Here is a 124,955-nt window from a genome sequence, read left to right on the forward strand (position 1 = left end):
TGAGAGCGGTGCTGGGACTGCGAGCAGTGTCAGGAGCGGGAATGGTGCCGAAAACGGGATCAGTGCCGGGGTTTGACTGATGGGTGGATAGGGCCAGCTTGCCCCGGGACAGTGCCGCACATACAGGAACCAGTGCCTTGGCATGAGGCTGAGTGGATGCTGATGCCGTCATGGCAATAAGATCCCTTGGAGCAGCAAAGGTATCCTGGGTGGATGGCAACTGGACCTCAAACATGCTGCATGTCGGGGAGTCCAGACGCACTGGACTCAACTGCTCCGAAGCTGTAGGCTGTGCCCCTAGATGCTCCCCTGCAGGATGCGTCTCCACGGGCAGTTCCAGGGAGGCTGGTCTCTGAGGAAGTGGGCCACCCTTTTCCGGCTTCCAGTGACGCTTCTGGCCAGGAGAATGGAAGGGGTGCCAGGTCGATGAAGTCGGTTGCGGTGCTGAGGAGTGTCGGTACCGTGGGTCTCATTCAGAATCCAACCACAAGGCAGCTCCTGCCGCTGGGGCGCTGTGCACCGAAGCGCTTGGTGCCAGATCTTGGCACGCCGCAGGAGGCTGAGGGCTAAGAGCCACCTCCATGAGGAGCTGTTTTAAATGAAAGTCCCGCTCCTTCTTAGTCCGAGGATGAAACTCTTTGCAGATCCTGCATTTGTCTGCTTGACGAGACTCTCCCAGAAACTTCAGGCCAGAGTCATGGGGTTCACCCATTGGCATGGGCTTAGAGCAGGAAGCACAGAGCTCGAATCTTGGAGCCTTGGGCATGAGCCCAAGAGAAATATTGGACAGGAGGGGAAAAACCCCTAACCCCGCTAATACGAACTATAATTATCAAGAACTATACCAAACTATACTAGGGAGAGTGGAGAGTAGCGACGCAGAAATCCACAGTTCCAACGGCCATCACAGGTGGCAAGAAGGAACTGAGGCTATGTCTACACTACAGCATAAAATCGAAATAACTAAAACTGGTTTTATAAAACTGATATAAAATCGATTTTATGCGTCCACACTAGGGCACATTAATTCGGTGGTGTGCATCCATGGTCCTAGGCTACCATCAATTTCCGGAGTGTTGCACTGTGGGTACCTATCCCATAGTTCCCGCAGTCTTCCCTGACCCTTGGAATTATGGGTTACTACCCCAGTGCCTGATGGGGCAAAAATCACTGTCGTGGGTGGTTCTGGGTACAGCCTCACCCCTCCCTTCCTGAAAGCAGCAGACAGCCATTTCACGCCTTTTTTACTGGGTGAACTGAGCAAACGCCATAGCACAGCAAGCATGGACCCTGCTCAGCTCGGTAGCGCGATCGTGGATGTTGTAAACACCTCACGCATTCTCGTGCTGTCTATGGTGAACCATGAACTGCAAACGCAGGAGAGGAGGAGGCAGCCACAGCAGCTACGGCAGCGCGGCGACGAGTGATGAGGACCTGGACACTGATTTCTCCCTAACCGCAGGCCCCCGTGCTTTGGAGCTCCTGATGGTAATGGGGGAGGTTCTACCCATTGATCGCCGATTTTGGGCCCGGGAAACAAGCAGACTGGTGGGACCGCATAGTTTTGCGGGTGTGGGACGATTCGCAGTGGCTGCGGAACTTTCACATGCGTAAGAGCACTTTCTTTGAACTTTGTGACTTGCTTTCCCCTGCCCTGAAACGCCATAATACCAGGATGAGAGCAGCCCTCACAGTGGAGCAGCGAGTGGCAATAGCCCTCTGGAAGCTTGCAACGCCAGACAGCTACCGGTCAGTCGGGAATCAATTTGGAGTGGGAAAATCTACTGTGGGGGCTGCTGTGTTGCAAGTAGCCAAAGCAATCATTAAGCTGCTGCTACGAAAGGTTGTGACTCTGGGAAACGTGCAGGTCATAGTGGATGGCTTTGCTGCAATGGGATTCCCTAACGGGGGGGGGGGGCATAGATGGAACCCATATCCCTATCTTGGCACCGGAGCACCAGGGCACCCAGTACATAAACCGCAAGGGGTACTTTTCAATGGTGCTGCAAGCACTGGTGGATCACAAGGGACGTTTCACCAACATCCACGTGGGATGGCCAGGAAGGGTTCATGACGCTCGCGTCTTCAGAAGCACTGCTCTGTTTAAACGGCTGCAGCAAGGGACTTACTTCCCAGACCAGAAAATAACAGTTGGGGATGTTGAAATGCCTGTCGTTATCCTGGGGACCCAGCCTACCCCTTGATGCCATGGCTCATGAAGCCATACACAGGCAGCCTGGACAGTGGTCAGGAGCTGTTTAACTACAGGCTGAGCAAGTGCAGAATGGTGGCAGAATGTGCATTTGGCCGTTTAAAAGGCCACTGGAGAACGTTACTCACTCGCTCAGACCTCAGCCAAACCAGTGTCCCCTTCGTTATTGCTGCTTGCTGTGTGCTCCACAATCTCTGTGAAAGTAAGGGGGAGATCTTTCTGGCGGGGTGGGAGGCTGAGGCAAATCACCTGGCCGCTGATTACACACAGCCAGACACCAGGGCGATTAGAAGACCACACCAGGAAGCGGTGCGCATCAGAGAAGCCCCTGAAAACGAGTTTCATCATGGGCCAGGGTACGGTGTGACTGCTGTGTTTGTTTCCCCTTCATGAACCTCCCCCCTTTATTGACTCCTCCTGCAAGCAACCTACCCCCCCCTTCCATTACAGCTTGCTTATGGAAATAAAGTTACTATCGTTTAAAAAGCTTGTATTCTTTATTAAAAGTCATTCCCTGTAAGCAACCCACCCTCCCACTTCGTTTAAAAAGCATGTAATTATAAAAAGAGTAAGAGAAATAACAAGGTATCCCGGGAGTGGTTTGGGAGGAGGATAGGAGGGAAGAAAAAGGCCATCAATGTAATGACAGCCTTTTGGTTGGACTGTCCACGGGGGTGGAGTGGGCGGGTGCAGAAAGCCTTCCCCCATGCATTCTTACACGTCTGGGTGTGGAAGATATGGAACACAGTGAGTATTGAGGGTGGTTAAACATGGGCGGAGCGGCACTCTGTGACCCCGCAGCTCTTCCTGAAGATCCACCAGACGTCGGAGGATGTCAGTTTGATCGCGCAGCAGCTCCAGCGTTGCATCCCGCCACCACTGATCTTCCTGCCTACACCTCTGATCTTCCTGCCGCCACATCTCATCTCTAGCGTCCCTCCTGACCTCACGTTGGTCCCTCCTGTCCTCACGTTCACTGGCATCTTTCCTGTACTTTGCTACCACGTCCTTCCACTCCCCCAGATGAGCTCTTTCATTGCGGGTTACTGCCATGATTTCTGTGAACATTTCATCTCGTGTCCTCTTCTTCCTCCGCCTTATCTGAGCTAGCCTTCGGGATGGAGTAGGGAGGCTTGAAAAATTTGCAGCTGCATGAGTGGGGGAAAATAGTGATAGAAGGATTATAAGAGATACATTTCACAGAACAATGGTTATACTCTTTCACAGTGAACTACACTATTCACCTTACGTAGCACATGTCATTTCACTACAAGGTCGCATTTGGATTCTTTTAGTATTTAGTGCCTGCGTCTGTGGTGTAACAGATCAACACAGATGCAGGTCCGGGGATCACAATTCAGCTTGCATGCGGTCATGGTAAGGCCTACATCTAATCACCCCCCCCTTTCTCCTCCCACCCCCACCCCCTCCCACCACGTGGCTAGTAGCTGGGAAGATTCCTGCTGGCCAAATGCTAAAAAGCTCAGCGCCATTAAGCCACCTCCCCTCCCCCCGGAGGGCTACCTGCAAGGAAAGATTTCTTTTAAGCAGCAGGCAAACAGTCCCGTAGGAATGGGTTAGGGTTAGGGGCCTAGGTGATCAACTGGACCTTAGTTCTCAGGCTAAGGGAATTAGATGTCTAATCACCCCCCCTTTCTCCTCCCCCGCCCCCCCCCCCCGCACCGCGTGGCTAGTAGCTGGGAAGATTCCTGCTGGCCAAATGCTAAAAAGCACATCTCCCTGTTCTTCTGCTTTTACAAGGAGCAGCAGACGACATACTCTACCCCTAAGGGAATTGTCTGTCCCCTTAATAAAATACATTAATTTTAACCAGGTTACCATGAACGATATCACTCTCCTGAGGATAACACAGAGAGATAAAGAAATGATGCTTCTTGAATGCCAGCAATCACCGGGACCATACGCAGCTAGGCTTTGTCATGCAATGATACCCGATTACTTGCTACAGGCATGGCGTGGTTAAGTGTCCTACCATGGTGGATGGAACAAGGCTGCCTTGCCCAGAAACCTTCTGCAAAGGCTTTTGGAGTACCTCCAGGAGTGCTTCATAGAGATGTCCCTGGAGGATTTCCGCTCCATCCCCAGACACGTTAACAGACTTTTCCAGTAACTTTCATGCCAGCTAATGCATGCAAGCCCTCATGGCAAATCAATCATTAAAAAACGCTTGCTTTTAAACTATGTTTTATATTTACAAAGGTACACTCACCAAAGGTAGCTTCCATGGCTTCAGTGTCTGGGCTAGTGGCTTGGAAGGGCAGGGACGGTAATTCCGTCTGGGTCACAAAAAGCTCCTGGCTGTTGGGGAGAATGGAGTGCTGTGTGCTTTCAGCAAGCTCGTCCTCCTCTTCCTCCTCCTCCTCATCTTCCCCCTCCGCTGAATCCTCATCCATGGGTGAGATTATAACCCCCACCTCGGAATCCACGGACAAGGGGGGGGTTGTGGTGGCGCAGCCCCCTAAAATTGTATGCAGCTCAGCGTAGAAGCAGCATGTTTTTGGCCCTGATCCGGATCTGCCGTTTGCTGCTTTGGTTTTCTGGTAGGCTTGTCTGAGCTCCTTGACTTTAACTCTGCACTGCACTGAGTCCCTGGTATGGCCTCTCTCCCTCATGGTATTGGAAATTTTCTCAAAAGTTTTTTCATTTAGTCTTCTGGAACACAGTTCTGATAGCACTGAATCCTCTCCCCATATAGGAATAAGATCCAGTACCTCTCTTGCGGTCCATGCTGGTGCTCTTTTTCTATTCTCAGGAGACTGCATTGTTACCTGTGCTGATGAGCTCTGCGTTGTCACCTGTGCTGCTGAGAGCTCCACGCTGGCCAAACAGGAAATGCAATTCAAAAGTTCGCGGGGCTTTTCCTGTATACCTGGCCAGTGCAATAGAGTTCAGTTACCTATCCAGAGCGGCCACTGGTGCACTGTGGGATACCGCCCGGAGGCCAATAACTTTGATTTGCGTCCACACTAACCCTAAATCGATATAGTAATATCAATTTTAGCGTTACTCCTCTCGCTGGGGAGGAGTACAGAAATCGATTTTAAGAGCCCTTAAAATCGATTTAAAGTGCATTGTAGTGTGGACGGGTACAGCGTTAAATCGATTTAACGCTGTTTAAATCGATTTAACTGCGTAGTGTGGACCAGGCCTGAGGTGGTGCTGGATCAGCTGGGGTATATCAAGCACCATGAAGGCGCCGCTCCAGGGGCTCCACAGCCGACCCACTGAGTGTTGCTAGGGTAAAAATTCTCTGATGGCTGTGCACCTAATTGGAATCAATACAAGCAAGCACTCAAAGAATAATCCTGGGGTGCAGGATTTCCTCCAGGGGGCCAAATCAAAGCAGTAGGGCTTTGCACATATAGATAAAGATTATGTAACTGCTTCGCAGGTGTCTACAATGGAAACATCCGAGGCATGCCCCATTAGCAGCCTTACCTCAAACTAAATGCAGTATAACAACCTAATTTCAGGCCAGCCACATTACATCTATGAGATATGCAGTCAGACATCAATCTGTACAAAATCCTTTAAATATTACTCAGCAAATTGTCAAGAAACAATGTGACCAGGCTTTAGTCCACTCCACTCTATGGAGAGGAACTGCTCATCATAGACCTGTTGGAATAAGACGACTTGCCCAGATAACAGACTCATCAATGTGTATCTCTGAAAAATCACATTAGACAGAAGTTTCAGATCAGTCTGTCACTGGGACCTAAAGCTCACTTCCTCCGCAAGCTGAAGTCAGTGCCACAAGAAAAAATGGTTACTAAACTTTTCTGTAACTCTTGTTCTTCGAGATGTGTTGCACATGTCCTTTTCAATTTAGGTATTTGAACCTCCCACCATGCACAGTTGCCAGAAATTTTTCCCTTAGCGGTATCCTTTTTGTCAGCTTTAGCTCTCTCTGGCATTGCGCGCTCATAACACTGGTATAAGGGGCCCCACCGGCTCTGCCCTCCTTCAGTTTCTTCTTACTGACCACTTCTGAAGAGGGGACAGAGGGTGGGTTTTGAAATAAACATGTGCAACACATCTTAAAGAACAGTTACAGAAATGTTAGTAACCGTTTTTTTCTTCCAGTGCTTGCACTTGTCCATTCCAATGTAGGTGACTCACAAGCAGTTGACCCGGAGGCACGTTTGAAGATCAAATATAGGCTGATTGTAACACAGCCCAGCAAAAGCCAGCATTGACTCTGGCCTATTGAGTAATGGCATAGTGTGTGGTGAACTTATGAAATGATGACCAGAATGCTGCCCTGCATATGACCTGAACTATAACCTGTGCTAAAAAAAATCTGTGCAAGAGGCTTGAGACCTTGTAGAGTGAGCCACAAGTTAGCAAGGGTGTAACATACACAATGAGGTTCTTTGTGCTGAAATGGGGAGACCTTTCATCCTTTCTGCTATTGCTATGAACAGCTGAGTGGATCTGTGGAATGGTTTTGTTCTTTGTCCACAGAGGCTCAGTGCACTCCGTACATCCAATGAGTGCAGTTCCTCCTCGTTTGCATGGCTTTAGGGTAGAACACTGGCAGAAAAAGTGTGTGACTGTAATGGAACTGATACCACTTTCAGGAGGAACGGGTACAGTCGCTACTGGACCTTGTCTTTGAAAAAGACTATGTATGGTGATTCCAAAGTGAGAGCTCAGATCTCTGAAACTTGTCTGGCTGTGATGGTCACCAGGAAGGCTACTTTCCAAGAGAGGTGTAAGTAGCAAGCAGGTTGGTTCAAACAGGTTTGAACAGGGGTCCCATAAGCTTTGACTGGACCAGGTTTAGGTCCTGTGGAGGGGTGGGATTCCTGACCCTCTGTAGGTCCTTGAGAAACCTGACTACCATGTTTGTGAACAGACAGAACAGTTATCGATCTTGGGCTGGTACCACATGACAGAACAAGGAGTAATAGTCTCACGTTGCGGGGGGGAGGTTTAGGTTGGATATTAGAAAAAACTCTCTCACTAGGAGGGTGGTGAAGCACTGGAATGGGTTACCTAGGGAGGTGGTGGAATCTCCTTCCTTAGAGGTCTTTAAGGTCAGGCTTGAAAAAGCCCTGTCTGGGATGATTTAGTTGGGGATTGGTCTTGCTTTGAGCAGGGGATTGGACTAGATGACCTCCTGAGGTCCCTTCCAACCCTGATATTCTATGATCATCCGCATTCAGTCATTGAGCCCAGAGTTTGCTGTCCCTTGCAGTGCAGCACTTCCACATTGATTACACAATCTCTGCAATGAATTTACAATAGCCTTCTTAAACAACACCAGTGGAGTGCATTCAGCTTCCTTTTGTGTACTTTCACCCTCTGCCACATTTCTGAGGTGTACAATAGTGCTGGAAGGACAACAGGGCTGTACAATCTCATTTTAGTGTGTAGATACTCATTCTTCCAGATGTTTAACAAAAAGGAAAATGATCCACTCTTCCAGATTTAATACAAAGGAAAATGATCCACTAGCTTTAACAATTTTTGCCTTTACTAACAAAGGGAGCAGTTTCACGTTTACTTTCAAATTACAATGTTTTAAAAAACTGATCTTGCACTACAAGTTTATTTTAAAAAAGGAATACAACATAAAAAGCTCCAAAAATGTTTAATCTACAATAGAAAATTAAACTAAAAATGCCCAATAATCTGATGAATATCCTTTAGAATACAGAATAGAGGAGCATGATGGGAAGAAAAATAAAAAGAAGAAAAATATGTAAGAGCACAGAATATACAGTACTGCTATTAAAAAATCAAAATTAAAATATGGCAACTGTAGCCAAACATTTTTAAATTAGTGACAATTATTTATTTTGAGAGTTTAAAGCAAATAATACCTTCAATCTCTTCCAATTTTATAAAGATATCCAAAATTCCATTCCCTTAAAATTCCCATTGTAGGAACTGTGGAAACATTGGGCTGTCACATGACTACACATCAACAAGTGTACATACATATAAACCAAAGTCAATCTCTCTTCTCCTCCCATTGCTCAGTTTAATTAACTTTTGATCCTTACAAAAATGAGTTGTAGGAAAAGGGAGTTCAGCTGCCATTTGGTTTCTATTTTAGAACTGACCGTAAAGGTCACTTTAATGTACACTCATCTCAAATTTTAACTATGTTCTGCTAGATTTTAAGAAAAGAAAGTTGGTAAACACCAAACACCAAAAATATCTAAAATATTTGTCGTCACCAATCACAAATATTTAAAAGACCTTACTTTTCACAGAATTAGTTTTTGGATACCAAGAGTTTTCCCTTTTCCTCTGAAGTGGATGATGAGTTTTCATGCCTTTCTGAAGTAGGAACCACACGAAATTATGAACAAATTTATTGATGTGATGAAATATGTCTTCCCAGTACAGTCCAAAAATGTACTCTGAAGTAAAATAATCTCTCCTCACAAAGTAAACAAAAAAGAGTCTACAATGTTCCTGCTCCTCATTCAGTATTTAAAGTGCTTGCCAAAAGGACACCAAAACCATGACATAAGTGTATATAAATATCTACGCAAACTAAAAAATAGCCCCAAAGCAGCAGCATAATCTAGTGGATATTCTCCCTTCCATATTAAAGTACTCAAATTTAAAGAAAGTATTTCCTTAGGCCTTTGCAATATATACTTGAGGAGGAAAAAGTTAAGCACATCAGTGTTACATAAACATCTCAATTTCCATTGCATCATTTTGCAATCACTCTGACAGCTGTGTGTCAGACATCTAAACAAAGTATGGGAAATGCTTCTGTACTTCACCATGTAGGGGTCACATTTATTTCCATTCAAGGGCACTGATCTATTTTAAAAATAAGTATTTATTGTGTTATGGTATAAACACACTAAACACACAAAACAAATGTATAACAATCTGAATATTGATATAAAAGCAAAGCAAGGTAGTTTGGAGCAAATTCTGTTGCCACTTCATATGAGGAACTCCCACTGACTAGAGTTCAACGCACAGGGTAAAATTCACCCCTGGGGAAGGCCAACACCATTACATCCACTGTAAACCCGATTTTGAGACAGGCCAGCACTATCAGAGTAACTTCACCATTTTCAGGACTTATGTGGCACACAGGCTTTGTACTGGTCCTCTCTACTGGGTGAATTTCATCTACCAAATAGCAACAGAACACAGAATCCAAGACAGTTAACTTGTTATGCTTCCTCTTCTAATATACCTTGCTTTTTTGGTTTTAAATAAGAATATCCATGTTACTTTAACACGGTTTTCATATTTTCTTTTGTTTTAAACAGCAGCATAAATGAGGCTAACTATTTGATTATTTACTTATTCATCTCTATGCTAATCCATACAATGGTGCTGAGAGGTGAATCAAGGTATAATGCTAAACACTACAGCATGTATCTTTGATAAGATACAGTACATTATAAAGCTTCTTCAAACCATTATATTGTATTATCACAATCCACAGTATGAAAACAATTACATCAATCTTTGACATGATGCACTGTAACAATTCTTTCAGAGGCATTAAGCTGTGTCATAGTACTATTTCTTTACTGTGGATTAGCAAGTGAATATTTGACATGATCCATTATGTGAACCAGCTGTATGAAGAGAAATACATGGAATTCTGAAAGATACATCAATCAAGTCAATCAGTAATACAGAGCAGGTATGTTAATAAGAAATAGATTAAATATTCATAAAAAGTTACTGCTCGTGCATAGTAACAGTTTGCAGATATTAACTGGATTGTTATGATTAATTTACATCTGCAAATTCATGCTAAATACAAGTTAGTTATAATTAGGAGCACAACTGTTTCAATTCTTAAAGTGATTTTTGGCTCAACAAAAACCGACAGATTTTTTTCCCTCCCTTTTAAAAAAAAAAAGTTCATTGTGAAAGGATATATACACCAAATTTATATTCACAACTACTTTTTACTGTTGAGTTTTAAAGGCCAAAAAGGGTTTCTAATATAACAGAAAAGATAGCATAATAGCCCTACTTTACTGATAATATCCATAATTCAATGGCTGTACAAAGCTGATCCATTTGAGATCTACCCACCCTGAGTTCAGCATTTACACTTAAAATTTATGTTTTAAACATTAGATATCAGAAGTATGTACAAGGCTATACAATTTGTCAATTATACAGCAGTAAAAAAATATTTCAATATTTTCAGCCAATTTTTGTTCTTTAAGTTTAGCTGTTTCTAGTTCTTATTTTAAAAATAAAGTAAATAGTTATTTGATTTAGACTATTTTTTTAAAGGAGTCATCAATAAGGCAACAGTAAAAACAGCATTGTTATAGAAATGTTGCATATGTGTAAAGGTAGTAAGTATATAAAAGACATCAGTGCTTCCTAAAAAGACAGCCTACTTGTAGTATCATAAAATTACACAGTGGTGAGAACAATTACCTATTTTTCAACAAATTATTTCTCTGTAGAAAAAAAGTTAATCTAGCTGTAATTAAATTTTTGTGAAGAAAAAGCTGGAAAAAAATTATGCCTGTAGGACAAGCAAGTTAAGAAAATATACTTTTGTCTGAACTTAAATAAAAAGGTCCACACTTTTGTGTCAAAACATTAAGCCTCTGTCAAAAATGTATTTCTTTCTTTATAGTACAGGATTAAAAGACAAGATGATGCTTACAAGGTAAAGAAATAATTTACAAGAAAATATCTTCTGACAAAGCTTTTCAATCAAAATATTGTTTTGTAACATTCAAACATGACATACAACACAACAAAAATAGCAAACAAACGTTATATGGATTGTTTTCAAACACATAAATAAATGAAATTGTGTAGGCAGTAGGGCTCATGCTGATGGCTAGCAGGAAGTAACAGTGTGCAATCTACATGGAAAAAAGTTCTAATGTACAAATTACAGGCCCAGTTGTGGACTGCAGCAAATTTAATTATATCACTGCCATCTTCTTGTATCTCCAAAACAAGTCTTGATTAAGCCACTCATACCCAATTACTCATATCTTTGTATTAGACATAAGAGTAACTACCATACAAAAAAGGTATTTTTATTTCACCATAGGGATAACGTACCTATCTCCCAATGTCATGTGAAAACCTTCCATGTCAAAACAATTTGACAGTAGATAAACAATTTAATAAATATGTAATGATCTTATTACAGTACTTTAGCTAAGCATGTTAATTATGCTGCTAGTTTTGTGATCACAGTGCACAGAATCCAAATATAAAAGAATGGGATGGTTTCAAAGTAATGTTGGATCCCTTGCTTATAATCCCAATATATCTGAAACATTCCATAAACCCTACCAGCCAATCAATTTTTTTTGCAGCAGGATCAAAACTTACTGGTATAACATCCATTGCCGGCAATGGATACCATAAACCTGCCAACGAGTTCAACTGTTATTGCACAATACATGAAGACCTGGAATTCTGCCAAAAGCTTAAAAATAAAAATAAATGGAATTTTTCTGACATTTCCAGACACCTGCATTAATACTGTATGACTAAAGCATGTCAGTGCATGGACTGAACCAGCGATCAACATGCGCCCAGAATGCACACTAGTAAAAATGCAGTCAAAGGAAGTAGTCTTCATTGTCTATAGGTCACTTCCAGTCAAAGGTTAAAGTTCAAAGACTGAATAATCAAAGTGCTCATTTTCTCAGTAGGACAATCTTCAGCTAGGAGGATCACAAAATGGTGGTATCAACAGGTGTCATCTTTAAAAACAAAAAAAGATTTATGGAAAATAAATATACATTCAAATCCCAATTTTCTGAGAGGTACAGATGCAGAAGCAACTCCCAGCATATATGTTTCCACGTAGGTGAAAGTACAACAAATGTCTGAACACTGCTGTTTTAAGGAAATTGAATACAGATTACAAAGCAAGATAAAAAACTATGAAACTTTGCCCAGTGCTGCACAGTGAATTTAGGAAAAACGTGTTTATCAAAATGATTTATTAATGTGGTATATACTAATCTCATTACAAGAGAGTTATTTTTCATATTAAATATTTTGTATTCAGTATTTAACGATCCAGACAATCCACTGTAAACCTGAAGTTAAAAATCTGTTTTCTCTCAGCATTTTGCCCCTTCACTGTACTATGCATCTTAGTTTTCATGCTTTGAGCTTTTGATGCCTAATAAATACACAGACTTTTCAAACAGAAGAAAGAATACCAGGGAGGCCTCATTTTGTGCAAACCACACTGTCACCTACAACTGAGTTCAGACTACACAAGATTTTTCACCATTTGAAAGAGGTTATTTGACAAGCTGGATTACTCAAGAAGTGGCTTCCTGACCAATATTGGCAAGATATATTACAAAATTACATGCAGTAATGTGAGAAGGCGGTAAGCATAAACTTCAATAGAAGGGGAGAAGATAGCTATTCTCTGCCACAGATGAGGGTGTCTCAGGAACAACCACAAAAACTGTAGTTGGTATAATAGAAGGCAAACTGTAATAAGTTGACATTCCAAACCTAAAGTATTTCACATAGAATTTTTTTCCGTCAATTCAATGTATGTAATTGCTCCCACAGTTCCCTAGTAAAACACAATATTAATGGCAATACACTAACTTTCAGATTTGTTTCTTGTTTCCCAATATTCCAAGTCATTTGAAGATTTTCAGTATGTCCACAAAAATGGTCTCAGTTATAAACAGTTGAATAAATTAAGCTTAAGGATGGATCTGTCTCTCAGAGGATGTGTCTACATGTCAATAAAACAGTTGTGGCTGGCCCATGTCACCTGACTTGGGCTCACAGGGCTCAGAAAGATGGGATGGTCCCAGAGCCCAAACTCCAACTTGAGTCCAGATGCCTACATTGCAGTTTTATAGTCCTGCAAGCCCAAGTGTACGGACATGGACCAGCCACAGGTGTTTTACTGCAGTATAGACATACCCTAAAGAACACTGGGGGAAAAACCTCATTCATACTCCAAAGCAAATTTGTCAGGCTTCCCCCCACCTCCAGTCCCCAATGCTACAGCAGATACTTATGCCTGAAAAACTTCTGCCTTTTAAAATCTTTTCCAAATCTCATTTTACAGTGGAGTTATTCACGTTTTTTAGATAACTGTAATGAATTGTTTTACTCAAATATACATGTCAAATAATGTTAGAGAAATTAATGTTATAAATGTAGTATTATAAGAATATATAAAGGAATTTTGGCTTTTTGAATGTGTTTCTATTGATGCAGCATTTCAGAACTCAGTTGGAACTGCTTCAAGGTTGTGTAAACCATGAAACTTGGTTTTTGTGTCTTATTTGTGAAACCTTTGGTCTATGCAAATAGCAAGATGAAGCAGAGTGACAAGAGGGCTCCAGGTGTGGCCCCTGCAACAAGATAAGCTAACAAGTAAAAACTCAAGGCCATAAAAAACAGATCAGTAAGAAGAATAACCATTATTGTAAGGTAAGAACTGGATAGAGCCAGAGGGGGTGACAGCAGAGATTAGATAGAAGTAGACAGATAAAAGTAAGTTTTAGCAGGATAAGCAAAAGTGTATTAGTTCAGGTTAGTTATTGTGATTTATGCATGAGAATATTTTAATTATATAGGTACACAGATGCGGTAACTTGGTAAACTGAGTCTGCACAATGTTATCAAACAAGGGATACAAGATAAGTGATTAACAACAAAAGAGTGGAGAAGACAGGAGGAAAACATACCAGAGACCTGAAAAGAGTCTCACTGTCCTCAGAAAAGATAATTTGGCCATTTACTTTTCTTGCATGTACATCTAATTCAGAGGTGAGAATAGTATTGTCTTAAAATGTACATAATAAAGGCTACATGAAACTGTTTAAGCCTAAATAAAAAAAATGAGTGTTGACCTTATCAGTATTTCTGTACTCTAAATTTAATCCTGAGCTGATGGTGCAGGATGGCCACCTTAAGGTCAGCTCAGGATTAAACAAAGACTGTGAATGGCTTGCCAATTACAGAACCAGTTTCTCCTCCCTTGGTTTTCACACCTCAACTGCTAGAACAGGGCCTCATCCTCCCTGATTGAACTACCTCATTATCCCTAGCTTGCCTGCATATATATACCTGCCCCTGGAAATTTCCACTACATGCATCTGACGAAGTGGGTACTCACCCACGAAAGCTCATGCTCCAAAACATCTGTTAGTCTATAAGGTGCCACAGAATCCCCAAAGAGTCACAATCAGATAGGGTGAGGGCAGATCTGAGAACAACCATATGCCTATGTCACTATAAAGGCTCCTACTTGCGTGGCTACGATTGGAATATCAACTTTACCTCTACCTCGATATAACGCTGTCCTTGGAGACAAAAAATCTTACCGCATTACAGGTGAAACTGTGTTATATTGAATTTTCTTTGATCCACTGGGGTGCGCAGCCGCACCCCCATGGAGCACTGCTTTACTGCGTTATATCAAAATTCGTTATATATGGGGTCGCGTTATATCGAGGTAGCCATGTACTTCTTGGAGAAGGGGAAAATGCTTGTTCCCCTGCAACAGGGAGATGGGAAAATGGGACTGACTGCTTCCTCTTGCTTTGAAAAGGGCAGATCACCACAACTTCCTAAGTGTATATAAGGCTGAGGACAGCTCTTCTGCAGAAGCAGGAAGATCAGCTCTCAGGTTAAGCTTCCCAACTTCCCACAATCCAGCAGATTTTCAATCAAAGGAATTAGATTTTAAACAAATCTCTTTCTAACTCCCTCTGCTGGTGCCATTGTCATATAGCAGCAGCAGATTTTAATTACAGTACGTTTAATTAAGAGAGGATAGTAAGGGCAATATAGGATACTCCTGAGGGAATTCTGGACCAAACCATTAAACAGTCTGTGACCAAAAACAAACAAATCCTGTACATGATATTCTACAGTTCTGCAAAAATCTGCATATTTTATTCATCAATAAATAAACGTGCAGCCTCCAGCATAGCAGTGGGGAGCAAAGGCTAGAGGCTGCACAGAGATGAGAGATCACTCTGCAGCCCCTCACCTCCCACCAAGGGACACAGACTCAGCGGTGAGGGCTGTACCTGAACAGAAACATCCCAGGGCCCTGCCCCTCCATGACTGGTGCACCAAGATAGTAAATGAGAGGGACAGAGTCTCACACTTGCCCAGGTATGGGGCAAACAGGCTCAGCCTGGCAGGATTCAAGTGTGGAGGGACTTAGTGCAGGGCAATCTGAGTCTGGGCAACTCAGTCGGGGGCCAGGGTGGGATCTGGAGGTACGGGGCAGGTTCTGAGTGCAGGGGGAATGGGAATCTGCAGGGGATCCAAGTGAACATGGTTGAGACTCAGCAGAGTGTGGGGGATGGGGCTCAGCAGGAGGGTCTGTGTGTGAGGGGGCTCAGCAGGGATGTCTGGGTGCTGGGGGGAGTGGATGTCCGTCTGGGTGCACCTGGTTGGAGCTCAGTGGGGAGGGGATGCAAGGGTCTCAACATGGTGGTGGGGCTTGTCAGAGTGACTGTTCAAGTGGGGGAGGCTCAGCAGGGGTGGCCTGGGTGTAGGGGAGGGGCTTGGCAGAGGTCTGGATGCAAGGGGTGGTGGAGATTGGTAGGGGTTGAGTCTAGTGTGGGGGGCTCTGGGTGCAGGGGGGGCTTGGTAGGGGGGTTTGGGTGTGAAGGGAGTCCAGACACACAGGGATTTGGTGGACAGGGGAGCAGCTCTCTGTACAGTGACCCCTCCTCCTGTGGCTGAAAATGAGGGCAGGAAGTGGGGGAGAAGGGTAACTTTCTGCAACCAGGGAAGTTTCAGGGGGTGAGTCTGACCCAGCCACAGCTGCTCCTTGCAGGGGGAAGAGGAAGTCCTGTCTTCCCCTGACCCCAGCCCAGCCAGGACTAGCAACTGAGCCTGGCGCAGGGTAGGAGCCACCGGCCGGGACACCCCCACTCCCCTCCTGTGGTGATTTAACTCTCTGACAGCTGCTCTGGGCGCCTGCAATGACGCACCCACGCTGCTGGTAAGGGGTGCGTGACCGCTCTTGTGGCTTCCCTTTGCTTCCCCATCTTTTTCTGCAAAGAAATCTGCAGGGGACATGAATTCTGCACATGCCCAGTGGCATAGACTTCTCCCAGGAGTAATACGTTCTCTTGAAACGTGAATACCTCAAAGCACACTACAGTAAATTTAGTAGTCAGTAACAGGTTCCACATTGCTAGATAGTTCGCAGCAAGTTAGTGTGATGTAGATTCACACCTTGGCTTGCTATGCATTAACTCACCAGATAGACAAGCTCTAAGACAAATTTAAAATTTAATAGTCCAGTGTTGCTCCAGAAATGACACTTATTTTTAAAGAACTGAGCAAAGTGGAGAATATCACATCTTTGATAATTAGCAACTAGGAAAGGAAGTGAAAATTGGTTTAGGTGTTATATATGAGAAAACTTTCCAACTTCAGCAGCATAAGTCATTTTTTAAACAGACTTGTCCTTTCCTGACTGTAACCTTCCTAAGTTTGAGTTGATCTCACTCTAGTTTTATCCGTTACCCAGTTTTGTTCTGCAATTAGTCTATTTTTCTGCCTTTCAATCAGAAAAGAAAGGCTGGAGAATTTTCCACAGTGTAAAGAACCATTTGATAACTAGTTGAATGGAAATAGAAGTTCAGCCACTATATAAATGCAAGTCATCAACTTTCAGAATCAGATAACCATGTTTATTTTTATATCTAGATTTTCACTCTCAAATCCAATTTTTCACTTGTAGGAAAACTGGAATAGCACCTAGAGATTGCTACCATGCAGATACTTCAGCCCTACATCCTAAAGAAGTCTCATCTTCTCCGACACAGATTAAGATTAAAATTAGATCAGATCTCATCACAAAATGAAAGCTATTAAAAAAAAAAAAAAAAAACTCTTAGCTAGTCTTCTTGGAAGATGACTACCAAGAGGAAATAAGATAATTGTTAAGAAAAAAATCTTGCGTCAATGCCATCAAATCATCTTGCTCTGTGCTCTGTTAAATGCTGTATTTTCTTTCATATCGTATCCTAACAGCTTCCTTTATAATTACTTCTTGAGTTGGACTCTTATCTTTCTAATTCAGTCTTGATCTGTTCCTTACCCACATAGTTATCAGAACTGCTCTTTACATGACCAAGCCACATGAGCCTGCACTCCACTTTTTGTTTATGGGCATTACCCTTGAGCATGTCTCTTAACACACACACTCCTCACATGCTCTTTCTTGGCTACACCACTCATCACTCTCAACCTTGACATTTCTGTGGAACAGATAATTTACCCATGTTTCTTTGTTGCCCAACACTCAGGGCCATACATTAAAACTGAAAGTTTTATAAACTTTCCCTTTCAATCTTACTGGTTTCATTCTGTAACATATTATACCACTTATCGCTTTCCATTTGAGCCAGGCATTTATTATCTTAGCTCTAATTTTGTCCTTCATTTCCCCAGATTCTGGAACCCACACACTTGAAACTTTGCATTTTTGGTATTGTCTGCCCACCTAGTTTCAGGGATAATTCTTCAATGCTCACATCCTTCAGAAAAAAAAGTATTATATATTTCTCCAGAATTAATCAGAGGGAAAAAACTGACTATAATTAAGGAACTGAGGACCAGAAAAACAAACACACAAACAAACAAACAAACAAACAAACAAGAGACGAAAGAGGACCGTGATTATTGAAATGTTCCTAAACACCACATTAGTCTTGTGGATGACAGGATTTGCTATCCTTTAACTCTTGGCTCAAATTTTGAAGTTGAAAATAAGGTAATGTACATGCAAATGATAAACAGATTAAAATTACTAAATATATATCAACAGTTGATACTGTTAAGTTCTCATTGGAAACAGAGTAATATCCTACATCAAATTCTACTAGAAAAGAGTATTTAACCTGAAGAATCTTGAGAACTCTTTAAGAGCTGCTTGGCTCACATTAATTCTGAAAGACAGGGGAAAAACAGCTCCGGGATGCACTTTTTTTTATTTTTTTTTTGAGTTGCAGCAAGTCTTCCAATGCCAAGTAATGACAATCATCCAAGATATTTATTCTTCAATTAAAATATCCTATATACACTTATTTCAGAGAACATAGTATTAAATGCACTTTACCAACACGACCTATTGCATTTAATAGATCAGTGTTTTCATATTAAAATAATTACAGCATTCTGGACAGACTTATGTGTAGTGTTGGGGAGGAGCCAGTGGTCATGGTACATGTAGGTACCAATGACATAGGGAAGGGTAGGAGAGACGTTCTGGAGGCCAAATTTAAGCTGCTAGGGAAGAGACTGAAATTCAGGACCTCTATGGTGGCATTCTCAGAAATGCTCCCAGTTCCACATGCAGGGCCAGGTAGGCAGGCAGAGCTTCAGAGTCTCAATGCGTGGATGAGACGATGGTGCAGAGAGGAGGGGTTTAGATTCACTAGGAACTGGAAAACTTTTGGGATGGGGGAGCCTATACAGGAGAGATGGGCTCCACCTAAACCAAAGTGGAACCAGACTGCTGGCACTAAACATTAAAAAGGTTGTAGCGCAGTTTTTAAATTAGGAGATGGGGGAAAGTCGACTGCTGCAGAGGAGCATGTGGATCAGACAGAGACTTCTCTTAGAGGAGAGTGTATTGATAGAAATTCTCTAGGTTATAGTCAGGAACAGAGGATGGAAGAGGATAATGTAAGGGTCAGATCAGATGATAAACAGTCACATAAAAAAGAATCTGACATCAGAAAAAGGGCAGACAAATAAATGGTGACAAGTTTTTGAAGTGCTTATACACAAATGCTAGAAGTCTAAATAATAAGATGGGTGAACTAGAGTGCCTCGTGATAAAGGATATTGACATAATAGGCATCACAGAAACCTGGTGGACAGAGGATAATCAATGGGACACAATCATTCTGGGGTACAAAATATATCGGAAGGACAGAACAGGTCGTGCAGGGGGCTAGTGGCACTATATGTGAAAGAAAATGTAGAATCAAATGAAGTAAAAATCTTAAGTGAATCCACATGTTCCATAGAATATCTATGGATAGAAATTTCGTGCTCTAATATTAGAGATCTATTATTGACCACTTGACCAGGACAGTGATAGAGATGATGAAATGTTAACGGAAATTAGAGAGGCTATCAAAATTAAGAACTCAATAATAGTGGGGGATTTCAATAATCCCCATATTGACTGGGAACATGCCACCTCAGGACGAAAGCAGAGACAAAATTTCTCGATACTTTAAATGACTGCTTCTTGGAGCAGCTGGTATGGGAACCCACAAGGGGAGAGGCAACTCTAGATTTAATCCTGAGTGGAGCGCAGGAGCTGGTCTAAGAGGTAACTATAGCAGGACCACTTGCAAATAGTGACCATAATATAATAACATTTAACATCCCTGTGGTGGGAAGAACATCTCAACAGCCCAACACTGTGGCATTCAATTTCAAAAGGGAGAATTATACAAAAATGAGGGGGTTAGTTAAACAAAAGCTAAAAGGTACAGTGACTGAAGTGAAATCCCTGCAAGCTGCATGGGCGCTTTTTAAAGACACCATAATAGAGGCCCAACTTAAATGTATACCCCAAATTAAGAAACAAAGTAAAAAAACTAAAATAGTGTCACCGTGGTTTAACAACCATGTAAAAGAAGCAGTAAGAGATAAAAAGACTTCCTTTAAAAAGTGGAAGTCAAATCCTAGCAAGGTAAATAGAAAGGAGCATAAACATTGCCAAATTAAGTGTAAAAAAAAGTAATAAGAGAAGAAGCCAAAGAGGCGTTTGAAGAACAGCTAGCCAAAAACTCAAAAGGTAATAAAATGTTTTTTTAAGTACATCAGAAGCAGGAAGCCTGCTAAACAACCAGTGGGGCCCCTCGATGATGGAGATAGAAAAGGAGTGCTTAAAGATAACGTCATTGCGGAGAAACTAAACGAATTCTTTGCTTCAGTCTTCACGGCTGAGGATGTTACGGAGATTCCCAAACCTGAGCTGGCTTTTGTAGGTGACAAATCTGAGGAACTGTCACAGAATGAAGTGTCACGAGAGGTGGTTTTGGAATTAATTAATAAACTTAACAGTAACAAGTCACCCGGACCAGATGGCATTCACCCAAGAGTTCTGAAAGAACTCAAATGTGAAGTTGTGGAATTATTAACTAGGGTTTGTAACCTGTCCTTTAAATTGACTTCTGTACCCAACGCCTGGAAGATAGCTAACGTCAAGCCAATATTTAAAAAGGGCTCTAGAGGTGATCCCGGCAATTACAGACGGGTAAGTCTAACGTCGGGACCGGGCACATTAGTCGAAACAATAGTAATGAATAAAATTGTCAGACTCATAGAAGAACATAAATTGTTGGGCAAAAGTCAACATGGTTTCTCTAAAGGGAAATTGTGTCTTACTAAACTATTAGAGTTCTTTGAAGGGGTCAACAAACATGTGGACAAGGGGGATCCAGTGGACGTAGTGTACTTAGATTTCCAGAAAGCCTTTGACAAGGTCCCTCACCAAAGGCTCTGACATAAATTAAGTTGTCATGGGATAAAAGGGAAGGTCCTTTCATGGATTGAGAACTGGTTAAAAGACAGGGAATAAAGGGTAGGAATTAATGGTAAATTCTCAGAATGAAGAGGGGTAAATAGTGGTGTTCCCCAAGGATCAGTCCTAGGACCAATCCTATTCTATTTTTTTCATAAATGATCAGGAGAAAGAGGTAAACAGTGAGGTGGCAAAGTTTGCAGATGACACTAAACTGTCCAAGATAGTTAAGACCAAAGCAGACTGTGAAGAACTTCAAAAAGATCTCACAAAACTAAGTGACTGGGCAACAAAATGGCAAATGAAATTTAATGTGGATAAATGTAAAGTAATGCACATTGGGAAAAAAAAAGCCCAACCATACATACAATATGATGGGGGCTAATTTAGCTACAACTATTCAGGAAAAAGATCTTGGAGTCATAGTGGATAGTTCTCTGAAGATGTCCACGCAGCGTGCAGAGGTGGTCAAAAAAGCAAACAGGATGTCAGGAATCATTAAAAAGGGGATAGAGAATAAGACTGAGAATATATTATTGCCCTTATATAAATCCATAGTATGCCCACATCTTGAATACTGCGTACAGATGTGGTCTCCTCATCTCAAAAAAAGATATACTGGCATTAGAAAAGGTTCAGAGAAGGGCAACTAAAATGATTAGGGGTTTGGAGAGGGTCCCATATGAGGAGAGATTAAAGAGGCTAGGACTTTTCAGCTTGGAAAAGAGGAGACTAAGGAGGAATGTGACAGAGGTACATAAAATTATGAGTGATGTGGAGAAAGTAGATAAGGAAAAGTTATTTACTTATTCCCATAATACAAGAACTAGGGGTCATCAAATGAAATTAATAGGCAGCAGGTTTAAAACAAATAAAAGGAAGTTCTTCACACAGCACACAGTCAACCAGTGGAACTCCTTACCTGAGGAGGTTGTGAAGGCTAGGACTATAACAGCGTTTAAAAGAGAACTGGATAAATTCATGGAGGTTAAGTCCATTAATGGCTATTAGCCAGGATGGGTAAGGAATGGTGTCCCTAGCCTCTGTTTGTCAGAGGGTGGAGTTGGATGGCAGAAGAGAGATCACTTGATCATTACCTGTTAGGTTCACTCCCTTTGGGGCACCTGGAATTGGCCACTGTCAGTAGACAGGATACTGGGCTAGATGGACCTTTGGTCTGACCCAGTACAGCCATTCTTATGTTCTGGTTTTGCTAACCTCTTTACCTTTTAAGTACTCATCTAGAATTGCTATAGCTAAGATTTGTTCCCGAGCAATTTTAGAAGCACTAATAATCATACATCTTTTCTTTTTCACGTCCCTTACTTTCAGCTTCTTTTAATTTGTATTAGCAATTTCCAAAATCTGTTGCTCATAAAAATTCGTAATGTAAGAACTTACAATCAATCAATTATTCTGACTGATTTTTTCCACTCTTAAATTTCTGTTTTATATCCTGATCTGGTCTACAAATATCCATTTAAGTTTGCACATTTAAAACTCTAATCAGTTTTCTTACTAAAATTAACTTATTCCTTTACAAAAATATTTTATTTGGTATCCTGGGAAAAGTTTTTTTGTTCCAAATTTGCTAAGCTTAAGTGTTTAAAATTACTTAAAATCCTACTTTGTATTGTTACATTTTTGCACTCAGCCTTTTGCATTTCAGTCTTCTGAAATTCCTACTCCAAATTAAATACTTACCATGATACCACCATTTTGTTTTCTTTGGATTTTTGTTACATGTTCTTACATAAAATGAATTATCTGGAGGTCGCCTCTGCAATAGAAAAAAAACCTAAAAATAATCAAATAATCAAAATATCACTTACAGTACATTATCTATTTAAATAAGCTTTTACATTCAAAGAATAAATGCCATACATTTTGTAAAATGTGTTAAAAGCCAGACTAGGCCCTGTCTACACTGATCAGGAGAGTCACTTTAGCACCTTTCTAGCAACAACTTTAAGCAGGGATATCCAGATATTTGCAAACTTTTTTGCTCTTTTTTCAGAAAGCTTGGATGAAGAAAATTAATTAACCATTCTTATTTGTAAAGGCAAATGGAACTAAAATCACTGCCAAACTAAAATACTTTTGAAGTTTGGCTTCAATATATCACAAGTATAGTTTTGAATCACAGTTTATATGAAGTCTCTCATAGCTTGGTGAGATTGACCGGATGGACTTGGGTCAGGCTGCAGATCTTCATGAGTGAAGGCCTATCAACAGCCTAATGAGTAGAGCAGTTTTCTGAAAAAGTCACAAAGTGGTCACAGTGAAAAGGGAAAGAGTCACAGAAATAATAAAAAATAGTTATAAGCATTATTTTGTACCCCAATAATATATATTTTCCTGCAAATAATTAGAACTGAAATTGTGATGTGGTGAGAATAGTCATTTGGCAAAACAGCATCATACAATGACTGCTGTAAAACAAATCTAACTCCAATTTCAAGAGTGATCTTATTCTGAAAAATGTTTATGTAAAAAAATTGAGCCTCAATGGATTGGCTCCAAGTGCCATATCGTCTTACTTAAGGAGACAAAAATGTACTGTCAGCTGTGTGGCTCTCCTGTGCTAAGAGAACAAACTGAAAAAATGAAGGATGAGAAGAAAACCTATTAATGTATCCTACTGGAATTAATTTGGTTCTTTTAAAAATAGAAAATTGTTTCCTCCTACAAAATCTTTATAGCAAGTCGACATCTGCACTACTCAAAATGTTTCAGTGTTTTAATTTATGGTATATTTGTTTGCATATTAGAAAAAAAGTAACATTATTCAAGTAAAAGCAGCAAAGAGTCCTGTGGCACCTTATAGACTAACAGACATATTAGAGATGAACTTTCGTGGTTGAACACCCACTTCGTTGGATGCGTGTATTCATCCACGAAAGCTCATGCTCCAATATCTCTGTTAGTGTATAAGGTGCCACAGGACTCTTTGCTGCTTTTACAGATCCAGACTGACACGGCTACCCCTCTGATATTTTCCAGTGTGAAACATAGACTTTGGAAAAAGTTATAAAACTTGCAGCTTTCATTTATTTTACTCTTGAGTGCATTATTAAAAAACAAACATACCTTTTCTTTACAGCTGGAAAGCATGCTAATAATGCTAAGACAAACCGACTGCACTGAGAGAGCTGGGGACCAGTCTTCTGTTAGAATGGATAAACAGATATGGCCATTGCTATAAACATGAGGATGAACAGGAATATTGTCACCAGTAAACATGACCTAAAAAAGAATAAAATACAGTTAGCATATGTTGTTAACATTTAAATGAGAAACAGACGTGCTTGTGTCTTCTGGAAACAGTAATGCCTTATAGTCAAAAGCCAGATTGTGCCATCTTTTCTTACACTGAGTAGTATCTTACACTGATTTCAGCAGGACTTTTTGCTAAGTAATTAACATAAGGATGGCAGAACCTGGTCCAAAATAATTTGTACGTATGACAGAAAGAACCAGTGTGAAGAAGTGAAAGGTTAAATGTAATCACTACTTAAAAACAGCAGTGCAGCACAGAAACGCGCAAAGACAGCTTCTCTAAATTATAGCAATATTAAGACATCACAAAGCTTTCATGAAAGCTTTTTCAGTCTTAAAGCCTCATCTTATTCTTCTGTAGAGAAAGGACTATGGACTAGCTACCCACCACACTGTGTTTCAATGGTTCCATAACCTACAACATTATTCAACTGGAAATACCATGAGATTCACAAATGAGTAAGTCTTCTTACATTTCTATTGTATTTGTTGTTGTAAGTTTGGGGAAACTGATTCAGGTCCCAGCAGAAAAAATGCTTGACAATTAATGCTATAGACCAGGGGCTGGCAACCTTTGAGAAGTGGTGTGACAAGTCTTCATTAATTTAAGATTTCACGTGCCAGACCGGCAGCGTGGGTAGAAGATGGAACCCCAGACCGGCAGCAGGCTGAGCTGCTCAGCCCGCTGCCAGTCTGGGGTTCAGTCTGCTGGCCCCTGCCAGCCAGGGTCCCAGCCACCGGCCCCACTCAGCCTGCTGCTGGCTGGGTTCCGTCTATCCAGGCTGGCAGCGGGCTGATCGGGGCCGGCAGCCGGGACTCCGGCTGCTAAGGGGCCAGCAGCCAGGACCCCAGACTGGCAGAGGGCTGAGTGGCTCATCCTGCTGCCAGTCTCAGGTCCTGGCCGCTGGCCCCGCTCAGCCTGCTGCCGGCCCAGATTCCATCCATCCAGGTCAGCAGCGGGCTGAGAAGGGCCAGCGGTCGGGACCCCAGCTGGCAAGGGGCCAGCAGCTAGGAACCCAGACCAGCAGTGGGCTGAGCCGCTCAGTCTGCTGCCAGCCCAGGGTTCCGGCCGCCGGCCCCGCTCGGCCCGGGGTTCCGGCCGCCGGCCCCGCTCGGCCCGCTGCTGGTCTAGGGTTCCATACTCCAGGCTGGCAGCGGGCTGAGCAGGGCTGGCAGCCAGAACCCCAACTGGCAGCAGCATGCCACTAAAAATCAACCTGTGTGCTGCCTTTGGCACATGTGCTGCAGGTTGCCAACCCCTGCTATAGACTAACAAAGTTGTGATTTATAAAACCACAGCATGCTGCCACATATGAAATATATAATCATAGATTATACTATATCTAAAGGATCATTTTGGGACAAAATTACACAAGAAAAAAAAATAGGTGTTCAGAAAGAGACAGGAATCAAATTAGAGTCGCATTGCCATGGTCAAAACAAGGAAAGAAGAGCGATCCTGGCAATTACTGCCCGTAAGTGAAACTTCTATCACTAATCAAATATATAATTGACCCAGAATTCAAAAGAAGGGAAAAGGAAAGTGGAGGGAAAGAAGCTCCCTCAGCAGCCAGCATTACCCAATCACCTCTTCATCCAATCCCCTCACCCAACCATCAGCAACTTCCCACAGTATTCAGCCCATCACTAGATGATGTTATAACTCCCTTTTATTTATATATTTTTATGGCCTACCATTTGAGAGCTTCCCAAATATTTTATGGATACATTTTCACAACATCCCGTGAGGTAGGGAAGCATCCTCATCACCAGTTTATAGATGGGGAACTGATGCAGAAAAATTAAACAACCTGCGCAATGTCACTTAGGACCCCCTTGTGGTAGAGACAGGAAATGAACTCAGATCTTCCGAGTTCCAGCCCAATGCCTTAATCACAAGACCAGCCTCCTTACTTCATTTTGAACTTCTATACTGAGATTACTGGTATTCCTAAAGTACTGAAGGTCTTATTTTTTCAGACATTCAGCCACATATTTCTTTTTCAAACTAATGTCTCTCCTTTCAAAAAATAACATCTATGCACAACTCAGTAAGCAAATGCATGCACACTATGAGACAACATATCTGAGACAGAAAACAACTGAGTGCTTAAGTGATAGACGTTTAAACTGTTATTTTACACTATATATGCACTTTTGTTAGAATAAGGTGTTAAATTACACAAGATGAACTTATATGACAGAATTTTTATTAAGGAAGTTCTGCCTATCTTCAACAGTCAAGCATCCATTACTTAAATATTTAATTGTTTTCTGTACTAACCGGTGTACATGTATTGGTCTGTTTACTGTTTTACAATAAGTTGCACACAGCCACACACACACTTCGGGTAATGAGTACAAAGAGTACCTACTTGGAACCAAATGAAAGTGGCTACCCTCTTGTGGATCACCTATGAATACTTCACTGCAAACCTGTTGGTTGCAGATGTGCAGGTGCCAGTTTGTTCCTTAAAACCTAAGACTGAAAAGTCAGCATTCTAGTTTTTACCACAGTACCTAAACATATCTTTGTGGTTAAGCTTTTCATATGGATTTTTGAATGAGTTGCAATAAATATATGTCTCCACAGAAATCACCACAATTAGTACTAATTCACGAACTCAGAACTTTCAGTTGAGAGGACATGAAAACTGAAGTTCTCTCACTCTAGGTTTTTCCCTCTTTTTTTCAGGGGGTACAGGGAAGGTCTTCTGCCTACCCACCTTCCCCTTGAAAGGCACACTTTGTAACCTTCCCTCTGGTTATGGAAGGTGAATGTAGCTCAACATTGATATTGCTCCTGTAGTTGGTTTAAGGTCACTAGAGATCAACATAGCAACCTTTCCAACAGGACAGTGCACTTCCTCTGCAGCTCCTGCTGCTGATTCAAGAAAAAATGAACCAAGTTTGTTCCTTAACTCATATAGTAAAAATAGATTATCAAGCCTCTTCTACCATGCCACAACACCTATGTTTGTGCTCCCCTGCCACAATCACAGATGTGGTCGTACCTACAGTACTTCCCCAGCAGTACTAACAGGAGAAGCAGAGAAACTGTAAAGAAAGTGACGTTAAGGAGCAGCAACGGGGTTTGGAGGCAAGAATAGAGGAAAAAAAGAAGTTCGTCATCCACTCTATTTCTACATTCCAAAAGAGAGAGAATCACTGCCCGTGTTGCTCTTTCATTGGTCATAAAAAAATCCCCAAGATGATTCAAGTAACACTAAAAAATTTCAGATTTACTTTGTTCTTCTTATGAGAACAAATGGACATATTTCTCTGTTGCAGAAACATTTTTAAAAGAGGTGGCAACTGCACAATTGAGTGTACAACTGAAATCCATGTAACTAAAACAGAACCTTAAAATTACAAGAAGTGTGAACAATGTTACTATTCAGCATATACCATGCAGCTATAATCTAAAAAACGAGAGGTAAGCAGGAAGAACAGAGAAACTAATTACCTGAGGAGAATCAAAGGGATAGCGACTACTGAACTTAAATAGAAGCTGAAACTTCTCCCCTTCATATAATGTACCTGGAGCACCTTCCATATCTACAATCCACCTAAAAAAGAGATACAAATCTTTAGTAATATAATCAAGCAATTTAAAATAAAATACAAAAAAATAACTGAAAGATCTACCTATTATGGTACTACTGGCTGAACTATGCTTCAGTATCACAATGACCACGAAAGCAAAGTAAATATAACATGGAAATTAACACCAAACCTCTGTATGTGAGAAACAAGTTTAGTATTTTATATACTCAATCTTTGCATAGTGTTGTAGATTATACAAGCAGCAATGCCTCAGGAAATAAATACAAATGTGTCTCCCTATAAAATGCCTATTTGTACTCACAAGAGACAGTAAAGCTCAAGTTGAAAGACTGGTAATATGTCCACCCCCAGCCTCATTACCAAGTCTACAACTTGTGTGAAGATTATGTCTATCCCCTTCTTCAAGTGAAAGCAGACTCCCTTTCCATTTTATTTTACTTTTCTGCCAAGGAGATTTAAGAATAATAGAAATGTCACAAATAAAATGCAGTTTACTAACATTAAATCAAAATGAAAAGGGGCATGCTCCTTTCCCTGACTCACATCTGCAGAAATGTCACTTGTAGTTCTATTTAAAACTTAGCAACTAAGAGAATGTGAAGGTTAGCAAGACAATAGCATACTACAAAAATAGTAGCTGATTTCAAACTAATCTACTTTAATCACTGAGCTCCTCTTTAAAGGTTGTGCAACAATAAAGGAAACTGATAGGCCAAAAAGGTACCTGTAAATATATAAATATATATAATCAGTAACAAAGGGAAAAACTTATTGTCTAAAAGGCAACTATTCTGAAAAGTAACTAAAAATGATGTCAGAGGGTTGCATGTCTATATTGTCTCAATGATACATGTCAGATGTGCTTCGAGTTTTATCAACATTCCCTTAGGATGACCTACATATCTCGCTTATGGCTTTGCTGCTTAAAGCCATGGACACCCCACACTGATGCCAATAAAACCTTTCTAGTGTACACATTTTTTTCAGACATATAGATATAATGGCAAATAAAAGTATAAACCAGCTTATACTTTATTTTTGAAAAAACACAAATTCAAATCAAACCACCATTTGCCATAATAATTAGTTGCCTGAAAGAGTCTGAAGATTTGCTCTTGGTTCCCATCATCTCACCCTCAAGCTATTTTAATATTCATGTAGCCCACTCACCAAAATGTGCTGTAGTTCAATATCTTACTCTCCTCTATTCTTTTAACCCATTGCCACATGCTACAAGGGCCATACAGAATATGGACCTCTCTCTGGATCATACAATAACCGTGCAACATTTCATTAAAATCACAATATTTATTTTCTTCTGCTTCAGTTTCCCCCACATCATGATTTAATATCAAATCTACTTTGATGGCAGTGACTGGTGTATTTAGGAGTGAAACGTATAGTTTGCTTATAGTCTTTTCCCTATTCCTGTTGATGTCAAAGCATGGAGTGATCTCACATCACCTTCTCTGCAGTTTTAGATAAAACTGAATGCTTAGCATTCCTTCAGATTTTGCTCTCCTCAGTTCAGAATTGTTTGGGCACACCAAACAGAGAAAGGAAATCCAAATGAGAGATTGTTGCCTAAGAGGGATACCCTCTTGATTTAATGCAAAATGTAGATAATGTCAAACTACATTAGACTAATAGTTTTGCTCTAGAATGGTTTGCCAGAATTTAATTCTGCTCTGTCAGATTACATGTAGGCACATTTAGGCTGATCTTAAAAAATTCCAGACAAAAAAGTTTTTTATTCTATTAAAAAAAAAAAAAAAAAAAGTGCAAGCATCATTGACCCAGACTTTATAGAAGGCAGTGAAATGTATCATACTGAAGATTATAACCCAGTTTATCAGTTACTAGTGAATATATTAAACAGTGTACATGTGAATCACCACTTTTTTTTTTACATCCATGGATCAACAGGAGAAAATACTACTCTAGAAGAAAAACAAACTTCACTTATCTAATGTAGAAAGCATGAAAAGTATTTACACACTCACTGTGTAATTGAATTTTGAACACTCTTTTCATTTAAAGTCATTCCTGGAGGTGGGTCATTCTGCAAAGCCAACAGTTCTTTCTGTAGTCTCTTCTAAAAAGAATATAAATAGGATTTGAAATATTGCATAAACTATATATTACAATAAAGCTCATTAATTTACAGTACATTTTGCTGTTTAATAAACACAAAACATCTGAAACCCATTTTTTGCCAACTACCTACTCAAAACTTGAAGTACAGAAAATATGCCTGAGGACAAGGAAAGGGAGCTTCCTACCACAAAAATTAAACAATCTATTATAATTGGTTAGATTAAGAGAAAAGTCAAAGTCCAAACTCAGTCATGTTCTCATTTATATAATTTCAAATATATTTACAATATATTATTGGCAACTGTCGATCCAAACTGGATCACAGTATACACGTAAAAGGCCTAATCAGGTGCCAGATGAATCCACTTATGGCCAACAAGTCCAATTTGAGAGTGAAACAGCTTGTTATAAATATATTTACAATATATCAGAACAGTTCTTAAATTAAAGCAAGAGAAGCAGATAACATAATGGTACTTAGCAAAGACTTTGGCACCTCCATAGTAAGAACAATCATGGCTCCTTACTTAAGGTGGAATATCATTTTGCACTTAAAGCAGGGATTCAGACTAGTGTATAAAAATGTAGCATGTTCTCCCAAGTTTAAAGCACTGAGCAGAGAATGAATTCTGCAAATTTAGAAGAACATCTATTAGCTTGAGTTAAAAGTGAAAAATGGGTTCTTTAAGAAGCTTGGCATCTGCATCAGTCTTTTCTTTACCCTAATGAGACTAACAGAATAACGCTCTTCAAACATTCCATAGAATTAAAATAAATTAAAAACTTGTGCATAGGTCAAATATAAAGCAATTAGGTCATAATTAAGCTGTTATTAACTATTTTTGTATCTAATTATGATTACATAAAGTATAATTGGAGTCAAGACAACAGCCCTTAAATAGAGCCATTGTGACAGAAGTAACAATTACTACCATTTCTCACAGCTATGAGATATTGTGATATGGGTGTCTCAATTCCTCCGGGAAGCTGTTCCACTGGTTACAAACAGTCATTGGAACACGGATCTGAATTTGGGTCTCCCACACTGCAGAAGACTGCACTAATCTCTTGGTTATTGAGTAGCCTGGGGAGCATCTTTCTCAGTCTTTCCTGCTCAAGTTATTCCACTTTGTATAAATAATTAGTCACTGGGTCAGAAAGAGAAAAAGAGAATGAGAATGACAGCCCAGTAATTTGGGCACCTACCCAGAAAGTGGGAGACCAAAGTCCACATCCATGCTCCAATGACTAACTATTTATACCCAGAAGAACAGCTTCAACAGGAGAGACACAGACATCACAATATCCCCTAACCTATTGTTTAGAGCACTCTCCTGCAACATGAGAATATTTGAACTTGCATCTTTCCCCACGTCAGTCAGAATGGGGAATTGAACCTGGCTCTCTCACATCCCAGCTGAATGCACTAACTAATGGGTATGGAGTACCACCCCCACTTCTTCCTGGCTTTTTGTGAATGGTGCCGCAGTCCCAACAGAAGGTATTGCCCTAAATTATTTGGCACATTTGTATTAAATTCACAAATTGTTACAGGGGTACTGAAACATGTATTTTTCAGTTAATTCACCATTTGCCAAAAAACTTTTGCCCAGCTCTAATTGGTAGACTACTTAACCTGACCGTGTTTGCTCTCTAACTGTGCACATCAGTACTTAAAAGTCTTTGAGTTAAATAAATGCACCCTGAATTATCCCAAAATCAAGTTCACAAACTAAAGGAAGTCAGATGTAAGGTTACACTTACAAGAAATAAAGGCATGTTAAGATATGGAAACACGTAGAAGAGAGATGAATTAAGATTGCATAGGCAACTAATTTATTATTGTTTGATTCTGCAGCCTTAACATTATTGTAATGTAGTTTAATATGTTATTTAACAGAAGAGAACATCTTGTATACTCTTCTGAAGGTAATAAAAACAGCTTGAAATGTAGAACTGCCTCAATTCTATATTGAATTACTATAAATAAGAATATAAAACTTCCGAAGTGTAACAAAAATAAGTATCTTTGCACAGTAACCGAAGTTTGAGATAATACTGTAAGTAATGCTTAATTACTCAACATATACCTAGGAACAAGATAACTGACCTGTTTCCTATTTTGCCAGTATTAATTGAAATCCTGCATAAATACTTTCAAGTTCTAGTGATGTGTTGCTTTTGTCAGATCAGATGAATTTCCTATCATGTAAGATTCAACATGTACCTGAGCTAAGAGGTGCTTTGGGTGACCAGACAGCAAATGTGAAAAATCAGGACAGAGGTGGGAGGGTAATAGGAGCCTATATAAGAAAAAGACCCAAAAATCGGGACTGTCCCTATAAAATCGGGACATCTGGTCAACCTAGTGGTGCTAATAAACTTCTGATTATAAATACTGTTTTTGCCCGAGTTGAGCATTCAATGGTTTCAAATAATCTGAGAACTGGCCCACAAGTTGTCAGCCTGCACAAGGATTTTATGGAAAATATTGTAAACAGTAAAGCCACTGTTTTTGGTAGCTCCAGACCAACCATTTTAAAAATCTCAGCATTTTATTATTATTTACAGCAGAACATTCAGTGATTTTTCTTTCTGTCTTAAAAGAAGTCACATCACGGTTAGGAGGCCCAAAATCGTACTTAGCTTTCAGATCACCTTCTCTGTATATAAAGACCCTGTAATATGTTTTGTCACTCCTAGAAAAATCCAATATCATCCATTTAAAATTGTACATTACTAATCTCATAGTCTACCCTTCGAACCACCATTCCTTTATTGCATTCTGTCTATAAATTCCACCTTCACATGCTGTTTCAAATAATTTAACTTTGACCTAAAATATATTAGGTCTCAAGGTGAATAAAATCCTGGGTTTTTTTAATATTTTTTCTTAATTTGAATTTACTCTCATATACACTTTTTCTTATTTTTTTTAAACACTTCCTTCATATTTTATAATCTTAGGCCTGGTCTATGCCAAATTATTAGATAGACCTAACTTAGGGCTGTGAAAAATTTTGTGCCCTGTGTGATGTACTTGGGTCGACCTAACCCTCACTGCAGATGCATTTAAGTTGATGGATGAATTCTTCGTTGACCTAGCTACCGCCTCTCTGAGAGGTGGATTACCTGCACCAGAGGGTCTCAAACTTCCTTGCACTGTGACTCCTCCTGACAACAAAAATTACTACACAACCCGAAGGGCAGGGGGAGGCGGCAAAGCCTGAGCCAGCCCCAGGCACAAGGGCGGAGAGAGAGGAGGAATTTTCTCCTAACAAATTTCATACCTAATGCCCATCTATTCTGCAAAAGGCAAGTCCAGGGCCTCATTAATATCTCTACTGTAAGAACATCACAAACTCTGGCACAAGTGTAAGGGAATATGTTATATTCGTGAACACCACTTTCTGCTATTTTGAACTTCCACAGCTCAAGAAACCTAAAACCAGGCTCTCTTTCTCTACCAGAGTTTGCAGTTTAAAGTCAACAAGACTTGTGCTCCTAAGTAACTTCAGTACATAAATATGCACTATAGGTACCTATTTTAGAAAATTTTGGTCTATGTGTATACAAGAAGTTTCAATACATTAACAAATTTATTGTAAGTCAAAATAACTTTTCATTAACACCAAAGCAATTTTGTTTTGAAGAGAAAGTGTCATTAACAGGGGAAAAATATAAATATATATACATACACACACACGCTGTCCGACTTACGCAAGCATTCCATTGCGGAATGCCTTGCATAAGTTGAATTTTGCGTAAGTCAGGGATGTATACCTGACAATTATATGAGAAAAAAAAAAGCTTACGGAACTTTTTCCGTAAGTGCAGGTTTGCATAACCCAGGAGCGTCTGTATATATAATTTTAGCCACAGATGCTGCATTTAGGTAGAGGTTTAAATTTAAGCACTCATAGTCTCATTCAAGTCCATGTGACTACTCATGGGAGTAAAGTTATGTACCTGCTTCAGTGCTGTAGGATCAGGGCTTGTTACCCAGAGTTTTCAGAGCCCACAGCAGTGGTAACTTAACTTTCCCACCAGGCCGTGTCAGGAATAAAGCAATGGGAACACAGTGCTCCGGCTAATGAAAAATTAATACAAGCAAGCGTGCTCTTATCTAAAACTATAATTTATTCAATTTAAGCACATACGGACACAAGCAATAGGTTTAGAACAACCCAAATATTTACCAAAAATCTGGGACAGTATTGCGTAAATAGTGGCAGTTCAGCAATGGCCGTTGCTTCCCTGCTAGAGAGTAAGGCGTCAGGAAAAACATCTCTCAGGATAGCTTCAGAGGACTGCTACAAAGTACACTATTATCTAGTTCTTTTTATAACTAACTTTTACAAAACACAAATAATAATGACCTCCACTGGGTCATCACTTCTTATAACATCAATAAACTACTTAATATTCTTAATCTTCGTCATAATAAACTTCTATATCAGGGATCAGCAACCGGCAACACACGAGCTGATTTTTAGTGGCACTCCGCTGCCAGCTGGGGTCCTGGCTGATGGCCCCGCTCAGCCTGCTGCCTGCCTGGATAAATGGAACCCCAGGCCGGCAGTGGGCTGAGCAGGGCCAGCAGCAAGTACCCCGGCTCGCAGGATCCAGCAGATGGAAGGGGTCCCGGCCCAGCCCCGTTCAGCCCACAGCCAGTCTGGGGTCCCGGTTGCCGGCCCCGCTCAGCCCACTGCCTGCCTGGATGAATGGAACCCCAGGCTGGCAGTGGGCTGAGAGGGGTCGGCAGCCAGGACCCCGGCCGGCTAAGGCCCCGCTCGGCCCACAGCCAGCCAGGGTCCTGGCCGCCGGCCCAGCCCACCTTGCTGCACTATTATTTACTTTACATACAACAATAGTTTAGTTATATAATATAGACTTATAGAGAGAGACCTTCTAAAAACATCAAAATGTATTACTGGCACACAAACCTTAAATTACAGTGAATAAATGAAGACTTGGTACATCACTTCTGAAAGACTGTCGATTCCTGTTCTATATCAAAGGCACTCAAAACTGAAGGTTCCTGACCATTTATTTTCTTTCAGTCTCAAGTTTTTGATTATTTTTCTCCCTTCCTCCCAGTCTAATTAGCAGAGATTGCAAGCATGCAAATGTATTTGACCTTGCCTCCAGAAGCTCAAAAGAGGACAAAATATATACAAAACAAAGAGACTGTAAATTAAGTGCTAACCTATTTACAATACAATACAAAAAGGGGACATTCAATTAAATTTAAAGGCAACTAATAAAAATTATTTTTGCACAATGCATAATTAACCTCATTGCCACAAAATCTCATTAAAAACTAAACAGTTTAACCTGTTAATTCACTTATATAGGTAACAGTTACTTTAATCAGGATAACAAAATACAATTTAAAACTTAAGTTTCACATACATACTGAGATATTATTATTTACACATTCAGTGTCCTTTAAATTGTTGCTGTGAGTTGAAGGTGTTTGGTTTGAAAACTAAATTAAAATTAAAAACATCTGTATAGTTTGAAATGTAGAATCATAGACTATCAGGGATGGAAGGAACCTCAGGAGGTCATATAGTCCAACCCCCTGCTCAAAGAAGGACCAATCCCCAGACAGATTTTTGCCCCAGATCCCTAAATGGCCCGCCGAAAGATTAAACTCACAACCCTGGGTTTAGCAGGCCAGTGCTCAAACCACTGAGCTATCCCTCCCCCTGTGCTCTTTTCCAACAAAATGTTGGCAACTTACTTTCTTGTGCAATCTTGTTCCCTTTCCATTTGTGGCTCTCAGGCACAACATACTATTTCAGATTGCTCCACAGCTTTGCAGGACTCTCACATAATGTTAGACAAACACCTGACAGAGATGGGCCAAATGAGGGGTTCTCAACCTTTTTCTTTCGGAAGCCTCCCCAACATGCTATAAAAACTCCACGTCCCACCTGTGCCACAACAATTGTTTTTCTGCATACAGAAGGCAGAGCCAGCTTTAGGGCTCCAAGCTAAAGGGGGCCCTGTGAAGCTAAGGGCTAGTCTACACTGGCAACATGTAGTCGCGGCAGAGCACTGGGAGAGAGTTCTCCCAGAGCTCTAAAAAAACCCACCTCCACAAGGGGTGTAGCTATCAGCACTGGAAGCACAGCACTGTAAAGTGCCAGTGTAGACAAGCCCCAAGTTGCTCAGGCTTCAGCTTCAGCCTTAGGTGGCAGGGCTTGGAACCCCAGGATTCAGCCCCAGGCATTGGGGCTTTGGCTTTCTGCCCTGGGTCACAGCCAGTCTAATGCCAGCCCTGATTAGCAGACCCCCTGAAACCTGCTCAGGGCCCTCCAATGGGCCTCAGATCCCTAGTTCAGAACTACTGATCTAGACAATACTTAGTGCTGTCACGAGCGCAGGGGTCTGAACTAAATGACCTCTCGAAGTCTTCTCCAGTCCTATGATTCTACGATAATATTTACACCATTTTTCAAAGATGATAGCAGCACAGCAGCCACAGCACTAGCCCTCCACACTTAAATAATTCCCTATTACCACATTCCAGGTGCTTGAACTACAAAATGCACATATATAATCAACCTCACACAGATCACACCAGGTGCTTTCAAAAATATATGAAACCAAATGGAATAACCCAGAAAAAAATTGCATAATACCAAGCAACCCATGGAAATAATGGGAGGAGCTTCCAACCCAATATTGAGGGTATTGCTCTCTGGCACTAAAACCACTGTGTAGACCCTCCTCCCACATCTCTCCCTGAGCTTCAGGGTCCAAGCTGCAATGTCTACAAAGTTGTTTTTAGCACTGTAGCATGAGCCAGAGTATATCGATGTGGGCTCTGAGACTTGCTGCCACGGGTTGTAAAATGTAGTGTATATATACCCTTAGTTGACACTACTAAAAGAAGACAGTATTGGTTTTCAAATACAATAAGCAAACTTTTTTCAAATGTGCTGGTCCAAGCCAATAGATCATGTATGGTCATTGATTTACACATCCAGCTGCCACTAACTGCCAAGTGAAAAATCCCCATTTTCTTCTATATATGAATAGCTAAAGGTATATCCAATAGAATATAGATTTGGATATTCTGATTTTGAAAAAGCAAATAGAGCAAACAGTGCAAGCCCAGGAAATGAGCAACCCTATGATAAAGTTAGACTGCATATGAAACTAAGGAAATGTTTTAGAAAAAAGTTATTCTGGTTTGAATTTTCCAAAAGTTTATATTAAAAAAGTGACAATGGAGACGAGAATGATTTTAAAAATAAGAAGCATCTAGCTTTGTGGTCTAATTAATTCTAACAGTGTTCTATGCTGCCAGGTGACAGACCTATGTTATTTATTATTTGTATTACAACAGTACCTAGGAGCTCCAGAGAGGAATCCGGATCCAGTTGTACTGGCATCAAGCCATCCTCTGGAAATATACCTACTATGATATGGGACAAAAAAAGGTCAAAACTAATGTGAAATACAGATTTTTAGAGTGACGAGCTTAATACAATTTATTTAACTTTTTAAACTACTACTACATATATCTTTTACTAAGCAAAAGTCTACACTAGCATGGATATGTTGCACATTCTTATGGATAAACAGGACCACGTATTACAACACCCATGAACAATTCTATTTTATTTACATGTTCTTTGATCAAGTCTCAAGGACCTGATGCAGCACTAAACTCCCAAAAGTACTGATGTTTCAGTTTGTAATAAACACACACTGGCACAGAAACATTTCATTATATATAACCATATGTAGAGGGAAAAGGAAACTGCAAAGGTTAAAATAATCAGTTATATTCTAATGGCAAAAATAATTAATACTCCCACTACAGCAACATGCTACCTCACTTATGAAACATATAGTAGCACTTAGTTCTGAAAGATCAGTGCACAGATGTAAATGATTAAGCTGAAAATATAAAACACAACATGACAAACTTATCTAGCTAGAGCTTGCAATCAGACGCATGTGTACAGATGCTTCCACCCCCAAAGAGACCTGCTAATATTAACGAAGACCTGACTGTAGAATCAGAAATCCGTTTAGGTTTATGTTTACATATAAATTGAACAGAAACAAAGTTACTTTACTTTTAATTTGCCCACCAATAAAGCCATGTGATTCACATTTTCTTTCTGAAAACATTTAGAAGAACTAGTATTTTTCAGACTGTTCTTTCCCTGCTCCTCCAAGTTGAAACAACTAGTAACTGAATGTTTATTTCTTTCCATAACAATATACTGAATTTTCAGCAGTTTTTATTTGGCACAGTAAAATATTGGAGTTAGGTAAGTAGGTTAAATGAACTACTTCAAGATAAGATTTCTACAGGCTACTTAGGATATGCAGTTTCCAGCTACTGTAATCATGCAACAAATGTTAAAGATTTATTATGCAAAATTATTTTTAAGTGACAGCTTAAAATTCATACCAGTTTACCATTGCATCACTATTCATAGCAGTTGACAACCAAAGCTTTGGTTGTCTTAAAACAATTCTAAATCTAAAAAACAGCATATCCCACACTCTTGGAAATGCATGCACAAAATCATAGGTGCAGTTACAACTGGTCATTTGACTCATTTTTTCTTCAAGATATTTGCAAATACAGTGACTCAATGCACTCATTCAATATGTAAACATATGCATATTTTATATGTGCAATTCTGAAACACCAGATGTACTCTAATTTTTTAGATTATGTATTACATACAAACAAACATTATGGTTGTAAAGTTAAACACTCAAAAGTTAATAAGTGCCTAAATTAAGGCTGCCTGTGCAATCTCAATTCAGTCTGCTTCCGTAAATATGTTATGATTGACTTGGCCACATCATATAGGACATCTGTGCCAGAGCTAGAAATGGAACACAGCTCTCCTTTACCCCAGTCCATTAAAGAACATTCTTTTGTGTTTTCTCTTCTTGCACCTCTATCTCATTCGCTGTCCATCCTGTGGTACTTATGAGGCAAGGGTCTGTAGAAGTCTTTACATGGTGCCATGTTATTTATATTTTAATGCACAACGAGGCAGCATTAAGGTTATACAGGCAACCTTAATTCTGCCATTTCCTTAACTGAGAGTAAACTTTGCGGCCTTAACATTCTTTTAATGTAGTTTTTTTTGTGTTGTTTCCTAGGTATTTCTAAAAAAGCAAACTGAGAAAACAGAAATTCCGTCATAAAGAACCATATGAACCACCACTGATGCAACCAAGAGGATTGCAAGTCAGGACCTTTAGATTCACAGCATATATCATTACCACTTCAGCTAAAGAAGAAGGCTGTAGCAGAAGCAGATTGCCACTATCCTCCCTTAGAACCAGACACTAGAACAGACAGCATACATTTTGTGGTCAGAAAATAGTTGTACAAGCACTAGCAAAGGAATGTTGGGAATCAGGATTGTTGGATTCTATTTCTCACTCTGGATGGACGTGTGATTTAATGGTTAAAGAAAGCACATCTAAGCACACTAATCTGGCACATTTGTTCCAAAAGTGAGTGTGGCTAAGTAGATGAGACATGAATCTCCTACATTAGAGGTCTGGGTTCTATTCCCAACACAAGTCATTTCTGGCAGAGCTCTCTCTCAGTTACCCTGCCTATAAAGGGAGGAAATTATCCTTTCCTTATCTGCCAACGGCATATGGCCTCTCTCAAATGATACAGGTTGGGAAATGCACAGAATTAACAGGAAGTCAGTGGAAGTGCTGGGACTAGAAAACTCCTGATGGCTCTGTACGGGGGCCAAGGGCATGCTCACAGATTTTAGCTGCAAGTCTGCAAGGAGCTCTACTGAGCACATAAAAACAACTTAATTTGCAGTGATTATAACCAAAACTGGATGGATTTAGAAATGCAACCTTCCAATTGCAGGACTATCCCACTTCCAAATTTTGAGTTCTTCCTCCAAACCTGCTGCTAGAGCTCTTAAAGTAGCAGCTGGATTATTTTTTCCTCCTTTATCTGGTAAAACTGCCTATTTTGCCCTAATATTCTCCAAAAAGGCTGAATCATTCCTCCTAAAACCTAAACATATTCAGCCTTAAGCAGAAAACAAGCATGGAAAGTTTCAGCCACAAGTTCAAGTTTAGTAAAGTTACAAGCAACTGAACTCATGCTTATAATGGAAAGTGTTAGGAAACCTTACATGTGCATAAATATCAAAGAAAGGAAAATTAAGAACCTGCATACATCAGGCATCTGAGCCTGCATTTCTTGCACACCCTAACCTTTCATTGATTTCAAGAGATATTTGAGGTGCATAATGAAGGCAGAATCAAGTCCTAAGCAGGTAAAGATATTGTCTCTATATAAATTCATGGTATGCCCACATCTTGTATACTGTGATCAGATGTGGTCGCCCCATCTCAAAAAAGTTCTCAGATTGGAAAAGGTACAGAAAAGGGCAACAAAAATAGTTAGGGTATGAAACAGCTTCCATATGAGAAGAGATTAATAAGACTTAGACTCTTCAGCTTGGAAGTGAGATGACTAAGGGGGGATATGATAGAGGTCTATAAAATCAGGACTGATGTAGTGAAAGTAAATAAGGAAGTGGTATTTACTCCTTATCATAATACAAGAACTAGGGGTCACCAAATTAAATTAATAGGCAGCAGGTTTAAAACAAACAAAAGGAAGTATTTCTTCATTCAACATACAGTCAGCCTGTGGAACTCTTTGACAAAGTATGTTGTGAAGTATAACAGAGTTAAAAAAAAGAAGTAAAGTTCATGGAGGATAGGTCCACAAATGGCTATTAGCCAGGATGGGCAGGAATGGTGTCCCTAGCCTCTGTTTGCCAGAAGCTGGGAATAGGCGATAGGGGATAGATTACTTGATGATTACCTGTTCTGCTCATTCCCTTTGAAGCACATGACATTGGCCACTGTTGGAAGACAGGATACTAGGCTAGATGGACCTTTGATCTGACCCAGTATGGCTGTTATGTTCTTAACTACTGCAAATTTGGATGCTAGACACAATCAGGTTTGATTAGTTCACATTATTATTAAATTTGCATACATCTAAGAGATTAGTAAATCACAAGTTAGGAAGTTTTTAGATTATAATCACATGGAGAAACAGGAAAGGCATTTTAACTTCCCACTCATAGCTATTTTAATAGTTTCTAATGCAATAAGATGGAGTGATGCAAGTTCCCTAACAGTTACCACTTAGACTGTAGAACCATAAAATGTGTTAACTTTCTGTTGGTACACACCAAAACACTATTATTAGCAGTCTCAGATTAAAGGAAGGGGAGAAGTAGGGCATTTCCCGATTTTCAGTGCGTCTTCAACAGTCTCTCTGACGGAAACATTAAATAAATGTTTATCATATTAAGTTATGATAGGGTTTTTTGGTTTTGTTTTTTTTGTAGTTAACTGCACCTTGGGACTGGCTGTGAAGATCTGTATTTCTGTTTTAGGAACTTATGTAAAAAAAAAGTTTTCTTTAAAATATTTTGAAAACAGGCCCCATACAAAGCTCCAAAATCCAAGAATGCGCTTCCAATGCACAGAGAATATATCTGGGGTCCACTATCCCCCTACACAATTTTAAATACCATAGAAAGTTGTAATTTTTGATGTACATTCTATAAAAACCTAGCCTCTTGTTTTCGTGGATTTATATTGGTATTAATGCTAAAAATAAAAATATTATCAAGCTGTAAAAATTTAATGAGCTATATTTTAAGATGACTTCCTTTTCAGAAGTAGTCATTTTAATTTTGATATTTGTATCAAAAATGTATTTCCAAATCACGAAATAAAAATGATGCAAACATTATGCTAATGAAACTGAAGGATTATCAACCAATAATCTAGCAGTTCTACTGAGAAAAGATCTGACCCTAAATCTTTCCCTGACCAAACAAAAAAATAGTTAAATTGGATTTAAGTATATATCATTCCAATATATTGTAAGATTTGTTATAATGAGATCAAAATCCTTTTCTAAATTTATAAATATTGGCTGTGGACATCTTAAATTTGGAACAGTCATTGCACTGATCCACTGATTATACCACTGCCATCATCCCAGCTGCCCTTTATCATCTCTTTTCACACAAACTTGAATTCTGAGAAGACATTTTAACTGTGTGCACAGAGGTATATATGGAACCAAGTCTGAGGTATATGCTTTAATACCATACTAGCCTTTGTTCTTTTCATGTGAGTAACACACTTTCATGAGTTAGGTACAGGTCATTTGTATATGTAGATATTCCAATCTCTGCAAATACAGAGCTAATGTAATTCACGACACACGGCGCTTTACTGATTGGACCGTAGGCCTTCAGTATGGTATTTGTATAATGAGGATTTTATTTTTGCCTTGAAAACTGCCTCTCACATGAGCCAATGTAAAAATACATCTATATTCCAAATCTTTTAATGTAATGCTATGTGATTTTGTTTGTGCAATGAAGTTATAGGCATTTTGCTAAAATTTAGAAGAGACTAATTTTCAAGTATTAATCTAACTTAACAAGGTACTTAATTGTTTCAAAATATTTAGAATAAATGCTGCTTGTCAATGGCAAATTAATGCTAAAAATTTCAGTGTATAAGGACTGCCTGAGTTACAAGTCTTTAACAAGGGAAAGGTTACCACCAATTTTATCCAGGGATTTTATAAAGTGTGCATGGTTTGTATGCATCACCAAGTCCTCAAGACAAAATTATATTATAGTTCATAAATTCAGGTGTATTTTTACATTATTTACATCTGCCTCTTACATAAGGGAGATATCAACATCTGCTCAATGAGCAGCAGCAGTCCAAAAAGCAAACAGAACATTAGGAACCATCAGGAAAGGGATAGATAATAAGACAGAAAATATAATATAAATCCATGGTATGCCCACACCTTAAATACTGAGTGCAGTTCTGGTCACACTAGAATAGGAAAAAGGAAAGAGGAGGGCAACAAAAATTATTAGGGGTACAGAACAGCCTCCATAGGATTAAAAACATTGGTACTGTTCATCTAAGAAAGAGACCGAGGGGGTGAAGGGGGTGGTAGTTAATGATAGAAGTCTAAAAAATCATGAATGGTATGGAGAAAGTTCATAAGAAAGTGTTATTTACTCCATCTCATAATACAAGAACTAGGGGTCACCAAATGAAATTAATAGGCAGTAGGTTTAAAAACAAACAAAAGGAAGTACTTCTTCCCACAACACACAATCAACCTGTGAAACTCATCATCAGGGGACATGGTAAAGGGCAGAAGTATAACTGGTTCCAAAAAAAAAAGTTAGATAAGTTAATGAAAGATAGGTCCAGCAATGGCTATTAGCAAAGATGGTCAGGGACCCAACCCCATATTATGGTGTCCCTAAACCTCTGACTGCTAGAAGCTGGGCCTGGACAATAGGTGATGTATCACTCGATAAATATCCCTGCTCTATTACTCCCTCAAGCATCAGGCACCAGCCACTCTCAGAAGGCAGGATATTGGGCTAGATGAATCATTGATCTGACCCAGTATGGGCATTCTTATGTTCTTACTTATGAGCTTAACCTCTGTAAATAGTGGAAGCAGCAACAGTAGCCAATGTAGTTGAGACTTCATAAGCAAATCCACACTATCCACTTGCTTTAAGACATTCATAACTTTCAAATAACTTCATATTCAAATAGTTTCAAACGGGGCAGAGTAGAGCTATGGCTGTGGGTCTGAGCTAGGCTCGGGGCAGAGTGGAGCTGGGTGGCGCTTCCTCCCCAGCCCCCCATGGGGTCTGACCTGGGCCCTGCTGCACGCCCCCTCAACTGTTCTTCCACACCCCTCTAGGAGAGCATGCCCAAAGTCTGGGGACCACTGATGTAGTATAATGAAATGTTTCAGAGTAGCAGCCATGTTAGTCTGTATCCACAAAAAGAACAGAAGTACTTGTGACACCTTAGAGACTAACAAATTTATTTGAGCATAAGCTTTCGTGGGCTACAGCAAATTTTCTGTAGTTGCTGGTGAGTATTTGCTTCGGGTTGGGGGTTGTCTGTAAGCTTACAGACCACACAACAAAACCACCTACCCGGGAACCTATCCTTGCAACAAAGCCCGTTGCCAACTCTGTCCACATATCTATTCAGGGGACACCATCATAGGACCTAAATCACATCAGCCACACTATCAGAGGTTCGTTCACCTGCACATCTACCAATGTGATATATGCCATCATGTGCCAGCAATGTCCCTCTGCCATGTACACTGGCCAAACTAAATAGTCTCTACATAAAAGAATAAATGGACACAAATCAGACGTCAAGAATTATAACATTCAAAAACCAGACGGAGAACACTACAATCTCCCTGGTCACGCGATTACAGACCTAAGTCACAATATTACAACAACAAAAAACTTCAAAACCAGACTCCAACGAGAGACTGCTGAATTGGAATTAATTTGCAAAACGGACACCATTAAATTAGGCATGAATAAAGGCTGGGAGTGTATGGGTCATTACACAAAGTAAAAAACACTTTCCCCATGTTTATTTCCCCCCCATACTGTTCCTCAAACCTTCCTGTCAACTGCTGCAAATGGACCATTTTGATTACTACTACAAAACGTTTCTCTCTCTCCTGCTGGTAACAGTTCACCTTAACTGATTATTCTTCTTAGAGTGTGTATGGTAATACCCATTGTTTCATCTGTGTATATTGTTACATATATCTTCCTACTGTATTTTCCACTGCCTATATCCCATGAAGTGGGCTGTAGCCCACGAAAGCTTATACTCAAATAAGTTTGTTAGTCTCTGAGGTGCCACAAGTACTCCTGTTCTTTTTATAATGAAATGTAGGATCATTTCTATGAATAAGGAATGTCTATTACATTGTTATATTATGTACTACAGCAACTACATCAAACTATTACTATAACCAAATAAAACCTCAATAAGTTTGTGGATCAGAGTTCTTTTAAAATTTAAAGTCCCCTGATAATCAGCTCCCAAATAAAAATAGTGGAAAACCTATTGCAGCGAGAGCGAGATTTAATACTTAACGTGATATTTAGAATCAGACACTGGAGATCGAAAATGTTACATAACCTATTCTCACATACTTGTTCCAGTCTATTTTAAAGATGACCTAAAAAGGATTTTTTTTAAACAACTTGCTAGAGCATCTTCATCATTAAAGTGACCTGAAAGGTTTGTGGGAGGATATCTGGTTTTGTTTAAAGGTTTTTATCCTCCTCGTTTTGTACCTCAGAAGGAATGAGGAACAACAATTCTGATCTTCCCTTGTTTGCTGCAGGTATTGAGGACCTCAAAATCTATGTTGTCAGCTTTCACACTTTAATTCGAGTAACTGGGTTGTTCAATCTTTAACAAAAATTCCTCTAGCCAATATATTATTCATTAAAGTTAAACCAACATCAACAAAACACAAAGTATTTTAGCCAGCTTAAAGATCTCCACTACTCTTAATTGCTTAACATTCACTCTAAATCAAAAGCTTCTCTTTCATTTTGCAGATTTCTCATTAAAAAACTGAAGAGAATCTCTCAACTTCAAGAAAACATTACATTTTAAAATGCGTTTTAAAAGGCTACATGATTAGTAATATGAAAACAAAAACAATGCTTCACTAGCTCCCTGATCAAAAGGCCTAGGGAAATAGGGGTCCCTTAGACACTATCAGTGAGTTTAACAGATACACTCGAGATTAACATCTATAATGTAAAAACAAGCACTACATTAGACTTTCCCACTGCCATATTTTCCAAGAAACAGACACTAGCTAAAACATTATTATTAATACTAGACAGCATTTTGCATCTGTGGATCTCAAAGTGCTTTACAAAGGTGGCAGTCATCTTCCTTTTACAGATAGGCAAACTGAAAAACAGGTGTGCTCTTGTACAGCTTATTTCACAACATAGACTAGTGGCAAACACAGGAACAGCCCAGGTTGTATCTCCTTAAAGCTTCACAACAGTCTCTTCCATGTAGTTTTTATACATATCTACAGAAGTCCCCCCCCGCCCCCCATAGAAACTTTTGGGGACATAATTTATAATTAGTCAAAACAACGCTGCATAAAGAATTCTAAATGTTAAATGAAGACCAAACTGCAAAAATAATCTAGCATACAGATTCTTAACAGAAAAATGGAGACAAAAGCTCTATTAGCCCATCCTCTTGCTAAATCAGGATTGTCTGGTACTGTATGTTCTCACATGCTTTATTCAGTCTTGTTTTAAATGACTCATAAACCTGGACTTTCATTACTTTTTTGGGAGATCATTCCAAAGTCTAATATGTTACACTCACAGAATTTTCTAGTCTATTATAATTATTTTTGCACTTATTCATATTGTTAGAGAGCTTATTCCTTCACCCTCTCACTTCCCTGGTCCTTCTCGCCTGAACAGAGAGCAACAATACCCAAAGTCTTAAGGTGAAAACAGTTGGATGTGTATTGGGGTGAACTTCCAGAAAGCAATGGTTCCAATTTCCTTCTTCAGTGTCCCCCTTCCCAGCACTGATGCCATAGAGCCTGGTCTGTGCCCCTGTTCCCATTCCCCCTCTTACTTTCTGATTGACTGCAGACTATATAGTAAAACTTGAGTTCTGCTTAGCTATACCGTAACCAAATTATTTTACTGAAATTTAACCAACCAATCCTAACATATTGTTAACACGATTTAACCAATTATATCCCACCACCTTAACTGGTTTACACTCAACAAAATTAATTATACAGCAGACAGAAACAATCACAGAACCAGGTAGAGATTACACAGACAAACAATAGGGAAATGGAGACTACAGTGATAGAACAACAAAGAAATGAAGATTTTACACCCCAGCTATTGATAAGTGAGTTCTTGCCAGACAGGATGCTATCAAATTAAGTTTTCTTTAACCATCTTTATCTCGAGGTGATAGGCATTATCAGGCAAGGATTATATTCCTAAAAGCCCAATAACACATTATTTCAATCTGACTAGTTTAGAATGTAAGGATGTGACCATACGCTTCCCAGTTTATGGCTGCCTCTTCTGCTTAGCCAAAGGTCTTAGCCTAAGAACAAGGCCTTAGGGCTTGGCAACACTCGAAACTTCAAAGCGCTGCCGCGGGAGCGCTTTGAAGTGCAAGTGTGGTCGCGGCGCCAGCGCTGGAAGAGAGCTCTCCCAGCGCTGCACATACTCCACCTCCTCATGGGGATTAGCTTGCAGCGTTTTACACTGGCGCTTTACAGCGCTGTATCTTGCAGCGCTCAGGGGGGTGTTTTTTTCACACCCCTGAGAAAGTTGCAGCACTGTAAAGCGCCAGTGTAGCCAAGGTCTTAGACTATTATAGCGAGAGAAGGCCTATAAGCAGGCAGACTAATTTTGATTCTTGTCTTGTCCCTCTATAATTAGCTCCGTGATAAGAATACACCTAAATTCTTAAAGTATAGGCCTTTTGCAGACAGGCCTGAATATCTATATCCTAACACTCCACCCCCGTTATTTTTCTTTTGGGATCATCCTGCCCAGGTATCCCTGGAAAACATAGGACATATGGCAACACACGTTTTGATAGGGCCAGGCATCAAGGTGAAATGTGTCATTGTTCCACTTGTCCCACTGCCTCTTGTGCAGTACTGTGCCCTGCACCTTCTCTCATATAGGCATACCACACCTATTTCAATTAGTGTTCCAGACTTCCCATTACAGTGGGCCCGGGTTGTCTAGTACACTGGCAAGGTGTGTGTGTCTGTTACTACATTACTTATAGGTTATAATTAGTGGCTGTTTTGTAGGGGGTTGTGCCCCCCTTGATCATTTTCATATGCAACGTAACACAAATACAGTTAACAATACACCAGATGTTCATATTACTCCTAGTCATAAACCCCAAAGCTGGGTATCAGCACAGCCATGTGTGTTTTGTTCCAGTTGGCACATCTTCTCTATGGACTGTCTGAACAGTAGTATACAAGCACCACTATAGTTAAGGCTACCTTATGACATCTGTATAAAAAAGTCAATGTTTCTAGGTCCTCTAAAAACAACATGCTTAGTTTGATCTTTTGAAATTTTGTCTCTCTCTGGAGGGTGAAGGGTTAGTGACCCAAATTTGGAGTCATTTGATCCAGGAGTTGCAGAGATATCAGTGCCCCTAAAAAAAACTATTTTAGAAAAAAAGTTTCTGGGTGGTTGGTTTTTTTGCCCAGCACTGGAGATCAAACTATTACTGAGCTATGTGTCAAAATGGTCTCAACCTGTCAAATTTTACACAAAGTAGTACATGGCACTCACTAAATTTTGGGGGGACCCAACTTGAGAACAGTAGTTAAGAAAAGTGTCTATTTTTACACTGTGCATGCTCCGAATACAGAAAAACACCCAGAGGGTTTCCACTCCTGCCATTTTATTGTCCGAGACCAATCCAGGTTTGAGTAAGGGTTTGATTGAGTGAGGAAAATCAAAACGTGACATTGAAAATTCAAAACCAAGTGGTTGTTTATTAATGGGGAATGAGTTGCAACTTGGGCTGGGGAGGAGCACTTTTACCAACTAACAATACTATCAGAACAAGAACACACACACAACTTGAAATAGCCTATTTACATCCAACAACAAAAAACCAAGCAGTCTATAATCAACTGCTTACTAAAATCCAGAACAGATACACAAAATTAAGTAAACTGGGTGCACATTAACTGAATATTGTAAAATACAACAATTAACCAAAATAGCAATCAATACAACAATTCAACTCTCATATACTATATACACAGCTTGGTATCAAGTAAGGGAGCGAAAAAGGAAAGAGGCTAAACAAAACAGAGTATTTACAGCACACTCCAGGCGCAGCTGACCAGCAGTACAGACACCAAGGGCATAACAAATTGGTGGGAAAATAATCCAAAAATAAAAGAAAGCGAATCGACGCAACCCGAGTTGGCTAAATCCAGAGGAGATCCTGGTTGAAAGGGTGATCAGGCCTTTCAGCTAGCCCGCGGATACTCCTGCAGATTTTGGCGTGAGATACAGTTTTATTCGAAGGCTCTCTTACTCGTGTCACCGTCTGATTGGTCCCTAGCTCCTTCACCTTCCAGGTTCCGAGCTCGTGCCCTCTACGTAAACAGGATAGGCACATGGCACACCGCCCTATGAACATGGTATGCTGGTATTTTGCACACGGCACTAGTCTGACCCTTAGTTGACCAGGGAAAAGAGCGGGAAAATGCACACGGCACTATAATGTTGCACACAGTACCAATGTGACCTTTTGACCAACAATTGGCCAAACAGATGCCATGCTTGAGCATAGGCTTTAGGGCTGCGACATTTATATGATGTAAAATTCTAATTCTTGCAAATACTGTACTCTACATTCCAAATGGCTAATGAGAATGCCTTGAAATTTGGTCTCTCTTATAGGGTGTAGGGTAACATTAACGATCCAAGCTTGAAGCAATCTGACCAAGGGGTTCCCATGTGGCAGCTCCCACCACCACCACCACCCAAAAAAACCAAAAAACACCCCAAACAAAAAAACGGTTTCCTTCTAGTGCCATGTACTGTTAAACTGAACGATACACATGACTGCTTGAATCACAGACCTCTTGCCTGCTGGGAGCTCACACTTCAATTAACATAATTAAGGATAAATTAATCACAAGCTCCACTCTAAGATAAAAGGACTTTGAGGAGACATGGCTAAAAGATTACCATCTATAATTCTCAAATTGTAGCAATTTGGGGAGGGGGCTGAATGTAATCAAAGTCTTTGGGAGAAAAGTATTAGACATGAATGCTTTTGGGAAGGAAGGGGGCAAAAGAGTGAAAGAATAGGGAGAGAAGGGTTTGGGGCTGCAGTGAGAGGAAGGGAGTTATGGCAGGGGCAGCAAGAGAGTAGGGGTTCAGAGCACCCTGCCAGCTCCACCAAAGTACCCTAATGCTATTCCATTTTAACACAGTTGTACTTTGCTCCAGGCACTGGATGAGTCAGGTTATAAGAGGGGAAGAAGTAACAGAAATAGAAATGTCTGTACACCAGGGAGCGCAGTTTTCAGAGAGATGCATTCCTTGCTTGCAGTGGTGAGGCCCTGGTACCATAGTGAGGAGGGTGCCAGGTTACATGGGCAGCCCTAACTACATTTCCTGGTTTTCAGATGTCTGAGTTTGACATACCACCAAGCAATCTTAATTCATGGTAACCAGGTTTTTTTTATTTTGGCCACTGACTTAATTTGTTTCACTTTGAAATCCACTGGCTCAGAAGGGAAAAGTGAAAAACAAAAGGGAAAAGATAAGAAATTGGGCAGAGGACACTGCTCCAGAAAGGAAAGAGAAAAGGCAAAAGTAGTATTAATTTTTAGAGATAAATGAGATGTGAAAATGTGTTAAGAAAAAAGGCACCACTTTGTTATGAGTGAGATAAACATGAACAGTCTTGGAACTGAATTATCACTTGTCTCCCTTCTCAGAGCATTTCATAACCCTGTCTTAACACTGTAAACGTGGACGCTTCTGCCTTCAAATTTAGTTTGTTGCACAGAGCAAGTAATCTAAACCTCCACAGCTGTTTTGACTGCAACCATCTAAATACTTCTCCACAAAAGGTAGAGAGAAAAAAAATTCTAGTAAAAACTTGTCACAGCAGCAGGACGTTTCATATTATTACACCCACTGCAGCCCAGCCCGAGCAGGCATCCTGCTGTTCCCTCTAATGCGGAAGACGCCCCTTCTCACCCGCCACCGATTCCTGGTGTCAAGGCTGTCTTTTCGTGAGACCCATCTCAACCTCAGGCTGCCATGCCCTCTCCTCTCTTCATAAACTCCCTTAGGAAGACTTTGGAAGTCTCTCTGCAGTACCCTGTATGAGCCTTACATGCACCCAGAGGACAGGAAGGGGGTTGTTTCTATCACATCCTCCATTCCTTACACACTGGGGGAGCAGGGAGAATCTCTTCCTCACCTTCACCCCCCCGGGGAGCTGGAGATCTTCTCCACCACACCTCTTCCTCATATGGAGGAGCGTATCTCTCTACCAGAGCCTCCCCCCGCAACACACACTCACATACACACACTCACTTCCCTGCGGGCGGGGTGCCTGCCACATCCCTCACATACACACACCAGGTGTGTGTGTGGGGGGGGAAGGTTATAGTGCTCCCCATGCCCCGGAGAGAGAAACCTCCCCTCCATCCACGGACACCCCGGAGCCTCCCCACCAACCGCCGCCCCTCCCGCAGCTTCCCCTGCCCAGCTGCCTCGAACTTCCCCTCCCACCAGGAGCTGCTCCGGTCACCCGGAAACGCCGCTCTCCCTACTCCAGCGTCCCGCCCGGCGACCCTCCTCCCCGGCTCCGCCACAAACTCCTCACCTGCATGGACGCCATGATGGATCCGCCCCCCTCGCCTCTGCGCCGCCGCCGCCAGCGGGGACCCGAAGAGAGAGACACGCAGCGGCACCCCGCCCCCTCCCGCCAGGTCACGTGGGGCCACAAGCCGAAGGCAGGAGGCCGCATGCGCCAAGCGGCCAGAGGTCGGGGCTGCGCTAGGTATCGGCCACGCCCCGACAGGGTGTCACATCGCTGCGAGGCGAGGGGTGTGAGGCGGCCTGTGCGCGGCGCAGGGCCCGGGCCACCCCGGGCCCAGCGGCACCGCCTGGGAAGCGCTCGGCCCCCGGACTGGAGCCAGCGGAGCAGGAGCGCGCCCTGAGCGGCCGGGCGACGGCTGGGCGGGGTGCTCGGCCGCAGGAGAGCCCCTGGGCCCGCCTGGGTGCGGGGCCTCTGGGGAGCAGGGGCTCGCCACCGCCCTCCCGTTCTGTTCGCCCAGCGGCAGCTCCATGGGGGGAGTTGAGCAATATTTCGGGTTGCCAGTTTTGGTTGGATCTGTTCTAGGAGGTGTTTTCACATGAGGTAATCTTGAATTAAAGATGAAGCTTTAATTCCTGGAGACTCCAGGACAATCCTGGAGGGTTGGCATTGGATACAGACTGCTACCGCAGCTGCCTGCAGGGAAAGCTGCAGCGAGGTCACATGAGCATTTAGTCTCTGTCCATTTCTCGAAAACTCTAGCTGGTCTCTACTGAGCATGTGCAAATTGTAATGTTTTAAATGCTTAAATTATAACTTTGTTAAAGGTGGATAGATTTTCCTGGAGGCAGCAGACATCAGGACGCTGAGATGAAGGTCATGTCCCCACTAAATATTCATACCGCTGTTCCAAAGCACAGGGGTGCCAGAGCTTCTCATTTTTGTTTAATGCATTTTTGTTTGTAGAACAATGTGTTTTTCTTTCACGTTCTCAGAAATATTCCAGAAGACTTCAGGCGGAGGGGAAACTTCAGCCCAAAGGGTTACATTTTGGTAAAGTTATATGCAACTGAAAACAGAGTGATATGTGGGGCAACCTTCATAATAGATAGGGCTACCAGTCCTGCCTCTATGCCCACGTCCAGACTAACCCGCGGCATCGGCGGGTTAAAATCGATAGCTTGGGGATCGATCTATCGCGTCTAGTCTGGACGCGATGTATCGATCCCCGAGCGCGCTTACATCGATTCCGGAACTCCATCAACCCGAACGGAGTTCCGGAATCGACACGGAGAGCAGCGGACATCGATGCCGCGCCGTCTGGACGAGTGAGTACCTCGATTTTAGAAATTCGACTTCAGCTACGTTATTCACGTAGCTGAAGTTGCGTATCTAAAATCGATTTTAATACCCTAGTCTGGACGTGGCCTAATAATAGTTATTCCCCTAGTGTTCCCTCCCAGACTGCCGGTCAGGTCTAGTATATGTCTGGGTGAATGCGTGAATGTGGCTGGCAAATCACCCATGAGATCCCATGATTTCCAGTGGCTTGTGTCACCACAGACAAATAACCTGGAAAGTTTCTAGTATGCTGCTGGGCAGCTCATCCCATTAGCTACTGTAGAAAATCTGCTGTGTCATCATCTAGTGGTCTCTAGACCACTAAGTCCTGGGTTCCTTTTATCCTATGTATTGCGGATCATGTAGATGCATTCAAATATTTTTGAGTGCATATGGCCAGACATATTTTGAATGGTGTACTTTAAAAACAAATCTTTTACATGCCTGTACATGCACAAACACCCCCCTTTAACTGTGCGAGTATTTTATGTTTAAAAAACACCTGTGGTTTGTTGGATTGTCCATTCAGTGATTGGAACTGGTCCTGTTACCAGAATTTGCCATCTTAATAAATCACTTGAGATTGTTGAGTCCAAAGCTGACTGCAAGGACTTACAAAGGGATCCCCCTAAACTGGGTGACTGGACAGTACCTGGAATATGGTGCATAGTTCTGGTCACCCTCTCTCAAAAAAGATATATTAGAATTTGGAAAAGTACAGAGAAGGGCAATGAGAATAATTAGGGGCATGGAATAGCTTCCATACAAGAAAAGAGTAAAAAGATTGAGGCTGTTCATCTTAAAAGAGACAACTAAGAGGAGGATATGATTGAGGTCTATAAAGTCAGGAAGATATGGGGAAAGTAAATAGGGAAGTGTTATTTACCCCTTCACATAACACAAGAACTAGGAGTCATTCAATGAAATTAATAAGCAGCAGGTTTAAAACAAACATAAGGAAGTACTTCTTCACATAATACATAGTCAACCCGTGGAACTTGTTGCTATGGGATGTTGTGAAGGACAAAGGTATAACTGGGTCCAAAAAATAATAAGTTCATGGGGAATAGGTCCATCAATGGCAATTTGCCACAATGGTCAGGAATGCAACCCCTTGCTCTGGGTGTTCCTAAACTTCCAAATGCCAGAAGATGCGACTGGCTGACAGGACAGATCACTCAATAATTGCCTGTTCTGTTTATTCCCTCTGAGGCATCTGGCTGCTGGCAGAGACAGGATACTGGGCGTGGGCTAGATGGACTAATAAGGCTATTCTTATAATCAAAGTAGGATTGAATTGTCTTCCATATTAGAAAGCATTGGATTTCAGAAAGTTTCAAAGGTTTGTTTTGTGGGAAAGTGGGCAGTTTTAGATGTTTTTATTGAATTGGAATAACACAAAGGTCATAAACCCTTTCTAACACACAAATAAAGCATATGAACGTAGGATATAGTGAAATACAAATGAACATGACTGAGTACACTCTTTGTGTGTAGAGAAAAGATATTTGTAAAACTCTATAACCTGTCTTTCTTTTTCTCCACAGATTATTTCAGTTGGGTTCTCCCTACACCTCCATGCAAAACATAACATGGAACTCTGATAGCAAAAGCTAAAAAATTGATTGTGCAGAAAAGAGAAATGCACAGTCCAACTCTGCAAAAAGTGTGTGACTGAAATTTGAGAAAGTGGGAACGGTTAAAAAAAAAAACAACCTCATTTCTGCATCACCAAAACAAAATGAAGTGTTCCCATTTAAATATTTGATGTATCTATCGAAAAAGAATACCTAATTATATCTATAACCTTTATCCTCCTTCACCTTTCTGCTGCATGTTAGATTAATGTAAAGTCCAGCATTTGGACTGTAAACTTTTTGGGGGTAGAAAGCTGTCTTCTGTGTGCTTCCCACTTAACCCATCTGTGGACACTATGAAATATCATCTCCACAGCTGTAGGGAGGAGAAGAAAGAGGTGAGAATGGGGAAGGCTGAAGTTTAATGGGTTGATGAAGGGAATAGATTTTTGATATATCGCGAAAGGGTAGCATTCACTGAAAACATTTGGTATATACATCTACAGATTATTTAATTTCAAAAGAGGATTTTGCAACAAAAAAAGAACATAGTCAGCTAATAGCTGTTGGAACTCCCTTCTCTTCACTGAAAGCATTTATGTTTTGAAAGCAAAGGTATGCCAATGCCTGATCAGCACATGTAAATTCTAGAAGGGGAGGGAGCCAGTAGCCTGCCAAAAGACTGAGAAAGAGGCTTTGAGATGCAATCTAGAAGCATTTTCACATTAAAATAAATGACAAGATCACATTTCCAAGTGAAATCCTGGTCACAGTGATGTTAGTGGGTGTAAACAACTTGAGGTGGGATTGATGTAGGGTTAACTTTGCTACTGCCCTTTTGACACAGTTAAAATATTAAATGAAACACCATAGTTAGTGTTACTAAGTCATGTTGTTTTACATGAACCAAAAAGTTTATCCTAAAATATGTTTTTAATGCCATAAGTTATACACATAGCAAGCATATCAAGTTTAGGCAATGGGCATGTGTTCAGCTGTAAATGTGCATATTGATTAGTCAACAGGTTCATAATTGCAATGGAATAAAACTGATTTGAAACCATTGTAATGAAATTCTTAATCCTGTTCCAGAAAACCCAGTTCAAGGTTGAAAGGGGGGGTGGGGTGGGATAGGGTGTGTGTGTGTGTGTGTGTTCCAGCACACACCCTACAGTGCAAACTAGATTTTATTTTGTATGTTCTACTATATATACATTGGAAAGAACTCTCTGCTAGTCACAATAGAACTGAGTAAATAACACAATGAATAGTTTATTCAGCAAATAATTTCATTTTTCTCAATTTGTTCATGAATAGGTCATGGAACTCTTTGTTCTAAAGTATTCACTAATTTAGACAGTGAAAAATTCTCTTTTGGAATATGATTCACAAACAATTGCACAAATTCTCAGTTTGCATTTCACCCCAATCCGGAGGACTGGCACAAGGCCCTACTTGTGGACTGTGCAGGGGAAGGGGGGCTGCCTACATGCCATGAGAAGAGACTTCATACCAGCCCTCCAGAAGATCACACCAAGGAGTAGGGCAAGGGAGGGATAGTGGATTTTCATTTATGCTTGTATAGTGATGCCAGTACTCTGTAAATAGTGCAGAAGGGCAGCTGGAAGACCAGCCATTATGGGAAGGTGGGAGGTCTAAGTGGCTGCTGAAAATAACCAACACAATGGATGAAATTCATTCTACTTATATAAAGCTTCAGTATTGGGCCTCTAAGGTCTGAGACTGCAGCAGCAAAGTTAACAGTTTTGCCATGGACTTCAATGGTGCACAATCACACTCTTAGAATCCAACTCCAAATTTTATACAGGGAGAATGAATTTCATGTATTGTGCTGGTTAGTTTCATAAATCATTTGGCATTGTTTCTGTTCCCTGATTAGTTACATAAGACACCCAGCCGTCCCAGTGAAAGTCATGAATGTTGTACTTGAATACATAATTAAAAAATTTTCAGTAAAGATTCAAGCATTCAGTGTTAATTCACTTTTCTTGATCATTTCTGTTAAAGCGTGAGAGGTTGAATGTTTAGAGAAAGCAAACCCAAAGGGGTTACAGCTATAGTCAAATTGAAATTTGCCTTTGGAATTCAAATGGTTATTTGTATACAATTTTTTCCATTATTTAACATGGTTATTTTCTCTCATGATGAGCGTATTGTTTGTTTTGATGTGAATAAGCGGTAAATAAAGGTTAAAAATAAAATATAAAACAAGTTTACTGAGTATTAATTTCTGATTTTAGTGACTATTAAAAGTATTTATATTAGAATTTGACAGGAAATGCACAGAATCACATTCGGTAAGGTGTTAGGTCCAGACCGGTTTTATTCCATCACTTTCCATCCCCCATTATCATCTATAAAGTTTTTGCGAGAGTGTTATAAAATTAACCTTTCACTTAAGTATTACTAGTGTCTTCAATATTTCAGATACTAAACTGCATATTACTGCAATTCCTTGCAAATTCTACCACTCCGGTCACGTTGCACCTTGTTTTCTTTTGTCCTGCCTCCTCCACCTTCACCTCTTATCTACTTATCCCACAGAAGTTACTTGTACAGTCACGTTAATCTCCCTGTGTTAGTCTAGTGGCCTAGCAACCATAATCTGCAGTGCCAGGAGGCCACATCTCACAAGTGAGGACTGCACACTTCACAAAGAAATTGTGTTTGTTTCCCGTTCGACCAGTTTGTTAATTTAAAGAAGAAGGATAGTGACCTGTGCAGTGCATTAGGAATTTCTCAGGAATAGAGGATCTTTTGAAGAATACAAACTGACTTCACCTACATAAAACCACCCACTGTACCTGCATCACTCCTGCAAATGAGGGAGAAGTGGAATCAAACCAGAAAATAGGAAAGAAAAATAAAATGAAAATACATGAGAAATGAAAGATGGCTAGAAGTAAGAAATACTCCTGAGTTTCTGCTGTGGCTAGTGTGTCTTTAAAAGGCATATCATTTTACTGTCTGTTGAAATCATTGACCTAGTGTTACTGTAACCTCAAGCTATACAAAGATAGGTAGGTAATCCCTTGTGCAATTTATGCCAAGCTTCTAGGCTGGGATTTTAAAAGAGAAGGGCATTAGGCAGCCAGGATAATAGTACTTCCTTACCTCACAGGAGTGTTGTAAGGATAAATGCAATTAAGGATTATGAGAAGCTCAGATATTTTAGAAGCTATATAAATACTGTAGATAGCTAGTGAATGATGGAATAAATGAAATAGTCATCTCCTTGAGTATTCTGGGATGTGAGGAGATAAGACATTAGCGATTATCTTCAAAAACTCATGGAACACGGGAGAGATTCCATAGGACTGGAAGAGGACAAATAAAGTGCCACTATATAAAAAGGGGAATAAGGACAACCCAGGCAACTATAAACTAGTCAGTTTAACTTCAGTACCCAGAAAAATAATAGAACAAATAATTAAGCAATTTGCAAACAACTAGAAGATAATAAGGTGATAAGTAATAGTCAACATGGATTTGACAAGAACAAATCACCTCAACCCAACCTAATAGCTTTCTTTGACAGGGTACGCTGCTTTGTGGATGGGGGAAGGGTGGGGGAAGAGTGCTATATCTTGACTTTAGTAAGCTTTTGATACAGTCTCACATGACCATCTCATAAACAAACTAGGGAAGTACTAGATGGAGCTACTATAAGGTGGGTGCATAAATGGTTGGAAAACCATTCCCAGTGCTTCACAGTCAAGCTGGAAGGGCATATCAAATGGGGTCCTGTAGGAAGTGGTCCTGGGTCCAGTTCTGTTCAATATCTTCATAAATGATATAAATAATGGCATAGAGACCACTTATAAAGTTTGTGGATGATACTGAGCTGGTGGGGTGGCAAGAGCTTTGGAAGATAGGATTAAAATTCAAAATGATCTGCATAAACTGGAGAAATGGTCTGAAGTAAACAGGATGAAATTGAATAAGGGCAAATCCAAAGTACTCCACTTAGGAAGGAACAATCAATTGCATAGATACAGAATGGGAAAGAACTGCCCAGGAAGGAGTACTGTAGAAAGGAATCGGGAGGTTATAGTGGAGAGAAAGCTAAATACGAGTCAACAGTGTAATGCTGTTGCAAAAAAAGCAAATACTGGGGTGTATTAGTAGGAGCGTTGTAAGCAAGACATGAGATGTAATTCTTCCATGCAACACCACACTGATAAGGTCTTAACTGGAGTACTGCGTCCCGTTCTGGGCGCCACAATTCAGGAAAAATATGGACAAATTGGTGAAAATCCAGAGAAGAGCAACAAAATGATTCAAGGTCTAAAAAACATGACCTATGAGGAAGGACTGAAAAAAATGGGCTTGGTCAGCCTGGAGAAGACTGAGGGGAGACAAGTTTTCAAGTACATAAAAGTCTGTTACAAGGAGGAGGGAGAAAAAATTGTTCTCTTTAACGGCTGAGGATAGAACAAGAAGCAACAGTCTTAAATTGCTGCAAGGGAGTGTAACAGGGTGCTCACTGCACCCCGCTGGTTCAGCCTCCCGGACCCACTTCACTGTGAGTCAGGACCACTCCAAGCTGGTGCAACACCCATGCTCTTTATTCCTGTGTCCGGTCCGCACCACCGTAGCAGAAGCCTCAATGGCAACAGGGTAGCTGCCATGCCTGGCTCCTTCTGAGCCTACTCCCCCTTCCTGGTCTCTGCCCCTGCCTTGGACTCATTGCCTCCCAAGCTTTTAGCCCTTGTTAAGGTGGCTGGCAGATATGGCCAGTTTCTAGGCCAGTCCTAGCTAGTTGCCCAGCCCCAACCCATTTCCCCTGATTGGGGCTGGAGTAGCAGGAGCCGATTAGGGCTTCCTCTGCCACAGAGAGGTTTAGGTTGGATAGTAGGAAACCTTCCTGTTAGCATAGTTAAGCACTTGAACAAAATTGCCTAGGGAGGTTGTGAAATTTCCAATCACTAGAGATTTTTAAGAACAGGTTAGACAAACATCTGCTAGGGATAGTCTAATTATTACTTAGTCCTGCCTTGAGAGCAGGGGCCTAGACTAGAAGACATAGATGTCCCTTCCAGTCCTACACTTCTATGATGGATACATCTCATTGAAAATGAATGTGAGTTGCGTACCTAACTCCTTTTTGCCTTTGAAAATCTTCTCATTAGTGACTTATTAGGGGGAGGGGGAGGGAGAGGGAGAGGGAGAGGAGAAGGGGAAGGATTAGTATGTTTAAAATATACTTCTGTACGTAGTTCTTCCAAAATCAGTTTTCATATTTGACAGTCAGTTGAAGAAAATAACCTTTTTCAGAACCAGCATAGTCAGTTATGTTAATTATGGCATACGTTGAACACAAGGGCTCAGAAGTTACTCATTGTTAATAGCTTTACGATACTCTATAGAAAGTACGGTCAATACTTAAATACATTTTTTACTTTTATTTTGAAAGTTTATGAACTAAAAGCCTTCAACATAAATCCAAACTGTATTTAAATGGCTTGTTAACTGCTTAATTGTAATCGATTCCAACCTTGTAACTGATAGAAAATGAGGAACTGAGAGAGATTAAAGCTATATAAAACAGCTTATAAAGCTAGTACATAGTTAAGATAAGACTGAAGGAGAAAAGATGACACGTTCATTATACAGCAGTATAATGGACTACAAGTTCATGAAACTTCAAAAGATGGTAGAGACCTCATATAAATACCAGAAAAGACTAAAAAGAACCTTGCACAATTCTGTGTTCCTTCTGATATGTAGCCTCTCCTCTTTGCAGTGTTAGCCAACAAGGTTACACCATCCTAAACAGAAGTACCCCCAATTAAATATTGGCAGATACAACAGAACAGCATATGGCAAAACAAGAAACCCTAGAAAAGGATGTTCTGAGCAAATGTTTATTGGCAGCATAAAATGCTGAAATTCCAAAAGCAGCAGGATGCCCCATGACTTTTGCATGTAGAGATAAATGGAGTTTAGGTTTTGAGAGCAAACCCCACAATAAACGTGCAGTTACAAATATGAAACCATAAAACAGATGCCTTCTTCTCTCATTGACTCTGAAAAGGAAATGCATACAGTAAACTAATATTTTAAAGGGACTCCACTTTATATGAAGAAAGATTTGGGTTCTGGATTAAACACAGCAGCTTTTCAAAAGTGAAGCAGTCAGATAGCCCATTTGAATAAATCAGCCCTGATGCTTTCAACAAATAGCTTCTCACAAACCAAACCATCATCTGGACAAGAAACAAGATGAGACAATTTTTATTTTTTTTAATAGTAGAAGAGCTGCACGTGTTTGAAGTTAGAAATTTTAAAATTTCTATTAACTCAACTGGCACAAACATTTATATACATGTACTTACACCCAGGGCCTAGGGCGCCAGGATTTGGGAGGGCGGCAGACTGCTCCGGTGGGCCTCCCGCAGGCGTGCCTGCTGAGGATCCGCTGGTCCCACGGCTCCGGTGGAGCATCTGCAGGCACGCCTGCGGCAGGTCCACCGGAGCTGCGGGACCAGCGGACCGTCTGCAGGAACGCCTGTGGGAGGTCCACTGGAGCAGCGGGACCGGCAAGCTGTCCCTGTGCCTAGGGCGCCAAAAACCCTGGCACTGCTCCTGCTTACATCAATTTAACCTTTGCTTAAATCAGTTTAGATTAGTAAGTTATAGAATTAATGAAAATCAGCATAATTTGCATCAGTAAATTATAGAATTAATCTAAACTGACTTAAGCAAAGGTTAAACTAGTGTAAGTGCATATACATTAGGGGTTGGAACCAGTTTAGCTACATCTATTTAAAACAGCTCTAAACTGATGCAATTTTTCCTACTGCAGACTAGGTCACAGAGCCTGCTGCTGAATTATTAGTAAGAGCTAAGATTGATCAAAGATAAACATCTTGCTAACTTTCTGTTGATTTCCTTAGGAAGGACCACAGAAATACTAGAACATGACTGCAGTAAAAATGCTGCTGTGAACTGAGGTTTCTACATCTATTGAGAACCATCAGATCTACAGTGCATCTTATCTACACACCAGCTTCACTGGATAAGTAACTTTTAGACCATACACATTAATTTAGAATAAAAAATTATGAATTAGGCAAAAGAAATACTTCTCAGAGGGTACTTAATTAGATTATGAAAAACTTGGAAGTGACTTAGATGTTAGTGAGACATTCACTGCAATCTACAACTTTCATGCAGCTCTCCAGAAATAATTTTGACGCAAACGATGGAGTGCAATGGACTGGAAAATCTGTTAGTTCAGCAAAACACTACTTCTACAGAAATAGTGTTTACATGCATTGAGAAGATAGCTGAAAGGAAGCATGCACGCTAAAAGCAGATCAATCTTAGGCATTTTTCTGATAAACATGTTTTGTGATATCACACCAAACAGAGCTTTTCAAAGCTCAGACAAGAGATAGTGAACTTGAGTTTTTAAGCTAAAGAATTCACTCATGTTTTAACATTTGGTTAGAGTGACAGAAGAGTTTATGGCAAACTAAGATTAGAGTTACATATTATCTATGGTTACACATCATGGTGATTTTCAAGAGAAGACAGTTACAGTGTTCAACTGTTAAACGAATATGAGAAGTTGGTGATATTTCTAGTGGGAAAGGAAAAGGCCCAACTGGAAAATTAATGCCTAACTGGCAAATAAATCAAAATCTCACTACAGAGGTAGTTATTCTAATTTAATACTACTCTGGAAATTGATTTTTGGAGCCAATATGGAACTGTAGATGCTTAATTCAGGTTTTTATTAGTTAACAGGATATCCAAATCATTCATCTCAACTTGGTAAACACTATCATTTAGTGTAATTACCAAAAACATATTATGTTGAACTAATGCAACTGTGTCAAACTTCCCGTCCACAAATGTAAATTGGGAGGTACTCAAAAACTTTAGGTTCATGGCACACAGTTAGACTGGTTAAACTAGTATGGTTTAAAAGGCGTTTACTGACTAGATAAAAAGTAACCTTTGTATCGTATTTTCCGTGTGGCTGCTCTAGTTAGGTTACTCACACAAGCTTCTCTCAAGAGTGAGTTGTCAGAAAAACTACTTTTTAATCTTCTTGGATGTATACCTTTAAACCACGTGCAACATATCGAGTTCACAGCATTACTATTTTCCTATAATATTGCCACCATTTAAGCGGCTTTTAAAAATAAATCCAATTCTAATAGAGTTGATGTTTGTCACAAAAGCATTCTTCAAAGCTGAACTACTTTTTCCATGGGGAAAAAAACCCCCAACCAAATGACATTTTACTGTTTGCTAACTGCAAAGCTTTGGTCCTTCTGTCTGAACAGAACATAGTCAAGTAATTTAAACCCAAACCTGATTCACCTTAAGATAAAAAGTTATTAGCATATTTCTCCCATTCAATTGTCAAGATTAAATTACACCCTCCCACTACCCTCCAACTAGAAGAAACCACTACTTTTGTAAGACCCATACAAGGACATTGTGCTTCCGCTGACTCTGCAGTAGCAGTTGAACTGTTCTAAGAGCTGTTGATACCAGATACACAAAAACACAACATCCCCTATGTTGGGACATAAAAGTTAAAATTAGAAGCAGGTTTGCCTCTGTTTCATTAGATGAAAGGTGTGGAAAACATTTACCATGTAAGCAGAAGATCTGTTCAGGTGCTGGGAAGGAAACCATTTTTTCCAAGCTTAATGGATATTACAAACAATCAAGAAAAACAGCAGGCAGTACCCATTGGCCAGGTAAGAAGATGTGAACTATACAAACACCAGCTGGAAAACTGAAGTGCTCATATTTCACACATTCTGAGACCATTTGGCAAGAAAAAACACTTTGAACTTTGGCTATATTTGCATAAACATTCATGTAGCTCAAAATGGTGGCCTAGTTAAACCTTGTGGCATACGTCCCTTGAACCTGGAGATTTAAAACAAAAACAAAGAAAAATTACATAGCCAGTTGAATGGAATTCTGATGGTTCAAGTGCAAAGCTCCTTTTGTGGCAGGTCATTGTACGTGGAAGATGATCAACCGTGAACAAATTAGAATTCTATGTAAGTTACAATGGAGTATTATGTCCTACAATCAAACCGGAAATATACACAACCAAAGAAGATTTATTTCCCAGCTATATTTAGCTGATGACTAGACTTGGGTAAATATTTATCATATGCTTTCAATTATGGCAAAATTACAGATGAGCATACCTTAAAGAGTTCATTTTGGCACCTGGTAGTCTAGATTCTTGTTAGTATATGGGGAAAAAAAGTGAGCTGAATTTAAGAATAGGCTCTTCTTAAATTTTTTCAATACTTTCCACTTCCAGATAAATTAGAAACGCTACATGGTTTAGCAGCAGTTTGCTTCTGTTATAACAAGCAGCACTTAAACATGGGAAAGTTCTGAACATCCTAAAGTCTATATATGATTTTGTTGAAAGGTTTTGGGTGGGTTATTTTATCCACACTGGTTTGCCCGTCTGTAACCCAAATATCAAGTTTACAATTTATTCATTGCATAATTGTGAATGTGATTCTGCATATAAAAATCTGCTTAAGAGATAAGCAGTCAAACCAAGGTTTAAAAAATTTCCATTATGAAATGCATTTAGAACTCAGGGAGTAAGTGTTGCAGGTTTCCATTTGTCTATCATCATACCCATGTCACTATCAAGTAAATTGCACTAGCTTCCCTCCTGCCCCCTTTTATTTATAGGTTAATTTTCTTAAGAGCAAGAAGATTCTGCGCAGTGCATTCGCGAACACTACTGCATTTCCCGGGTGCTCAAAGCCATTTTAACTTCTGCTTAATGTCTCATACCAATACCCAAAGCACAAAATAATTACACAAGAATACAATAGCTATTGCATCTTACTGCTGAAGTCAGATTTATCATCCTCTTCTAAGAAATATTTTGGTAGTAAAATTCTCCAGCCTGCCTCTTAAAGAAAGCAACTTATTGTCCCACTGTTCACCATGTTTGTTTTATGGAATCTTGTTTTGTGACATGAGAGAAGGAGTATGTTCAGTTCTTGCTGGTTATTGCCTGCCAAAGGACAATTACATGTTCCATTAAAAATGAGTTAATATTGTTGGCTTGCCAATCCTTTCCCCTTAAAATCTTAGTGTAAAATTTGGACATATTTAAGAGATCTATGAAAGATTCTCAAACATCTGTTTAATACCCCTTTACTTCAATGAAGAATGAAAGAGCCACCAATATTCAGCTTTTCTTGTATAAACAATGGGGAGGCAGGGGAGAGGGGGATAAACAAAAAAGAGGGAAAAGAACTACCTCTTTGGTAGCCATATTTAGGAAGTTTAAAAGGCTTTGATCTAAGAGTAAATACAGAGTTTACATAACTAATCACAAACAGTGGAAAAGAGCCATTATAGGCTATTATAAATCTTGTATATTAGGGCAAGTGACAGTACATTATGAATAAACTTACATTTTATATAGAACAGAAGAGAGTATACATACACTAGTTAGCATTAGCTACTAACATGGCTCTTTAATTCTTTCTAATTCCACTATCAGAAGAGCTGCATTTTTATTAGACAAGTGACCTGAACATTTTAAATTATTCAGAGGGGTGAGGTAAGTTATGACTGAAAAATAAATCGGGTATACTTTTCCATTTCTAAAAACATAGCTAAATTTTAATAAAAATGATAAAAAGTTATCCTAGATACTGTTTTCAGCCCAACGTGAATGTTTACGCCAGTTTACAAATCCTTGAAAAGGGGATTTATAATACAAGTGCTAACATAACTAAAGTTCTAACTATGCTAAAGGGACAATTACCCTGTAAGGTGATAAAGTTCAGAGATTTAGAAATTGCAACAATAAGAGAAAGTTAGAAATGCTAAACACCTACACATTTAGCTAATATTAGCTTTTAAGTAGCATCGGCTTAAACTCCAGTATTTTAAAGGATCATTGCATTAAAAGAAAGTTCTGCCACATCTAAAGGATAAGGCATAGCCACCTACTAATTGGCATATTTATTTATTCGTCTGTTTGTGAAAAGGGCCTTATTTGTGTAAGCAGCAAAACAAATATAAAATTGAATGATAGCTATGCAACAGATCTGAAGATAATTGCCTCTGCAATGAACTTTACAGTTCTCCACTGCACATACGCAGCATGCTATATGAAAAAAGTTACTAACTGAACTACAGGTATTAAATACTGAAAAAAGTTTTACATTTTTATTATAATTTATTTTATTTAACAATCTAAGAAGTTTGCAGCCATCAGCAGTTCCAGTGCAATTTCAGGTGCAATTGGGAATTCAGGAATCTCCGTGGAGCTGTTAGTGTAGCGAACCTTGTAGGTGAAATACATGCATACTTTGGATAGGACATGGGATGGAATCTCTCTAAAATTCACCTCATTTGTTTCATTTTCAGCAAACTGACCTGTTTAAAAAAAAAAAGGAAGAAAGAATTAGCATAAAAATTCCCTTGATAATGAACATATTTGTATTACATGTGTGCAAACTCATCTAGACTACTTCATGTTAGTGTAGTACACTACTGTGTACACTGTACAAGCTGTACAGAATAGTGTGTTAAGACATGCCACAGTTACTGGAGCCAGGGACATAATTTCCACCACCTTTTGTTTAAAGGTATTCTGTTTGTTTGGGTTAATGACTCCCTACAAGCAATACGTGGAACAAAGGTTTGATCCTGATCTCAGTCTATGCTAGGAGTGTTCTCTGAGAGTACCATATTCAGCTCTGTAAGACTCACACTGATGTAAACACCTACAAGAAATAAGGTCAATTAATGATGACCATGTGGCCTGGCTACTAGGGAGAGATGTTTATTTTGTTTAAATAAACCTTTCAGGTGATTTGGAAACATCCAGTTGTACAACAGAGGCACCACATGACTCTACTCCTGTTACCATTGCACTTCCTTTGTACAGTTTGTCATTTGCTTGTTGTGTCTTGTCTTTAATTATATTGTACACTCGTAAAGGCAAGAACCATATCTACCCTTTAGGTGTTTGCCCAGCACCTACCACAACAGGGCTCCTATTATCCCTGCAGAGCCAATACAGCTTGAGGGTAAAACAGCTTCTATTTCCAGCTTGAGAATTGTCAGCAGATTTGATTACTAATTTCCAGTCAATTACATCTGAGCAGGACTACTGAAGACAATCCAGCCCAAATTTCATGGGAAGAAGTAGGAAGGCAATGCAGATTTTAACGTACTTTTTAAAGCCCTGCAACTTAAATAGGGAACATCCACATCAAATAAATATTCAAGTATCACTGAAACGAAGATCCATTAAACTGTGTATCTTAGAGATGTTCTGTACATGTGGACCCCCCTCATAGGCGCACATGCACTTGAGATCAGAATCTTCTAAAATATTAGTGTCTGTAGGTGTTGCACATGCACCTTGTATGCTCCCATGTCATTCCTCCCAAAGGCATAAAAGGCAGAGCATCCCCAAATGCTATTCCCTTCTCCTTTGTCAAGATTCTGGGCTGTAAGACTTGAGCTGCAGGCAAAGAGGGTCCACATAGGATCCACTTGTACAGAACATCTCAAAGAACCAGTTACTATAAAGGCAGAGGTCCCCAAACTGTGGGACATGCCCTCCTAGGGGGGCACTGAGGAACATTTCGGGGGCACAGGGAAGGAGCGCCACCTAGCTGTTTCTGGCCCCAGCCCGGAGCTCCAATGCTGGGTGCCCCAGTTGCCAGTCCCCTGCCTGTCAGCCTCACCCCCCAGGCCCACCCCCAGCGGAGCCCCCAGCCTCCTTATCCCTGTCCACATCCCCTCGCACCCCCCCGCCCATCACAGCCCCACTCCCAGTCATGGCTCTAGGGGTTGGTGGGGAGGATGCGGATAGAGGAAAGGAGGGCATGAGGTAAAAAGTTTGGTGACCACTGGAGGAATATCCTAGATCTACCATAGCTGAAATTTGCAGAGAAACCACATGGAACTCCATTCATACATTCACCAACCACTATTCAGTGGTGTCAGCCTCCAGATCTGATGCTTAGTTTGGTTGGGAAGTACTACAATCTTTATTTAGATAAGCTCCTAGATTCCCTCCTCCTAAAGAAGTGGACTCCTTACAGATCAGCAAGTTCCATATGTACAAATTCTCAAAGGAGAGAGAAAACACTTGGTTGATAAACAGACCTCAGTCACCACTGAAACGCTTTCCTGACTGGAAGAAAAAGAAAAGGATGAATAGACTTCATCAACAGTGGGTGCTGTTCCCCTTGGGGGGGGGTCACTGAAAATGAGGAGGGCTCACAGATTTTCTGTGTGACCCAGGTGGATGAAAAGAATTCTTCATAAATCAGTACTCAGGCAGGTTTTGAAACTATGGATAGTGAAGAGATATCTAAAAGTGGTGACACTAGTTCTGGGATAAATCTGAGCTCTGCTGATTAGTGAAGAAAGCCCTGCAAGGTTGATGGTACTGGGAGCAAAGGTTGGTGCCATAGATCTTTCCATAATTGGCAACAGAGTGAATGTCAGAGATGGTACTGTTGAATGCAGTACCAAGAGCTGTGCAGCAGCAGTTCATTTTGACTGGTACAGGATTGGTTCTGGTTGCTGAACATTGTACTGGCTTCACAGCTGCAGATTTAGCCAAATCTCTGGAATGAAGATTCCCCAGGTTTTTCTTATATAGTACTGGAAATTACAAGCAGTGCCAAGAACCAGACTTGGAGCTGTGCTCCCTTCTCCCATGGACAGGGAGATAAGGGAATCTGAAATTCAATGTCAAAGAACTCAAAGACTGAATGAGCGCTCTTTGTTCCCTGAGAACCTGCAGTGACATCTTTTATGGATGGAGTACTCGCTGAATGAGGTTCTGAAGGAGATCCAGGAACAACTTTTGAGTCAGATGCTCCTCTTATGGATTTCTCCATTAGGGACCACTTTAAGTGTACCTTCTTGGCTTATTAGATGCATTTTGAAAAAGATTTGCAAATTGCACACATTGTGGAGGATATGGCCTTTTCCTAAGCAAAAAAGGCATCTGATGTCTCTCTCATTCAGAGAAATCAGCATGTTGCATGATAGGAAGGATTTAAAAAAAACTGGAGATTTTGACTCAGTGCTGGTAGCCACAATACCATGGCACCTAGGTAACAAAAAACCAATTTTGGGAAATTTTTTTTGCCAACAGGTTGGTAACCAAGCAAACCACAAAACCACCACCACAAAGTTGTAGAGGAAAAAAATTAAAGTTGGGTACAGTAACAATGTAACAAGATAGGACTACTGTAGCTGAGAGGACAATTAAGCTGTTATGAGTCATGCGCACAGGCGGCAAGAAGGAACTGAGTGGCAGCTGGGGCGGCTCTGCCCTTTATTGTCTTGGGCCATGCATGCACCTTGCATGCCTTTGCACTGCTTCTCCCAAGGAAAACTGCTGGTTAAAAGATTCTCACATCCTGTTTGTTAGGTGCAAATGCACCAAGGAGTGAGATCCACATACACAGATATTCAAAGTATAGTTAACAAAAGTTGAGTTTTGATTTAATGGCTCTGGAGACAAGTGTTTTTGTGACACTTTCAGCCAAAAACTTATGCAATTAGCCAAATGAAAGTTGGTGGAGGTGTTTTGTATTGTTTTTTCTCATCTTGTGATGTCGTCTTTACCATAACTGGACCAGACTCTTGCTCAGGATATTCCAGCAGAAGCTGTTCAGCAGGTGTTCCTGCCTATTTTGATGGTATTCAGAATGAATATTTTTGGTGGGTCTTTGTTAAAGATTTGATAGACTGGTGAATTCAAAAATGTGAATCTAATCACTAATTAGAGAAGAGCTAAAGTGATGTAAATTCGCCAACATAACCCCCCTTGCAGTTTGGATGAGGGCCAGAATCATTCGAGGTGACTTCATATACCCAAATTTAAGTCTGAATGCCCTTTTGTCCTTGAAATTTAAGAGGATTTGGATGCAGTTTGGTTTAGTTTTAATATAGGTTCATATTCACAGACCATTTGCTATATACCCGGATAGACAAATTATATCTGGCAGCTAGAATCTTTTCATATGTAAACTGTTTTACTTGATGATTTTTATATATAATGTGCTCAACCATGGAACCTGATTATACCATTTTTATAGAGCACCCAGTTCAGGTGACTGGACTCTTCATCCTTCATGCTGCTGTAGCTGTTTTTGATTTTTAATTGGCAAGCCCCGCCCACAGAGTCACAGTCATGTACCACTACTTGCAGATGTGGGACAGGCATTTATAGGCCCACCTAAAACTAAAGGACAACCCTCTCAGCTAAGGGGAGGAACCACTAAGCTTAGGCTACAAGTGAGTGCAAGGGACAACAAAGGGGGGAGGAAGGGGAAAATAGAAAAAAAAAAGCTACAGGATTGAGGTCAAAGGTTGAAAAATCAGAGAACCAGAAGGGAACACCAAGCATAAAACCCCAGACAGCATCTGCTGCTCCCCAAAGGCATCTAGAGTCAGTGGACACTCCCCAGAGGAACTCTGCCCAGAGATGTAATTGAATGAGGGACTGGAAATAGACTCCACAGTCACGGAGTGCCCCCTACATCCAGCTTCCTTCTCCTGGAGAGACAGGTGTGCATAGATCAAGAGGTGTGGGGAAAACTGCAGCCAGAACCCTTAGTAAGAGGGGCTGCAAGATGATGCACTCTACATAGATGTGCGCCAGGGTCTCCCTCTCATCACAAAAGGGACAGGCATCAGGGGAGTTCATGAATCACACTAAGTACACGTTCATACTTATAACTCCCCAAAGGAGCCACAAACTAATGTATCCAGTGGGTCATGGAACCAGAGTGGAGTACAGATTGGCTCAGAGTTCCTTGCCCTTCTCAGGTGGCAGCAGGTCTCACAATGTGGTGTTGGGGTAAGACAAGTGTACACAGATGTTTTCTGGGCACAGTTTGGAAGTGGACCAGCTGGATGTCGTGCAGTCAGTTCAGATGGTTGTCAAGGGCGGCTGGGGAGATACACACCGCAGGGGCCCAGTGAGGAGTTCAGAGAACCAGGAATGAGCAGGCAGCATCCTCCTGCAGGGCCAGCTTGAAGAAAGGGAGAGAAGCAGGAGGTAAGGCTGCCCTGAACTCCCCTGCTATAGCCCATGACAACAAAGTAAGATAAAGACTGTAACTAGACCAATATTGACCAAAAAAAAAAAAAAAAAAAAAAAAAAACCATCAAGAAATCATGAGTAAGCCTCCAAAATCATGAGATTAAAAAACAAAACCCCTCTCTTCTCTGCCAAAAAGAGATTGTATTGTGCTTTTTGGTTTTTAATTTTTGAACTTCCCCTGCCCAGCCCCAGTGTGCAACAATTAATGTTGCCCCCGTCCCAAGTTTATTGGGTACGGTGATTTTTTTGCCCTTGCTACAGGAGCTCTCACCTCATCATTTGCCCACCCTCTGCCCAGCAATTAGTTCTCCCAAGTCAATCCTGTCCCCAGCTCCCTCATTAGTTCTGCCCATTCCCACCATCAGCACATTACTCCAGCCTCACCTCTGCTCTCCTCCTGGGGTTCTTTACCCTTCTTTCCCAGGGCTAGGGGCTGCAGTGCTGTCCCCCCCTCCACCTTCCAGGATTGTGGGGGGCAGCTCCAAGGGCTCTTCACCACCCCACACCCCATCCCAGGCTGAGTGCTGCAAGAAGGGAGAGGGGAGGTAGGGGAAAAGCAGAGGTGCTATCCTGTCCCCATTACTCATATGAGAAGAGAGGGAAGGAGGGAGCAGAGCCACCTTGAGTTGCTGGGTTTTTTAGCTCCCATGTCCAATCCTATGAGAATAGCTTTGAGTTACTGAGGGATGGAAGCAGGGAGGAGAGCTCCGCCTGCAACAGCTCGACTGATTGTTTAGTCCCAGGAGGTGGGGAACTGGAGCATATGACCAATCAAAAGACTCATCTGTTATAGCTTGGGCATCCTCACAGGATTAGGCTCCAGCCCTGTCCATCACTCACAAAAGAATCATAAATGTTGGCAACAGTGCAGAGCCTAGACTTCTCCAGAGCCTAGTGGTTGAGTAGGGATGGAGCAGAAGCACCACATCTGGGGCACACTCCAAGTTTCAGAATGTACCCACCCCAGTGATATCCAAGGGAATGTCAAGATGGAGATTGTAGCAATTAGTTTTGGCTAGCAGTAACTGAAAGATTTTAAAATGTAGCCTTCTCCTAATCTTAACGAATCCTCTCCCCCATATACATGCCATTTGAAGGAATGGGAGGGGGAAAATCACTACTGTTTTTGTCTGTGGAAGTAATTGTAATTGCTTGTCTTACAGTAGCACCCAAAGACTTCATATACAGTTAGTACCTGATTACATATAACTGATAATACAAGACTTGATAAAGCTGAATTGTTTAAGTAGGAAGCGAAACCGATCTGGACTGGGACAAATCACTATTCATAATAGAAATTCAATTTTTATATAACAGATTATACAAATCCAAACACTCCACAAAAGTGAAATAACCGAATTACAAGATGCTACTAAGCTCATTGCACCTACCTGGACCACTCAACATAGCTTTTATTGTTCCTGATGTTAACGCATGCTCTCTTTTTACAATAAACTCATGACCATCAGAGGATATCAACTTCACATACATAGCATCAGGGCCCTCACACCCACCGTATGTTTTCTCTTCTCCATCTATAATAGAAAACAGATTCACTGACACTACAAAAGTACTAACCAGATATTCTGAAAGTATGAAGAAAGCTAGCACAGCTTATGCCATTATTACAAGCATGAAGTCTCAGTGCGCTTACCTTTGAAAGACCAAAGAAATAAAGAAATGCAAGGTAGCAAAGGAGAGGGTGGAGGATAAGACAAGGAAGTTGTTTGTTTCTTTTAAAGTGAAAAATTCAGCAGACAGCAAAACGTAAAGCTTTGTGCCTTAGAGAGCTAATTTAGTTTTTAATATACTGTTACTGATCTGTCCCCTCATTCCCTTGTCCCTGACCACTGAGTCAAAACAATTTCAGTAATTTCTAGAAAAAGAAATAAAGTCCACTCAGGATTATTTTTTTCCTTTTATATAATAAAATAAACCCTGCCACTCAAATCTGAGACTATACGTACTGCTTGCTCTGAAGTGGCTGTTAAACATTCCTCATGAAGTCATATTACCAGGGAAAGGTCATATTTCTAATGTTAATACATTAGAAGACAGTAATTAAGGATTTGCCAAAAGAAGAAGAAACATCTCTTCCTACAGACATTTCTGTTGTCATGCTTTTCAGAGGGCAATTCACTGAATAAAAGTCTTTGCTTTAATACCAGGCATTCATTTAAAAAGGAACTCCAGCAACTTTAAAAAGTCAATTTAAGGAAAGTTTACTTACTACTGCAAGTAATGCAAGTTTACTGCAACAAAGAGTAAACAAAATGTTCTCTATTTTCAGTTTCTTTTCTACTTTGGACAGCACTCTGAACAGTTTCCTCTGTTTATGTGTCTCTTTCACGCAGCAGCAGGAAAATTAATTATTTAAACAATAGTAAATGTCACTGTAAAACTACAAAATTAAGCAGAGAGCTTAGTGGCAGGCATAATAGTTGAAACTCCTCTCCCTCTCTTACCCCTCCCCATAACCCATTAATTAGATTTCAACTTGTGTCTCTAGCTGATCCAGGGGTAAGACTGCAGAAAGATTCAAACAAGTTTCAAAACCTGAAGTGATGATAAAAGGGAAAAAGGCAAAATACCACTTTAATCCAATTTAAAATTAGAAGTTGTAGTCACGGTCTCTTTTCAGGTAGCATGTGTGTTTTTCCACAAATATAATATACATTTACATAAGTTACTATAGTAAATAGGATTAAAGTAACTTTAATGAGAAGTTAATGAACTGTATATTCTACATAAGATTTTATTTTCAGAGTTGTATTAATCTGCTTACTTATTTTAATTTTTTACATAACTAGTAGGATGCTAGAAACCCTCAATATCTGGGGTCAGTACAATAAGAAAAAGTCCAAGTATGATTATAAGGAGACTTAGTGATAAATTTACTTCCTTCCAGCAGAATCCAGAGGTGGTAAGAGAATACAGACGCACTTTTGACGACTGGAATTTAACCAGTAAATATTAGTGTCATTTCTTCCTCCACCCAAAAACAATCAATGATTTCTATTGTTAAGGAAACATTAGAGATTAAGTGTACCATATATAGACTGCACTTGTACAGATTCTTGTTAACAATTATGTCTTGCAGTCAGTTAGGAAAATGCGGTTTACTTTCAGGACTATCAGAGTTAATCAAAATAAAATTACTGTATAATTATTAGATGAGGATTTTCCACGAGTTACCGTTAGTGCAAAAGCTCAAGTTGCTAAAATTATTTTCTCACTATGCAGTCATTTGAATGGAGACAGATAGGGCAGCTCAAGAACGTAAAATCAAGTTAATTATGAGGAGACAGTAAGCAAAATTAATCGTTATGTAAATGCAACCTCCAAAATTCACAGCCCTTTCCTACTCAATTCCATTATGTAAAAGCCCAAGATATTTCATGTTTTAAAAAAGTGAAAAGATGTTTGTTAAAAAATTAACTTACCCATTCTCTCCTTATTAAATGTTTATTGCTTTGTGACAGCAGCTTTCACAGTAAGATGGTCTGAAAACAAAAAGTATTGATACAAGTGTCAAAATTACTTTTTAGTAGTCATTTCATAAGTCAGAGTTTAAGCGACCTACTATAAAGATTGATGTTTGCGTCATAAAGAAAACTTCAATGATGATATACAAGTCTGACTGAAGTATTCAGTTGATTCAAGTTTCAGGATATGTTCCCTATCTATCAGATTCTCACACGCTTTACAAAGTGAAAGCTGAGTATGTGCAAGATTTCCAGATTTTACCTTACATGTTGTAAAAATAAAGTTTTAAACCTTTAGCAGTCAAGGGTGTTAGAAATGCTATTTATAGTTTCTAGAACTTTAAGGGAGAAATCTGTACATAGAATTTGCTACTACAATGGCAAAATTCCTATAAGATAAAACAGAAGAAAAATAAGCTCTGTGTGTCACAGTGCAGTTAGTACTGGTGAAAGGTTCAAGGCTAACAAGTGTAGAAACTGAAGCCTTTATCTGCAAAATAATTCCAGTATGGACAACAGCAATTCAAGTTTCTTTATATTACACTGCAGTTATACTCTGGAACAGGGGTGGACAAACTTTTTGGCCCGAGGGTGGGGAAATTGCACACAGGGCCATGAACGTAGGGCTAGGGGAAGGGGGGTTTGGGGTGCGGTGTGCAGGAAGGGGCTCAGGGAAGGGGGTTGGGGCACAGGAGGGGGTGTGGAGTGCAGCAGAGGCTCTGGGCAGGAGTGCAGGAGGCATGTGGCAGGGGACTCAGGGCAGGGGATTGGGGTGCAGAGCACAGCAAGGGGGTCAGGATGCAGGTTCTGGCCTGGCACCGCTTACCTGGAGTGGCTCTGGGGTGGCAGCGGCATGCAGCGGGGCTAAGACAGGCTCCCTACTTGTCCTGGCCCTGCACTACTCCCAGAAGCGGCTGGCATCACATCCCTTCGGCCCCTGGGGGAAGAGGGGCACAGAGTTCCACGCACTGCCCTCCCCTGCAGGTACCTCCCCCGAAGTTCCCATTAGCCGCGGTTCCCCGTTCCCGGCCAATGGGTGCTGCAGGGGGCAGTGCCTAGAGGCAAGGGCAGCGCACAGAGCCCTTTGTCCTCTCTCCCCCAGGAGCCGCAGGGACATGGTGCCAGCCACTTCCAGTAGTGGCATGGGGCCCGCAGCGCCACAGGGCGGCAATCTCACAGGCCAGATCCAGAGCCCTGATGGGCTGGATCCAGCCCGCAGGCTGTACTTTGCCCAGCCCTGCTCTGGAAAAAGACAACTCTAGGATAGCTTGAAAGAAATTCCACTCACCTACTTACCAACCCCTTACATTTATTTGGGGGTAACCTTTGAAACATGAAAATGAACGCATATGAACAGACTGTTGTGGGCTTCCTAGAGACTCAGGAAAACATCAAGTGAAGTTAACAATATTCTGGTTAGTTTCACAGATGCTATTCAGAACGTTGTGGACAGTAATGAAACTTCAAGAATTCCTAACAATTCATTCTGCTCCTTAGGAAAGCTATAAGTAACAGCAGAGGCAGGCACTGGAATTATTAACTACAGAGAAGGACCACAAAATGGAGGCTAGAGAAAGGACAGAGTACCAGAGACCTCTTCCCCCTTCCCACCATCTCACACACCTCTAATGGAGGGATAGAGAAATGGAGACAAGAAACTTTGTGGGAAAGCTGGAGATGCAAAGACAGAAAGCCCCCTTTTCCTCTCCACCAGTTTGGGAGGTAGTCATTGAAGCTTGACATTTATAATATACCTTTGTTAGCCAGAGGCTGACAAAGAGAGCTCTAGAATCATAGAATACCAGGGTTGGAAGGGACCTTAGGAGGTCATCTAGTCCAACCCCCTGCTCAAAGCAGGACCAATCCCCAACTAAATCATCCCAGTCAGGGCTTTGTCAAGCCTGACCGTAAAAACCTCTAAGAAAGGAGATTCCACCATCTCCCTAGGTAACCCATTCCAGTGCTTCACCACCCTCTTAATGAAAATATTTTTCCTAATATCCAACCTAAACCTCCCCCACTGCAACTTGAGACCATTACTCCTTGTTCTGTCATCTGGTACAACAGAGAACAGTTTAGATCCATCCTCTTTGGAACCCCCTTTCAGGTAGTTGAAAGCAGCTATCAAATCCTCCCTCATTCTTCTCTTCTGCAGACTAAACAATCCCAATTCCCTCAGCCTCTCCTCATAAGTCATGTGCTCCAGCCCCCTAATCATTTTTGTTGCCCTCCGCTGGACTTTTTCCAACTTTTCCACATCCTTCTTGTAGTGTGGGGCCTGTGATGAAGTGGGACTGTTCTTAATGTTTCCTCTAAATACTGTGTGAGTGTCTCAGTTTCCTCTATGCATTTCTTAAGTCTCCAGTGTGCATAAATTGCCAACACTTTGTATCCTAGCAACAAATGGCTGGGGCCCTTCCCCCCTGCCCCACCCTCCTGCAAGAAGATGGCTAAAGGTGAACAAAGAGAGCAGGTGATCTGGCCCAGGAAAGAGACAAAGGCCAGAAAGGAAGGGCTGGAGGGGGTTTCAGTTTGGAGCTGGCTGAGGACTGGAAGTGAGGGCAAACAGGGTGGTCTGCCTTGCTGGGCCCCAGAATGGACTCGGCTGGGGGGTCCCATTCTCTGTACCTACAAGCTCTGTTTTAGACCGTGTTCTTGTCATCTAACAAACCTCTGTTTTACTGGCTAGCTAAGAGAGTCACATCTGACTGTGAAGCAAAAGTGGGGGTGCACGACCTTCTGGCTTCCCCAGGACCCCGCCTGGGCGGACTCGCTGTGGGAAGCACACGGAGGGGCAGAGGATGCTGAATGCTCCAAGGAGAGACCCAGGAGGTGAAGCTGTGTAAGCTTCTTGCCCTGAAGACAGTATGCTCCAAGGAGAGGAGGCTCCCCGAAGTCCTGACTGGCTTTGTGGGGAGCAGTTCAAGAGCATCGCCAGGGGACTTCGTGACAGGGCCCAAAACTGGACACAGTACTCCAGATGAGGCCTCACCAATACAGAATAGAGGGGAATGATCACGTCCCTCCATCTGCTGGCAATGCCCCTACTTATACAGCCCAAAATGCTGTTAGCCTTCTTGGCAACAAGGGCACATTGTTGACTCATATCCAGCTTCTCATCCACGGTAACCTCTAGGTCCTTTTCTGCAGAACTGCTGCCTAGCCATTCGGTCCCTAGCCTGTAGCAGTTCATGAGATTCTTCCATCTTAAGTGCGGGACTTTGCAATTGTCCTTGTTGAACCTCATCAGATTTATTTTGGCCCAATCGTCTAATTTGTCTAGGTCCCTCTGTATCCTATCTACCACTTCTCCCAGTTCAGTGTCCTCTGCAAACTTGTTGAGGGTGCAGTCCATGCCATCCTCCAGATCATTTATGAAGATATTGAACAAAGCCAGCCCCAGGACTGACTCTTGGGGCACTCGGCTGCTAACTAGACATGGAGCCACTGATCACTACCCACTGAGCCCAACGATCTAGCCAGCTTTCTATCCACCTTATAGTCCATTCATCCAGTCCATACTTCTTTAACTTGCCGGCAAGAATACTGTGGGAGACCGCATCAAAAGCTTTGTTAAAGTCAAGGAATAACATGTCCACTGCTTTCCCTTCATCCACAGAGCCAGTTATCTTATCATAGAAGGCAATTAGATTAGTCAGGCATGACTTGTCCTTGGTGAATCCATGCTGACTGTTCCTGATCACTTTCCTCTCTTCTAAGTGCTTCAGAATTGATTCCTTGAGAACCTGCTCCACGATTTTTCCAGGGACTGAGGTGAGGATCACTGGCCTGCAGTTCCCCGGATCCTCCTCCTTCCTTCCCCCACCCCGTTTTTTTTTAAAAAGAGATGGGCACTACATTAGCCTTTTTCCAGTCATCCGGGACCACACCCGATCACCATGAGTTTTCAAAGATAATGGCCAATGGCTCTGAAATCAGATCTGCCAACTCCTTTAGCACCCTCAGATGCAGCATATCCAGCCCCATGGACATGTGCTCGTCCAGCTTTTCTAAATAGTCCTAAACCACATCTTTCTCCACAGAAGGCTGGTCACCTCCTCCCCATACTGTGCTGCCCAGTGCAGTAGTCTGGGAGCTGACCTTGTTCATGAAGACAGAGGCAAAAAAAAGCATCGAGTACATTAGCTTTTTCCACATCCTCTGTCACTAAGCAGAGTGGAAACAAAATCCAGTAGAAAACATTGCCACTAGCCACTGGAAGAGCTGAGACAATTAACTTCTCACCAGGGACCAGCTCCTGAACATTACTGGGGAACCTCCCACCTTTCAAATTTCTCAGCAAATAGATATAACAAGGCCTGAAATTTGTCAGTTTCTGGATGAGAGGGTAGTTCAGTCTGCATACCTATTCATGCCATCTGTGTTTAGTGAGATTAAACAATGGTGCCTGCTGGTGTGATGAAAAGAATGGAAGCCACCGTTCAACTCAGTTTACAAAGGCCACCAAACAACATATTATTCCCACTTTACCGAGGAAAAACTGAAGGAAAATTGTCTTATAGACCAAAGCCAAATTTGAACCAGTAATCTTATAGGTGAGAAGCTCCTGAATATCACATACTTCTGAGTCTAACCTTTTCTGAGGGTTAAATTGTGCACATGGTCATACAAATTCCCTATTTTCCCTGTACTCACCTTGTTTTGATATTTCCATGGGAACTCCCCCAGAGAAGTCATAAATGTTGCTATTCCTGCACATGTTGCTATTCCTGCACATAGCATTTCCTCAGCAGCAGTGTAATACTGAAACAATCCTAATTTCACTTTGGAGGCTGGAAGCATGTGCAATGGTAGAAAGGTTAATGTAGAAAGGTAAGAGAGGTGTCAATTTATAAAAATCTATAGAATCATCATTTCAGTGTTGTCACTTGCTACAGCAGGGGTCGGCAACCTCTGGCATGCGGCTCACCAGGGTAAGCAACCTGGTGGGCTGGGCCAGTTTGTTTACCTGCCACATTGGCAGGTTCAGTCAATCACGGTTCCCACTGGCCACGGTTTGCCATCCCAGGCCAATGGGGGGTGGCGGGAAGCTGCGGCCAGCGCATCCCTTGCCACTTCCCACAGCCCCCATTGGCCTGGGACTGGTATTGATCAATCAGCTTTGTTTGTCATGCAAAGAATAATAAATGAGGCACTTGTTAAGATTTTAGCATCTAACCAGAAGTTAGTTGAATCCATCCACAAATGGTTTGCATATAGTTACATAACATACATGTGTTTCAAATAATTTACCGACGCGTACAGAACTTGCGAGACTAGTTCTACACATCCAGTCTCTCAATAACCTACTGCATGTGATGGAGATCTGCAATATTGCAGAAGAGATCAAGCAACTGGATCAGGTTGAATCGACAGCAAAGCCAACTTCTGGGATGGTATGGTGATACATGAAGTCGAGTCTTTGCTGCTGTTTATTTGATCTGTGGGACTGCAAATTGGAATGTGAAATACATTTTTGTTTTAGATTTAATCAACTATTTTGCAATGCTTGCCTGGTACCTTGCTGAAATAAGAAGTGTAGAAGAGCGACACTGACATATGGGAAGAATTTTGAAAAGGAAATTGGGCTGTTAAAAGGTCGTCAGTTCCCTTCTGTGCACTTGGTTCAGATTAAGTCCTAGAACAGGGGTAGGCAACCTATGGCACGCATGCCGAAGGCAGCACACAAGCTGATTTTCAGTGGCGCTTACACTGCTCAGGTCCTGGCCACTGGTCCTGGAGGCTCTGCATTTTAATTAATTTTAAATGAAGCTTCTTAAACATTTTTAAAACCTTAGTTACTTTACAGACAACAATAGTTTAGTTATAGATTATAGACTTATAGAAAGAGACCTTCTAAAAATGTTAAAATGTATTACTGGCATGCAAAACCTTAAATTAGAGTGAATAAATGAAGACTCAACACAGCACTTCTGAAAGGTTGCAGACCCCTGTCCTAGAACATGAAAACAGAGCAATGACAAAACAAACTGTAAATATCTGCCCAAGATTTGGCTGAATATATCATTATGAGGTAACCAAGAAAATACTGGACCTATGACTAGGGGTGAAAGTAATTTACAGGACTTACCAGTACTGCCGGAGACCTGAGGGAGCATGGCCTCTTCTGGAAGAGGCATAGCATCTCAAGATTTAAAGGCCCTGGGAATCAGCTGTGGCTGGGAGACACAGAGCCTTTAAATCAACCAGGGGCTCCCAGCTGCAGAGGTGGCTGGGAGCCCCCCAGGGCGCAGGGGCAAATTAAAGGTCCCAGGGCTCTGGCCACCAGGGGGAACCCCGACCTTTGCGGGGCTGAGGCAGGGATTTAAAGGGCCTAGAGCTCCTGCTGCTGAGGGAAGCCCGGAGCCCTTTAAATCCCAGCCTCAGCCCCGGCTGCCAGAGCCATGGCCAGGATTCAAAGGGCTCTGGGCTGCCCACAGAAATTACCCAAGACTTCAGCAAGATTCTGTTTCTGTTCCTCAGCAGGAGGCACAAAATTGCTGTATATCCCTCAGAGAGATGTTCCTATAATTTGGACCTGCTGCTGCACTGCCAGGTTTCCATGCCCTTACAGGATGTAGCACTACTGGAAGGCTGGCTGGAAAGATCTAATTATCTAACTGGAAGGCATTTGATTCAGCCTCCAAAAGACTCTCCCCTCACTCTAAAGGTGCTCAGAATGGCTGAGACAGTCATTGATGAGGTCAAATGGACTGTAGGCATTCCTATGCCAAGTTTACCATTTGAAGACCAACATTACAACACTTGCACAGCTATGTTGATGGATGTTTTCCAAGAAATGGGTAAATGGAGAAAAACTGCCACCAAAAAGGGGTGTATTTATACTTGCTATCAAGAGGGCAAATCATTAAGCAATGGCATGGCTCTAGGATTATTGAGTGCATCCAAAACTACCCTCCTCTAGCGGACGTGGATATCTCTTTGGTGTGATCAGTCCATCCTTCGTTATGTCTGAAGTTACACAAGCTCCCAAAATCAATCCTTCAGCTAATCAAATGCTTGTGTACAAAGACAGATGATCACCACTCTGCAAATGTTCGTCCAGCAGCCTACCTTGTACATAGCAAGGATCAGTGTGACAACATGTCTAGCAGCGATGCTGTAGACAGAGTCGACACTGACAACGACTGATGAAAAAAAATGTTTTCAGTCCTACATGCCAAGGCTAGCTTCCCTAGGATTAGCCAAGATGCATGTCTTTTATGTAAGTAATGCATCCCTGTGTGAATGTATAATTAAAAAAAAATGTTGACTTTTAAACATTTGCTCAACTGTTTATCTACATAATTGTTCTAGGTTTGTCTATTCTGTACCATTTTGTTTGTGAGAGATGGCCTTTTGAAAGAAAGAAATGGGTTGAGTTGTTATCAGAGGACATTATCAAAATTTCCACCAACCAGAAGACCTGAAGCTGGGGGAAGAGACTCCCAACTGCCACACCGCAAAGGGTGACATCATAGAAATTATGATTCTATAGATTTTTGTGAATCAATTGACGCCTCCCTTTCCCTTCTAACGCTAACCATGGAATGAGATTTTATCACATTATGCTCCAAGACTATTACAACTCCTGTTGTAGTATGAGGAAAGTGTTCTGTGAAAGAACCAAGTAGGTGTGATTCCCCACAGCTGGAGATTGGAGAGTAATATTTATCTTTCTTCTTCCAACTCTCTAGCGGAGGCTCCCTTGTGCTTCCTCCCCCACCCACAGAACCCTTCCCCTATACTTCAAAATGAGTAGCAGTGAAACTGACTAAGACAGCATCAATTTCCCTTTATAGCTAGGAAAGTACTTTGAACGGCAACAGCAGTACAGGTGTAATCCTGAGCAGGAAAAAAGCAGCGAGGTGGGGGAATAGGAAATGGCAGTGCAAAGACAAGGGAGGAAATGGAGGGAAAACAAAAGGGAAACTGGGTGAGTTGAACCCAGAAGGGACAGAAAATAGGCAACCTAGAGACAGCCTATTAGAATCCCTTTCTCCCTGTCAGAAGAGGCTGGGAGTGCTACACAGGTAGCACATTGTACTTATGGGAGATTATCTTGTGAGAGAACAAGAGAAGTACTGTTTTCCAGCAACTAGCCTCAGGTTAACTGGAGCAGATTCAATATGATCCAGAGCAAGCTGCCACCAAACTTTCTCTAGACAGTGGTAAGACTGTTGCGATAGGTGGTAGGGGGCTCAATGGAGCTTTCAAAAGGGAAACAGAGAGCCACAGAAAACTGAAAAATAGGATGAATGAAGGCAAGTGTATTTGATGTTGATATCTACCCAGTTTGTTATTTTAATACCCCAACAACAGAAGAAATTCAGAAGTAAAAAAATAAAATTTGAAAGTGGTTAAAAGGGTGAAGAGAAGAATTTCACAAGTTATAATTCAGATTTTACTGCTTTCAGACACCTTTCCCCATATACAGTTTTTGCACACAAAAAAATTTCACACAGAGGACTCTACCCACAAGTCAAAGCTTTATCCAGAAAGGATTACTTTGAAGTTGTCAGCTATACCCAGTCTTTCCCAATTGAGCTTTGAGTAGTCATAGGCATTATTTAATTAATAATAAGTTAGAAATAGGCAAGTCAAGTAATTTAGTACATCCCCCTATAAGAGCAGATTTCTCAGAGTATATTTTCTAATTGCAGTTTACATTTGTGACCCAGGGACCTCTTGATGCCAACTAGCAGAGTGCATTGAGGATACAAAGAGTTCTAAAGGGATCCCCTGGTCACATATGTATAATAACTCACAAAATTACACCAAAAGGGTGGCATATGAGATCTCAGAGCCAGCAGCCTACTGGCCATCAAAAATGTATGTACAGATCATATTAAAAAGAGTTATGTATCTATACTGGAAATTAACTCAAAAGGTTTTGAGAATGTAAGACAGGTAATAAGTAGTTGGGTTCCAGGTTGGGAGCAATAGAAGCTTTTTATTGTGTATTGTCTACTTCCCAACACAGGCCTATTTGCATATTGAGCCAAAATGCTAATCAAGAGAAAATTTACGGGAATAAAACAAAATAGCAGGAGGGGATACCATTTGAGTAAAGAAAATGGATTGCTGAAGTATATCTGAGACACAAAGATTCCCTCCCAGAATCTTTTACCACCGAGGAGGCAAGCTGATAACGTGACTTCTCTTGTGAATGGAAGATCACAGCCAAGCCCGGCTGTAATACACTGGAAGGATTTTGGGTGAGCTCTGCTCTAAGAGACATGAAAATAACTAGGTATACATATCTAGCTTCTAGAATTCGAGTTACGATTTTATTTTATATGTAACTATTTGTTTCCAATATTTCTACTTGCTATCATTTGAACCTCTACTCATTGTTAGATATTCTTACAGTGAAAACAAGCAAAAGTTTATTTAAGTGCTGTCTGTTAAGCAGAGCTGCAATTTAAGGTGCACTGGTAAGCTGGGAGGTACCGTTTCACAGAATTCACAGGTTAGCTGCTCCCAAAGAACATCCTATGGATCAAGGGCTGGACATTCCAGGGGATGCTCATGGCATGTTTATTGCTAACCTGCAGAGGGACCGCGGAACCTGTGTTGGCTAAGAGAGGAGTGTTTGTGTTCCCTATGACCAGTGGAGTCAGGGACCTAATGGACAGCAGACACAGAGGAAGCTTCTTCACACTAAGGGCTGGTGGTAGTGAGATGTCTCAAAACCCTGACTATCCCAGGAAGTGTCAGAACTTAAATACTATGTTTCTTCTGAAAATCTGGAAGCACCTTACTTAAGGTATTAACCTCACTTTACAGAGGGAAAAACTGAAATCAAGGTTAAGGGCCAATTGTAGGGACCTAAACATGCAGAATAGGTACTTCTGAAAATTCCACTAGGCACCTATCTACATATTTACGGGCCTGAATACTTGTGGAAAACTTGCCCTAAGTGACTTAATCAAGGTCACATTAAATCAGTGCCAGTCAGGAAGAGGATCCAAATCTTCTAACTGCCAGCCACCTGCTCTAGTCACTAGTCCATGCTGCCTCCCTTTATTATATGGTCTTTCCCTGCACATTCCACCTAAATAACAAAGATGAATACTAGACATTCTGTTGGTTTCTGCCTCTGGAGCATCACTTTAGGGTAGAGGCTTATATGAAATTACCAAACAGGCATCTAAGCAACCTTGCTTAACTCCCAAAGTGCATGTTTGTTTGGTTAGCAACAATTCCTACACAGTTTCCTTTACATAAACACAGAAAACGAAGCAAAACATTTAGTGGCAAAACAGGAAAAACCCTACAACAGAACTGTAAAGTGTTTACAAAGTTGCTAAATGATTCACCCCACCCAAAATGATATTTATGATTTTCACAAAATTAATTATTTGAAAGACATGGAAAAAAGGTCACTAGTTTCTCTAAACTGAATAAAATTCATCAGTAATTAAAAATTAATCTTATACCAGTGCCTTAAATATGCTCTGTGGATGTTAAAATTCACATATTTTGTAAGCATAAGAATTTTTATTCATTTATTGTACATAATTTCCCTGCTTCAAACTGTTTTGCAGCATAATGTATGCCAGGTGGCTGATACCTTCTCCGTAAGCAGTTGTTGCTGTAGCAGTTCAGCACTGTATACAACTGTGTACAGTTGTTTCAGAAACAAACAAAATTAAGAAAGGTGCAATGTAAATCAGAAACCCACTCATCTCTCAGGCCTGGTCTACACTACACTGTTAAACCGATTTTAACAGCATTAAATCGATTTAACGCTGCACCCGTCCACACTACACTGCTCTTTATATCGATTTAAAGGGCTCTTTAAATCGATTTCTGTACTCCTACAAAACGAGAGGAGTAATGCTAAAATCGATATTACTATATCGGATTAGGGTTAGTGTGTACGCAAATCGACGTTATTGGCCTCATTATTTTACAGTAGCTACCCACAGTGCACCGCTCCAGAAATCGATGCTAGCCTCGGACCATGGACGCACACCACCGAATTAATGTGCCTAGTGTGGACGTGCACAATCGACTTTATAATATCTGTTTTATAAAATCGGTTTAAGCTAATTCGAATTTATCCTGTAGTGTAGACGTAGCCTCAGTGTCAACATCTGACATGTGGGTTCTGGGCCGCCTCCTTCCTCTCAAAAACTATTTTAACCATTTACTATCCACAACAGTTTGGATCTTAGAACTGGTATATCCTTGCAGGTTATGTATTCTCTACTGCACAAACCCAGGGGGACATGGTTTAAGTTGTCAACAGTTTTGACCAGGAATTGATACGATTGCAAAAAATCCCAAGTCAATATGACATCCAGGATGGTTGTTTTATACATCCTCTTTTACATAGAGATATACAGGATTGAGATACAAGGATAAAGTTAAGGTACCCCAAACCATTAACCCTGCATTTTCTATATAGTTACCACATTTCTCCCCCTTAACTTGAGTTTCCTAGCCTTCAGATGTTCATTTTTAAAAGCAAAGACACTCTTAAGTTACTGATATGTATTTAGAACCTTAACTCTAATTCAACAGTGTTTGGGACTCTTGCAATAAGCCAACAGCTATAAACATTTCCTATTTTATTTAGAATTAACTGGTTTTTAATTAATAATGTATTGCTGCAAACCTCCCCAGCAGAAAATCTCTTAAATAAATTTGATCTAAATACTAAAGACTTTTCCCCACATGCCTCCAGTCAGATACTTCAAAGAGGAATACATTTGTTACCAAATAGTGAACAGGTTTTTATAAGATGCTAAATGATCTGCTCGTAGCAAGCTCTCAAAATTTCAGTAACAGTGTCTCCCTGTAATAAGGATTATTGGAGGGGAGAGGGTGTGCAGGGATTAGCTACAACAGTTACATTGAAAAAACTCCATGAACATCAATGAAAATTGTTTACTGTTAATTCCAAATCAGAAGCAGAGTGTCCAACTGGTCTCACAGGAGGAAGTGTGCCATGAATTACAGAAATTTAATGCTTGCATAAGAGCTGAAAACAGATTCAGGATTGGTCCTGCATGATCTCTCCTTCTAACAAATGACAATTGAGGCATTCAAGACTGTGAAGGGTGAAATCAGTGAAGACAGAATAGCATCTTGTTTTTAATCTTTCTTGTAAGAAAACAAGAAAGACGATGAAATTAAAAGAATATATTCAGAATAATGAATAGAAAAATTTTAAAAGGCAGTCTCATGGCAAATCTACTGCTGAGGAAGGCCATGGGTAAACTGTAGCTTGATAATAAAGAGGACTGAATGATGTTATAAATCACTTGAACATTTGCAGCTACAAAAGTAATCAAATAATATGCTTCAGGATATTAGCCTGCAGGGGTCAAGACTTTTTTCCAAGCTGTGGTACAAATATTACAATAGAGTAGGTGCTTTATATCTGTTCTTCGCCTCTTTGAAGCATCCAGATATGATACTGCTGAAGGTAAGATACCATATTAGATTTTAAAAAAAGAATTGACACTGATTGGTCAAACAAACATGTAGGGTTACAAGATAACCGACACACTCCTGAGTGGGTATTTAAAAAAGCCCCCTCAATTACAGCCTTACGGAGACTACCCTGACCTTGGGTACAGATACACAAAAGTAGGAGCACAGCACACACTCTAAGTCCTTCAACACACACGCCTGCCAAGCTGTCAGGCAGGGAATGGAGGAAAATGGATAGCATCTGGGCACTATCATACAATCCTCTAGCCATTACCATGGGTGTCAATGTGCTTGTGGTATAGGTCAGCGGCAAGTTATTACCACACCCTTCTCCCATAGTAAGAAGAAATGTTGTGCCTTGGAGGTGTGTTTGAAGCACAATATCCCCCAGGCTATTCAGGAGATGTGCAATTTACAGACGCCTTTTGCTCAGTGGTACCTAGAAGCACCATTTAGCCCTATTTTCCCCAAAGATGCTAAAAAAATTCATACTGGCATAAGACTACTGGCAAAACATGGAACACAGTCTTCAAACTAAAATAATTTGAAGTGAGGTTTAGACAAAATAATTGTTTAAAACTGCTCTCTTCAAATGTCATCTAAAAAAATCCAGCATCAGCTGCTAAGCATATGCAAGACGGACATATACTTAAAGTACTAGTACAGGGATCAGCAACCTTTGGCATGTGGCTCGCCAGGGTAAGCACCCTGGTGGCCTGGGCCGGTTTGTTTACCTGCTGTGTCCACAGGTTCATTCGATTGCGGCTCCCACCGGCCGCAGTTCGCCGCTCCAGGCCAACATAGGCTACGGGAAGCGGCAGTCAGCAAATCCCTCGGCCCGCACCACTTTCTGCAGCCCCATTGGCCTGGAGCGGGCCACCGCTTCCCACAGCCCCCATTGGCCTGGAGCGGCGAACCACGGCCAGTGGGAGCTGCGATCGGCCAAACCCGCAGACGCAGTAGGTAAACAAACCGGCCCGGCCCGCCAGGGTGCTTAACCTGACGGGCCGCATGCCAAAGGTTGCCAATCCCTGTACCAGTACATCAGTACTCAATGTTTTACCCAGTTAGAGTTATGCATGTGAGAATGAAGACTGTTAAGCTATCTGGTAGATATCAGTGTGCCTGCAGTGGGCCACTTAACTGGTTCAATAAACCAGCAGTTCTCAACCCTGGCAGCATACAGATGTGTTTCAGGGGTACATCAACTCATCTAGACATTTGCCTAGTTTTACAAAAGGCTACAGAAAAAAGCACTAGCAAAGTCAGTACAAACTAAAATTTCATACAATAAAATGTTTATATTGCTCTATACACTATACACTGAAATGTAAGTACAATATTTATAATCCAGTTGATTTATTTTATAATTATAGGGTAAAAATGAGCAAGTAAACAATTTTTCAGTAACCGTGTACTGACACTTGTACTTTTATGCCGGATTTTGTACACAAGTAATTTTAAGGGAGGTGAAACTTGGGGGTATGCAAGACAAACCAGACTCCTGAAAGGGGTGCAGTAGTCTGGAAAGGTTGAGAGCCACTGAAATAAATAGTGAAATATAGATATGCAAAGGCATGTTTATCTGTTCCAGTAAACTAGTGGCTATTGTGCCCATTGGATAACAAATTCATAATGACAGCCTTCGTAACTAATTTATAGTAACTAAAGACAACTGAGGGCCGATTTTGGCCACAGTAGTTTTAGAATATTAACAACATATTACATCTTACTTTTAATGTATTCTATTGTACCAAGTTTTTCAAGACCCCAAGCAAATAATATGAATGCCTTCACCATCAGTAAATTAGCATACAAGTCAAATATTTAGGGGTGTGAACTCTCTGAATCATAAGAAGAGTTTTGTAAATACATTAGGCACAGTAGAAAGTCCACAAAAAGTGTAGGCCCACAACTTTATGGGGAAAGAGAGCTAACAGCACATGACATTTAATGAGGCATTTAATTCCCATGTTACTTCAGTCTTCACTATAGAGGTTAACTGATATCAGATGCCTAGCACAATTAATATTAACAATGAAGGGGAAGGAACAAAATCCAGAATGCAGAAAAAACAGGCTAAAGAATATTTAGATAAGTTATATGTATCCAAGTCAATAGGACCTGATGAAATTCACCCTAGGGTATTTAAGGAACTAGCTGAAGCAATCTTGGAACCATTAGTAATTATCTCTGAGAACTCATGGAGCACACGTGAAGTCCCAGAAGACCGGAGAAGGACAAACATACTACCTATTTTTAGAGAGGAAACAAAGAAAACCTGGGAATTATGTACCAGCCAGCCTAACTTTGAAACCTGGGAAGATATAATTATTAAACAAATTTGTAAGCACATCCAGGATAACAGGGTAATAAGTAAAATCCAACATGCATCTGTTAAGAACAAATCATGCTAAATCAACCTAATTTCTGTCACTGACCAGGCTAGTGGATGGGAGGGTGGAGCAGGAAGCAGTAGACATGATTTATCTTTATTTGAGTAAGACTTTTGATGCAGCCCCACATGACAGTCTCATAAGCGGATCACATTTCCATAGTTTAGATTAAATTACTAGAAGTGGTTGCATAACTAGTTGAGGGGAAAAAAACAAATCACATACTCAAAGTTTATCAATGGTTCATTGTCAAAGAGGGAGGATGACACCCAGCTTGGAGAGGTTACAAGCACCTTGGAGGACAAGATTAAAACTCAAAGTGATCTCAACACATTGGACAGCTGGTCTGAAATGATCAAACTGAAATTCAAAAAAGTGCAAAGTACGGCACTTGGGAAGGAAAAAATCTAAGGTACAAATATAAAATGGCCAGGCAGTTGCGCCGCTGAAAATAATCTGGGGAAGTATAGTGGTATGAGCAGGGTCCTAGAGTTCAGACCCCAGCCCAAGCCCAGAAGTCTACACAGCAATGAAACAGCCCAAGTTGGCTGGCACAGGCCAACCACAGGTTTTTCCTTGCTTTGTAGATGTACCCTACAAGGATAGCTAAGTATTGGATAGGCTTCCCCGTGGAATCACAATCACTGAAAGCTCTTAAGAACAGGTTAAACAAGCACCTATCAGGGATGGTCTAGGTATACTTGATCCTGCATCTGTGCAGGGGGATGGACTATATGTCCTCAAGGTCCCTTTTAGCCCTATGTTTCTACAAAATATTGATCAATAAACAAATAGGCTAGGTGGAGCAGTAGCTTTTCACCTACAGAAGTATAGTTTTAAGTTCTATATCAGAGGGGTAGCCATGTTAGTCTGGATCTGTAAAAGCAGCAAAGAATCCTGTGGCACCTTATAGACTAACAGACGTTTTGGAGCATGAGCTTTCGTGGGCGAATACCCACTTCCTCAGATGCATGCATATTCACCCACGAAAGCTCATGCTCCAAAACGTCTGTTAGTCTATAAGGTGCCACAGGATTCTTTGCTGTTTTAAGTTCTGTTTACGTTCTAGGTAATTAAGTTTTAATCTTATTCTAGGTCCCACTGTCATTGGTTTACTTCACATAGTTACCACACAATTTCTTGTAAGTGCATGTACTGCTCAGGAGAAACAGAACTGAAAGATTCACAAAGATATTTAGGTTCCTAACTTCCACTGATTTCAATGGAAGTTGGAGTCTAGATACCTTTGTGATCTGGGCTTTAGTGAAGATCAGGACTAAAGTATATTAGTAGGGCAGCGCAAAAGAAAATTTGTACATCTATTTGCAATTCAGCTGGCTCAAGGCTGGAGGGGTAGGATCCAAATGCAGCTGGTTGGGGCTCAATGGGGTGAGGGTCTGGATGCACGGGTCTCGTCAGGATAATCCAGATGCATAGGCCTTGGGGCTTATTGCAATGGGGTTTCTTGTGTGTCAGGCTCAGCTGTTGGTGGTCTGAGTGCAGAGGGTGGGGGTCTGGATGTGGGAGGGGGCGCTTCGCTGGAGGTGGGGGGAGGGGTCTCAGCAGGGAGGGCCGGATGGTGGCGGCATCCGGATGCACAGGGTTGGGCAGCTGAGGGAGCAGCTCCCCCTAGTGACTCGTCCCACCACGGCTGAGGAAAGATGGGGACAGGAAGCGGGGGCAGGGTGGGAGGAGGGGTGCAGGGGCAGGGGAGGATTTTAGGGGTGGGTCTGACCTGGACCCAGCCACTCCATGCAGAGAAAGTGCGCTCCTTCCCCACCCCCAGCCCAGCCAAGACTAGCCACTGCAGGATAGGAGCCACCGCTTGTAGCATCCCAAGTCCTGGGTGGGGCTGGGGAGGGCCAGGTGCAGGGAGTAAGTCTTGACAGGGGTGCCCAGAGCTTGCAGGGAGGGTCTGACCCAGAACCAGCCAGGACGCCTTGAGCCCTCCCCTCACAGTGACTTAACTCTCTGTCAGCCTCTCCAGGTGCCTGAAACCACATGCCGCGTTGCTGGCGAAGGATACATGAACACTCTTGCAGCTTCCCTTTGCTTCTCCATCAGAAAGTCATTTTTCTTCAGGGATGCAAAGAAATCTGCAAATTCTACATGCACACAGTTGTGTAGAATTCTCCCTGAAGTATTATTTGTAGCATTCTAATTACAAACTGAACACTCGAGTCCAATCTGCCTTCATACTACAGGAGAAACATGAAGACTTTCTTAATACAATATTTCTGTATCATTGTTCAAAATCAGTTACCGTTTATATAGAAAGTTATATGCATATAGGTGATTTTTGGGAATGTGTGGAAGAATGTGAAGAGAATGGTCACATAAATTGATTGTGCATAAGGAGAAAACTTTTAGTACACTGTTCTATAAATACTCTGCCTTCAATCCTGGTATAAGTTATTTTCTGCCTCCTCATTCAACACAAAATTCTCTCTTGTTTTAAAGTAGCAGCTGGCCACCCTTTTATTTCATTATACCAAAGCCAAACTCAAGTCTTCCACACTCCTATTTCTAAGGCACTGTCTATGCAGGGATCTTTATGAAGCTTTTCCCACCTGTACCATTCCCAACTCACCTGATCAGTGGCAGCCCTAGTACAGAGAAGGTTCAGATGTTTTCCAGCATTTTTACTACTGTATCAGCTAGAGCCATTCCTCATTGGTAAAAATGCTGAAGTCCTCCAGAGCCTTGTCTATGGTAAGGCTCCCATTGATTCTAACACTGGCTCAGCAAAACTGACATGATTTTTTTTGTTTTTATTCCTGATGTAAATAAAACAGAATGATTGACAGAGGACTGGCACCTAACAGAAGACATGCTTCAAGATAAAAAGCATTACATAATGTATATGTAGTTACATAGTGTGAAGGCTAGAAGAATGTACGGTGCATTGCTCAAAGAACATTATGGTATTTGGATATCAAGGCATGAAGAGCCTTGGGCTATATATGATTTTCTTCCTTCCCTCAAGCATGAACCCTGTAGTTTAAATGCTTTTAATAATCTGTAAGTGATCAGAAGTGCATATAGGAAGGAAAAGTGTGTGGATATTTGTAGTTTCCCTTTAGTGCCAGTCTTCACTCACAAGCTGTAAGACAGATGCTGGATATCGCAACTTGTGAAACAAGACTATTATTAATGAGAAACTTTAGTTTCTCTTTTCTTTACACTAATACATTACTTTACTCTCTACAGATACGTATGAGCATTTAGATTAGCAGATTCAAGTTTAAAAGGAGGGAGACAATCCCGTCTATCCGAAGACAAATCTTACTTTGGTATCTAAGCACCGTAACCTACCTTAAAAAGGTTCCTAAATTCCTCCATCCTTAGGATTTTTGTAACGGGATTATTTCCTTCCCTTTAGGGAGGGGAGGGGAGGGGAGGGGAGAAGGAGGCTCCCTCACTGGTGGAGGAAGCAGTCAAAGCAGAGCAATAGTTACAGTACTGCTTTAGAGAGGGTTTCTGTTGGTGGTGTGTGGAATCCAACGACAGTGTTACAGACACATGGGAAGGGAGTGAAATCGCCCCTGCCCCACCCCTGAGCCTCCCTCAGGCCGCCCCGAGCCGTAAACACGCCCCTAGCCTCCCCCTCCTCCCAGGGATGAGTAATAAGATTTCCGCCCAGGGGGTGGCCGCGTCTCGGAGCGGGGCCCGGGTCCGGGCCCTGGCCGGGCTAGCAGAGGGCGAGACCCGCTCCTCACTCAGGGGAAAGGCCGCAGCGGCGACCCTCCTTCCCCCGGAGTCGGAAGGAGTAGGGGGCAGCCTCTCCGCTCGCGCCCCGTCCCCTCCAGCCGGCCGCGGCGGGGACTCACTTGTGTCGGCTTCGCTGCCTCCGCTCCCTGCTCGCAGGGCCCCCTGTTCCGGGCCAGCTGCCTCGCAATCACTTCCGATAGGTCAAAGGTTAGCGCCGCCTGCCGCCACCGTAGGGACAGGCAGCGTTCCAGCCTCCTGCCCTTGCATGGTTTACCAAGCCCAGGTCCCAGCATGCCATGGGCCACGGCAGCTCGTGTCAGCAGGAAGTATTGCATGCTGGGAGATGTAGTTCAGACTAGGCACTCTACGTGCCTGGAAACAGCTAGAACGGGTTACTCCACCATGGTGGAAATAAAGGTAGGTAATGGAGGGCAGTGTTGTGTCCCCAGCTGGTGGATGGCTGTATTGCCAGCCCCAACTAGCCAAAGCTCATGAGTCCAGCATTCAGCCCAAAAAATAATCTCTGGCTTAAAAAAATTCCCAAAGATTTTAAGAATAATACGTTTGAGTTCTTTTTATTTGCCATCTGGTTTATCAACCTTTAGGGTTCACATCTAAGATTAGCCTCTTAAAGTTGATAGGACAACTCCCACCTTTTCATATTCTCTGTGTGTATATATATCTCCTCACTACATGTTCCATTCTATGCATCCAATGAAATGGGCTGTAGCCCACAAAAGCTTTTGCTCAAATAAATTTGTTAGTCTGTAAGGTGCCACAAGTACTCCTGTTCTTTTTGCGGATACAGACTAACACGGCTGTTACTCTGAAACCAGGAATTGTTCAGTTTAGAAAAGAGATGACTACAGTGGGATATGATAGAGGTCTATAAAATCATGAATGATGTGGAGAAAGTGAATCAGGAAGTGTTATTTACATAACATAAGAACCAAGGGTCACTTAATGACATCAATAGGCAGCAGATTTAAAACAAACATAAGAAAGTACTTCTTCACACAACACATATAACTCATTGCCAGGAGATGATATGAAGGCCAAAAGTATAACTGGGTTCAAAACAGAATTAGATAAGCATCAGAGCCCATAATGTAGACTGTATGATCTTGAGGTTGGAGCCACGAATAGAGTGAGGATCAGGAATGGGAACAAAGCATAATAGCAGGAACAGGAACCAGTCAAGGAAGTAGGGACTTGGTCTCAGAGGTCTGAGCAGCAACAGATTAGCAACTAGTTGCTTAGACAAGGAATAGGAAAGAAACAGGAAGCTTTATATGTGATGCTAATTAGCTGTCTTTTGTTAATCATTTGAGCCTGCTGAGTCAGTAGGTGTAGTTTCTGGTGGTGGGGTATCAGCAGCACTTCCCTTTTTTGTAGGATATCAAGGTTGGAAGGGATCTTAGGAGATCATCTAGTCCAACCCCCTGCTTGAAGCAGGGCCAATCCCCAGGCAGATTTTTGCCCCAAATCCCTGAATGGTCCCCTCAAGGATTGAGCTCACAACCTTGGGTTTAGCAGGCCAATGCTCAAACCACTGAGCTATCCCTCCCCCCTTAGCAGCCTTTGCAGCTTGGTGGTGCAGAGAATAAGGCCCCTACTTAGCAGCCTTATAGGCCTGAGTTTGAGGTCTCTGTCACCTGACTGCCCCAGGCAATCCCCAGAGGCCACAGGGCCAAGCTACTCAGGATTCCTGTGGAAGGCCCATATTTTGCAGGGACATGCATATGATGAGTCAGCTCCCAAGAGCTTTATTTGGGCCCATAACACTCCAATTGATCAGATAGCACAGAGTCCCTCTGCACATTTGAGAGTCCAGGATATCATGAAAGAGATACTCCTCATGGTCTTGAAGTTGAACTGGGGGTAGAGGTGGTGTGCGCCACTCGAGGAATAGATTGTAAGGAAAGGCATCAGCAGGAAGACATAGAAGACTGGAGGGATCTTGAAAGATCAAGGGAGTTGTAATTCAAATACCACTACATTGATCTGCCAGGTAATAGTGAAAGGGCCTGCAAACTGATGATCTAATTTGTGTGCAGTTCTGCTCTCTGTAGGTGTTTTGTGAACAGTCACACTTTCTGGCCTACCTTTAAAGGCAGACTTCTTGGTGGTGTTTGTCAGCATTGGGTTTGTAAGCAGTCTTGACCATTTCCCAGTGCTCCGTTAGTTTGGCTTGCATTTCATATATAATCTGTACTAGATCGAAGGTAGTGGGAACCATTGTTGACAACGGAATGGAAAGGTGGAAACGAGGATGAAAACCATAGTTGGAGTAGAAGTAGATCAGTAGCTGGATCAGGTAGGGGTTCTCAACTTTTTCTTTCTAAGGCCCCCCCCCCAACATCTTATTAAAAACTCCAGAGCCCACCTGTGCCACAAAAACTGTTTTTCTGCATATAAAAGCCAGGTCTGGCATTATGGTGTAGCAAGCAGGGCAATTGCCCAGGGTACCATGCCACAGGGGATCCCACAAAGCTAAATTGCTCAGGCTTTGGCTTCAGCCTGGGGTGGCGGGGCTCAGAGCCCGGGGCTTCCCTTTCTGTCCTGGGCCCCAGTGAGACTAATGCCAGCCCTACTCAGGGGCCTCGGATCCCTGCTTGAGAACTGCTGATGCAGAGGATGTTCTGTGTTGTTATATGTGAATTCAGAAAGCAGGAGTAATGCAACCCTCAGTTGTTTTGACAGTGGTTCAGGAAGCAGTGCAGATATTATTTGAGCATCTGATTGATCCCTTCCGATTGCCCATCCGTATGTGGTAAATGCCTGGGGCTGGACATCTAGGAGGTTAAACATCTTCCAGAACCTGGATATGAACTGGGAGCCATAGTCTGTGGTAAGATGGGTGCAGAGGCCATAGTGGTAGAAGATCTGTGTAACTAGAAGCAATAGTTTCAGTGGAAACAGTGGTTTCCATAGTTGTGAGATGTGTGAATGGTACAAAATGGACCATTTTGGTGAGTTAGTTTACAAGAGTCAGTATGGTGTTGTGGCCTTAGATTCAGGCAGTTCCACTATAAAAATCAAGGGTTATGTGTGACCAAGGCCAGGAAAAGGCCACAAATGGCATCAGGAGGCTAAAAGTCCTGCTTGGAGGGGGGAGTTGTTCAAGCACAGGTGTCGCAGGACCTGATGTAGGACCAAATGTCATCCTGCATTTGTGGCCACCAAAATGAGCAGGCTACAATGTGTAAAGTCTTGGATTGCCCAAAATGACCTGCCTGTGGGTATCATGATATATGCGCAGCACTTCTAGTTTTGGGGAACAGCTGGGGACATATAGGTGGCCATTGACATAGGTGATGTTGTTGATCCAGGAATAGTGGCATAAGGTGATACTGGAGAGACCCTCTGTGGAAGAGGTTATGAATTTAGAAAAAGGATCATTAGGGAGGGCTTCTCAAAACATAGTAAGAAAGTCTGAGGATACAGACCCACAAATGAAATGGCATGGTTTTAATATGTCAAGTGATGGTTCTTTGGCATTAGATAGTTCTGTATAGTATTCCTCTTTTCATGAGAGGGCATCAGCCTTGCCATACTTGTTGCCTGGATTATATGTGATTGTGAAATTGAATTTTGGGAAGAGTAGGACCCAGTACAACTTCTGGTGATTCAACGTCTTAGCAGATCACAAGTATTCTTGATTCTTATGGTTGGTTAAGACTAGGATGGGTTGCTTGACCCACTCATGGTAGTGTTGCCAAGTCTCCAATCCAGGCTTGCTGGTAACTCCTTGTCTGCTGTTTCATAATTGTGTTTGCTCAGGGTGACTTTTTGTGAAAAATATGCATGTGGATGCATCTCATGCTGGGGCCCCATTTCTTGGGATAGTACCACTCCGATGGCTACCTCAGGCACATAAGCCTCAAGGATAAAGGGTTGGTTAGGAACAAGGTGGACCAGCACTGTGGCAGGTGTGAAAGCTATCTTCAGGTCTTTGAAGGTCTGGTGGTCCTCTAGGGGCCAATAAAACCTTGCAGGTTTGCAGAGGATGTCAGTGTTACCTTTGAGAAGTTTGGAATAAAATTGTAAAAGTTGGCAAACTCCATAAACCTCTGGATGTCTTGGATGCTCTGGTGTTCAGCTGAAACCTATATTGCAGGTGCCTTCTGAGGGACTATCCATAGTCCATCTTCTGACAGAATGAACCCCAAAATTCAACACATGATTGGTCAAACACACACTTTTCCAGTTTTGCATACATCCTGTTCTGGTGCAATGATGTAAAAACTTCACAGACATGGTGGCCATGCTTTGCTCAACTATTGGAATAGATTAAGATATGATCTAGATATGCCACCACGTACTGGTATAGGATATATCAAATTTCCATCGTAGTAGACACCTTCAGGCCACTCAGCGTCATCTCCTCCCTGGACTGTAAACTGACAGACCTTTAAGTCTCTGGAATAAAAGGGCTTGAGAGAATTAACATGGTACACTCTGGGCTTTAGGGAGGAATTGGGAAATGCTATGAGGTAGTTAACAGGTCCCAGGCGCTCTTGGACCGTGAATGGCCCTTCCCATGATGCTTATGGGCCTGTTGCGCCTTCAAGACCATAACCTAGTCTCCTACCTTGAAGGAACGCTCTCTGGTATGTTTATCATACCAGGCCTTTTGTTCTTTTTGAGCATCCTTTAGGTTTTCTTTAGCAAGGGCTAAAGAGTGTCGGAGGGTGTTTTATAGGTTGCTTACAAAGTCTAGAATGTTAGTTCCTGGAGGAGGCGTAAACCTCTCCCATTGCTGCTTCACCAACTGTAATGGCCCCTTAACCTCGTGGCCATACACAAGCTCAAACGGTGAAAACCCTAAACTGGGATGTGGTACAGCCCTGTAGGCAAAAAGCAACTGCTGCAACACTAGGTCCCAGTCATTGGAGTGTTCATTGACGAATTTACATATCATGGCCCCCAAAGTTCCATTAAACCTTTCGACCAGGCCATTGGTTTGATGATGGTAAGGGGTGGCAACCAAGTGGTTCACCCCATGAGTTTCCCACAGTTTTTCCATGTTCCCTGCCAGGAAATTAGATCCTGAATCTGTAAGGATGTCGGAGGGCCAACCTACCCTGGCAAAAAATGTCTGTTAGGGCCTGGCACACAGTGTTAGCCCTGGTGTTGCCTAGAGCTACTGCTTCCGGCCATCGGGTAGCAAAGTCCACGAAAGTCAGTACGTACTGCTTTCCTCTGGGTGTCTTTTTTGGGAAGGGACCCAGAATATCCATAGCTACTCGCTGAAATGGGACCTCAGTTATGGGGAGTGGCTGGAGAGGGGCCTTGACCTGGTCTTGGGGCTTCCCCACTTTTTGGCACACCTCACAAGAGTGGACATACTTGGCAACATCCTTGCCCATCCCCTCCCAGGGGAAGGACTTCCCCAACCGGTCTTTGGTTCTGTTCACCCCAGCATGGCCACTGGGATGATCATGGGCTAAGCTTAAGAGCTTTTCCCAGTACTTAGTTGGAACCACCAACTGTTTTTGCAGATGCCAGTCTTCCTGGTGTCCAGCAGAAAGAGTCTCCTTGTATAAAAGTCCTTGTTCTACAACAAACCGGGATCGATTAGAAAAGCTGAGAGGTGGTGGGGTGCTCCGTGCCGCCGCCCAAGCTCTCTGAAGGCTGTCATCTGCTTCCTGCTCAGTCTGGAACTGTTCCCTTGAAGCTGGAGACACCAGTTCTTCCTTAGACTGTGGACTTGGGCTTGGTCCCTCTGGAAGCGATGTAGGTGATGGGGTTGTTTTCGTTGCGGGTGAACTGCTCTCCGCTGGTGCACCAGGTGGTATTTTAGTCTCTGGCTGAGCCTCGGGTGTGGTTGTCTGCTGCTTCAGCCGGTTTAGGCTCGCTGGCGCCCTCTGGCGTTGGGATTGAAGATGGGTTTGCAAGCGCTGGTGTCGGTGCTGGCAACGGTTCTGGTGCTGGTTGCTTTTCCAGTTCCTGGTCTGGGACTGGAGGAACTGTGGCTGTTTCAGTCGTTGGTAGGGGATTCGGGTCCACTACCTCGGTCTGGGTCTCTGCTAACACAGACGGGGCATCTGTGGACGGCTCAGGAACAGGAATAGGTCGGGAAGCTTGCCTGGTTTGGCTGCGTGTAACCATTCCCACTCTCTTGGCCTGCTTCACCTGGTTGGCCAAGTCTTCCCCCAGTAGCATGGGGATGGAATAATTGTCATAAACTGCAAAAGTCCACATTCCTGACCAGCGTTTGTACTGGACAGGCAGTTCAGCTGTAGGCAAGTCTACAGCTTGTGACATGAAGGGGTAAATTGTCACTTGGGCCTCTGGGTTGATGAATTTGATGTCCACTAAGGATTGGTGGATAGCTGACACTTGTGCCCCCGTGTCTCTCCACGCGATAACCTTCTTTCCGCCCACTCTCAAAATTTCCCTTCGCTCCGAGGGTATTTGAGAGGCATCTGGGCCTGGGGATCTTTGGTGTGAGGGCGGTGTAATGAACTGCACTTGGTTGGGATTCTTTGGGCAGTTGGCCTTTATATGTCCCAGTTCATTACATTTAAAGCATCGCCCAGCTGACTGGTCACTGGGCCGAGGTGGGTTACTGGAGACTGGTGAGGTGGGAGAATAGGACATCTGTGGCTTTCCTTGGGTAGTAGGTGGGGTCTTGTGCTGCCCTCGGTTATAGGGTTTATTGTCGGTGTGCCTCCTGGGGTAGTCGCTCCCCTTGACAGTAGCTTTTTTCTTTTCTGCCACTTCCATCCATTTAGCTCCAATCTCCCCCAGCTCGGTTATCGTTTTGGGTTTCCCATCTTGGATGTACCTCTCTATTTCCTCTAAGAACTGCTCCATTTGTATCAGGAGGTGCAGCTCGTCCAGATTGTTAACCTTTGTTCCTGATATCCAGGCCTCATAATTCTTTGCAATGTGGTAGGCGTGTCAGGGGAATGACACATCTGGGTTCCATTTTAGGGTTCTGAACCGCCGACAGGCATGTTCAGGTGTTATCCCCATTCTGTATCTGGCCTTGGTTTGAAAAAGTTTATAATCGTTCATGTTCTCCTTAGGCATCTCAGCCGCCACCTCTGCTAAATGTCCTGAGCAGTGGCCTCACCTCTGTCATGTACTGGTCTTCAGAGATGTTGTACCCAAGGCAGGCTCTTTCAAAATTTTCTAAGAAGGCCTCAGTGTCATCACCTGCCTTGTAGGTGGGAAATTTCTTGGGATGTGGAACCATAATTGGAGAAGTGTTGTTAGAATTGGCTGGGTTCTGTTGCTTAGCCTTTTCTAATTGAAGGGCCTGCCGGTGGGCTTCCCTCAGGAGTTCCAACTCTCTCCTGTGGGCAGCCTCTCTTTCTCTTTCTCTTTCTCTCAGCTCCATCTCTTGTAGTTTTTTTCCCATGTCTCGCCTGTGGTCTGCATCTTTGATTTGTTTCTCTGCAACCACTTTTGCCTTGGAAGTCATGTTTCCTGCTTTTTTGTGTTTGGGCGCCCTCTGGTGTTTTACTGCCTGAACTGCTGTTCCTCTGCTACTTTCTCTGTTGCTAAGTAACAGAGTCTTTCTACTTTTTCCCCTACCTACTCACGGTAAGGTAAAAAGGAATAAGAAACTTTTCATTTGCAAATATGTTCTACTGGAGTTTGTTGCTGCTCACTTAAGCCTGCTTTGTTTAACAAAAGACCCTTGTTAAACCTTAATCTCTCTGCCTTCAGTGTACTCAGAAGAAAGAGAGAAAGAAAAAAAAACCCTGCAGACTTGCTTTAAAAAAACCCCTTTTCTCTGCTTATAAGCAGCTAGCAGAGAAAAAAGAAAAATAATAATCTTACTGGCTTTTTGCTTTGAACTTACTGGCTTTTGGATTCTTATCCCATGACTGCCACCATGTCATAATATAATTCCCAATTCTGAACTTTAGCATCCAAAATATGGGTACTAGCATGAATTTCCCTAAGCTTAATTACCTGCTTAGATCTGATAAGCTGCCACCAATCAGGAATTCCAGTGCCTGATACACTCTGGTCCCACCAAAACCTTCCCTGGGGACCCCCAAGACCCAGACCCCCTGGATCTTAACACAAGGAAAGTAAACCCCTTTCCTCACCGTTGCCTTTCCTAGGATTTCCCTCCCTAGTTACCCTGGAAGATTACCATGATTCAAATTCCTTGAATCTTAAAACAGGGAGGAATGTCCCTTCCCCCCCCTTTCTCACTCACCCAGGGGCAAAACAGATTTAAGCTCCGTGAATCTAAAACAAAGGGATTCCCCCTTCTCCCCTCCCTCCCTGTTAAGTACAGACTCAATTCCCTTGAGCCTCAATAAGGGGGAAAAATCAGACAGGTCTTAAAAGCAAAACTTTTAATAAAAAGAAAGAAAAAAAAGGTAAAAGTTTATCTTGCAATTTAGATGGTAGAAGTTACAGGGTCTGTCAGCTTATAGAAACTAGAAAGAAGCCTCCCCCTCCCCAGCAAGATACAATTTAAAATACTTCCAGTAAACTGCACATTTGCAAATACAGAAACAGTCAAAAGACTATAACCGCCTTTCTTACTAAATTACTCACTATTCTGAATATATAAGAGACTGTAGCAGGGAGATTGGCAAGAAACCTGGTTGCACATCCAGTCCCTTCCAGGACCCAGAGAGAACAAAGCAAAACCCAAAAAACACAAACAAAGGCTTCCCTCCATCGAGATTTGAAAGTATCTTGTCTCCTGATTGGTTCCCTGGTCATGTGTTTGGTTCCCTGTTTGTTAACCCTTTACAGGTAAAAGAGACATTAACCCTTAACTATCTGTTTATAACAGGTGCAATGATGTGAAAACTTCACGGACATGGTGGCCATGCTTTGCTCAACTATTGGAATAGATTAAGATATGATCTAGATATGCCACCACGTACTGGTATAGGATATCTCAAAATATGTCGTTGATCAGATGCTTGAAAGTTGCAGGAGCATTAGTGAGTCCAAAGGGCATTACCAAATACTGAAAATGGCCATATTTTGTTCTAAAGGCTGTCCTCCACTTGTGCCTGGCCCTGATTCAAACTAGATAATATGCTCCTTTAAGGTCCAGTTTAGTAAACACCCTCACTGACTGTACTCAGTCCAGGAGATTGGGAATTAATGGTAAGGGGTACTGCATATAGTTATTTGGTTAAGTGTCCTGTAATCTACATAGAGCCTTAGAGAGCCAACTTCCTTCTTCACAAAAAGTACCGGGATGCCTGCATGGAAAGTGGAGGAGCCAATAAAACCTTGAGCTTAGTTTTCCTGGAGGTACTCCCTTCATACTTCGAGCTCTGGTGTAGATATAGTTTATATATGCCCAAATGGAACCAGGCTGAATGTTCCAGCGTGGAACCCTTTGGCTTAGTTTCTTCAGCAGAGGTCCACAAACTGTGGGGCGCACCCCACTAGGGGGGCATGGAGAATGTTTGGGGGGGTGCGGTGGGGCCTGGCCCATCCCCCACGGGGAGTGGGAAGGGAGTGCCACCCAACTCCTCTCCGGCCCTGCTCCCAGCCCTGGCCCTGGCCCCCGACCGCGGCTTTCTCTTCCACTTCCGGCCCCACCATCAGGATGCAGTTCCATTCCTGGCCCCTGCTGCGGCCCCAGCCTCGGCCCCCTTGCCTTTGTCCATGCCCTGTCCCCAAGCTGCAGCCCAATCCCAGGGGGAGGGAGGCAGACGAGGCGGGAGTGGGGGCATGACCGTGAAAAGTTTGGTGTGCATTGTTCTAGGGTCTCAAGTTCTTGAACAAGAATATAATGCTCCCTACACAAGCTCAATAGGAAGGCAATGACACATTGGGCAGAATATGGGGATCATGATAAATGATCCGCAGTGCCCCTAAAATCAGGGTGAAATGCGAGGAGCACCTAGCATCCCTAGTTATGGATCAGGACTCCATTGTGCTAGACCAAATACAAACACAGAAAAAAAGGTGGTCCTTGCCTCAAGGAGCTTACAATCTAAGAATAATATGAGACAACAGGTGGATGCAGATAGGCAGGAGAGTACAAGGAAACAGTGGTCAGTATGATAGGCAGTGATGTCAGCATGCGAAGAGCCTAATCATTGTCTAGTTTTTTGAAGGCATCATAGCAAAGGAGAGTTTTAAAGAGGGATTTGCAGGAGAATAATAAGGTAGGTTTGCAGCTGTTTATAGGGTGCTCCTCCCAAGTGTGAGGGCAGCTAGGGTTGCCAGGTGTTCAGTTTTCTACCAGAACACCCAGTCGAAAAGGGACTTCGGCAGCTTTGGTCAGCACTGCTGACTGGGCCATTAAAAGTCCAGTTGGTGGTGCAGCGGGGCTAAGACAGACTCCCTACATGCCGTGGCTCTGTGTGGCTCCTGGAAGCAGTAGCATGTCCCTCCTCCGGCTGCTATGCCTAGGGACAGCCAGGGGGCTCTGCACGCTGCCTCCATCCCAAGTGCCAGCTTCACAGCTCCCATGGGCTGGAACTGCGGCCAATGGGAGCTGTAGGGGCGGTGCCTGTGGATGGGGCAGTGCACAGAGCTGCCTGGCCATGCCTCTGTGTAGGAGCCGTAGGTAGGGGAGATATGCCCCTGCTTCCAGGAGCTGCTTGAAGTAAGCACTGCCTGGAGCCTGCACCCCTGATCCCCTCCCATGCCCCAGCCCCCTGCCCCAGCCCTAATCCCCCTCCGAACCCCTCGATCCCAGCCCAGAGCACACTCCTACACCCCAAACACCTCATCCCCAGCCCCACCTGAGAGTCTGCACCCCCAGCTGGAGCCCTCACCCCCCCCCCAGCTCTACTACCTGCCCTACCCATAGCCCCCTCCTGAACTTTGAACCCCTCAGCCCCAGCCTGGAGCCTCCTCCTGCATCCCAAATCTCTCATGCCCAGCCCCACAACAGAGCTTGCACCCCCAGCTGGAAGTTTCACGCCCCTCACACACACCCCAACCCCTTGTCCCAGTTTGGAGCCCCCTCCCGCACCCTGAACCCCTCATTTCTGGCCCACCTCAGAAGCCATACCCCAGCCCAGAACCTTCACCCCCTGCTGCACCGCAAGCCCCTTAGCCAGCCTGGTGAAAATGAGCGAGCAAGTGAGTGAGGGTCGGGAGAGCGAGCGACAGAAGGAGGGGCGGATGGAGTGAGCAGGGGTGGGGCCTCTGAGGAGGGGCAGGGCAGGGGGCAAGGGTTCTCAGTTTAGAAAGTTGGCAACCCTAGGAGCAGCATGGGAGAAAGCATCAAGGTAGCTGCTTGAAAATGTAACAAGTGATCATCGGCTCGCTTGGATGCAGGAATCAACCTCTCAATACTGAATAATGTCAAACATATTTACTTAGTAAACAACAAGGTAGCAAAGCAGTGTGACTATATTAACAGAACATTAATAAAATTGCAAAGTCAAGCACTCAGAAGCAGGGCCGCCCAGAGGGGGGGGCAAGTGGGGCAATTTGCCCCAGGCCCTGCAAGGGCCCCCACGAGAATTTTTCAGGGCCCCTTGAGCAGGGTCCTTTACTCGCTCTGGGGGCCCCGGAAAACTCTCAGGGCCCGAGCCTCCGGAGCTTCTTCTGCTCCTGGTCTTCGCCAGTGGGGGGTCCTTCCACCCCCCGAAGTGGGACCCGCTGCCGAAGTGCAGCCGGGTCTTCGGCGGTAATTCGGTGGCAGGGGACCCTTCCGTTCCGGGACCCGCCGCTGAAGTGCCCCAAAGACTCGCTGCGGGGGCCCCAGGCCGCCGAATTACTGCCAAAGACTTGGCACTTCGGTGGCAGGTCCTGCTGTGGCAGTAATTCAGCGGCCGGGGGCCCCAGCCATGGGTCTTCGGAGCATTTCGGCGGCGGGTCCCGGAGCGGAAGGACCCGCGACTGCTGAATTACTGCCTAAGTGGGGGCCCCCCAAGCCGAAGACCCCAGGCCCCTGGAATCCTCTGGGCAGCCCTGCTCAGAAGTTAGGAAACAGCAGAATTAAAGTTGCTGTATAAGCTTAATTTGCTCTCCTTGCACATATGCATTATGACACAGTCTTTAGTTACATGATCACACACCATTTTTTCATAGTGTACAGGCATTGTGGTGTTTCCTAACGTTTGAGTACTTGATGGTGCAACCTTAATGATGTACTTTTAATGTAGGTTTTGTGTGTGTGTGTAATAAAGAAAACAGCATATAGCAAAACAATAAAACCTGCAACCTAAGTGGGAGCCTATGCTTGAATTAGCTAATTCAGTGTAAAAATACACTTTTATTTGTCATTTAGACAGACCCAAAGAGAGAACTTTAAAGTAGCAACATGGCTCCCAGAACAATTTTGTTCAACCTCTAGTTGAAGGTCATCTCTGTTGGGAACTGCTTTTTGTTGGTCCTTTTGATGGTCGCTTCTGCTATAAATTTCACAGTAGTTAAGTTTACTGATATAAAGAAGTTTACACAATTCAGCTTCCTTTCAAGAAGTATCAACATCACAAAAGGAAACACAACTGGCATTAAGTGGCACTTTTCCTCCTGTAACAGCAGAATGAACAGAGACTAAACTACCCTCTCATCAGCTGTCAGAGGTGTAATTGATGGGGCAGGGCAGTGCGGAGAAGCTTTCATTGTCAAATCCTGTGTGATGCCCGTTCTGTGGATAGAGGACTTAATTCAATGTCTTTCACAAGAATAAATCCAGCATCTTTCAAAATCACTAAATCCAGATAAAATTAACAGAAACAGAAGTTTCTTTTCTTCCAGTTGTTGGGATAGTTAAATTACACATTATATGTTAACGGTCCTGCTCACACAATAATTAAAGCAACCATAGTAGGGGCTCTGAGTTGTGTCCCACAGTGTATCAAGCTCTAGGTTCCCCATTAACCACAACATCTCTTTCCTAATTTATATACAAATCTTAAATTATAATCAGGGCCGGATTAACCATTAGGCTAATAAGGCTATAGCCTTAGGCCAGGAGTGGGCAAACTACGGCCCGTGGTGGGCCACATCCAGCCTACCAGCCAATTTAATGTTGCTCTCAAGCTCCTGCTGGGGAGCGGGATTTAGGGCTTGCCCTGCTCCTGTGCTTCAGCCGGGGAGCAGGGTTGGGGGCCACTGAGCATCCCACGGCTCTGCGTGACTCCCAGGGGCCGCGGCATGTCCCCCCTCTGGCTCCTACATTTAGGGACAGCCAGGGGGCTCCGCACACTGACGGTGCCCCAAGTACCGCCCCCACAGCTCCCATTGATCAGGAATTGGGGCCAATGGGAGCTGCAGGGGTGGCGCCTGCGGATCGGGCAGCATGCAGAGTTGCCTGGCCGCACCTCCGTGTAGGAGCTGGAGTGGGGACAGGCTGCTGCTTCTGGGAGCTGCTTGAGGTAAGTGCTGCCTGGAGCCTGCACCCCTGAGCCCCTCCCGTGCCCCAATCCCCTTCCCCAGCCCTGATCTCCCTCCCACCTTCAAAACCTCTCAATCTCAGCCCAGAGCACCCTCCTGCATCCCAAACCCCTCATCCCCAGCCCCACCCCGGAGCCCGCACCCCTAGCCGGAGCCCACAGCCCAACCCCCTGCCCCAGACTGGAGCCCCCTCCCACACCCATAACTCCTCATTTCTAGACCTACCCCAGAGCCTGCATCTCCAGCCAGAGCCTTCACCCCTACCATGCCCCAACCCCCTGCCCCAGCCCTGATCCTCCTCACCTTCCAAACCCCTCAGTCCCAGCTTGGAGCACCCTCCTACACCCCAAATCCCTCATCCCCAGCCCCACCCCAGAGCCCACACCTCCAGGCAGAGCCCTCAACCCCCCTCAGTGCCCCAACCCCCTACCCCAGCCTGGAGCCCTCTCCCGCACACTGAACTCCTCATTTCTGGGCCCACCCCAGAGCCCACACCCCCAGCCAGAGCCCTCACCCCTTCCTGCACCCCAACACCAATTTCATGAGCATTCATGGCCCACCATACAATTTCCATACCTAGAGGTGGCCCTTGGGCCAAAAAGTTTGCCCACCCCTGCCTTAGGCCCTCCTATTTTCAGGCCCTACTAATCAGGGCTGGGTGAGGGGAGGGAGCGAGCTTGCTCATGTAGTTCTGCTGGAGTGCTCCTGCCAGCAGGAAAGGCACAGCAGCCCCATATGGCTTGGAAGGAGCTCAGCCAGAAGCCTGCTGCTTCTGCTCCCTCCAGTGTGCGTCTCCCCAAGCTGCAGGAACACACTGCCAGGTATCCACTTAACACTGGTGACCGGACACTAAAAATCCGGTTACCACAGGAATCCATGCTAGCTGTGGGTGTAGTTTAAGCAGGCATTGTCCCTCAGCTCCTCCCACCCCCGATTTCTCCAGGACTCTGCTTAGCTGTCAGGGAGGGAAGAAGCTCCCTCTCCTCCGCTGAAGGCTAGCAGGCAGCTCCAGGACACTGCCTCCTGGGTCCTAGTGCCCATCCCTGTAATCTTCTAAGTGTACTGGGTCCCATTTCTGGACAACTGGTGAGCGTCTGTGGCGGGGGGAAGAGGCAGTACCAGAGCGGTAGAGTGGGAAGCTTGCACAGAACCTGCACACACTCTGTCCAGCTCCAGCCAGAATTATTGCCCCTCCAGTGTATAAGGAATGAATTCCCACACATTTGTAGGAAAAACAAAACAAAACGTCCCATTCTGGATACTAGTACTTTAACTTTTACAGTACCTTCCATTGAGGGGCTTCAGATTTGTGATGCACTGTGTTCAATACTGTATTGAACTGTACTAAAAATCAAAGAAATCCAATTTTTTTCTTTGACGTATTTTTCTGTACTGGGATGCACAGGCAATCAAGTTCTTTCCTTATGCTCAGCCTAGTTCCACAGGCCAACACATCTTTGTACTTTTAAGGGATTGCAAAAGCACTGGAGGAAGGTCAACACACAATGTTGTAGGTTTCTCCCTTCCCTCTCCCTCAAGGATTTTAAATCCACTTCTTAGCAGGTCTATGATAGAAAGACTGGCTGAATAGGCTAAAGGCAGGTTCTGTCCATTTGCTGGTTCTCTAGCAGTTCAATCCATCATAAAAGTACCTCACATTTAATTTCTTTTGAGTTTAATTCCAAAAACTTAAAGCTAAATAAGCCTGAAGTTAGTCCTCATTTTTCTGCCCCAATTCCAACGAACTTCTTTCCCAAGTGGAAAGTGTTGGGTAAGCATGGAATATGTGCGATTCAAAAAGGGAATGAGAACACAGGCCAATTCCTGCTGACAATTACACCTGTGTAGCCTTATTGACTTCAGGGAGAAGAGATTTTTGCACATGAATAGATTTTGGTCCCTTCTGCTTTTTCACACCTTGTATAAACATCTCATTCACTTTCCTCCCCTAAACTCTGAGCACTTTAAGGGGAAAAAAAAATAAGCAAGGTCTGCTTGATTTACACATGCAAATGAAACAGGATTCCCTTAATTCTATGCTAGTCTTAAACAAACACCTGACCTGATGTAAAGGGGCGGCTCTATGTTTTTTGCCGCCCCAAGCACAGCAGTCAGGCAGCCTTCCGGGCGTTTCTGTGGGAGGTCTGCTGGTCCTGCGCCTTTTCATCGTACTCACCACAGAATTGCCCCCAAAACCGCTTGACCGGCAGACCTCCCGCGGACATGCCTGACTGCCTGACATGCCTGACTGCCGCCCCACAGCAACCGGCAGCCCGAGCCGCCCCTGTTGATGTAACAAGGGTGTCACTACAGCAACCTTAGTTGGATTGTTCTTTTGAAAGCTCCTTAATGGTTCTTTTAAGATGGTGATTTTCAGTTGTCTTTTTGTTGGGGAGAGGGCAGAGAACACAACAGGGAATAGCTGTTTTGTCAACTCCTAGTCTTTCAAAAGCTGAAAGGCTTTAAGTTAAGTTTGTTTAATGTTTGTACTGTGATTTTGAACAGCTAATGTAGTGCAGGTGCTAAATATTATGACTGGACAACCATCTAAAGATCTGTGTCACTTCTAGCTGTTACCTTTTTCTTACATAAAGCTTAAAACAAACAAATGCAAACTGTAGGGGGCTAGTGCACACAATTCATGCTTAAAAAACCTCATGTCAGAGCTGCTGATCACACATTCTAGGATAGATAATACATAGTCCTTCCATGAGTACAGGGGACCGGACTAGGTGATCTCTCGAGGTCCCTTCCAGTCCTATGATTCTAATTGTGAAGAGCTTGGTAACAGAATGGCCTGATGTGGTCAATCACTGGAGATTAACTACACAATCTGTGTATCATCCCACAAATAATATTTGGGTTCAATGTGAAAACAGTAATTTATTGTCCTCAGCTAGTGCAACACTGGGAGGCAGCTTTCAGAGCAAGACAGCCTAAAATACAATGCTGCCCAATGTAATTTCCCCACTACTACTTCCTCTACTCCAGTGGATTTTACACCTGAGTGGTTTTCTTTTACACAGTAAAAGCTGGCTGCTTCCCAGACTGCAGTCAGAGTGACATAGGGTATGCGGTGTAAAATCCATAGCTTGGGGGAAACACCTGCAGGCTTGGCTTTGCACCATGCCCTGTGGAGAGATGAGCGTAGAAGCACAAGGTTGGAAGAAGTGAGCAGGATGGGGAATGTTGCAGTGTTCATCTTCATACAGAAGAGCACTCCGCTACTTAGGAGGAAGGAGGCCTAAGAGAAGGACAGTGTAGCATCCCTTGTGCTATCTCTTACTCAGAAGTATCTGTTTGAAGAATTGAGTGCAGTGACAGTAGAATAAACTTGTTAATTTTACATAAATAAATATGTATGTACAGAAATGTTTGATGACTTCATAATTTTTTTTGCAATGTGTAATTCATACTTAGGCCCTTCCCTCCCATTAGCCTTAGGCCCCTCATAACCTTAATCCGTCCCTGGTTGGAATGGGTCTCCCCAAGGTAGCTGTAATTGAAATGTAGCTAGCACATTATTAAAGTTCTCTTCTTAATGTTCATAGTACTTGGCTTTCAGACTGTTGGCAAACAGTTGTTGCAAAAATGCACTAGGTCACTGGTTTGATACAAGTGTGAAAAACGTGAGCCCGATCCTGCGCATCACAGAAGTTAGTGGGAGTTGAAGTCACATAGCACTTGGTAGGTTTAGCAAAGCTCTTCCCAAGTAACCCTGCAGACACTAGGGCTGAGCCTGTACAATTGAGTGAAGAAGCCAACGGGACTGGATTTCCAATGGCTTGAATGGGATTAGGATGGGGTGGGCAAACTACGGCCCGCAGGATTGCTCCCCATGGTGCCGCAGACCCTGCGCTGCTCTCAGAAGCAGCCGGCGGCAGAGGGCTTCGTGCATTGCCATTGCCTCCAGGCAGGGCCGGTGCAAGGATATTTTGTGCCCTAGGCGAAACTTCCATCTTGCGCCCTCCCCCTCCCCCCAAATCACATACATTATACACAATACATGGTCACAGAGTAACATGTTATAATTTAGAATTTATGTTTCCGCGCTTTAAGTTTAGCAAATTTAGAAACAAGTTCCTCCAAGTCAATGCTGTGAGCAATGTCATGTTCTATTGACAAGGTAGATAGCCCAACAAGTCTTTGTTGCAACATTGATGTTCGCATATATGTTTTTATCAACTTGAGCTTCGAGAAGCTTCACTCACCACTGGCCACAGAAACTGGGAGAGTCAAGAGGATGCAAAGAGCAATAACTGTGTTAGGGACACTATCTGTCAGCTTATTTTCCCATATGAAGTTCAATACATCTTGCGGTGATGAACTCCTTTGGACTCGTCTTGCAATAGCTTGCAATTCACTGCACAAGTCAAAGGCATCAATATCTTTGGATTCACCATGTTGCAAAGCTTTCTCCAGATTCAAGCAATGTTCCATAATTTGCTTTGGTGTTTTATTTTGCAAACTGTAAACATCATATATGAAGCCAAATACTGAACTAATTTGCTGCATCAATGTGAATCTTTCTTCAACCGAATGTATTGCTGTGTCAATGACTGCAAAGTAAAAGTTCACTTTGAATTTTTCTTTCGGATTATAAATAGGTTCGTCATCTGCTTCATATGGGAACTGCTTCCTCTTCTTTCTAATACGGATTGGATCTGGTTCAAAAAGTGCCGGTACATCCAATTCCTCCGCAAGTTCACCTGCATCTACCAATGTTTTCTCAAAGGCTGCGTCACTTCTGCGGCCCACAAGAAACTTCTTGGTTTCTCCAAGTTGATTAATGGCATCACATATATCAAATTCTTTTGCCTGAAGTTGTTTGCTAGTTATGTTGATCTCAAACAATATGTCATACCACAAAACAAGAGAAACAAGAAACTTGAAACTAGAAATGGCTTTTGTAAGAGCCTTTGCATCAACTTGTGATGTATTGCCAGATGATCCTGTCAGAGATGTCTACCAGAGCATCACAGATGTCACCAATGAAAGCAGGATGGAAAAGCTCCCCCCCAAGAAGACCTAAGACATGATGGCTGGATACATAAACAGACACCTGTCCCTCACAGGCACTACCTCATAACATGCCAATTTTGCTCAGGACAGAACATCATAGAGGAATACTATGCATTCAGTGGTCTCTACACTGGCCAAGCAACAGCATGACAACTAACTTAACCAGTCCATCCAACTTTTTTGACTGCTTCTTGGGCACTGGTGAGGGGTAGCAGTGCCAGACTGAGCCCGGTGATGAGTGCACTACAAATCTACAAACTGAGGCAAGGTGCTGGGCCTAGAGTCCTGCTGAGACTGCTGTCCTGCACCAAGTGGAGCACAGCCTCCATGAGGAGAGAACTCAAACAAATATCACGCTCCTTCTGCATGATTCCCCCAAGCACTTCTTCAGGCAGCTGCTATGCGGGTCACTCACAGGCTTAGGCCTGCCTGTTGCAGGCAAAACACAGCAGCAGGGCTTAAAACTCAGACAGGGCCACCCAGAGGACTCAGGGAGCCTTGGGCAAAGCAAAATCGGGGGCCCCTTCCATAAAACATTTGCAATACTATAGTAACATGTATTAGGAAATGTAAAAAATAACTAGTGAAATACATTCAAAAATTAATTTGTAATAATTTGAAAATAAACTAAATATATTATTTAAAAACATTAAAAGCTGTAATGGTATGTATACATTTGCAATTACATAATGGGCAGTTGCTGGGTGATTGTGATAGTTGGTACCAATGGGCTGTCATTGCTTTGGGGTGGTGCTGTTGTTGCCCACGGCTGGGTGGGGAGCTGGGCTCTGGGTTCAGGGGTGCCCAGCTCACAGGGGCTGGGCTCAGGGATGTGGGGAGATAGGGTTAGGGGGATGTTCAGCTCAGAGGGGCTGGGCTCGGAGCTGGGGGTCAGGGCTGTGGGGGGAATGGGATCAAGGGGGTTTCCAGCTCAAGGGACTGGGCTCGGAGCTGGGGGTAAGGGCTGTGGGGGGATGAGGTCGAGGGGGTTTCCAGCTCAGAAGGACTAGGCTCGGAGCTGGGGGTCAGGGTTGTGGGGGGGATGAGGTCAGGGGGATGCCTGGGGGCACTGGGGCAGCTCAGCTCTGCAGGTTGCTGTTCTCTCCAGCCGTCCAGGCACAAGGGGAGCGGGAGCAGGAGCAGGGACCAGCTAAGGACCAAGGAGGCAGGAGCATAGGCACCTGAGGCCGACCTGTGGGGAGGCACTTGCTTACCTTGCCCAATGCATGAGCGTTGGGGTCCTCTTTCTTCCTCCGCTCCACCAGACCACTGCTGAGGCTCTTTTCTTCTCCGTGCCCCTCGCTGGGGCTGACGTGGAGGCTGAGCCAGGGGGTAGCCGCGGCTTTCCTCCAGAAGCGAAGCCCTGGTGTTGCGCCGCTGTCGCAGGGCCCAACAGCCAGAGACTTGCAATGAGCTGCGCAGCTCTGCCCAGCCACCAGCGCCCCCGCCGGCAACGAGAAAAATTGCAGAGGCTGGAGCCCCTGCTCTGGGAGGGAGAGGGATTCAGACCCTCTGCCTGCAGCTCAGGGATTCCCCTGGGTCAGCGCAGCCGTCATCAGCCGGAACCTCTGGACTGCCACGGCAGTACACTGACCCCGGGGGCGCCGTGGGCTGCCGACTGCCGCAGCGGCTCCCTGACCCGGGGGGCACTCTGGGCCGCCGGGCTGCCGCGCGGCCTGCTGACCCTGGGGGCGCCCTGGGCTGCTGACTGCCGCACCAGCGCCCTGACCCTGGGGGCGCCCTGGGCTGCCGGGCTGCCGCGCCGGCGCCCTGACCCCGGGGGCGCCCTGGGCTGCCGGGCTGCCGGGGCAGCGCCCTGACCCCGGGGGTGCCCTGGGCTGCCGGGCTGCCGCGGCGGCTCCCTGACCCGGGGGGCGCCCCGGGCTGGCGCGGCAGCACACTGACCCTGGGGGCGCCCTGGGCTGCCGGGCTGCAGCGGCAGCTCCCTGACCCAGGGGGCGCCGTGGGCTGCCGGGCTGCCGCAGCGGCTCCCTGACCCCGGGGCCGCCCTGGGCTGCTGGGCTGCCGCGGCGGCGCGCTGACCCCGGGGGCGCCCCGGGCTGCTGGGTTGCCGCGGCAGTGCGCTGACCCCGGGGGCGCCCTGGGCTGCCGGCTGCAGGCAGGTGCTGCCGCGGGCAGTTCAGACTACCTCTCCAGCAGCAGCGGCTGCAACCTTTTAAAAAAATTTTGGGGGGTGCCGCTTTTTGGCGCCCTCAAATCTTGGCGCCCTAGGCAACCACGTAGTTCGCCTAAATGGTTGCACCAGCCCTGCCTCCAGGCACAGACCCCCCTCAACTCCTATTGGCCAGGAATGGGGAACTGCAGCCAATGGGAGCTTTGGGGGAGGTACCTGGAGGTGTGGCAAGGGCAGCGTGCCGAGCCCTGTGCCACCCCTCCCCCAGGGTCTGCGCAGGGATGTGGTTCCAGCTGCTTCCCAGAGTGGTGTGGCATGGGGCCAGGGAAGGCATTCAGGGAGCCTGCCCTGCTCCGGTGCACGCCGTTGCCATCCCGGAACCACTTTAGGTAGTGGCGCCAGGATGAAGCCCAAACCCTTCCTGCACCCCGCCCCCAAACTCCCTGCCCTAAGCCCCCTTCCTGCACCTTGCACCCCTCCTGCACCCCAACCGCCTGCCCTGAGCCCCCTTCTGCACCCCACAGCCTTCCTGCACCCCAACCTGTGGCTGGATAACCGTACTCAGAGAGTAGTTATTAATGGTTCCCAATCCTGCTGGAAAGGTATAATAAGTGGGGTTCCGCAGAGGGTCTGTTTTGGGACTGGCTCTGTTCAATATCTTCATCAACGACTTAGATATTGGCATAGCACTTATTAAGTTTGCAGATGATACCAAACTGGGAGGGACAAATTGGAGAAATGGTCTGAGGTAAACAGGATGAAGTTTAATAAAAACAAATGCAAAGTGCTCCACTTACGATGGAACAATCAGTTTCACACATACAGAATAGGAAGAGACTGTCTAGGAAGGAGTACGGCAGAAAGGGATCTAGGGGTTATAGTGGACCACAAGCTAAATAAGAGTCAACAGTGTGATGCTGTTGCAAAAAAAAGCAAACATGATTCTGGGATGCATTAACAGGTGTGTTGTGAGGAAGACACAAGAAGTCATTCTTCCGCTCTACTCTGTACTGGTTAGGCCTCAACTGGAGTATTGTGTCCAGTTCTGGGCACCACATTTCAAGAAAGATGTGGAGAAATTGGAGGGGGTCCAGAGAAAAGCAACAAGAATGATTAAAAGGTCTAGAGAACATGACCTATGAAGGAAGGCTGAAGGAATTGGGTATGTTTAGTCTGGAAAAGAGAATACTGAGAGGGGACATGATAGCAGTTTTCAGGTATCTAAAAGGGTATCATAAGGAGGAGGGAGAAAACTTGTTCATCTTAGCCTCTAAGGATAGAACAAGAAGGAATGGGCTTAAACTGCAGCAAGGGAGGTTTAGGTTGGACATTAGGGTGGTTAAACACTGGAATAAATTGCCTAGGGAGGTTGTGGAATCTCTATCTCTGGAGATATTTAAGAGTAGGTTAGATACATGGCTATCAGGGATGGTCTAGACAGTATTTGGTCCTGCCATGAGAGCAGGGGACTGGACTCGACAGGGCTGGCTTTATTAACTGCAGGGCCCGATTCGAATACCGGGCAGCGGTGCGGGGCTTCGGTGGCACTTCCAGGTCTTCTGTGGCATCAGAGGATCCCCTCTCCCCGAAATGCTGCCGAAGACCCCAGAGTAGAACGCTGTTGGGTGAGTAAAAAAAAATAATTAAAAAGGCACCTAAGGTGCTGGGCCCTCCTAGGTGCAGGTCCCGATTCCAGGGAATTGGGCAACTCGGCCTAAAGCCGGCCCTGGGACTCAATGACCTCTCGAGATCCCTTCCAGCCCTAATATCTATGAATCCCAACCCCCTTCCCTGAGCCCCCTCAAACACCTTGCACCCTTCCTCTGCCCCAATCCTTTGCCCTGAGCCCGACCCTGCACCCCGCATCCCCTCCTGCACCCCAACACCCTGCCCCTGCATACAACTTCCCCATCCAGATGTGACCCTCAGCCCAAAAAGTTTCCCCACCCCTGGATTAGGATGTCTGCGAGGCGTCGCTCCCTCGTTAGATGGGGAATCAAAGCTACAGGAGCTCTGGGTTTCTCAGCCTGGAAGCACTCAGCTCCTGAGGAGAGTTACTATTGGAGGGGGAGAGGCAGCTGGCCCAATCCCCTGCAGCGAGGGAGGAAGCGGCGCCTTGGCTCCTCCCTTTCCTGGCCTCCCTGCTGCGGTGTGGGGGATCCGCTGAGCAAGGCCGTGACCGGGTGTGAGCGATGCCGCTCCTGGCTGCAGGCGGCTCCCGAGCCCGGGCGCTGGCGTTCTGGCTGCGGAGCGCTAGGCGGTGTGCAGCTGCCGCGCTGCCTCGTCCTCCGGGGATCCGCGCACCAGCGGCGCGCAGCCACCGATGGGCGGCTCTGAACGACCCTCCGAGCGCGTCTAGTTGCGTGGTCCCGATGCTGCCGCGGGCCCGAGGTCCAGGATCAGTTGGAGCCCTTCCCAGGGCTGAAGGGAGACTAGAACAGGTGCAGGAGCGTGGGACGCTTTCCTTGTGGCTGGGCTGCGGGCAGGGGTGGAAACCTCCGCTCAAATAGCAGAGAGAAAGCAGCGGTCTTGGTTGAGGAGGCTGACCCAGTGACATTCCAGCCCCTAATTCACTGGATCAATTTCCTTGTTCCTGAACAAGGAAAGTAAATGCAAAATCTCCCCAATTTGAATCAATTTTAAATCCTTACTGTCAATGGTGCGTTTAACAAAGTGTTTGCTGGTGGATAAAGTTAAAGAGGCAGAGTAGAGAATTGAAAAAGTGTGCAAGGTAAAGTATGTCCAATTACTGCTGTCTATCTACCTAGGTGCTTGTCAATTCAAGCACGTTGGTAGATAGACAGCAATATAGCCAACCCCAAGTGTTTGGAACTCAGGAATCAGTGCCCCTAAATCATACAAGATTAGCCTAAAAATAACGAGTTTTTTAAAATATATATATATTTTTTACTCTCTGAGTTCACATTATTTTTCTTTGCAACTATGAAGGCTAGAAATTTTCTTTTAAATGAAAGATGAGGTTCTCTTGTAATGGCAGGACTCTAGGAGCTGGGGATTCAAGTAAACCATGACATTTTATCACAACTCTCACAGTATTTGAAGAGCTGGCAGTGCTGAGGATAGGTAGGTGGCCAGAGACTTGCAATGAGCTTGGAATGTGTGGCTGTCTGATTGTATACAGAGCACTGCTGAAGTGTCTAGGACTGAAGGGTTTTATGGCTGCATATCCCATTTCTAATCCCCTGAATCATTAAATTCTCTGTTTCCTAACATTTATAAATTAATTACAGTTACTGATATCTATTAAACTGCTTATTGAGTTTAGTTGTAATATAATTTAATTTTTAGTCTCTATCCTGGATATAAATTCAACATTTACATCAGAAGAAATCTGAAATGTATGTAGACGATGTGAGTTGTTTATTTGCCATGTGCTACTTTCATCCTGTAGATCATATTTTCTCCTGTGGCACCTGTTCGCTGCTTCACCACCTCCTCCTTTCATGGACAACTAGAAGATGGAAGACTAGTTTATACTGGGAATCTGGCAAAGACTGTGTTGGGTATGTGATTGGAATTAAAATTTTATTTGATTTATCTATACTTAAACATTTTTTTAAAACATAATATGCTGTTGGGAATGGAGCCCTCTGATTTCTTCAGATATGCACTAAGGACCATCTTGTGGTCCCTTATACAGTCGTATTACCAACCCCAAAGGTTCAAATAAAATGAGTCAGATTCTAAAAAATCACAGGATATGTTCAAAAATGAGCCACACTCTAAAACACCATGAGATTGGCCCCCAAATCATGAGATCTTTTTGAAAAAAGATTATAGATGGACACAATATCTTCAGATTTCTAACCCCCCTGTTCATCTCCATTGTGTGTATTTGACAGTTATTGCGGCCAAATTTATTGAGATTGATTTTATTGATTTTTTTTTGCCCCCACTGAAGGAGCTCTGACCCCCATATATGCCTATCCATCAGCCCCCCCCAACCCCCATCAATTCTTCTCCCAGTACCCACCTCAGTTCTGCACACACCCCTACTTCATTTCTGCTGTCCTGCAGCTCCTTGGGTTCTTCACTCCCCCTTTCCAGGTCTGGGGGTGGGACTGCACTGGGGTCCCCTGTCCTTCTCAAGGTTGTTGTTGCGGGAATGGAGAGGATGAGAGGAACAGGAGCAGAGGTTAGACAGACTCATTGTTCACAGAACGGGAGGAGGAAGCAGGGCTGGCCTGGGCTATTGTGCTCTTTCTTCCCTGACCCATCCTATGAGAGTAGCGTCAGCTCCTGAGAGGAGAGGTGAGAGCTGTGTCTGCTTTCTGCAGCAGTCCTGATTGGCTGCTCTTTCCCAAGAGATGGGCAAGTAGGGGAGGCAGGCAGCCAATCAGAAGGGCTGGAGCTTCTCACAGCATGGTGAGACTGGATCTAGCCCCAGCAAAACCCATGTAACTTGTGAAGAACTCTTGAGAGTTGGCAACACTTACACAGTGTCATTTAATCAGGATTTTTGACTTGGAGCCAGAGGTGGTTTAAAATTTATTGGGGCCCCGGGCACAAAGAATATTTGAGCCCCCCACTCCTTGGGGGCCCAGGGGCACAAGAACTGGGGAGTCTATGCCCGCTCGGTTTTTAACATGGGCATAGTCAGGCGACACGTAGCTGTGGCTAGTGGGGTAGGGCACAAATGAAAGGTTCTGGGGGGTCATGTGCCCCCCCATGTTCCCAGACCCCTTTGGCATGGACGCCCAGCAGTGAAGAGACAGCGCTCCCCATGGCAGCAGCACTCTCAATGTGTCCAGGCAGCGCAGGCAGGAAGCTCCATTGTGCCTGGCTCATCTTGGTGGATAGTCTGCAAAGCAGGCAGCAGCACTGGTACGCTAGCAGCAGGGAAAGCAAAGCAGCCCCATGCGGCGGGGGAGGAGCTCAGCTGGCAGCCAGGCACCTTGCTGCTTCCTCCCTCCCCCGGGAGAGTGCCATTGCCAGGCAGAGTGCTGCCTCCTCGCTGCTAGGCATCCTTGCCAGAGGTGTCTTGAAAAATCCAGGGGGGCACGTGATTCCCTTATGCCCCGCCCTCCATGCGTCACCCCTGTAGATTCAGAATGGCGGCAGCAGGGGCTGTGCTTTGTGGCAGGGCAGTTGATAAGTGCAGCCCCTCCTAGGGGCACCAGCCTCTTTCCAGTGGGCCTTAGCCCCCCCTCACCATGGGGCCCTGCCCTGTGCTCTTCCTCTCCCCACTGGATTCCAGCCTGGCCAGAGGGCGGGGCCCTGGGGGGAAAGAGGAGGAGCAGGGGAAGGGCCACAGTTCTGGTGCTAGTAGCCCTCCTCCCTTCTATCCAAGGTTCCAGCACTTCTGGGCACCCCGAATTGTCTGGGAGTGCTGGGCATGGGCCCTTTGGGCCCATGCATTAATCAACCACTGCTTTAAGCACATCAAAGTTCACCAGTACAGTCCTGCAGCCCATGGGCTGGAGTAGGTCCTACTTCATCTATGTTCCTCCATACACCCATCCACTCCAGATTTGCTGCATGCTGCTATAGAGCATTGCAACAGTACCAGGGGTGTGGAGTTATTTTGTAGAGCACAACTTGAGCTCTACCACTCTTTGGGACCTGGGCAAGGCAAGGGACAGGATTTGGCCCTGGATTAATTGGCTAACACAAACCATTATGCTAATTGGCTTTCATGACAGGTATATTGATGCTGTGAATTGAATGCAATATTTTTAGATATACTATGCAGTGATTTTTGAAATCACCTTCTCAGTTATGTTATGAGCAACTGTGCAGCCAAACAAGCTTGCACTGAGCTGGTTGCTAAAGTCCCATTAGAGATCTGCAATGGAATGGGGACTCTGCCAATAAATCAACACAGGATGGGTACGTCAGTTGTGGAATATTTTTATCTATTGTGCTTTTGATTTATGTATTGGACCATTTTATATATTTTGCTTCTAAATTTTGTTAAGGTGCATAGAGGCTTTTGGGCATGTGGCAACTCCTTCCCTCCCCTGGTTATTACTATATTGTTACTTTTAAGGATGAAACGATAACAGTCAGAAAATCTTGGAAAATCGCAGAGCCCACATGTATCTGCAGCCCTCCATATATGCCTCTGACACCATATGGGTAACTGCACAAAGGCTGATTTACCTTTACTCGAGAGGTAGAGTCTCCATTCCCTCTCTGACTGTTGGTGCTGACATCACTAGCTCGGTACATGCTGAGTATGTGAGTAGAGTGACATGTCCATCATGAACATGAAGTGGCTACTGTGCCCACTTGCAAAAGTCTGGGGAGGAGCTTAGAAAATAAGATAATGAAATATAATATCAATAATGAGACACGTGCTATTGACCTCTCTTTGGCCAGTCACCTTCCATAGGGCTTATTTTAAGATTTCATGCAAGGGGAAACTACCAGATGGTCCTGCCATGTGTCCCAAAGATTGGGAGGTGGTGTGATAATGATTGTCTTGATGATGATGATGATTTCAGTAACAAATGTGATCAGTTTGCATTTTTTTTAATTGTCAGCTGGGCAGAATTAAGTTATAATCTGAAAATGCTCCTTTTCTGCTCATATGTCCTTACCAGTAATAAAGATTCTGCATACCATGGGCTGAACCAGCTCCCCTTGAAAGAATCCCTTGAAGTGAATGGGAGTTGGACCAGGTCCCAGATGATGCCTTAGTTAGCTTGTGCAACTGCTTTGCATTCACAAGGTTTTAACAGGTGTAAGTGATTGGAACTTGTCGAGTGCTTTTGAGGAAGCGTGGGTGAGAATGTTCCTCTCTCATGTTGGCTTTGAAGGGTAACAGGAGTAAGAGGTAGTACAATTTTATCACTAAATCATGATTCTAAATATACACACAATGGTGAGAAGATGTTGTTTTTACTTTTCAGAATAGAACTGCACTTTAAAGCATTTCATTTTGTATAAAGACTAAGGGCTTGTCTACACTACGCTGCTCAGGGGTATAAAAAAGCCATCCCCTCGAGTGACGGTGCAGACACTGCTTTATTTTGGCAGGAGGCGCTCCCCTGTTGACATAGCATATCTTCACCAGATGCAGTACATCAGCGCAGCTGCATCGATGTAGCACCAGGGTGCCTGGGTGTCCAGTTTTTGACCGGAACACCTGGTTGAAAAGGTATCCTGGCAGCTCGGGTCTGCACTGCTGACTGGGCTGTTGACTGTCCGGTTAGCGGCACTGCGCAGCGGGGCTGGCAGGCTCCCTGCTAGCCTCCACGTCACGTGGCTCCTGGGAAGCAACCAGCATGTCCCCCCTCCGGCTCCTACATGTAGGGGCAGCCAGGGGGTTCCACATGCTGCCTCTGCCCCAAGTGCTGTCCCCGCAGCTCCCATTGGCCGGGAACATTTGTCAATGGTAGCTGGGGGCGGGGGAGGTGGCGCCTGCGGATGGGGCAGAACACAGAGCTGCCTGGCTGAGCCTCTGCGTAGGAGCCGGAGTGGGGACATGCTGATGCTTCCAAGAGCTGCTTGAGGTAAGCACCACCCGGAGCCTGCACCCCTGAGCCCTCACCTCTGCGCCCCAACCCTGATCCCCTTCCCACCCTCTGAACTCAGTCCAGCCTGGAGCACCCTCCTGCACCCCAAGCCCCACATCCCCACCCAACCCCAGAGCCCTCACCCCTTCACCCCCCGGTACCCCAATCCCCTACCCCAGCCCTGATCCCCCACCCAACCCCAGAGCCCTCACCCCTTCACCCCCCGGTACCCCAATCCCCTACCCCAGCCCTGATCCCCCACCAAACCCCTTAGTCCCAGCCCAGAGCATCCTCTTATACCCTAAAGCCCTTATCCCAAGACCCATCCCAGAACCTGTACCCCCAGCCAGAGCTCTCACACTCCCCCGCACCCTAACCCTCTGCCCCAGCCCAGAGCCCCCTCCCGCACTCCGAGCCCCTCATCCTAGAGCCCCATCCTGCATCCCAAATCCCTCATCCTTGGCCCCACATCAGAGCCCCTAGCCCGGAGCCCCTGTCCAGCACCCATAACCTCTAATTTCTGGCCCCACGCCAGAACCCACACCCCCATCCCAGAGCCCGTATCTCCTCCCAACCCCCTACCTTAGCCTGGAGCCCCTTTCCATATTCCAAACCCCTCGGCACCACCTCCCCAGCCTGGAGCCCCCTCCTGCACCCCAAACCCCTCATCCTTTGTGAAACATTTTGATAATTAGAATATTAAAGGTGTTCCGTAAGACCTAACTTTTAGTTTATTAACCAAGGAGAAGGGCTGAGGGCTTTGATTTCCACATGGTGACTTCAGAAGTTCCACGATAAGAAAGGATTAACTGAATCATCATTGAATTTATCAATTAAAGTAAAGCACTGGGTATATAAGAACAATGTGTATAAAGGACTGTAGGGATAACTTTGATCATCAACATTAACCTATGATTTTCATCTCTTATACAGGTGTGAAGTTTTTCTCTTACTCTACGAGCATGTTTAGCTTTTGCATGATGCCCTACATCATCTTGAAAACTGGCATTGGAGTGGAAAGTGTGTTTTTAAAAACTGCGTTTTACGGCATTGTAGGATTCTTTACATTTATAACACCAGTTACCCTGCATCTGCTTACAAAGGGCTATGTGGTTCGACTGTATCATAAGGCTGAGACGGACACGTACACGGCCATTACATATAATGCTATGCTGGCAGAAAAAAGAACTGTGTTCCATCAGAGGGATGTCAAGGTTCCAGACATCAGCAAGATGTTTACAACATTTTATGCCAAAACTAAATCAATGCTTGTTAATCCAATGCTTTTCACATATCCACAGGATTATAACCATCTCATGGGCTATGACAAACCTTTTTATTTTGACCTGGAGGAACAAAAAGAATCCAGTGAAAGCAAATAGAATTAGACGATAGAGTGAAGGTGACTGTCTTTTTTTGTATTTGTCCAGTGCATCATTTCTAAAACCACACAGAATTCTGTAACACATTCGTAAGTGTCAGATAATTGAGTTTCTTTATCATATTTCAGAATATATCGAAAACTGAAGCTTTTTTAATTTCAGACAAACTGAAGTGTCATCTTAGAATTAAAATTAAAATAGATGCTTATTTGGTCTGAGTTTGATTTCTGTCATTACAGTCATGAAGAGAAGGAAAATGGATTTGATCTTAGTTTTATGCTGCAAGCTCCCCAATATAGTATCTTAAAGGAACCATTCCTTAAAAAAAGCAACATTTGACTAATCAAGTACACGAACAAGAATTTTGAAGCCCAAAAAGGGGTCAGTGTCTAAAAAGTGAAAGGGACAGATTTTTTGACTTGTCTTGTTCAGGTGGTATAAAGCAGGGGTAGGCAAACTATGGCCCGCAGGCCACATCCAAACTGCCAGCTGATGTAATCTGACCCTCAAACTCCCACTGGGAGCAGGGTCGGAGGCCACTGTGCGTGCTGTGGCTCCTGGAAGCAGTGGCATGTCCCTCCTCTGGCTCTTATGCATAGGGGCAGCCACGGGGCTCCATGCGCTGCCCCTGTCTCAAGTTCCGCCACCGAAGCTCCCATTGGTCAGGAACTGCGGCCAATGGGAGCTGCAGGGCAGCGCCTGTGGATGGGGCAGCACACAGAACTGCCTGGCCATGCCTCCACATAGGATCCAGAGGAGGGACATGTCACTGCAACTCTCACACCCTGAACTCATTTCTGGCCCCACCCCAAAGCCCACATCCCCAGCCAGAGCCCTCACCCCCTCCTGCACCCCAATTTTGTGAGCATTCATGGCCTGCCATACAATTTCCATACCCAGATGTGGTCCTTGGGCCAAAAAAGTTTGCCTACCCATGGTATAAAGGGAGTAGAGACTGTCCATAATTCCCCAGGTAGGAATATTCCCAGCATGAAGGAGTCCCCAGGAAGCAGATAGCTACTGTTGCTGGCACTACAGCTCCTTCCCTGCTGCCCTCCCTGGAAGGAACAGAAGGAGTATCTGGAGCATAATGCACTCTGGCCATCCCTAGCTGCTGGATGGTCCCTTGGAGATTGTGCAAGTTAGCTGTAGCAACTCCCAACTTACTCTAACCTGTAACAAGGCTGGGGTGGAGAAACTGAGCCCATAGCAATGCCTCAATAGCCCCTCTGCTGCGCTCATAAAAACAGCTCAGCAGAGAATCTGGTCCACTGAGATAATGCAGTATGTATATTTGACAACAGAACATAGTTAAATGCAGTCCCATGCTAATGAAAGCTCTGAAGCAAAAGAAATCTCCTGTGGAGTACTGCATGGTCTTTTGGGCCCTATTTTCTTTGGAATTTATAGCACTGCAAAGAAAACAGCTTGTTTACGAAGGGAGTTAGGCCTCTGAATCTCTCTGTCAAAATGGATTGCTTAGATCAGTTTTACTTGGTACAGAAATTGGATTTCAGTGTTTCTTTTTTAGAAAAGAGGAATGTTTGGTGATGTAAGGTGATAGGCTTTCGTTGGTGGATAAATATTCAATTCCACCTAAAAAATGAAGATGTAATGAAAGGCTTAAAATACTTTGAGGTTTAAAAAATTGTTTGAATTGACAAAGTAAAAGGAATTCAGATGAATCCTTTTATGCCAGCAATTCACTTTATATTAGGGCAGCGGTTCTCAAAATGTGGGTCGGGTTCCTGCTTTGAATGGGGTTGCCCGGGCTGGCTTAGATTTGCTTGGGCCCGGGGCTGAGGCCCGAGCCCCACTGCCCAGGGCTGAAGCCAAAGCCCGAGGGCAGAAGGCAGACCCCCCTGCCTGGGTCTGAAACACTTGAGCTTTCAGCTTTGGCCCCTCTGCCCAGGGTGGTGGTGCTCAGGCTTTGGCCCCCCAGCCCAGGACAGTGGGGCTTGGGCAGACTCAGGCTTCAGTCCCCTCTCCTGGGGTCATGAAGTAATTTTTATTGTCAGAAGGGGGTCATGGTGAAATGAAGTTTGAGAACCCCTGTATTAGGAGAATCTCTTGGTGCTAACATACTAAATAAGTTACCGTTATGAATTAAAAATAATTAAGATTTTTTTTTTCTTTTTAGATTACTCCTAAGTTCCAATTTGGCAAAAAGGCTTTTTCATTACAGTCTGTTTTCTTATTTCAATGTCTCACTAAAGAGAGACAAAGTATCTATACTTTTTTATTGATCTAACTCCAGACACATTTGTTGAGTCATTTAAAAGCAAACCAAGCTATAGAAGGGTTCTGTATAACCATTCTGAAACAAGAAAGGTTCCACATCTTAAAGACCTGTTCCAACTGTCAGTGAAGAGACTCCTCAGGTAAGCAATAAAATGCAAGAGGCATAAATGATGGTGAAAAAGATGAGACCAAAGATAAATGATTTAGACCACCTGAAATGTATAATAATTGCTTTGAAATCCACTGTTTCAAGTGTTAGTGTTGAGTGAAATAGAATTTTATACATAACTAAAAGAAATCTATATGCTCCTGCATTTGTTTGGTCTTACAAAGGAGCTCCTAGTTCCATGCGATTTAGTATCTGCTGTCATGGAAATTGACTTTAAAAAGATATACAGGTTGAAGTTGGCTTGAGCTCTTTTAAAGGAGGGAGAAATGGGAATTTACAAAGCAAGGAAAAGAACATAGGAATTAGATTAAAGGAAGGGACTTGTATTTAAACACTTTAAGTCATAGCAAAATTGTCAATTTTCCCTTCTCACTTCTGCAACAAAATTTTCACTGCCATTTTAAGATGTTTGACAATTCAGAATTTTACTGATTAAACCTAAAATAGCCACACTGAGCTATCAAATCCCATGACCAGCTCCAATTTTTAAAATGAGGGGAAGAAGTGAAACTCTGTTTTATCTATCTGGTTGCATCATAGCTGTGACACACATGACCATAGGCTAGTTGTCATGGTCTTTACATAGTATATATATAAACTCATGTACACTAACAAAAGTCCCAATACCAGCAAGTGAAAAATGATGTCTCATGAATATGGTGTAATCAGAGGTTGATATATCATAGTTATGACAGTAATGATTGATGGCAGTGGTAATCTTGCAGCTTTTTTGTTGAATTTAGACATTAAAACACAATTTTATTAATATCACATACAAAATGTCTTTGCCTTTCAACGTTATATAAGATCAAATTTACTAGAGAAACAGATAAAATATCTTAGATGGTTTTTATACTGAGAGTGTGCCGAATAGTTATAAACAAGTTATGGAGCAAATTGTGAATTCAGAAATATCTCAGGCAATTATAGTTGACTTTAATTTATTGGCAGGTTGTAATCCTTTTCACAGTTACAGGGCTAACTACACCTTGATCCCCTTCTCTGGTTTCAGAGTTTACCCCTTCAGGTGCTCGGACCTGCACCTGCATTTCTATCTGGATGGAATCCTCAGATTCTCCTACTCTTAGGCTGGATTCTCAGGTTACCGCACCTGGTGTACCAACTGTGATTATTCAGCAGAACTGACTGGT

At 43.1% G+C, this 124,955-nt stretch overlaps 4 protein-coding genes and 1 long non-coding RNA gene across 8 annotated transcripts; 2 read left to right on the forward strand and 3 right to left on the reverse strand.

Annotated features, from left to right (window-relative positions):
• Nucleotides 1–469: 469 nt before the first annotated feature.
• Nucleotides 470–4,850, reverse strand: LOC127044720 (uncharacterized). The gene is made up of 3 exons (XM_050939785.1): nt 4,443–4,850; nt 2,957–3,360; nt 470–721 (listed from the first exon to the last, which is right to left on the reverse strand). The coding sequence occupies exons 1-3, from the start codon at nt 4,843–4,845 to the stop codon at nt 470–472; spliced, it is 1,059 nt and encodes a 352-aa protein (XP_050795742.1). The 5' UTR covers nt 4,846–4,850.
• A 4,174-nt stretch (nt 4,851–9,024) lies between these two features.
• UBE2W (ubiquitin conjugating enzyme E2 W) lies at nt 9,025–51,137 on the reverse strand. 2 transcript variants are annotated; one of them, XM_050941389.1, is made up of 6 exons: nt 51,042–51,137; nt 29,585–29,676; nt 27,481–27,583; nt 23,826–23,981; nt 22,440–22,515; nt 9,025–11,928 (listed from the first exon to the last, which is right to left on the reverse strand). In XM_050941389.1, the coding sequence occupies exons 1-6, from the start codon at nt 51,054–51,056 to the stop codon at nt 11,915–11,917; spliced, it is 456 nt and encodes a 151-aa protein (XP_050797346.1). In that variant the 5' UTR covers nt 51,057–51,137; the 3' UTR covers nt 9,025–11,914. The 2 variants fall into 2 exon arrangements, with proteins under 2 accessions (XP_050797346.1, XP_050797345.1); XM_050941388.1 differs by having other exon boundaries at nt 22,440–22,533.
• Nucleotides 51,138–51,253: 116 nt separating this feature from the next.
• Nucleotides 51,254–54,957, forward strand: LOC127045417 (uncharacterized). Of its 2 annotated transcripts, XR_007772679.1 has the most exons (3): nt 51,272–51,578; nt 51,971–52,028; nt 53,864–54,957. It is a non-coding gene; the product is annotated as an uncharacterized LOC127045417 (long non-coding RNA). The 2 variants fall into 2 exon arrangements; XR_007772678.1 differs by lacking the exon at nt 51,971–52,028 and having other exon boundaries at nt 51,254–51,578.
• Nucleotides 54,958–64,891: 9,934 nt separating this feature from the next.
• Nucleotides 64,892–92,314, reverse strand: ELOC (elongin C). 2 transcript variants are annotated; one of them, XM_050941475.1, is made up of 5 exons: nt 92,187–92,314; nt 73,472–73,531; nt 71,996–72,061; nt 71,420–71,563; nt 64,892–65,320 (listed from the first exon to the last, which is right to left on the reverse strand). In XM_050941475.1, exons 3-5 carry the CDS (start codon nt 72,021–72,023, stop codon nt 65,130–65,132), a joined length of 363 nt encoding a protein of 120 aa, XP_050797432.1. In that variant the 5' UTR covers nt 72,024–72,061; nt 73,472–73,531; nt 92,187–92,314; the 3' UTR covers nt 64,892–65,129. The 2 variants fall into 2 exon arrangements, with proteins under 2 accessions (XP_050797432.1, XP_050797433.1); XM_050941476.1 differs by lacking the exon at nt 71,996–72,061 and having other exon boundaries at nt 92,187–92,312.
• Nucleotides 92,315–114,662: 22,348 nt separating this feature from the next.
• TMEM70 (transmembrane protein 70) lies at nt 114,663–121,602 on the forward strand. The gene is made up of 3 exons (XM_050941303.1): nt 114,663–114,972; nt 115,944–116,055; nt 120,946–121,602. The coding sequence occupies exons 1-3, from the start codon at nt 114,724–114,726 to the stop codon at nt 121,392–121,394; spliced, it is 810 nt and encodes a 269-aa protein (XP_050797260.1). The 5' UTR covers nt 114,663–114,723; the 3' UTR covers nt 121,395–121,602.
• The last annotated feature ends 3,353 nt before the right edge of the window (nt 121,603–124,955 follow it).

Source organism: Gopherus flavomarginatus, chromosome 2 (genome assembly GCF_025201925.1).
Source record: "Gopherus flavomarginatus isolate rGopFla2 chromosome 2, rGopFla2.mat.asm, whole genome shotgun sequence".
In the NCBI taxonomy this organism is placed as follows: domain Eukaryota; kingdom Metazoa; phylum Chordata; order Testudines; family Testudinidae; genus Gopherus; species Gopherus flavomarginatus.

Bases quoted from the DNA above. Each gene is read 5' to 3' on its own strand.
- ELOC (XM_050941475.1), bottom strand. From the start codon at position 72,023: ATGTTTAACAGCCACTTCAGAGCAAGCA. The intron at 71,564-71,995 runs GTACGTATAGTC...TTTCTATTATAG, and splicing joins CAGCCACTTCAGAGCAAGCA to ATGGAGAAGAGAAAACATAC. The intron at 65,321-71,419 runs GTAGGTGCAATG...TTTTTTAAACAG, and splicing joins AGCTATGTTGAGTGGTCCAG to GTCAGTTTGCTGAAAATGAA.
- LOC127044720 (XM_050939785.1), bottom strand. From the start codon at position 4,845: ATGAGGGAGAGAGGCCATACCAGGGACTCAGTGCAGTGCAGAGTTAAA. The intron at 3,361-4,442 runs GTGAGTGTACCT...CCACTCATGCAG, and splicing joins AGCCATGGAAGCTACCTTTG to CTGCAAATTTTTCAAGCCTC. The intron at 722-2,956 runs GTTCCATATCTT...TCCTGCTCTAAG, and splicing joins CCACCCTCAATACTCACTGT to CCCATGCCAATGGGTGAACC.
- UBE2W (XM_050941388.1), bottom strand. The intron at 27,584-29,584 runs GTGAGTGTGTAA...TCTCTTTTTTAG, and splicing joins GTTCAAAATTCAATTACACA to GTGGATTGTAGATATGGAAG. The intron at 22,534-23,825 runs GTATGTTTGTTT...GATTATTTTTAG, and splicing joins TTTCCAGCTGTAAAGAAAAG to GTTTTTTTTCTATTGCAGAG.
- TMEM70 (XM_050941303.1), top strand. From the start codon at position 114,724: ATGCCGCTCCTGGCTGCAGGCGGCTCCCGAGCCCGGGCGCTGGCGTTC. The intron at 114,973-115,943 runs GTGCAGGAGCGT...TTCATCCTGTAG, and splicing joins CTGAAGGGAGACTAGAACAG to ATCATATTTTCTCCTGTGGC. The intron at 116,056-120,945 runs GTATGTGATTGG...TCTCTTATACAG, and splicing joins TCTGGCAAAGACTGTGTTGG to GTGTGAAGTTTTTCTCTTAC.